The sequence below is a fragment of the Salarias fasciatus genome, chromosome 2, assembly GCF_902148845.1.
Source record: "Salarias fasciatus chromosome 2, fSalaFa1.1, whole genome shotgun sequence".
Classification (NCBI taxonomy): Eukaryota; Metazoa; Chordata; class Actinopteri; order Blenniiformes; family Blenniidae; genus Salarias; species Salarias fasciatus.
The window spans coordinates 26,033,899-26,166,116 of record NC_043746.1 but is presented as its reverse complement, the minus strand read 5'-3'; the positions used below and the strand labels follow the sequence as shown (position 1 = coordinate 26,166,116).

Here is a 132,218-nt window from a genome sequence, read left to right as displayed (position 1 = left end):
TATCTCAAGTCAGTGAGTCAAATTATTTTGTATTATTCACACTTCTCGTGACATTTGCTGCGCCGACATGTTTGTCCCGGCTTGTTTATACATGTTGTCAGATATTCAGAAATAATAACTGTGTTATGCAAATGTGGATCAAAAAGAAAGTGAGAACATTTGCTTGTAAGATAGAGGCGTTGCTGTGAATACCTGATGTGAAATGTTGCTCTGTCACTTCTCGGTGAGCAACAGCTTGTCTCTGCTCCGCGCTGTTGACTTTACTGCTCACTGTACATTAAAAACAGTTCCATGTCAATGAGATGGGACCTTCCTGCCATTAGTTACAGCCTCAAGCATGTCGGCGTGATCGTTAAAGGAACCCGGTAACGCTGAGTGACTGTGAGCTTCTGACTCACGCTCTCTTTTACTTTAACTGTTGGGAATCCATGTCAAAATGTGACGTTGCTTCAGAGTTTCTGCACACAGAGTAGTAAAGATATAAGTTGCTGTTTTCACTAAAACTGGGTCCTGTTTTTACTGAGCTGTGTCTGTGAGGATCTGTTTACACGACGACGATTTGAAGTGAAAACGCTAAACTTTTGTTGCATCTTGGGCGTCTGTTTACATGACAGTGCTGCTCGGACTTTGAACTGCTTGTAGATATGAGCATGCGGATGTGCAGATGTCTGTCTCTCTCTCTGTTTGTTAGGCAATCCAACACCCTGCAAGTCTGATAAAGTAGCATAAATCAGAAAGATCAGAATCAGATCTTTCTGATTACAAAAGTATGGCTGTGTAAGTCACTTTTCTTCTAAGAATATGTGTTCCTATTTACAAAAATTGGGATGAATACGTATCAATTTCTCTCACTGATCTCCCGTCATCTGAAACACCTGCTTGATCTCGGTCAGAGTCTGGAGGTTGGAGTCTTTCCCACATAACATCAGGTGAAAGACAGGCAGCTTCCTGGAGAGGGCACTAATCCATCACAGAGCAAACGCTCACACACAAGTGCCCACACATACACACACACACACACACACACACACACACACACACACACACACACACACACACACACACACACACACACACACACACACACACACACACACACACACACACACACACACACTCTCCAACAGCTTGGAGTCACCAATTTGCTTAACTAACATGTTTTTGGATTGTGAAAGGAAGCTGAAAGCACACAGGTACAGAAATCACACCTCTCAAAACAAAGCTGGGTCTCTCACTGTGTGAGTGCACTTTTTAACAGAACAACAGTTAATGAATCTTAAAATATATGATGATGAATATAATGATATGATTTTAGCACTGACGTTATTGGAGCAATTCTGATGTGTTTTAGAAAAAAGAGGCGTGGACCGAGGTGTATAACTTCAATAATTATAGTTTATGCAGTTTGTGCTGCAGAGGCAGTGAAATGGGGAATAAAAAATGTGAACTTTTACAAGCGTTCTGCCGAAATCAAAAGTTTACAAGACAAGAATTCACACAACGAACACAAAAAATGTGGATAACGCCACAACCAGTGGCATAGAAATAGCTGAAAAGACACAACACAGTGTTTGTGTTGCTCATTCTAGAAGATCAGACACATCAAGCAGGAGAAGGTTGAGTCGATAGATATAAAACTAAAAGCAGAATGTACTTCAGTAAATAATCCACTAATCACCTGAACCTATACCAACAGGCACAAATGACTACTTTTCAACATTCAGAGAAAACTAACAATATGATAGAGTAAAGCATCGTTCGTAATCTGCTTGTGAAATCCATAGTGTTGCATTCATCATTCTGGAGTTAGTGGATTTGTGACGACAGCATGTTTGCAACACTTTTGATAATAAAGCTTTTGTCAGCATTTAAGTTGTAAGAAAATCTTCCTGCAACTTTGCTAGACTCACTGCACTCCCTGATTTATTTATTTTTTTTCATGGAAAAAGTATTTTCATGTTTGCAGCCATGGGGATTTACAGCCCAGCAAGCATCTGACTGACAGCAGCAGGAGGAAGCTGGTCAAACGAACCAGCATTGCTTATTTTTGTGAGAAGAAAATAAAGTAACCTGCTGGTCGTAATCACCATATTAAATATGGGGGAAAGAAAAGTAGAAATGGCCATTGATGCTACAAGACTTCTGCATTTAGTTCATTTCAGTTCCGTATCTATTATTATATATTATATTTTTCCCAGATTACCGTGCTGCTTGAAAATTGAGGTTTAGGGTAGACCATAAGCTCTATTAGCTGTTTACATGACAGTGTTTCAAGTGAAATCACATTGTTATTGCATCTTTGTTTTCAAAAAAGTTTTACATTTGAACACAATACATAACATAACATAACATAACATAACATAACATAACATAACATAACAATAATATTTTGAAAATGATGTCTGTCTTCATGGCAATGGCAGAAACACTGAAGACCATGTAGTTTCAGTATTTTCCCACTAGTGGGTGCTGTAGTTTGTTTTGTGATAAAATGCACTATAAGCATTCCTATGGACTGACAATGATAACTTTTTCAGTGGCTCTGAGCACCATTAACACCCAAAACTCAAGCATTTTCTCTTGAAAACGTCATGTGAACCGAGCCGAACACTACTCCAAACTTTGTCTTGCATTCTTGAAACATGCACTTTACAAAGTATCTGTTTCGTATAATTCTTCAGTTCTTTGATGTGCTTTGAGCTCCAAATGTCCAACAGTGTTTCCAGCTCCACATTGTAAGAACAAAGGGAAGGCATTCACAAAGGAAAATAAAGTCTTTTAACATCAGTAGACATTTGAAACCCAAAAAAAAAAGTTATTTTTTTTTTTTGTCAAAAAAATGTTACATTGAAAGCCCATAAGTATTCATTTCCATCTGTGAAAGATTTATTTATTTATTTATTTTTTTAATGAAATGTATTTTATCAGAGCTTGACATACAATCATGTAATCCTAAATAAACCCGATGAGATAAATGTGACCAGGAAAGTGCAGGACGACTGCAGGAAACATGCATTAAATACAACTTACACAACAGCTGACAAAGTGAAAGCGTCTGCCAGCTGCACGATCCATTTGCATGTTTGTGTGAGCGCACTTTATTTAATTCACCCACCTAGAGCCCGCACATAATACTGTTACAAAACCCAACATGACGCCAGCGCGGGATAATGAAAACTGATTGTCATTGGAGCCTCCGCGGGGGGCAGAGCGCGCTCTAAATCCATCGCCGCCCCTCCCCCTCCCTCCAGCATGCTGGATCTGTAATATTTGCATGGATACATAATCTGGAGTGTGTCGTCACCGCCGTGTGACGTAAGTCTCCCATGACGTCAGGCCACGCTGGGAGCTCAAAGGATTGCCGTATACGGTGGTGATGATCAGCGGGGCTCGCAAAGCCGGGCTCTGACGCAGGGACGAACCCGTGACTGCAGACAGAGAGAGAGAGGGAGAGAGAGAGAGAGAGGGAGGGAGGCTGGGGGGAGAGCAGCAGCTGCAGCACACCCAGTGCAGGGAGCGTTAGCCTCATTCTCGCAGCGTTTGGGGGGCAGTCGTGACTGCAGAACTGCCAGCCTGCGAGCCACGGCGGACAAAGCGATGCAATACTATTTATAGGACGCCCGCGTGCATGTGCCGGCTGCAGTTTCCAAGCAGAAGTGGCTCGACGGGTTTGTGCGGGCTGCCTCGCCTCAGCAGTGCATTTCTCATCTGCGTTTCGCAATGCAAGTGGCGTGCGTCCGGCGCTCCTCTCCTTTAGCTACAACCTGAGATTCTGATAATGTTCATACTCTGATATCCACTGTCTGACAGGTCAAACAGTCATGCCCCAATTTTTGTGCTTACGTTCTTCCCTTTTTAAAGACACTGCTTTACCGACATCAGCTTATTCAAGCTCTTTATTGATGAATAAATCCTCATTCAGGCTGGAGAGGAAACAATAACGCTGCCATCAAGAGTCTGGCCAAACACTGTGCTCATCAGTAGCTGTTGAGGGGGAAAGATCCCACTTCGTCATGAGAAAATGAAGTTAAACTGTTTTGAACTGAGAGAACCCGAGATTTCCGAGAACTCATGGTATGTGTGGAAAAAACTATACTCGAATTGCTTCTACTGGACATATAGCTTCCACAGCTTCTGCCTGCTATTTTAAAAAGAAATAAACAGTGTTTTGTAACTCCAAGGCTTTAGATCAATGCTTGAAACTACTGAGAGACATGCTAACTGCAGGAAAGTAATGACTACATGCCACATATACAGTTTAAGACGGGATCAAATGAGCTTTCCTTCATCCATTTCCTGGTTGATAATGAGCTTGTTTGTGGTTCTGTTTTTCATGTCAATATTATAAACTGGGGAATTGGGATCTTTCATAAAAGCTGTATTCAAAATCTTGCTGAAAACTTACACGCTGAAGCAGTTTTCATTCTTGTCAAGGCAAAGTTTTCAAGTGTAAATGGAAAACCTTCATTGCATTTTGTCGATCTGTTTACACAAAAGTGTTGCTCAGAGCCCCTGAAAATACAATGCCTGGAAATGGCTCCCCAGGTGGAACGTCTCTGAAAACGCCAGGGGGTCGTGCAGACCATGCAGAACGCTAAAACGTTCCCTCTACACGTACGTACTACAGCCATGTTAAACAGTTGTTCTGCACACGACCATGTTCACGTACTCGTCATTGTTGATGTTGAAAGCGAATTGTTCTCTGGATACGATCACATTCACATTTGTGGTTTTATTACAAAAAACAACTAACAGCACCCAGTACTGGCTCAACATGAAAACTACAGAGTTTTCACTGTTTCTGCCTTTTCTGTGTAAACGGACATCGTTTTCAAAAGGTCGCCATGTAAACATCAAACTTTTCTGATATGAAAATGCAAAAATTGAAGCACTTAAACACTGTCGTGTGAACGAGGCCTTTGAAAGATCTGCATGTTTGAAGACATATGGCAGAAATCTGGCTAACATGAAGCCTGACTAATCAACCTTTTAAATTCAGTAATAACATTTTAAAGTCACTGTTTAAACCCGGAGGGAGGAAGCAAAAGGGCACAAAGAAATATTGTAATATGCTCTTTTCTCCTTGTGTTTCAAAAGCACTATTGCTGTCATTCAGATCGATTCAGATCAGGTTTGCCACAATGCAGAGAATAACAACAACTGAGTCCTGATGTTAAGAAGATATGAACAACCATGTACAAAAAAGAAAGGGATGAGGAATGAGCTGATGTTTCTCATATTTCTAACATGAACAAGACAGACTTTGGTCACCTGAGGATACAAACTCATTGTCCGAGCATCCATCCATCTCCATCCATCCATCCATCCATCCATCCATCTTCAACCGCTTATCCGGGGCCGGGTCGCGGGGGCAGCAGTCTCAGCAGGGATGCCCAGACTTCCCTGTCCCCAGACACTTCCTTCAGCTCTTCCGGGAGGATCCCAAGGCGTTCCCAGGCCAGCCGAGAGACATAGTCTCTCCAGCGTGTCCTGGGTCTTCCCCGGGGTCTCCTCCTGGTGGGACATGCCTGGAAAACCTCCCCAGGGAGACGTCCAGGAGGCATCCTAACCAGATGCCCGAGCCACCTCAGCTGGCTCCTCTCGATGTGGAGGAGTAGCGGCTCTACTCCGAGCTCCTCCCTGGTGACTGAGCTCCTCACCCTATCTCTAAGGGAGTCCAGCCACCCTACGGAGGAAGCTCATTTCGGCTGCTTGTACTGGGATCCTGTCCTTTCGGTCATGACCCAAAGCTCATGACCATAGGTGAGGGTGGGAACGTAGACTGACCGGTAAATCGAGAGCTTCGCCTTTCGGCTCAGCTCCCTCTTCACCACAACAGGCCGATACAACGACTGCATCACTGCAGACGCTGCACCGATCCGCCTGTCAATCTCACGCTCCATCCGTCCCCCACTCGTGAACAAGACCCCAAGATACTTAAACTCCTCCACCTGGGCCAGAGTCTCTCCACCAACCTGGAGAGGGCAGACCACCTTCCTCCGGTCGAGGACCATGGCCTCGGATTTGGAGGTGCTGATCCTCATCCATGTCGCTTCACACTCGGCTGTGAACCGCCCCAGTGCATGCTGTAGGTCCGGGTTCGATGGAGCCAACAGGACAACATCATCTGCAAAAAGCAGAGATGCAATCCTGTGGTTCCCGAACCGGAGCCCCTCCGGCCCCTGGCTGAACCTAGAAATTCTGTCCATAAAAATGATGAACAGAACCGGTGACAAAGGTCAGCCCTGCCAGAGTCCAACATGTACCGGGAACAGGTCCGACTTACTGCTGGCAATGCGGACCAGACTCCTACTCCGGTCATACAGAGACCGGACGGCCCTTAACAAGGGGCCCCGGACTCCGTCTTCCCGGAGCACCCCCTACAAGACACCACGAGGGACACGGTCGAACGCTTTCTCCAAGTCCACAAAACACATGTGGACTGGTTTGGTGAGCTCCCACGAGCCCTCAAGCACCCTATGGAGGGTGTAGAGCTGGTCTAGTGTTCCACGACCAGGACGAAATCCGCATTGTTCCTCCTGAATCCGAGGTTTGACTGTCAGTCGGATCCTCCTCTCCAGTACCCTGGAATAGACTTTCCCGGGGAGGCTGAGGAGTGTGATCCCCCTATAGTTGGAGCACACCCTCCGGTCCCCCTTTTTAAACAGGGGGACCACCACCCCGGTCTGCCAATCCAGAGGTACTGTCCCCGACCGCCACACGATGTTGCAGAGACGTGTCAACCAAGACAGTCCCTGCACATCTGGAGACTTAAGGTACTTGGGACAAATCTCGTCCACCCCCGGTGCCTTGCCACCGAGGAGCTTACCAAACACCTCGGTGACTTCAGCTTGAGTGATGGACAAGTCCACCTCTGAGACCTCAGCCCCTCTGCTTCCTCCTGGAAGACGTGGCGACGGGATTGAGGAGGTCCTCAAAGTATTCCTTCCACCATCCTATGATATCCCCAGTTGAGGTCAGCAGCTCCCCACCTCCACTGTAAACAGTGTTGGCGGAGACCTGCTTTCCCCTCCTGAGGCGCCGGACGGTTTGCCAGAGGATACAAACTCATTGTCCGAGCAGACAATTTGTATTGTAAGTCTTAAATATCAATCAATAGAAGTATCACCCAAAGTCCGATTTCCCTGCTTATCAAAGACAAAGGGATGTTAAGGCATTCAGAGAGAAGAGGATCCCGGGAGGAGCCGACGTGACCCTCCTTATTGTTTCTTCTCTCACCTTTTCTTAATTCATGCAGAAGTGGTTGGAGTCGCAGCGGGCGTGATGTATGCAGCTGCCTGGATCAGCGTGTCTCATGAGGACATTTAAGAGGCTTATCCAATAACCGGAGTGATGTGCGGGATCCGCGCGCTAACCAACCGCTTCACACACCGCAACACACTGGATTTCTGCTGCATCTGTTCAGCGATATAACATCAAACTGCCGCTCTGTGAAACACCGCTGGGTCAGGATCCCCCTGAGCTGCTACGAGATGTTGTTAAGTTAATATAACTTATAGACACAGAAAACACATCACTTATATGCTAACACATTACCAGGCTGTGATTCGATACCTTTCTCCCAGAGCAAGATGAATGCTTACAATAACGTCTGACAACGAGTGACGATAAAATTAATAAAATGTGCGACATAAAAACGAATAGTGAGAGGGTCCTCTGTTTTTACCGAGGAAAGAATGAAACAAAATATTCAAAGGTGTCAGCCGTGCCTAATGTTTCTGACTCCATCTCCCGCTATAAACAAGGCCATTAGTTCCATTAAATATGATTAAAAAGAGACGGAAGCATGAAGTGTGAAGAAGAGCTGCTCCACGGCCCGTTTACATGGCAAAAACTTCAAGTGAGGAAGCACAACTGTTGTGCTTTGGTTCGTCTGTTTGCATGACAGCGGGGCTCGGAGTCACTGAAAACACAACTTTTTGAAAACTCCGTAGGTGTGGAGACGAGTGAAAACACCACTTTGTGGACTATCGGGGCCTGTCCCCTTGTCGACGGTGGAAACGCTGCTACTGTGAGTTTTTCTGCCATTGTCGGGAAAATGGTATAAATTATAAAATTTTATAATTTAAAAGCTGCAAACCTTTGATTGCTGGGAATGATTTTACTGTAAAGTTCAGGAATTCTTCATGCAAATATTGAAAAAAAGCACGTGTGTGTTTTTTTTTAAATATTTGCATGAAGAATGACTTTGCATGATGAATGGGTTTATCAGCGCTTGGAGGGAAAACGATCTGTCCTCCAGCAGATGTGGAAGCGTGTCTCAGGGTGGGTTTCTGTGCTCAGAAGAAGAAATAATGCTGAACGTGATGCACCTGGCCGGTTTCTCCTGATAGATGAAGAAACGCTGAAAGTGCGGCGTGGACGGGGACGGTTTTTTGGACTCCAAGTGAGCGTAATCCCAGAAACTCTTCAGACTTGTGTTGACTTTCCTCAGAGTTAGTTGGAATATTTTTCCCTTTGAGACAGAACGCTGTGTTGCATTTAATCCAGTCAGTAAATTCGGGGTTTTTAAAATATTTCCCACAGGAACATCAGCCCCTACTATTTACAGGCTAAATAAACAGTGTGAGCTTCTCTAGTCCTTGAATGGAGCAGATGTTGATCCATATATTAAAGTCACACAGCAGCCATAATGGATCACTAAATCTGGGAAGTGTGGCATATTTATTCAATCGTTACTGGGATCGTGCAAGTTACTGAAAGTTAGTCCGAGACTACAGCTACAAGTAGAATTCTTCAAAGGGATACAATTACTTTAACAGTAATAATAAGTTTTGCAGTTTTATACTAGTGTCTCTCAGTTAAGTCCCACGGTAGCCAAGCTGCCGGATCTGTGTTGGTCGGTCTGAAGCAGGGGTGTCTGACATGATGCTAAAACCAGCTCCAATCTGCTGAAATAACACAACAAACGGACGGAACAGAGAGACAGCAGCTTTGCAGCTCTCTGACTGCAAAAAGAGTAACGGGCTCAGTGAAATAAAGCTGCTCTAACTGTCGATTATTGTGACCTGCAGTGTTCTTCTTCTTTACTTTGATGATCTTAAGAAGAAGTTCCTTCCATGATATGGTGACACTTGTTGATTCTCTGTTTTATATTTGAATTTTAAGCGTAATGTCTGAGTCGTAAATGGAGAAAGAGCTAAAAGACAAAAAGAAAGAAAAAGACTAAATGAAGAAAATCTGAATGAAGAAGAAAAAAATAAATCCCATGAGGCTCATATCGAGGGCAATCTGTCTACGATACAAGACCCAAGTTTATTTATAAATGACGCCCAATTACAACAGAGTGCGAGACGCTTTGTGAGTCCGCACGGGAGACCCTGACAGATAGAGCTGTGTTTGGCTTTCTCTCTCTCGGCGTCTCTGTCAGAGCTAAGCTGGAGCTCATGGGGACGACACAGTGTGTCTAATAACTCTGCACTGCAGTGCAGGGCGGCTCTGTTTGCTGCAGTCACGACTGCCCCACAGAAACATCTAAACAGAGGACAGCAGGACAGGAAATGGCTGACAGGATGATTTCTAATCGTCTGCGTTCTCCTCCGGCTATAGGCTCTGCAATTAATCACTGAAGCAAAAAAAAAAAGAAAAACCAAAACAACTTTAGCTTTAAAAATGGCTGCTTAAACCAAAGAAAAAAGTGCGTTGCACTGTCATGCATTCAGGAGTGTTTTCAGGAGATGTTGTGAGCTTCCAGAGAGCAGGGGGGGCGGACTTCGCTGTGGTTCGTAAGTGAAAGCGTTTTGCATTCTCAAAAGTAAGTCCAGCGCGTTGACGGCGAGCGGCGGCTCTGCCGGAGGTGTTCCTCGTCACTGATTCTGCCACCGATATCCTGGTAGTCTCTCTGCTCCATTTCGGGTGAGCGATGGCCGCTGTGTGCTCCTCTCATATCAGGCTTGCATCTGTGCTTCTGCAAAAAGATGTAGCCGGCCGGCCTTTCTGGACTGTGACCTCCCGAGTAAACTGTTAGCAGGCAGCCGGAATATGAAACAGGAGGCGAGGGAGCGAGGTTGTTACAGCGAGGCCGTGCAGCAGCAGGTTAGATCCACACACAGTCTGCATGGCCTGCTCTCGCAAAGGGGAACATTTCCATCCAGCCTGTCACTCATCTCATTTATGAGCTCCATCCATCCATTAGATTTATCTGTATATTCAAGCCATCCATCCACCTCATTCTGCACAAACCTCCAGAAGACAACAGGTTGAAGAAAACACTGAGCTTCATCTCATTAATTCCCTGACCCACTATCTTCACCATCGCTGACGTGTTTCCTCATGCACGCACTCCCACCCTTTTTTTTTTTTAACCACTTTTTGGGTGAAATCACTTTGCGAAGCTCATTAAATCCTATCTCAGAGGACAATTCAGTTAATTTTGGCTGCACAATCTGGTGGAAAATCAGCATAGTGCACGCGGCCGTGGCTCGGATAACCAAGACACATGCTCTCTGCACATCACCTCTGGCTGTGGAAGTCAAACCGAGAGGATTGTTTCCACATGGACGAGCATTAAAGACTGTAGATTCCCAAGTCACAGTGAAATGGTTGGTTTTATTCAGTGTATAGCCCCTTTTGTTGTGTGCCAGTTTAAACGTAATTGATTTCCGGCCTGACATCCTTTTCCTTTCTGCTCACATCCTCTGGGCTTTGTGAAACATAAATGTTCATGTGTGTTTTGTGCTGGTGTGCGGAGACGACAGGAGACCGGAGACCATCACAGAGCGGCGGCGCCGGCGTGGTGATGCCCCGTGCACAGACATCATCAGTGCAGCCACTGACATGTGAATCACTATCTAGCCAGCCGGAAAATTGCCAGCGGCCTGTTAATAGGGTTCTGTTTAACCAGGGGAAGACTGGGGAGAGGGAGTGTCCAGTGTGTGTGTGTGTGTGTGTGTGTGTGTGTGTGTGTGTGTGTGTGTGTGTGTGCTAGTCCATGCACAGCAGAATGTGCCACATTGTCAAGCTGAACCTCTTCTAGGTAGCAATAGCGATATTCAACCCATTTCCATTTCTGAAAATTACCTGATTATAATTCATAGTTAAATGTTTTAAAAGGACTGAAATTATTTTTCTCGGTCAACCGAATCAAACTGCACATAAATGGGGTTTTGTTGCGTCGCTATGTCAGATTAGTTAAATGATGACTGATAAGTTTAGCTGAACTTCCGTCGGTTTGTAGGGGGAAGATGCTCTAAAATCTGGACGTTAGTTGGAAAACGGTAATGGGAGGATTTTAACTCGCACATCACAAATAAAAGGCCACACAGTGTCTTCGAAACACACGATAAATCAAACGACTGCTTAGTTTTTCATCTCTAAACCTCTTTAATCTTCACTCAGACACTATTGAGAGACTGATCTGTGTGGTTTTGACAATTGTCTGGATGATCAGGAGAGTTGTGTGTTCTTAAAAAACCAGAACTCCCCATCTGTGGATGTTTTTCACCAGGAAGTAAGAGTTTCAGTGAAATGTAAATGTCAGGCATCTGAAGAATGATGAAAGACAGCAGCTTTAAAACTTAAAAAAGTTGCTCCGAAGGAAAAGGGAAGAAAGTTTCTTGCTTTTTTTCATGCTGGAATTGTTTTTTTTTTAGCAGAATTTTCAGTCAGGAGAAAGTTCTCAAAAAAAAAGTCAAGTTGTTTTCTGCTCTTTTTTAATTCAAGACCCCTAATAAGACACACTGTACTTCCACACAGAGTGTGTGGGAGTACAGTGTGAGGATTAATTATACACCAAGCACCAGGCCCGGTAAGAAGGATGAAATAGTATTGATGGTAAATTTGAAAACTGGTGCCAGTTGGACGGTGCTGTACCTCAGGTCCTGGTGGATCAAATCAACCAAGACAGCAACTGTGAGCGTTTCTCCACTCCCGGGGTTTTGCCACCAGGGATTTGGTTTTTGTGACCACCTTGGTGACCTCCTCCAGGGAAACGGACACTTCAGAAACCTCCAGTCCTGCTTCGGTTCAGCAGATCCTCAGAGTGCCCTCTCCACCTCCAGATCACACCTTCTCTCTCAAACCCTTTCTTCAAGCTCAAGACTCAGCAGATGCACAGAAAGGATGTTGTTCATTAGGATTTTATTTTTGGAGGCAAATCAATGAATATATGTACTTTATACAGTATATGAGGAGCACATCTCTACAGTTTCATAATGTAAACAATCTCTGAAGAGAAATGTATTCAGTTTAAAAGGAAGCCATAGTCTTCTGTTTTAAACTATTTACATGAATTAAAATATAATTTATAACATCAGATACTTCCGCTTCTATGAAACTAGATTTTAACAATTCAAAAATACTGAAATGCCTTTTGTCTCCACATTCTCAAGACATATGAAATCACACAAAACAGAGAGAGAGAAAAAAAAAACACCTTTTAAAGACATCCAAACTAAGTGGCGTATAAATAAAAAAAAAAAGAAAAAGAAGAAACGCAAATAAAACCAACATATGTAAAAATATAAAATCTCACTAGCAGTATTTACCTTTTTTTTTTCTTTTACCAAAAACTAAGTTAAAAAAGGAAAAAAAAAAAATCATTGTTGTGAATTTGATAGTCATTAGATGTAAATAGACAATGAAATCAATAATCATGAAAAACAAAAACAATGTATGCCCTTTATGTCAAAATATTTTCTTCCACCAAAAAAAAACAAAAGAAGGAAAAAAAAAGAAAAGAAACACCCACTCACATTTAGCAGTTTTGTGACAGTTTACAGTCCCTACTAAGTGCCTATTTGACATCACTGTTGCCATCAAGTTGAACAGATTACCTACTAGTTTTTTTGTTTGTTTGTTTGTTGTTGTTGTTGTGTTTTTGTACAAACTGTTGAGATGTGACGATGAAACACCCAAAGTGGAATCTGAGGCCGGAATCGGGCCCGGTATTGCAAGCACTCCTGTCGTGGTAGGGGCTGGGTTGGATGGCGTTATAGCTTAGCTGACGGACACACACTCTGTTTCTCCCCAAAACCGAAGAAAACAGCGAGCGAAACACGAAAAACAAGTAAGTGCTTCAAAGCAGGGCCATGGCGTTTTTTTTTTTTTTTTTTGTTAAACGTGACATCGGTTGAAAACTGAATCCGAGGCCGTTTGCTCATTATTGTAGTTGAAATCTTTTTTTGTTTTTTTTGGTCAACTTGCCTGTCAAGTTTAATAGTTTTTCTTGTCGTTTTCCATTCGTGTGAACAGAAGAGTGAAAGAAAAAAAAAAAACGTATTGCATTCTGACAAGGGTTACTTTCCCTTTGGAAGTTTTTTTTTTTTTTAAAGATTTTTATTTTTTTTTACTTATTAATTTTTATTATTTGGATTCGTTGTCCTTTGACCTAGGATCTAGACCAAAAAGACAGCGGTATTATTATGTTGAAATGTGTCAACGTGTTCTCAAAACACTGAGGAGAATGATCAACATCAAAGTTTTCTATAAGAAAGTATATAATCATCTAGATATCTACACAAACACACAAATATATATATTCATATATATGTATATACCTTTTTATAATATGGCTATTGAAAAAAGTCTTTAATTACGTCTGTAATTATTTAATAATAAACCACATTGGATTGGAAAGGAGTTTAAAACTGTAATAATAAAAGCTAGTGGTAGCTTCGCTTTCCCCCCCAAATTGATTTTTAAGGCTTGCCATGATGAAATATGGGGTAGTTTCTGATGTTCGTTCACCTCGGCAACACTGGAGGAACCCTCGCCGGCGCAGCAGGAGCCACTGTGGAGAAATCCCAGCTTTCCTCAAACATCGGCCTGAATTTTGTTTTTGATTTCACGTAGAAACAATGTGTGCATCTAAGAAAACAGCAGGCTAAATGGGAATTACTGGGGGGAAAAATATCAAACTGTCAAGTTTTGGTCATTGGAGAGAAAAATAAACGGTACTGGAGAAGTTCCCGTCTGTCAGACTGGGATTTCCAACAGTGAGCACCTCAGCTGCATCGTCTCGTCTGTCAGGATTAAATGGGGTCAAACCAGCGACGTTTTCCTGTTTCCTCCCATCCTTTCCTCCCTCACACGTTCCTTTACCAGAGTTATCCAAAGGTACTGTTACCCAAGAAGAAAACCCGTCAAAACCGGTATTAACGAAAGAGGTTTCACTACTCGGGACGTTATTTGTGCAAGAGTGTATCGGAACGGCTTGTTCTGTGTGTGTGTGTGTGTGTGTGTGTGTGTTTACGACGTAACTGACCACATTCGTCCTGTAGTTTTGCTTTTATTACTCTTTTGTTGGATTTTTTTTTTTTGTGTTTTTGTTGCGGTTTAATGGCAGTCTACATACAGTACAGTAACCTACTGAAGCCGCAGCCCGCCACGCGCTGTACATTATTACCTCCGTTTCTCCCAAGAAGGCTGTCTTAATGATAAGATTATTATTATTACGTATTGCATCTCAAATTGCTTTTTTAAGAAAACAAGAAAAAACAAAAAAAGTCTATTCATAAACAGCAAAGAAACAGACCCTTGTGGTGTGATCGTCTAAAGGGATACCTTGAGTGTTTTTTGTCTGGACTACAGTGTTGGACTTTGTCTGAAGCATTTTTTTTCCCTTCATTTCCTCCCTGTACTTAAAAAAAAAAAACAAAAAAACAAACAACCTCAGCAGAAACCAAAGCATCCTGACCGTCTCCTGTCCTGATTAGCAATCAACTGTGACCCACCACCATTAAAAAAAAAAACACACAATACATTTTTATGTTTACAATGAGGCATAGTGCTATATACACATTATATATTCATATATTAATTTTCTCTTTTTTTTTAATATGTAAACCAGCACATTCTCTCACTTTTTAGTAGTATACATACTAAGCACAAATACTCATTCAGTTGTTCGCAATTCACAAGATTTTCTTGATCTCTCTCTCTTTTTTTTTTTTCTCGTTTTTTCTAAAAGTCGACACCTTGTTTCTGGGTAAGTATGTATAGCACTAAACTGTATTTGTTAGTTTTGGACATCGGTGAGCCGGGGGAAAGGTACGCGTCCTTCCAGGCCACTTCAATTTGCTGTTTCTATTTTCAACACTGAATAAGGCGCCTTTGTACTTAGTGTGCGTTCCTAATAAAGTCAAAGGAGAATCAAGTGATGTAAACATTCAATTTTTTGTGTGTGTTATCAAGGAGTTGATTAGATAGAAGGAGGAGGATGAGGAGAGGGGGATTATTTGTTAAAAAGCATAGGGAGGATACGGGGAAAGACCTACAAACCAGGCCTTGACCCAGAAAGAGACAGGAGAGAGTTAAAGTTCAGAGAGAGAGAGAGAGAGAGAGCGAGTCGGGCTGCGTTTTATTGAGGAGCCACGAGCGGCGGTGCGTCCCCGAAGAAAGCTTCAAGTCGAGCGAAGGTGGAGGAGACTGGCGAATCCCCCCCGCCCCTAGACGGCGCCGCTGTTCAGCAACACCCCCCCCCCCCCCCCCGAATCAACCCGCAGGCGTCAGCAGTGTCCAACTCAAACACGAGACGAAGACGAAACACTCAGGTACACGAGGACGCACGGTCGAGACTCCAAGAGACGGACACGCTTGAAAACCGCTATGAGGCAAGCGACGGAGAGAGTTTAGAGAAAGAGAGATTATTCCCCCCCCCCCCCCCCCCCCCCCCCCCCCCAAACAAACGAGGGGCTCAGTGGTTAGAAGGAGTCATAGTATCAAAAGTTTAAACACAAACCCCCCCAACGCGACCCGGAACTGCCCCAGTAGTGGAGGAAAACCCGACACGGAGAACACTTCCAATGAGGAACCAAAGCATGATGGGGCAGGCAGAGGGGAGAGCATCCGGTAGAAGAGGGGGATAGGGGGATAAAAAGACAGGGGGGGGGGGGGCGGCAGCAGGGATGGATGGATGTGAGGTAGAGATGCTCATCTGATACAGTACCTCCCAGACGAGGAATCAGACTCTCGGCCGATTGCTCTGTTTTTGTGTGTGTGTGTTGCTTTCCAGCCGATCCCTTGCTTGTTCCCTGGCTGTGTTATTGGCGGCGGCTCGGGACCGCCGGGTTGGCAGGCTTTGGAGGCTCTCTCCCTTTTTTTTCGTGGCATGATGCTACTGGCTGCTTCTGGGAATGTAAACAAGGCGCTACCAAGAAGTGGGAAACCGATGTGGAGCAGCCAATCAGACGACTGAGGAGATCTACCTGTTTCTTTTTTTGTTTGTTGTTTTTTTTTTTTTTTTTTGAGGAAAAGCACCAAAAAAGCTCCACAATCTTTGGGCAAGCAGAAATGGGGAAAACACGATGATTACATTCAAATTCTTGAGTACATTCCTTTTGATTAATTTTTGACCTCGAGCGATGACCATTTACGGAGATTACGGGAAGCGACTTGGCTTCAGCGGTTTTGAGTTTCTGAAGAGTAGAATCGACGGACCGGACTGTGTGGTTTTGGACAAAGTGCAGAAGCGGTGAATTCAGAATTCATACCGAGAGTAAAATGAACGCTGCCGGAGGCTACCATCTTTAATTTCCCCATTTTTAGTTCTGCTTGCTGCCGTCCGAATGTAAACACTGATGGCTGCATTGAGGCGCTGGAGGGGGGAGGAGGGTGGAGCTGGAGGTTCCAGAGGACCGCACCAAACAGTTTTCCTTCAATCTGATGTCTGCAAACCGGACCGCTAATATTTTAGATGGAACTGATATTTTTAGTACCATTCCAGACTTTAATTGAGAACATACTATATGCTAAATACTGGACTTAATTTGCATTTTTTTTTTTATTTTTGAGAACTTAATATTAAATTGTTTTTTGATAGATGTCAGTAAACTACTGATTTTGGGAATGTTGCATGAAGGAATTAGAGGTAATCTCACTTTAATCTTGTGTTTTAACAATAAGCTTACAGGACTAACCAGGATTTTAGCAAATTTACATTTTTTTTTTTGCATTAAAATGTCTTCATGAGACAGTAAGACGTTAGCCTTTCAAGGAATGACTTGACTGTAATCCAGATTTAATCCAGTACAATCATGAATTTTGAACCCAGATTTCCAGCTCGTCGCGCTGAAAAACGTCTTGTCAGACGTCAACGCGGTCACTAACGGCGTTTCTGAGCCGGCGTGGCGTCCACGGAGCGCCTGTTCACCAGAGCCTGCAGCAGCCAGTAGCAGAGGCCAAAAGAGTCGGCATGGCAGAGTTGGAGATAGGAGTTACGAGGGGGGAAGGTGGAGGACAGCAGAGACATTTACCTCCTTACAGTGCATAGTTCAAATCAAGGAAGCACTACAATTACAAAAAAAAAAAAAAGAACATGATTTTTTTTCTTCATTTTAGTTTGTAAACTTTATCAGTCATTGGATGATTACGTTAAATGTTTTTTCTGTTATATTCTTTGTCCATAACACACACACAATAGATTTTTAAAATTGATAACATCCACAATTTTTCGCTAAAACAAAGCAGAGTTGGGTTTTTACTGGGTTTTTCTTTTTTTTTTTTAGGTTATACGACCACACAAGCGAACACAGCTTGCAGGTTCACCACTCGAGACTGAAAGGAGGGAGGGGTTATTTTTTTTCTTCTTTTGGGATTGTTTTTTTTTTTTGTCTTCCTTTTCTTACAAAACAAACAGAACAAAGAACACGCACACGCAGGAACACACACCACGACGACCAACGCAACGCAGGGGGGGATAGCAAGGATTTGCTACAGATCTCTCAACGCCCGCTCGTCCAAGGCAGGGCGACGGTTTCACCAACACAGACAGGAAGCAGCTTTGTTTGTCACGGTTGTTCAGCGGGAGAACTGTGTCACTATCGTTTGTGGCTGTTGTACCATTGCTGTTTAAAGTCCCGTTTCCTCCGTTGTCGCTCAACCCCCCTCCGGACTCCCAGTGGCATCCTCGTTTTTAAGCAGTATCCTCCGGTGAAAGAAACTTAAAAAAACAAGGTCCTTACTGTTTGTCCCAATGGTTAAAAATGTAAACATTTTGCGAGGTTGCCTTGCATGGAGGTACTCAGAGGCCCGTCTCGAGTTCAGAGCCGTGTTGTCGGAGGGGTCTTGCCGCAATGTACTAAGGCTGGCCAGTCGGTGGCGCTGTACTGTCAGCGGTGCAGGGACTTCTGGGCCTCTTTCAGCAGAGTGTCAAAGTCCAGTGCATCATACTTGCTCTTGACAGGACCCGGACCGGCCTCATCTGAAACACACGCACGGACAAGGCCGCCGCTCGGTTTGTGAAAACAGATTTGAACCAAGAAGAGCACAAACGCCAGGAGGGCCGCAAAGCATGCTGGACGGTCTGACTGAGAGAAGACGTTCAACACCAACAGGGCCCAAAACCCTCATCCATCTACTGTGCCACAGTCAGGCTGACAAAACTGTGACGTCTTTTATAAGAATCGGGACATTTTTCCTGCTTTGTCAGGAAATTGTGGATTTTTTCTCCCTCACGGTGTTAAATTTATTGCTGAAGAATGGAGCAAACACTCGTCTCCTGTTGCTACAAGCCAAGATCCGCCTCCAGCACGTTTTGGACAGCTTGCACACAATTTTCCAAAGTGACACTTGTAACCTTCTGTGTGTGTGTGTGTGTGTGTGTGTGTGTGTGTGTGTGTGTGTGTGTGTGTGTGTGTGTGTGTGTGTGTGTGTGTGTGTTCATTACCGAGGTCTATGTAGCGCTTTCTAGTCAGCCTCCGTAGGCCTGCAGGTCCATTCAGAACAGTCTCTCGCTCTCTCCAGTGCCTCTGAGCCCCCGGCTGACGAATCTTTATCACCCCGCAGCGCTCCCTGCAAACATACACACACACACACACACACATACACATGCATCAGCTTTATGACAGTTTACTTTTGAGGTGAAGGAAATTGACAGTGGTGACAGTAAAAATCAATATATTAAAACAGATGATCAAAAATCTGAATCTGGAACAAAGATTAAAACGTTTGGGTTTGTCTGCGACTAAAGAGGAGCACTCTTATGAACTTCTACTTTTTAAAGTCATATTTAATGAGTCCTTGTGGGGGAAATCTGTCCTGAGTCAAAGTGCCAGTGAGCAGATCTTGGTTGAAGGACGCTGACGAGAACAGAGCCATCTCAGGGCTCTTGTCTCTTCTCGTGTGGATAATTTCAGAGTTCAAAGAGAAAACTTAAAAAAAAAAAAAAAAAAAAAAGGTGAGGGTCCTTTCAGACGTCTCATTGGTTAGCATTCAGAGGGCGTCTGCCCTTTATTGTGCATGTTTTTAGGGTTTCTAGCTTTTTCAGCAAACACTGGAAGATAAAAAAGACGACCAGAGGCTCAAACAGCACAAGTGGTTATTATTTACAATTTGAGTTCACAGCAGCAGAACTTCAGGCAAATAATGAAATAGCGCGCGCTAAAAGAGACTGAAAAACTGTTCCCACTAAAGTTTCAGTCTTCAACAGACGAAAACTACTTAGAGAAACAGTTATATCTACATGAAAAACAATAAATACACATAGAAGGATTTAAATTACTGCTTCCGATCATGAATTCTCTTCATCCAATCAGATGTGTCTGTTATTTTTCAGTCCATCACATCAATATTCAAAATTCATTTCTAAAAAAGTCTGGTGTATACTTGGCAGCATTTTGCAAATTATGTGTTTATAAACTGCAGAAAATTATGTAGTTACCATACTCTTCATTAATATTTTGATGTACTTCTAAATGTGAAGCACATTATGTGCACATCTAAAGGCTGCATTTATCCTCTCTCTCCACTCACACTGCTGACCATAGAGCAGAAATCAGGTCTGCTGCATCATCAAAAAAACAAAAAAAAAAAAAACAAGTTGCGGTATCTGTGCACCTCAGAATACAAACTCAGACAGATTAGGACTCTTACTCGTTGCAGATGATGACTTTGCAGTCCTCCGCTTTGCCGAAAACCTGGAAGCGTTTCCTCAGCATGTTCTGGGTCACGCTGCTCGGCAGGTTGTGGATGTAAAACACCTGACAGTTGTCCTGGCAACAGGGAAACCATGGCAACAGTCAGGACAGAGGACAACACAGGATGCCGACAGATGCGGGGAAAGAGGGGGCCGGCTGCAGGACGAGCAGCCCGACGGTCAAACGCTCCAGCGCTCGCTGCAGGGCGGGCCTCAGAGGGAAGTTTTATACTGGCGCACAAGAAAAGTGCGTTTCCAGGTTCGGAGAACTGCATGAGGGTGCAGCAACAGGAAAACAGTCCTACAGTGAGTTAGATGTAAGAAATCCGCTCTCTGTCTTTGCTAAATAAATAAAACAGGAGGTTTTTAGCATCAAGAATGCTAAACGAAGCATTATTTATTTCACATGGCCGCTGCAAAGACCCACCGTGAGGATTTACTCCTCTGTTCACGGTGCGAGGAGCGAGATGAGCTCAACGGGGGGAATTCTGAAGCTCAAAACCACTTAATGATACGAAGAACAGCACTGACACAGAAACAACATGATGCCTTTGATTTAAACTAAAGAAACCCGCTCGCTATGACGGTCTCAGGTGTGTGGTGGAATAAAGTTTTAACTGTTGGTAAAGGAAAGTTTGTGTGCTTGTGAGGCGTTTGGGTGGAGGAGACCGCTCGCTGTACCTCGTCAGACTTGGCTTTGTTCCTCTGGTTGTCGTCAGGACAGATCTCCGAGTTCTCGCTGAAGGAGGACGAGGTGGGGAAAGGGGGGAGAGAAGGGAGAGGACAGCCAATGAGATAAGGGCGGACACAAGGTGAAACTGAAAATGTCAAACATGAGGAAAAAAAGAAACGGTGAACTGCGACAAAAAAAAGGCCTTCTGCAGAGGAGCGCTCGGTGTTCGTTGTCTTTTTCTCATCCGCTTCCACCTTTTCCCCTCTGTCACTGCCTCCATGTACAGAAATAATATGAGCACTGACCTTATTCAGTGCGAGACTGTCAAATCACGCTAAGAATTCAGTTTTGGTTGGAGCTTTTTCACTGAACAGCTGCAGAGCAGATTCAGCCGGGAGACCTTCAGTTTTTTCTTTCACACGCGAGAGGCGAGCGAGCGGTTCTGACGGTCTGCATCAGCATCACCGTCCCGTCCAGCATCAGCCTCTTCTGTTTGTCCCGGCGACCAAAATAACGTATCCCATGATTCAAAGCTTAGAAATGATACATTTTTCACTGTAAAAGGTTTCAGTTCAGGAATTAGACCCCGGCGTTTATTCCTCCTGGAGGCAGGCCGTACCTGGAGTCTGTCTTGCTGGAGGGGGAGTCGGGACACAGGTGGAGGATTGGCGATGGCGAGCGAGACGCCGACGAGCGCTCCGCCTCTTCCTCGGAAGCTGGAGGCGTGGCGGCCACCGACTGGCAGTCCGACGGAGGCGAGGACGATATGACCAGCTCCGGCGGCTCGGCCACCTCCGACGTCAGCAGCGTCTCCTCGTCGTCCTGCGGCCCCTTCTCGTCCGCCGCCTGCTGGTCCTCGGCCTCTCTGGGCGGCGGGGCGCCGTCGCCGCCGCCCTGCGCCTGCAGCATGGCGCCCAGGATGGCGGCGCTGCGCTTGCGGCTCTCCCCGAGGCTCAGCGCGCAGTAGTCGTGGTCGCCGAAGCTGCGGTGGGCGTCGCCGTCGCCGGCCTGGCCCATGCGCCGCAGCTGCGCGTACAGCTCCGTCTGCTCCGGCAGCTTCCGCTGGTGGTGAGCGCGGCTCAGCCAGGACGAGCCTTTGGCGGCCACGATGGCGTTCCCGCTGGAGTCACTGCCGCCGCCGCCGCCTCCGCCGTCGCCGCTGCTGCCTCCACTCACCACTCCACCGCCTTTCCCGCCCTCCGCCGGCTTGAAGAGCTCGTCCTCCACAGGTTTGTGAGGCGGGGTGGTGGGAGGGGTGAGACCTGGGAGACGGGAGACAGATCCAGGTGGTGACTGACACACACGTTCACTGATTCAGCTGAAATCATTTAAAAAAGCGGCGAAGGCGGGACGTGATTACCTGCCGTTCCACACAGGTCCACGCTGAGGGTCTGCTCGAAAGGCTTGGTGCTGTACTGAGTCTCTCTGGTGGTGGAAACACACACATACACACACACACACCAAGTTACGGTCTGAAACACTGAGCATGAATCTAATAAGAGCCATAAAAAGGACCAACAGAAAGGAAACCAGTCCGGTTTCGGCTGACGTCCGCTGAATTCGAATGATGTTTCTCAGCTCCAATGCTACTGGCATCTCTCGGCGCTCCTCGTTTCTTATCACAACAACCATATGTACTCGGCTGTCCTCTCCCCTATTCTTCCTCTCTGCTATTCCCGGCTGTCTGTTTCTGCGTCTTCGGTTGCCATGAAAGGCGGGAGCTGCGGCGGGCGGATTGGCTCCAGGCGGGATATTATTTACCCTCCACGATGAGCAGGAGAATAAAATAAAAACGTATAAAGAGCACGGAATACTTTCTTTCTCTTTAAGCGAGGGGGAGGAGGGGTGCTTCAGAAGACGGATTCATTCTGAAGGTGGACGCACGCCAGTCCCGTGCACGGGAAGACCGCTCAGCTGGAGGAGCTCCAGTCTGGAGTCTGGATGGGAGAGCGGGAGCGCTGTGGCGCTCCGATGAAATCTCAGTACCACAGCCAGGGGTCTCCTCAGGAGGGACTGAGAGTAAACATTGCCCCATTTGGACAACTTAAGCGTAGCTGCATTGGTCTGAACGGCCATGAGGTTTTTCAAATTCCTTTTTTTTCTTCCCCCGACTCCTGTTTATGTGGTCTGACTTTGTGCGTTATCCCATAATGCACCTGTCCAACAGGGCAAAGCCATGTGATCCTGACACTAAACTAAATCTAAACAACTAAATCTGTACTATAAACCAAAATGCTGTGAAAAACAAAACTACAACAATAACCTGTCTGTAGTTACGTTCGGTATATAATTCTGTTTGTGAAGATTCTACGTGACTTTCCTCTTTGTCGAGGATTTTTAGGCCTTTTCTACCAACAACCGACTCTAAGCAAAGAACCAACACTGCCAAATAAAGCCAGATTATGTAGCATTAGATTACCTAATTGACACAAATAACCCAAATGGGATGAAATCAATTTGTTCAGATTTTTATAATTTACATCCAAGGTGATTAACCCAGTGATTTGCATGTTTACAGGCACGAGATTATTATGGCTGAAACAATCCTCCTTAATGGAATCTCTGCCTCTCTCTGAGGAAACAATCCGCTGCCGTCACGTGGAAAGTGTTTCCTCCGTCATGTGTTACAGTAGGTCGGAATGAATGACTCCTGAATTCATGTCAGAGACTAAATATTGAAACTGTCTCGGTAAAAATAGCTGCAGCATGCTGAGCGCTGGAATATTACCTCATTAAGACCCCAGGCAACATTTCTATGCATTCCTCTTATATTTTTTTCTTACAGCTGGATGTTTTCACATTTTTATAAGTATATTTTTGCAGATCGTGACGCCGAACAACGATCACCAAGCTTTGACATGGCGGTGTTATATAAATTGATGGAAAAGGGTAAATTTTCTTTTTTTAACATGTTTCTGGATAAAAATCACTTCTCAATGTTTTCTCAACTGATATTCCAACTGCTCCCAAACCCACTTCTCCTACCGAATGTTAGCCTCATCTCTAAAACCCTTCGTCAAATATATCTACAATCTCTCTTCAGAAGATGTCCGAAACATCTCAAGCTGCTGTCCTTTTATTAAAATCTTCTATCATATTTGTTCAGACTTTGACGGACTGCACGTTACAACCAGGTATAAATTACTTTTCTTGAATGTATCTTGAATGACATTAAAGGGCGTGATGCCAGAAAATCTGCAGCGGTGAACTTGCGATTGAAACGGTTCATGTTGTTATGCTGTAAATTAGAATATTCATCTTGAAAATCCAGCTTTTGCGAACGACACCGCTCGGCTCCTTCAAGCATACACAAAGGCTCATTTGGAACTTCTAGATATTTTCGCTGCTCCACGAATACCCCCAAAACTCCTGAAAGGAGGCTTCCACGATACTTAGCACACTTACACGGCTACTGGAGGCTGCACGAAAACTGAAGGAGCGCTTTGAGCGAGCTGCAGCTGCCTGATGAAGCACAGCTCAGGTACTTTATATAGACACTCACCCTGTGGACTTGGGGTTGAGAGGCAGACAGAGGCAGGCCCGCTTCTCTGCAATCAGAACAGAAAGCCTGTTACATGTGCTCGGGGGGTGTGCACGTGTGAAAATGGGTGTGTGTGTGTGTGTGTTTCGGTGCTGGGCTGCATTCACACGGCAAGCGATCATGTGGTTTGGTAAGTCGTCGATACGCAAGCTCGGATCTTAACAAGCGGTCACACTTTCGAGGCACAGGCTTAAATTAGAGCTGAAGTCTTGACTGATGAGAAGGAAATCGATGACGTACCGTCGGCGGAGCGTGCCGCGGCGGGGTATAGATTACAGGTAAAATCCAATATGAGAGCTGAAGGCTGAAGCGCGGCGGTGTGAACGCAGCCCGAGCGTTTCCTGCTCGGCTCACCGTGGCAGCAGGGGTTGGCGGGCTCAGGCGTAGCTGTCAGCTGCTCCGGCTGCGTCTCCGTCGTGGTTCCTCCCCCCGCCTGGGTGGGCAGGAGCTTGACCAGCGCTCGGCCGTCCTCCCGCTCCTCTCTGTCCCTCTCCTCGCCGTCCCTCGCCCGCGCAGGCCGCAGCCTCTTGGCGAAGCGGCTGGGGAAGGAGGCCAGCCGCCTGGAGCGCCGCACCGAGAAGGAGCCGCCGCTCTCCGCCGCCTCCTCCAGGCCCTGCGGCGGCTCGGAGGAGGAGTGTCTCCTCTCTGGGGAGGAAGAGTCTTTACGAAGCTCTGGTTTGGGGTTGCTGGAGCTGGGGGTTTGGACCGAGGCCGGTTTAGCCGGGGCGCAGGGGGCGGGCGCCGCTCTGCTGGGGCTGTAGGAGTGGGAGTAGGGAGGGCTGTGCAGTCTGTAAGGCTTGCTCACATCGAAGGAGCTGCTCTGCTGCAGGAGCTCGCGGAGGAGGGAGTTGGCCTTTATTTCCCTCCGCCTGGCGAAGGGGAGCCTCTTTGGGGCGCCGCCGGCCGTCCCCGCCACGCCCCCGCTAGGCCCCGGAGCGGCCACCAGCACGACTCTGCTGTGAGAGTTTGTGGCGGGCGGGCGGGGCGCGTCGGGCCGGGCCCGGGGCTTCGGCAGCTCGCGGTCCTTGCGCTCCCAGCCCTGCTGCTTGCGCGTGGGCAGGCAGTAGGTGTGCATGTAGGTGATGAGCTCCACCACCGAGCGCAGTTCCTTCTCCGAGCTGAACTGGGGCTTGGCCGGCTCGGCGGGGACGGCCGCCACCGCCGCGCCCTCCACCTCGCTGCTGGAGGACTCCTCCTCCTCCTCCTCTTCGTCCTCCTCCGACTCGCTGTCCTCGTCTTCCTCCTCCTCCTCGTCCTCCTCCGTGTCGTTAGCCGGGGCGTCCTCGGCGTCCTGGGCGGTGGTGAGGTGGCGATGCAGCTCGGTGCAGAGGCGTCCGGCCGGCCGCACCGCCCGGGGCTTCCGCTCCTGAGGGAGGTCGCTCTGAAGGAGGAGACACGCAGAACGGCTCGGTTCAAACACCCTGAAGGCGGTGAAGATCAACCAGCAACAGCAAGGGCTCAAGAGAAAACACATCATCTTCATTTGAGAAAAACAACGCATTGCTTCCTCAGGTTTCCTCAGGTAAACAAACAGTCTAAAACCAAGTGTTTTATCCCAATCAGTGACTAACTTCCTCCACAGTGTGAATGTGTGTTTGCTCTGTGATTGGCTGCGGACCGATCCAGCCATGGGATGGACTCCATCTCCCCCTGACAGGCTGCCGGACGAAGAGGTGAAGAAGACGGATGGATTTAGGCTTGACGTGAAACACTGACCCTCCATCCCTGAGTTAGAATTATGCAGAAAGGGGGGAGAAAAAGGAGGGGTCGTCCCACAGCCCGGGGGTCACAGGGGACCCAGGCCGAGGGCGGAGGGACCGGGACCGCCGTTTCTTATTGATCTTATGGTAATGAAGCGTGACAGTTGTGGCGAAGCGCTGACTACACTCAGAGCAGCTATCCCAGTAGAGACCGTCGTCACGGACGGCCGTCACTTAAGTCAACGTTAAATAAACATGAAGCGTCATTTTCACACTCGTGGTTGAATCAACAGCAGCTGCTGATGGTGATGGGTGGGGGTGGGGGTGGGGGAGGTTATCTGATCTCCACATGGCTTTGATTCGGTCGACTCTTGGCTTTGATTTATTTCTTCATCATCCTCATCCTTCGGGTCTTGTTGGCATAAGAAGAGAAGTGGAGTGTTGGTTAGAGAGGTGGGCTTGGGATCGGGAGTTCTCAGGTTCAATTCCCGCAGCAGATAGGTCACCATCGTGGCTCCCTGAGCATGACCCCTGACCCCCATCTGCTCCCTGGTGTGGCTGCCTACCATATGACATAGGATTGGAAAATGAAGAAAAAAATAATTTCCCCAAGTGGGATTAATAAGATATGATTAGTTTAGAGTTGGATCTCGGAGACTAAGTAATACATTAGCATAGAGATAAGAAAGTAAATCAAACAGAACGCTGCCCAGCGATCACTGGACTCTGCCAACTGGCTCAGTGTTATATAACCACCACACTGTAATCTCTACATTGGCATCTTTAATCATTTTCTGTCCTCTTGATCTCACGTCTCCCTTTTACATTGTAGTCTGAAAGTCTTCATACGTCTCTAATCAATTCTTGATCATGTACATATGTGTAAAACTTTAGGTGAGAACTTTAAGTCGAGCTGCTGGATCACCACCTCCGCTGGTTCACGTCACAAAGTGCTCAGAATGGTGCATGAGCACATTACATGCTGGTGTGTGTGTGTGTGAGTGTGTGTGTGTTTTCCCATTCAGAATCAATTGCAAAACTTCTGGAGTGGCATTTCCCATTAAAATGTAACAGCAGCTAAGCCTCTGTCAGTTATACTTTTTTCTCGCACGGGAAATAAACCATCACACTGTCTAAAGTCGTTCATGGGAAAGAAAAATGTCCCACCCAAACGACAAAAACACACATCCACGAGCACGAGGGCTCATCTTCAATTTCCTGCCCTGGATAGCGGATCGCATAGCACGCAGCAGTAAATTCTGCTTCCGACTTTGTGAGGGATGATTCAGTGTGCAGCTGCAATGAAATGGCTGATTCCATATTACTCATACAAGAGAGATGGAGCGAGAGAGAGACTATGATTCACTGTTGCCCTCTTGCCCTGTCAGTCAATACTCCCGCCATCTGCCACAGCAAAGCCACGCTACTCTAAAACTAAAGCTCCTCTCACACACACACACACACAGAGCGGCAGCGGGGTTAGGAGGGTGTGTGATGGATTCAGCGCTGGCTTATCCCCACGCTGCTTCCTCTGGGTACTTTGTATCCTCCTTACTTGAGCGGGAGCGGTCTGTGTGAAGGCTCACCATGCTTTATGCTTGTTACAAGATAAACGAGTGGTGTTGTAATCAATGGCCACTTGAAGCACAATGCTAGCAGCTATCCCATTACTGCAAAGTCATATCGCGGCCGCTATTGTAAACGTCCTCTCCGCCCCGACGCTGCATCTATCACCGGCAGCGGCTGAAGGTCTCCGCCGGCTCGAAGGCTGCCGGAGTTTGCATTCCAAAATGAAGTATTCATCATTCGGAAAATGAACAGCGCCGTTGTCACGAGACGACGCAGAGGGAAAGATATCTGACTTAAAGCCTGTATAAAGGGTGGATGTACCCCACTGCAAGTCCAGGAAGGGAAACTGATCTGTGATCTGTAGGGACGGTGCACGGTTCAAATCCTCACGGATGATAACCACAGTCCGAACCGCTCTTTCCGGTCTTTCTGTTGGGAGTTTGCATGTTTTCTGCAAGAAGAGTTTGCGCCTCACCTTAGCCAGAGGCCTGACGGGCCGCAGCTGGAGGCTTCGGTTGCTGTAGCGGCGGCCGTGGACGCCGTCTTTGTGCACGTCGACTCCCGTAGGCATGTTGGGAGGAGTCAGCAGCAGCTTCTTCAGCTGGGGAGGAAGACGAGGAGGAGACCAGTGAGGGAAAACTGTGAGGAGTGAGCCGTTATGAACTGGGATCATGGCTCATGTGAGCCTCCAACAAACTTCTCTGGCATTAGTAAAAATGGAAAATAACTTAAGTTACGAAAGAGACTAAAGTTTTTCTCCAGATTATATGGTAATTTTGAGGGATTCCTCTGAATGTAGGAACTTCCAAGCTGCATAAAAACAAACAAAATGCCTCTTGAATAGAAAGAAATGAAGAGAGTTTTCGAGATCAGAGGGCAGCGAGGAATGAACATTAAAATAAACCATGCTGTTAAGTAATGACATGTGTTGACACACTTTATTCAGATGAGCAGAAGGAACCAGCGGTGGAGGGAAGAATGGTTTATAGGGAGATAAAAGCGTCCAACATTTGGCTTCTTCGGCCTTTCGCTCCAATTTTTAATCTATATTCTGTCAACTGTTAACGCCCGGCAGATGGATGTTTGTACAAGGGAATAATGTGCAGAAGGGGTCACCGCGCTGTACATTTATCACTTCACTAAAGCTGACAGCGACATGGCACATTCACATTTTCCATTTAAGGTCTGGATTTGTACATTCTCTTCTCCGTAATAACTGAGCACGACTGCGGCTCCGTCTGCTGTCATTTGTCGCCGCGCAGTTTTTGTGTCATTTACAATCCATCCTGATGTGTTATTGTTCGGTTTCCCCTCTTCCATCAAAATCCTCGTCCCTGTTCTGTTTTTCTCTCCCACCTGTCTTTTAATCCTTTAGCCTTCTTCACCTGGTCTATATACGCCTCCTATCTCCGGCCGGCCGTCCACGCGGCTCTAGGTTGAACTCTGCCCTCTTCCTTTTCTCCGCCCGTCCCATTAAAACACAACTTGAGGCACAAAACAAAAGCGAGCCTCTCCTGAGGTATTGCTATTCAAATTGATATTAATGCGACTGTTCCTCATTCCCACACGATCCTCTTTCTCCCCTTCATCTGTCTCTTCACCCATTCATTCCGCCGCCTTGCTTCATGACAGGGCTATCAGCTGATATAAATCAGCTTAGGGAGAAAATCCCCCTCTAAGCTGCGCAGCTTTCGCTCCAGAAGACGGTGCAGAAAATACAGATGTAATGGGAATGAGGATTGGAGCGGACCTGCATGCAGAAGGTTCACCTAATGCAACGCACCCTCTGGAAGCCATATTGGAGGTCCTGATCTCCGGGGAGGCGGCGGCTCTGATCGCCTGACTGTAAACTAATGCATCCCTGATGAGGATGAATAAAATTATGAAAGTGAGGGACACGATTAGTTCAGAGGAAAATTAGGAATTCTGTTGCTTCATTTCATCCGAGTACTGGATTACTTTAAATATGCAACCTACGACTGATCAACCAGGTCCAAGATTTATACTTTCAGAGATTCAGACAAAATCAAGATCACTTCAAGTAAAAAAACAAACAAACAAAAAAAAAAAGCATTTCAGGTGGTAAAGTCTGTCGACGGTTTAATTCCCACCAAGGAGTGCCGATGATGATTCACAATTCTAGAATTAAAAAAAGACAAATATGTACGAAGGAGGAGAAGAAAAAGTCGTACGAGTGAAAAACAAGCAGAAGATTTCAGGTATCCGCCGAAGCTTATCTGAATACTTTAATTCTAATTTGAATATGAAGAGAAGAGAAGCTGAGCATAAGCACCATGTTCCAGTTTGTTTATTTTAAGGCTTCAAAAATGTGCTTAAGAATGAAGAAAAAGATCTGCTCTGACAGTTTGCAGTTTTGTATTATTAAACAGCATCAATATTTGTGAAAAGGAACACCTGCTGGGAAATAAATGTGCCTTTTTTTCTGGTGAACACTGAAGAAAGCAACAGACCGCCGTTTTACTGAGTGAGAGACGTTTGGAGTTATGTCCATTTGCTTACAGGTGGTGACAAAAAGCCAAAAAGAACCTGTTAGCTCAGGATAAAAGCTCTTCAGGAAGTCGGAGCACATCTCTGGTTTAAAGGTAATCTGCTCGATCACACAACGGTGGTTTGCTATATATTCATCCATTACTGCTAACATTTGATCATCCTCTTGATCTCAATGATGGAACGCCAATAAACGTACAGGAAACCAGGCTTCAGCCTCACATGAGGATCTTTATTACTGCTTTACGGACTTTCATGTTGGAAAACATTAATGAGAACGTGAGTAAAAAACTCCAGTCTGTGTGAATCAAACACAACAGATGGTTGTTTGCGACGGCGTCGTGATGCTGCGGGTCAAAGTTGAAGCGCATTCTATCACTGTATAGCATTGTAATGTTTTAATGAGCCTGACAGTCCCACCCATCAAAGCTGGCTGTGACCACAGAATACTATGTGGGTCAAATGACTGCGCGGGCCCGTCGCCCGCATCGCTAATGGGGCCACGGCGGCCCTTTAGTGGGCGAGCCAACTTGGCTCGGAGCGTGTGATGATGCTCCTCTGAGGATCCTATTGAACAGAGTGAAGCGCAAACTGAAGGTTTGTGTCTGAGGGAAACATTTAAGTCCCTCCGGTGCGGTGCGGGCCGCCCAGGCACTCCACTCCACCCTGGACGCCGTCCAGAGCTCTGCAGGCGGCGGCCATCAATGGGTGCTCTGTACGGCGCGAGGACTCACACATGGAGAGAGCGGCCAGACGCAGCTGCAATCACAGGTGGATGAAGTGGCATCAACACAGAAAACACGCGGAAGAAAGGCGACGGAGGTAATAACAGCCGTTTGTAGAGCTGGGCGCGCACGTAAAAACAGACTGTAGTAAAAAAGGAGATGAAAGACACAAGTGTAAAGATAAATCTGTGAATCAGGCCACTGCAGTGCTTCCACAATGCTTCATTAACAAGTACTAAACAATGTGTAGAGCAACAACATTGTCTCTCATGCACATTTTGGTATCTGGGTTTGTGTCTTTTTTCATCATGAATGGTGTCAATTTAAGTTTGAAATAACTAGTTCAACCAAAAACTTTTACTTTTCTAAGTGAGTATAAAGCTTTTCAACTTCAGTTTAAATTCACATAATTTTATTAGGTTATTTTTCAATAATTATTTTAATTTTATTGATACAATGAGTGTTAAATATTGTATTCATTTGTATTCAATTACGTCAGGTTATGGACCTGATCTGTTTGTGTCTTATATGCTTTAAAAGTCAACTTTATGATGAATTCAACTACTTTTCTGTTTTCTGTCAAGTTGTATGGCTCCTGAAACTCTACACACACACACACACACACACACACACACACACACACACACACACACAAATAAGTGCATGAATATAATATTTAAATGTGAAGTCACCTGCAGTACCGCCTCACACCAGTAGAGGGCGGCGCCACACTCAGCGCTGAGCACATGAGTGACAGCAGTCATGTGACATTAAACCACTCAACTGATGGAAAGGACACACACACACACACACACACACACACACACACACACACACACACACACACACACACACACACACACACACACACACACACACATCTGGCAGTTCCAGCAGACTAAAGAGCATAATGTTATTACAGCAGGCTTTTTCTGTGTGAGTGGACACGAATGTCAGGTTACTATTTTTTGACACTGATAGCGTACGTAATGGAAATAGAGCCGGGATGAAGGAAGATGTGATTTATCTGCGGTAAAGTGGAATAGTCTGCTTTTTCTCTCCCGTCCGGGACATTTATGATTGATTTATTGGTGTGGATTTTGACACTGCTGACATGTGATTTATCTACCCATCAATATAAAAGATCTGTAGGTGAAGTGAAAGAGCATTCACTATAGAACATTTTATATTTAGTGTACTTTTTTATATTTTACTAGGACATTTTTTTTTTAAATTCATGCAAGTGAAAAACAGCCAATCTTTGATATAATAAAGCTCCTTTTTCATTCTTGGTCCTATTAATAGTACAGCCCACTTTCCCCACAAAATGTTGGGAGCATGTGGAAAACATAAACAGAAAAAGGATGCAGTGATTTGCATCCGCCAGAGGGCTTTGCGACCCCCATAAACCTTTGGCGGCCCTGGTGGGAAATCACTGATTAAAGCTGTTTTCAGAGCCTAAAACTCTCCCGGTTTGAAACTGCTTTGAAAGAGACATCCTCCAAAATGGGATGGTGCACGGCTGCTGTGATTTCCAGTGAGAATTCAAATTCTTTACAGGTGAAAACTCTGTGTACTGAGAGAAGGGATGGGTGTGATTTGAATTTGCGGGTTGCTCAGGAGCCCATGCCGTGACTTCCAGTATTGAATCAGCTCTCAGCGCGTCGTTGCCCCGGGGCCTGAAAAACGGCAGCGACCTTCGTCTTTGTTGTTGAGATTTCTCTGGAGTTTCTGAACAGTTTGATGTTCTGCTGGACTGCAGAAAGATCCTCCATTCTACTGGTGTAGGCTTCAATTATCTGAAACGTTCCCCATGACGTGCCTCATTCTCTTCAGACAAACGACACTTGACTTGCCAAAAGCTGGCGAATTGGAAGGGAAAGGTGTATTTGCTGCGTATCGGTTTTCCTGACTTGATGCAGAACTCCCTGCGAGTGTTTTGGCGTCTCAACTCGCTCGCCGCGAACTTGCTGCCTTCAGGTGCTACCGAAACGGCGCTCAAGGGATTTTAGAAAGAGCGTTGGCAACAAAAGACGCCGGAGCGGAGGTAGAAACTGTGGCGGTAACAGTAGAAGAAGAGCGAGCTGTGCGGATGTCACAAAGGCTTTCTGAAAAGTGTCTCATCTTTCTGGCTGTCAGACGAACAAAGAAGCCACCAGCTGACTGAACGCTGCGCATCCTGGGAATAGGAGCGACTTTTTTTTAGGGGTTCTGCTGTTGAAGTAATTGAGGAGAGTACGTGTGAGGGAACAAGAGGAGGATTTCTACAGCTGTAAAATGCAGGATAAATGATTGGTCTCCGCCATAAGAACCCAGGGCATGAAGAAAAGGAAGAAAGTGAAGCCTTACATGGTGAGGGAGAAGTTCCTCTAAAAACAGAAACGTCTCCCGCAGCACCGAGCTTCATCTGGCTGAACGATAATTTGAAGTTTAAAGTCGAGCCCATCTGTCCCTGAACTCCACATCGTTACATCCCAATCTGCTGTTTAATCCTCAAACTGTTTCAGATTCACTCTTGCTTTTTATTTTAGAGTTTTTTCTTGATTATTGTAAAAAAAAAAAAAAAAGAAGAAGCAAGAAGCAGGAAGTTCATTTTGTTCATGTTGGAAAAATCCAACATTTGCAAGGTTGAATATCTGACTGACCGGCTGCCTCTCCTTCGACCTTCAGAGTCATTTGTCATTACTCGGAGGCAGACTGAACAAAACTTATTAACCAGGCTAATTTTCATACAAGTGGACTGAAAACCAAGGTGTCTCCAAGGTCAGCGCAGGGCAGGGCGGCGGCGTGTGAAGGGCGTCTTTGTTTTAGCAACAGCGGAGGTGAAGGCACGTGGTGGCGCGACCTCTCAGTACTGCTGACCTTCTGTTTTGGACTAAACAATACCATGATGGCATTTAACATATGGCGGCTGCACAGCTATGTGGCCGGGTCCTGTTACCACGCCAGCTTACTGTAAGCCACACGCTAATGGTTATTACTGCGAGGCCGCAGAGGGGTTTTTTTTTTTTTTTTTAAGAGGGGGTTTGGCTGGACTGTCAAACTACCCTGATTACTGTACTGAAACATCGAAGGTCATCTGAGTCTCTATCATTTCCACCAATTTGGAAGGAATGCCCCTTCCTCTGGTCAGTTTTCCTTCTGCGCTGGACCAGGGTTTTTAAGGAGAAAAAGACTTCTAATGGTCTGAGAACAGCTCGCTTTGCATGAATGTCATTGCTGCAGCTTTGGTGATTGTTTCTGCCAGTCAGGACTCCATTAAATTGTGATTTTTTTTTTTAATTAGACAATTTCAAAATTTGTGCGAATTATCATTTCACAATGCAACGAAATCTCAATCTATGCATATAATCCCGATCCGCTTGTAAAACACTGTGCGGCTCTGCTCCAGTGAACTGGCTGAACACATCTGAGAGAATCTGTCCACTGAGCAGACCAATTAGGACGCCGTGCTTCTGAAGCGCGTCTCTCCCTAACTGTCTAACTTCTCTGGAATTCACCACAGACACACTGAACCACTGTCTTCTTTCTGCGGAGCTTTGATGTTGAAAGTACGATTTCCCTGCTACTGTTTGTCAAATGTGTTTTTCCAACAAGTTCACGGATTGTGCTCAATATTATTCAGCTACTCTGTCGCTTATCCATTCTCTTCCTCGAAGGCCTCCCCCTTTAGTAGAATAATAGGAAGTCTACTTGCTGAAGGTTTCTATTTAATCTGCTTAACTCAGTCGGGGTTCATTTGTTGGTGTTTTTTTTTTTTTTTTTTTTTTTAAAAAGCTTTTAAATTTGGGATTTGCAGCTCTTTAGGCAGTCTAATTGTTTCTGAATGACACCTCTCGCCGCTTGGATGTGTTTCTAATTGTTCCTCGCTCCTTCTCCCTGCCCTGCCGAGCCCTCCTTCAACCTGAAGTGCTGCTCCGGCCTTTTTTTTTTTAATCAAAGATGAACAAATCTCGACTGACAGCCTTGTTCCTGCCGTTCAGCGGCTGCAAATAAAAAGGCGGAGCGGCCCGGAGAATATTTACGCTGAAGGTATTCAGCCATCCGGCGTGAGTCACGACCCCCCCAAACAATAGCGTCTTTGTAGGCCGCCGCCAAAGCGCTGCGTGGAAGAAAACCCTGCGAGCGGAGCGGAGCGGCCCCGATTGCTGTGAAATATAAGTCAAATTAAGGCGGCGGGCCGGATTCATCTTGACAAGTGCAATAAGGCCACTTTACAGCAGTAATCATAGGGCGTTTATTGCAGCCGGATTGCTTCCTGCTTCAATTAAGCTTCAGAGTCGGTCGCAGACCTGCATTTTTCTGGCAGCAGAGCAAACCCGACGCGAGGGAAAGTAGGGCACAATCTTCACTGTAAAGGGAGACGACAATTTGTTGTTCTTGTACTGAAGATATAGAGGCTTCAGAGGGGAGGGGGGGGGGGAGCGTGGCTCAGGTGCAAACAGCAGCTGATAACAAGGAGGACAGAGCGAGGGGAGAAAAACAAGGCCTGTTCCTAGAAGTGTGGTGCTGGGAACGATGGAGAGAGAGAGAGAGAGAGAGAGGGAGGGCGAGCGAGGGGCCTCCAGTAACGCACAGGGCTGCACCATCGTCCATCCCGAACCACGTGCTGACTTCAGAACTAAATGGTGAAACTTGTTTGTTGTTGACAAAATAATAAAAAAACTGCATTTCTGATCTGATTATTTTTTTAAAGCCTTTTTTTCTCTTTTTTCCACTTTTACGTATTTCACACCTCAGTTATATTAAAAAATCCTGTAGATCATGACATGATGTAGATGTTACTCTTTATTTTGATTCAGAATAAAGATATCATGGCTCTAAGGCCTTCTGGTGCTGAAGTGGTTTGACTTTTTGTCTTCCATCTTGTTTGCATGTTCTCCCTGAGTGACTGTGAAACTTGAGCGTGAGACTTGGTGACGTGAAATGTCCAGTAGGAGAGAGTGTGAGCGCCTCGCTCCGTATTTCATGTGCACAGGAGATACACACAACAGTTTACAACGCGTAGTGAAACTTATACTACACCCCATCTTACAGCAGCTGTAAAAGATAAATGTCAAAAAAAGTGAAAGAGTAAAGAGCAAGAGGAAAGTAGTAAAACCTTTAAAACAGAAAATAAAAACATAGATATAAAGGTAAGGAAAAGCGTGCAGGGAAAAAAGGATGTATTGTTCTAATGTAGAATCAGCATGTGGATAAATGTGTTTACATGTTAAAGTATTAATGTGTGTGCGCTCAAACTCCAGTAGTTAAATTGCTAAGTGGCTCTTCAGATTATTCAAAAGTGTCAAAGCTTAATAAATCTACTGGGACTGTTCTGATGGGCCCCAAAACACAACGGAAGGTTTCAGTTTCCACTTGAAAACGCCGCTTCAACAAGGCCTTAATGTTGCAGAGTGAGACCCAATACGATGCATTCAAGGACCGACTGAAAGGTAGGAACTGGTAGATGACTGTAATTCATACAAAAAAAACAGAAAACAATCTGAATTCTTACTGATGTTTTGACTGATTGTAAATTTTAAAAATTACAATCAAAAATGGAAAAAAAAATCCTTAAAATGTAGCACGAAAAGGATTCATTTGAACTTTTTTTTTTCACATAAATCGACAGAAAATTTGTGATCCCATTTTAAAAGGTACTTTAAACTGTAACAAAGTAAAACATTTCATCCTATCTATTTTATTTAACCTCTATTTATGATGAGAGCTGATTCTCATTTACAACCACGGCCTGGTCAAGAGGTGATTCAACATCTATTACGCTCTCTAATACCACAGACTCCTCCTGTTGCTCCCATCTCTGTCTATCTGAATGCTCTGTGGTTTAATCACTGCAAAGCAAACACGAAGTCCCACAGCTTCAACACAACAAAGGCGGGTTTGACTCCTCAAACTCGCCTCTTATTTCCATTCTTCCACCAGTGGGTTTTTTTTTTTTTTTTTTTTTTTTTTTGGGAACACAGAATCAGTCGGGACGGGACTGGATGAAAGGTTACTTTGTGCCTCCGCTCTCTTTTTCCTGGAGTTGAAGGCAGACTTTGAACCTCGCGGGCCAACAAGGGGAACATCAAGGTGAGCAAACCCGACACAGATTAAGATAGAGGCGGAGGCGAGGCGCAGCCAGGCGGGGGTCCGAGGGGGCGGGCGCTGTTTGAAGCGCGCTTAAAAGGGATCCACTTCTGATTTGGAGACCGACGACACAAAGCACGAGGCTATGTGAGGTGAAACTATCGCGTTCTTAAGGATATTTTTTTTTTGCAAACGAGAGGTCGAGGGGCCCGCAGAGGAGGTGGCAACGCCGATTATTTCATGTTATCCCAATAACAATGCCCAGAAGTCGAGGTGGGCGGAATAAAGGCAGCCGCCGTGTGTGGAGGAGATGAGGAAGTGCTCTTACTAGTGATGGGTCCTCCGTCTCGGCCCCCAGGGGCTGGCTGAAGTCCTCCGCACCGAGAGGAAGGCCGTCCTCCTCTTCCTCCTCGTGGCTGGGCTCTTCCTCCAGGGCGGGGAAGACGGAGAGGCCGCCCACCTCGGCGTCCACCATGCCATCCAGGCTGTCTGTCAGAGCGGCGAGCAGAGCCGCATTCTCCTCTTCTATCTGCCGGGAGACAAATCCAGCCGGGAGATGATCAAGTTATCCTTTAGTATTAAAAACAATACCATTTCTGATCACAATCACTGCACGACTGGATGTGCAGTGTGAACAGAGTGCAACATAATCAAAAGGAGACACAACATCAACCTGTGCGATTCATTATTCTGTCTCTCTCTTTTTTTTTTTTTTTTAAAGATATTTACTCTCTAGCCTCCTTTTCACTTTGGCTTCAAGTGTGGTCATTCCCAACATATGAAGACTTTTATCGACAGACCGATGGAGCTCTGTATCAGAAAGCTAATTTTAAATTTTTATCTCGCTTATCTGCTCAAACGAAAAGGAGTGAAATGGTACATTTCCCACAGAACAACACGAAACCGTGATAAATTACATGTGCATTCATGGCCACTTGCTAGCTGATGCTTTTTTTTTATACAACTTGTAAAAGCTGCGGGAAAAACTCTTTATTCAGGAATATCGTCACCAAATTTAAAAATTAAATAAAAAGAAACTTCTTCAACTTGCATCAAATATGTAATTTCAAGGCAAATCAGATTCAGCCTTGCAGCAGTCTTGATGACATTTAGCTCATTTGGGATCTAAAGATAGAATATCTATAGGCCTAAACTGGGTCATTTCCTCTTTTTTCTCCTGCTTTTTACCCTGAATAAAGGACACATGTTGATTTATGTACAATTAGCATTCTTTTCATTCAGCATTTTGAAAAACAACACTCCAATTCTGCTCATGTTAAAGGTCAAGCAGTAAAAAAACACAACAGATATATGTGTAAGGTGTAGTTAATAATGGCTGCTCGTGTAGATGCAGTGAACACAGGAGACCTCGTGGGACCTGCAGCATGAAGGAAACACCAGCACAGATAATTAACTACATGGAAATAAAGTAGCCACAGCAAAATTTGCTGCTTTTTTTTGTTATTCTCAAGGGTTTTTTTTATCCCCACCTATGTGAATTGTTTTCAAAATGATAAAAAGAGAAAATAATTTTTCATTTGTCTGGAAGTGATCATCTTCTGCGAATGTTTTGACAGTCCTGTACCGCTACAGTCGCTCCTTTCAGTCCGATCTGCTGTTATTTTAAACTTTTCATGCTGTTTTAATGTTTTACAGCAGTAGAAATACCATTAACTCTAATATTGGTGACTTTTGGTGTCACACTATGAAGGCTCACAGTGTGTAAGAGTTAAATCTGTTGCTGCGGGCTTTTCTCGCCTCGTATTTATGGTTGTAGTCCAGATGATCTCAGTCTCACCTTTAACCTTTGTAATGAGACCGATACACAGTTTTGCTGAAACAAGATTTTTATTGAAAATCGACTACTCAGCATCGGCTCCCTCTCGTTCACCGTGATTAATGTGCTTCAGCTTGGTTCTCCACTATCTTGGTTTTTCTGTGATAATGTGCCGCCAACTGATTTCTTTCTCCAACTTACACACATAAAAAAAGGCCCAATAAGAAAAAAAAAAAAACAAAAAACATGTTTATCTGTACGTACAGTCCAAATTTTGGCTCTATTTTTATCCCCTCCATCCATTCTGACACACACACACACTGGGGTTGTTTACTGTTATGGAGCTGCCATCTTGCTGAGAGCAGGGTCTGCTGGAGAGGTGATAGCACGGCTGGCCTACGGGAATCCGGTGAGCTTCATTCATCTGTCTCTCTCCTATATCATCCGGCTCGATCTGTCCCTGCCTGCCAAACTATTTATTATTAAATGTATTCCCTGTCTCTCAAGCTTTCCGCCTCCATTTTTCCTCCCTGCTGTTGAGATTTAAGTGTTCCTCAATCAAACTTTAAGCGCCTGCTATTCAACACTTCTTCATGCATGTTGATTACGCCTCAGGCTGAAAGCAACATGTATTACGCCTCACGTTAGAACGTCACGTCGTGGTATTATCCATCTGCTTGCACACGTGCAGGAGAACCATTTACCATGGATGTGATGCGAATGTGCCGTGGCAGAGAAAATGTTCTGCTGACTGTGAGCATCGCCGTAAGCCGTTATCCCCACGGCAGAATCGTGTTACTATTTTACCGAACTCCTGTTTACTGAGCGAGTGACTTCATTTATGTTGTGCCGACTCCTCCTGACAGAAAGCATCGGCGGTTCAGCTCTGCTTTCTGAGCTCCTCCAGCGTGCCTGGTGTTTATCTCAGCTGTTGCTTTTCACCTCCAGGAAACTCTGACGTCCAGACCGCGCAGCGCCTCCCCTCCAACTGGCTGATGTAACTTTAGCTGAATGAATTCAACGAGGGAGTCAGTCCTCGTCCAGACCCACATAGCGCCAACAGCTCAGGTAATGTGTCACGGCAACACTTGGCCGCCATCATGCTAACCTCATTAACACAGGCCTACCTGAGCAGAGTACTTAGTTACATTCTGCTATAATTAGTAAAGCGACTGCAATCCACTGGGAATTCTCCTGAACTTCCACAGCTTTGGCTTTAGGTGCCTGAAATACCTGGTTAGGTTTAAGGTACTGATTAGGATTTAAACTGCTCAGACGTGGAACGCTAACAGAGGCTGCAGGACATCAGGTAAACACAAGGCGGCGCTGTTGAGTGATGTGAAAATGACAGGATTTACTAATGTGTTTGTCTTTGTTCAGTCAACGAAGGAGCGTCACACTAAATGTTTCTGATCGCATCTCAAACTGTTTGGAGTGTTTATTCTCTGGGCCATTAAGTCTTGTAAAGGAATTTGTGGGATCGATGAACTCCAATAAAAAGGGGAAAAGGAAGTAAACAGATTTGAGAGTAATGTGATTGATTGTGGACACGCATCAGAAATAAGCATTAGACTCCCACCGAACCAGTGCCATTTCAACATCAAAATATTACCACGCAACTGATTAGGTTTCTGTGTTCTCTGTAAACAACAAGGGTCATTTTAGCATTTTGAAAATGATCTGAAAGGTTTCATTAACTTAATTATTCATTCTGATATTTAAACCAACCCACAGATATTATCGGATCATTAAAATTAAGATTATGATATGATCTGCGATAAATAAAAAAAGTGATGTCTTTGTGCTTAATTTGTTCTTTAAATGCACTGATGTTGCTATGATGTTAAATCTGTTCGTAAGGTTTCATTATCTTAACCTTTCTAATGTGACGGCAGTACTTTTTTATTCACTCTCTCTAAAGTTAAACATACACGATCAATACCTTCAACATGGGATTAGTTTCCAATATATTATTGAGTCAGGAGACAGTTTGTCTCCTCGTCGCTCTATTCATTACGTGTTTATAATCAAACGTCGCCAACGGCCTGCGCTGCTGTATCGGGGTGATCAATGCAGCACTGGCATGAATACGATACAGCAGGAGAACAGGGAGAGCTGTTTTTCCTCATGAGCTCAGTGTGGGGGATGGAGAGGACACACTGGACAGGTAAATCTGTATCTCTCTCAAAACTAAGGAGAATATTAAGATATAGTGCGAATAAAGATATGAAAAGACTCAACACAAAGGTTGCAGATCAACACAGAGGGAGTACAGTGAACAGCATAAATACACACGGTTAGAAGACTTTCAAAAGGAATTGAAGAGTTAGATTAATGCACGTCTGCTCAAAATCCTTAACTGTAGCACATCTTAAAGACGAAGCATCTTGATGTTGCACCTCTCATAAAGATGATGTCGTCTATTACTGTTAATGCAGCGCTCCTCATATTTCCTGACATGTCGGCCGCCTCGTAAACTTTTGCTTTGCGTCAGCAGTCGGAAGACAAACACTCACTTAGACCTCGCCTAATGGTGATCGAAACGGGGATAAAAACCCGGAGACGCGGAGACGAGCAGAGACGGCCTGCGTTCCCTTCACATACATTCCCATCATGCTTTGCCTGTCTTCATTTAACCAATACTCTGTGGTGCGTCGCAGCATCAGGGCAATTTCCACCAGCAGAGTTACATTACACAGCCAATGATCTGGACCTAAATGCTACTTTATATCTGTGTTGTTGTCTTTTTACTCTCCAGATGCACTCGATTTAGCGTCTGTAACGGGACGGCAGGACTTGGCTGCGGCTGGATACCTATAGACAATCGATGGTCCGGGGTTGTCTTTCACGATATGGACAAACAAAGAAGGGTATTCCCTGAATGCATCCAGGAAGGGCACCAGATACCGGAGCCAAAGGGCTTTTTACTGGACTCCTGTAGAGCGGCCAAGAACGATCCGAGCCGAAGGCCTGCTTCAATCATCGCGTTACAAACTGCATAACTGCAAATGACTGTCTTGGCAGAGCCCTCCGGGGCACGCTGCATGTCCGGGATTCAGCCAGGGGCTCAGCTGAAGGATCGGCGCTTTTGCACGTGTCAACAGCAAAGCTCCCGAAGCCAAGATCTATAAAAGGTATGGGCTATTAAAGATGTGCTACGCTGCTGAAATGACCAAGCGAAAGTATTTACTTGAAAAAAAAAAAACCCGTCGTTGAAGCCAGTAAATATCTCTATTAAACCTTGAAGTGTGTTGCAACTTTATAAGTTCACTTTCTTTGTTATCGAGGCTGTACTGACGGCAAAATAACGAGATAGACGAGCATTGATTCAGATGACTCACACAGTGTTTTGTTTTGAAAGGGTCTGTACTGTTTGACATTTAACGGCGAATTGAGGAGTTCTGCCCCAGAATCTGAAAATATCTGTATCTTTTGGTGTGAAAAGCATCAAGCCGCCTACTAGACCACAACAAAAAGATCCTGCCTCAACATCTGCATTTTCAGCCTTCACTCCTGGTAATGCAAGATGTCAGCTGACGGCCCTTTCACCTCTTTCTGTGTGAAATTTACATCTTCTCACTGTGTGTGGTTTTCTTTGCTTTTCACCAGACGTCAGATCAACTGCACAGGACAGCTGAGTCGTCCCGTGCTGCGGCAAGTAACGGCTCACCTCGAAGAGCTCATCTGCTGTACTGTAGTGGATGGAGGCCGGCGACTCGTCGGCCGGCTGGTCGCTGCACCACGGCAGCTCGCTGAGGCAGTTGACGCTGTCGAAGTCGCTGGTGTCCAGCTGGGAGAGGTCGATGTCCGGGAAGTCGGTGTCCAAGCGGTCCGAACACACCTCCTCCTCCCCATACTGCAAACGACACAGAGGGAAAGGTCACGTTAATCAAACATTCCAATCAAAGAACAGAAAGAGGAAGGAGAAGAAAAAAAAAAAAAATCACATCGCACAAAGTGAGTGAGAAACTTTTAAAGATGCGTATCTGAAACAATTGGAAGTGCTGATCTCAGCTGGAGGAGCCTCCAGTGAGATGTGAAATGTGCCACGAGTGTCTGACACTTCATTATTTCATTTCATAACAAAGAAAAGTGTGTGCTCCGGAGCACGACACAGCAAACAATGAGAATTCAACCGTTTCCTGTTTTAACCACCCAAAGCAGGTGTTTTCTCTGAAGTCGGATGCATTGTTCGAATTAAAGCTTCAGTCCCCCATCAAAACCAGCCTTTCTAAAATATGTATGAAGTCAAAGGCACTTTGGGTAAAAGCCTCCATCATCTGGCACATACTGTATATTCACTGTCTGAGTCACGAGCAGCGCTCATCAACAGCTCTTCATCTCTCAACAGCTACTCATTAGAGATAATGAGACTTCCATGTTAGAGGAGGTTGAAGAACTGAAACCAGCAGAGGCATCTGCCATGTCACGATGCGGCATTAAGACGTAAAATGTGTCACATACACTGGCAGTCATTGTGGAAGAGCTCCCCGAGCACTTAACCCGCACATCTCCCCCCAGCTCACAACAAAGTGCCACCGTGACCCGAGAGGTCTCCGGGTGATTAGTTCCCCTTCGTTGGCTGATGGGATGTTAATCAGTCAAATGAGCTCCTCTGTTTACTCCATCTGATCTGCGGACTCTTTGGTCACAGTGGCACATGGCAGACTGAGATGCTGCTTTTGTTTTTTTTTTTCTCTGCGTTCATCAAGTCAGAGAAGTGATGTGAAACACCGGAAACCCTGTAGAGTCTGGAGAAAAGTCTCACATGTGCTCCGAACTTCATGCCTGAGCAAAAGGCTGAACTGGGGAGAAAAGAACCAGAAAACACAAGAACAAAGATCATAAACTTCTCTTTCAGGTTACCATCATTATGGTTTTGCAAATGTTTGTTCAGGATTGAACTTTTCAAACAACCTTGGGAAGATCTTTGGATCACTTTAGGTCAATACAGGATCCTGAAAGCCCCCCACCACCCCATGACTCTACTGATGCTTTTCAAGACAATCATGAAACACTATCAGCCCCTTCGAATCCTGACCCCAGAGAAGCAAAAGAGCATTTCAACCCTCCTCAAGAACAACTAGCTCTCCTCAATAGATCCTCTGGACGAACAATTAGAGCCCTAAACCTCGCAGTAAAGACGTTCAGTGACCCATTAAACCCACCGAACGGCCCAGACACCACCTAAAGGAACTCTAAGCCTCTCATGAATGCCATTACAACGCCAGCAAGGATCCTTGGACATCTTTGGAGACACTTGAAACTTCTGTGATTCCCTCAACACAGATCTCTGAAAGCCTCCTTAAATCTTCAGAATGCTTTCCTCATTGACCCGGAGTTCCCAAACGTTGACCCTTGGGAACCTTCCTAAATCCGCCAACCCCAGGAACCCTCATAAATCTATATCATACAATACATAAACCCGTCTAAACACCTACAAATAATCTCTAGAAACAACCAATCCAAATAAAAAGAAGAAGAAAAAAACGAGATTTGTAAATGTTTTCAAGAATCTTTCAAATGATTCCAGGAACATGTGAAAATTTCATGCAACTTCCTGAAACTCCCAACTTCCCCCACAGAGCTCTCAAACTCTGCCTGAGGCAGAAATAGTAGCCATGTGGTCTGCAGTCACAGCACATGGCTGGGATTCAGACAGAAACACACACGGGCCACGTCACTGTGAGAAGAAGAGCAGGAAGTGTGTATACGTGACTCACAGTAAAAGGAAATGGCAGAAGTCTCCAGGGTAAGGACAATGAAAGAGGAAATCTTTGGGGGAAAGAAAGAAGAAGAAGAGCATAAAAAGGGGAAAGGAGGAGGGGGGTTTCAGGAGAAGAGAGCGGTCCGACTGGATTCTGCAAAACAAGACATGCTTACTCAACATATCTGTGTTCGCACGTGAGAGCCGGTCAGGGCAGACGGAAAGACCAACATATGTGAATGTAAGATGAGCAAACGTGCTCTGTAACTGTAAATATGAGTCAAACACCCACACACACACACACAGGCGCAGACACACACACACACACACACTTCCTCCTCTTCACACTGCTGACAGACAGGGTCGACCAGTTAAACGGTCGCTCAAACTCAACCGAACAGACGGTTTTTCAGTTTCCCTCAGACACGATCCATCCTGAAACTGATCCGCAGCTCTTAAGCTAACACCTCGTCAATAAAGCTTCAACAGCACTGTAATTATCATCACCTTTAATAGTGTGCTGTGACAAAAAAAAAGCAACACAATCAGAGTTTCCCAACCCAAATAAAAGAAACCAGCTTGAATGAATTTAATTAATTTGCTTGAAAGATGAAACACAAAATCAACCTTTCTATATTTATATTGCACATTTCAGGCACTAATTATCCCTCAAACTGCTTTACAGGTGATTAATGAAGAGAATTAAAAAATAATCCTTTCTCACATAAATCCACACGCATACAGTTGGTAAAATGAGGTGAACATGGCCATAAAATGAAATGTGGAAACCAAGGGCTCAAACAGGTAAGTACTTGCAGAAAAGAAAAAAAAAATCATAACATTTGCAAATTAGGGGAACAGCAGTAAGAAAAACAGAGAAGTTGAGAGGAGGCAAAAAGTGAAATAAAATATGCAAAAAAGAATTGAATTAAAAAAAAATTTAAAAATTAGACAAAAAAGTTTTTAAATGAAGTAAAAACGGGATTGAAAAATGTCATTAATCACAGTATTTTAAAGAAACATTCCTGTTGATTCCATACTGTATGTACAGCAGATGTTTGTGGTTTTTCTCTACACAAAATTACACGAACTTAGAGTTAACTCTAATAAATAATTTAAACAAACTTGAGGGTCTTTTGCCTTTTACTAAAAATCTTTACGTTTCATGTTGCTTATGGCCGTCCAGTCGGAGGATCTGCAGACCTCAGAGCGACTCTTCAGTCACATGCAACAAGTGGAAACAGCCCGGTTAACAAGCACGCCTTTAATTATTCAGCGGAAGTGAAGATCTGATCTGCGTGTTGACGGGAGTCCCTCCTTTCTGCCGTTACCGTCATGACGAATCATCGAAAACAATTTCCATAAAAGCAATTACCAATATTTATATTGGAGCCCAAAAACTACCAGTGATCATCAAGCGGTAAACATCCATGATGAATTAACAATAAGCTGTAATAATTAATTATTCCAGCTTCCAGGAGGCGGTCGGTGATCATCAGTCTATCGTCCCCCCCCCCCCCCGCAGTCACTGCCTCATTACTGATGAATCTCAGTCCACGCTTTACAATCGTTGCTTATACATTCGAATAGATTGTAGGAAGTTTTATTTTGCCTTGTTTCTGATTACTCGGCTCTAAACATGCTCGTGTTTGTCATGTTTCTCATGGCTACCTTTGTATAATGAATGCTCTTTCTGCGGTTCTCTGCACACACTGTCGACTTCTCAGCACCCAGAAAACCACGTCCGGCTCAACGTTTTGAATCATTCAAATGTTTTGCTGTATTCATGATCTCTCGCTTGTACAGCTCTGATTTACAATCGCATAGTAGCTCAAATACTACTGTTTCAGGGCTGCCTGTCAGAGTGTGTGTGTGTGTGTGTGTGTGTGCGCGTGTGTGTTTATTATGGTCAAGCAATAGTTTATGGCTTCATAAATTACTGAGCTGAATGACACAGTAAACAAGAGAATACAAATAAAACCTATGATGTATGAATGGAAGGAAGGAAGGAAGGATGGATGGATGGATGGATGTAAGGAGAGGAAAAGCTAACGATGGGGGGATGGGAGGGTGGGAGAAGGACGGCAGAGAAAAAAGCTGATGGAAAGGAAAAAGAAATAAGCAAGAGGGTGGAGAAGGAGAGTGGAATAAGGTGGATACAGGGATGAGAAGGAAGATGTAGGTCAGAACAGAGGAGAAGAAAAGGATTGTGGGGTGCAGGGAGGGAGGGGGGTGCAGTCGTGACTGGATCGGGAAACGGAAGGAGAGGGAGAGGAGGAGTGGGGAAACGAAAGAGAGAGGATGCCCTCTATAAGACCCTCCCACTGCTTCCTCACCCTCCAGTTGCTGATGCAGGTGTGTTTTCACCTCGCTCAGTGTGTGTGAGAGTGTGAGTGTGTGTGTGTGTGTGTGTGTGTGTGTGTGTGAGAGAGAGAGAGTGTGTGTTCGTTAACATGCGGCTCACATCCCACTCACGTGTGCCTGACTCATCCCCCTCCGCCACTCGTTGGCCGCTCGGCTCATCACTCTTTCCCTCTCTCTCCTCTTTAATCTCACGCTCCTCTCCTCCGTCTTCCCTCATCAGGCTCCTCTCTCCTCCTCCTGCTCTATCCTTCATCCACCATCCTTTTCTCTCCATCCACCTTCATTCCTGCCTTTTTCCATAACTCTCCTTCTGTTTTCTTCCCCTCTTGATTTTTCTCTTTTCTTTCATCTTTTCCCTTTTTCCTCTCTCTATGAGCCAACAATTTACTCCTCGTTCGCTCCTCCTCTCTCCTCCTCCATCCCACTTCATCTTCATTCCCGTTTCCCGACCTTCACTTTCTTCTTCCTTTTCTTCCCCTCCCCTTCATTGGCCTCTTTTCCTCACGCTCACCTCTCTCCTGACTTTCTTCTCTTCCCTCCATCTCTCTGCACCCTCACTATGATCTCCTTCTCTTCTCCCCTTCTTTCTATTCTCTCCATCCTTCTCTCTCTCTCTCTCCACCTTATAAACTTGGAGGACAGGCTGATTGATTTCTTTGTTTCCACTCGGCCTCTTTTCCTCCACCATCGTCCCTCCATCTTTGACCTCTTCTCTCGATTACAGCCGTCAATCAATAAAAACATCCTTGGGCATGACACACACACACACAAAGGCACACACACTCACATACACACATGTTGGTAGAAAGTGGGTAAACTGAACACGCACACACGTGATTTCAGAGGCCTGGCGCCCACATGCCGAACGCCTTATATGACGCTCCGCTGGTGCGTCCTGCTCTCTGTCACACACACCCTGCCGACACACACTCGACGCAGGACATCCCGCGCATACAAAACGACTCGCACGCAGAGCCCACATGTGACATGCGTGTTAGGATCCTCGCTGCAGCACCAGAAGACGATACGCCGCCGGTCGATGCGGCGGAGGCGCGTCTGCAGCAGAAGCCGCTCCGACGGCCTCGCAACGCGACTCGGAGACGTCGGGAGGAGGAAGCGGGCCGCTCGGCAGGAAGCGACGCCGTCCGCCGCTCCACCGTGCTCAGGTTTCATTTTTCCTGCAGACATGATCGCTACACATCCCTCCGATTGTCTGGGAACGCTCACCTCTGACCTCCAGCGTACACTGACATCCTTCTGTTTGTTTGAGAGGTAATTTCACAAATATCAAGGAAGCTCTGGGGTCGAGAGACCTCTGCATCGGCTGCAGCCATCTGAAGCTTGAGCCATTGAGTTTTTACTAAAAATCAAGAAAAGCCCAACATAAATCACTTCGTTGGAATTGGAAGATCAGCAGCAACAAAGACCTACTGAACCAAAAGAGCAGAACGACATGCAGCGCACGCCAAATTCTACTGGAATTGAACCAAATCAGCCAATTAACAATGCATATTCAGGTTCTCTGATCTAGTAAAGAAAATCCAATCGGTTTCTGTAACAATAGATTTGAGTTGCAAAAGAGTTTAATGTATCAGAAATTTCCCATTATACCACAACAAACCTCAATCTCCAGCTTCTCAAAGCTCCCCTCAGAAATGAGTGTTTACTTATTTAGCAATAACTGGCAGAAGCATTGTTAGCATGCGGGATCAAAGGCAGAGAAAACTGATTACGCTGAAGTGGTTTGGGAAGTTTTTGGCGGCTGTTTTTGATGCTTGTTTCCTTTTGAATTCTAATTTTCAGATTGCTATGGGTCACTGTTTCAATCTAATGGAAAGAGCTGAGAAATCCAATTTGAATATTGCTGCTGTGCTCAATGAAAGACAAAGTATTCCCGGCCCTCAAAGTCGAACGGACATTTCGGCTCTTGGTAGCAAATGCAGCATTTGGCTGGCCCTTTCTTGGAAAGCGTAAAGTGAAGTCATGGTCAAGTGTTTTTGGGTTCCTGTGTGGAATGTTCCACTGGCTGTGGGACAGATAAATGCCCTGCATCAGTATTCTTCAAAGAATAAGATCCTCAGAACACATTCTTCACGAGCACACGCCAGCAGACGGCCCAGTGTTTGACTTCTGAAGCGATGTTTCAGTGTGATGATGGTTGCTGTTGCACTAAACTCCCGCAACTGAAGGCAGAACGCCTCAGCTATAGTTGAGAGTCATACCAAATAGAATTGTCATCTCACAGCGTAGGAAAGCCTCATGCTCCTGCTCTGGGTCAAACTCAGTTCATACCGTGATTAGCCCAGCAGAGCAGTCAAACAGCCCAGAGCCCCGAGCAGCCAGTCTGTACCTACATCTGCATGGCGGCGTGCGAAATCTCAGTGCACGGCGGTAAAATAAAACGTGAAATCTCAGTGCACAGAGTTAAAAAGGAAACTCGCTCTTGACACTCCGCCGAGGTGGCCGTGAGCAAAAAGACTCCACGAGTCTGAAATGTGAATATAAATAACAGATTTTTTTTTCCTTCTTGTGCTCAGTCATGCTTCTGTGAGAAAAATAAATGTCTTGTGCTTCGCAAAAGAAAAAAACAATCTAAAGAAGAGAAAGACCTCTTCTTTTCCGTTCCGAAGGTGCAAAAACACAACAGCACCTCGGGACTGAAAACATCACTCAATGTGTTGTTGTCTGGATCCATTATGGCTTAAATGGGGCATTGGAATGGGCAGATTAAGCAAATGAGCATGAAATTAATGAAGAATACAGACATCTTTGAAGTATTGAAAGGGCATACATCAGGGGAAATTGAAATAAGTTCATTGGGAGTTTAGCGGGTTTTAAATACGGAGGAAATCTAACACCGAGATACAAGCAGCTGCAGAAATAGTTAAAAAAAGTGCGCAATAAACGCAGATCAATTTTCTGCTAATTGCAAAAACAAAATGTCGCTCAAATCTAAATTTCACGCATTGCCTTGACCTTTGACCTTTTGAAGCCTATAAATCCCGCCGGCTAATATCTGCTTGTAAAGGGCAGAGCGGCGTGATAACGGCAGGGCCGGGGTGTAGAAAAATGAAGTGTGGTGACTTCCATTTGTGGTTAATCTCTGCCTTAGTAACAACACTGAAAACCTACTGGCCCGTTCAGTCATAAAGAGCCTGCCGGGAAAATCACGCATTAAACCGGCGCTATTTATAGCCGGGGCGGCACGTGGGAGAGCTATCTGGGCTAAAATGAGCGAGTGGATGTGGAAAAGGCCAGCCAGATTCTGCGGTGGTGCTGGAGCATGTGGATGCACCAGGCTGCATCCTGCACTTCTATCTTTAAACACACCCAGACACGCACACGCTGACACGCAGGGCACATTCTTTGGAGGGTTATCGCTTGTTTGACTTCACACGGCGAATCCGAGGTAAAGCTTCAACTCACAGCCATCGGGGTTGCTATTAATAGTATTTTGGAATTAATAGTTACACAAGCATTTCTTGGAGACGTCTAAAATGATCTTATTAAGTGAGTTAAGCCTTTCAAGGGGCGTTAGCAGGTTGATACAATAATAATATGCTTATGGGTTTATTTAAACACAGATCATACGTATGTTTGCACATGACACCCTCTAGTGGTGAGAGTTGTAATGGACGTCTGTCACAAAGCGATTGACACAAATTTTGGTAGGTTAAAGCAGCAACATTTGTATTTGTCACCTGATTAAAAAGAAATAAAATGTTGGCAGTTAACCTCCTGATATCAGCTCAAACTGATTTTAGTAGCCTACTTTGGTTCAGTGATTCATTTCACCTTTGGCTTAAATGATGGTGCAACAAAGATGCCAAACAGCAGAGGAACTTTATCACCATTATCGAGGTAGAATATAGGACAAGGCTTTTGGACTGGTACACATCTGATTGCATGAGGATAAACGTTAACTTGAGGATGGACTGCTTTTGAAATGATTTGTCACTGAAGCAATGCTGAAACGCTTCGACAGCAGGATCAAACCACCAGGAGCGCAACTCGAGCCCAACCTAAAAACTAAACAACAGAGTACAAATCAAACTTTGATCTGTCCTGAAGGGTGTTTGAGGCACAGACAGTTGGGGAAAAAGCGGCACACATGCGTGCACATGCTCACAAAGGAAAATCCAGCTGTTGCATGTGCTTGGTAGTAATGTGACAGTTAATTGATCCGCAGAAAGAAATCGAAGCGCCCGGCTGCCGCTGTCCAGCCAGCCCCACGTCGGGCCTTCTGTAATGTTATGTAAGGTCAGTCACAAGCTCAGTCATGTGACGGTGAGTCCTCGCCAGTGTTCTGGACTGTCCAAACTTCCCTTTAGGCACACACTCACACTCGATCAGATGCAGCACCAGCACCATACAAGGTCAAGCTCTCTCAACTCTGGGCTGTGGATCACAGGAGGGTGAAGGAAAGTCTGCGGAGTGAGTCCCTGGACGTGAAGAGCTCTCTGGTTAGTATGGGCTTCAGCACCGCCACGTCCTAATCACTGATGCAGTGGATCAAGAGGCTTTACACTCCCAAATATAGGACTTGGAGTGAAGACAGACAGGTAGCAGAGCCACAGTAATGCACAACTACTTTCACTCAATATGAAAGCAGAACAATTGGATTTTTCTTGTTTTTCCATCCATCACCATTGACAAGCTTCTGCCTGATATGTTTTTAAATTCTACTACACACTTTTTGTAATATGAGACAACATATTGGGACCAAAAACCAAGTGAAATCTGAAGCTCAGTTTGACTAAGACCCGGTTTTCACGACACTTCTTTTGTGTTTTGGGTGTGCATTTACACGACAGGAGCCGCTGAGGGGCGATGATGGCTGAATATCAGTGTCTTAATAATTCAGAGGTTATTTCCCAGAACATGCAAGCCTTACAAATGAAGCCTGGAAGGAACTGAACTCCAATGACCTTTTGTGTGGGAATCACTTTGTGACAGTAAGACATTACCTGAGATAACCAGGCAATAAAATACAACAGCATAAAAGTGAAGCTCCGATGCACCTTTAACACACAAGCCACACTCTCCACGTGTTGACCCACGTCAGAGGCTTTCCTGAACTTTGACTCACCAAGCAGAGGACCCACTTCCACAGGTTGGAGCTTAACTTCAGACATGCGAAGACGTTCCTCAAACATGTTTTTTGCCTCGGAGAGACACTTTTATGCGTTAAAGGAGTGAGGAGTGGCATACCTGTGAAGGTTAAGTGACGAGGCGCAGTCCATAGAGCTGAAAAATGATTACGAGCGGAGCCGGATGGCGAGCGGTAATCACGTTCCAGCGCCGCACACTGAAGCGACATGGAAGATGTAAAGTGGGGTGCAAGGCGGGAGACTCCGCTAAGCGTCCCACTGCCTTAACTCTCACTTTCTTGTAGGTCACTTTGACAGGAAGCGCTTAACAAATGAGGCCTCAGAAAGTCCAACACAGCGCTCCAAGACCCCGATAAATGAGGGCGTGAACACTCCGGATTGAGCGATGAAACCCGAGATTGCGTTAGCCCATTTTAGGTTCTTCTACAAGTCTTGATTCAAGCTTTAATTACCAAACACAGCTTGTGGGTTTGAAAATCCGGGGAATCTTTTATTTAAATACTGAAATGTATTGTTGTCAACAGAGTAAAGATGGGTGAATTTTCTTAGTATTAAAATGAGTACAACTGATTTCTTTAAATAAAAAGCAAGAAAAATCTCAAATCTTTACAAGACAAATCTGAAAAAAAAAGAACTAATTACCTTCACTGTGCATACAATCATCAGAAAACTCTTACAGCAACATCCGCTTGAAGTAAATCTCACATTTAATTATGTTCACATACATTCTCTACATAATTATGTGCCTGTAAAGTCATGCAGTGACCTTCTGATGCGCACGCCGATAAACAAACGCTTGGCTGTGACATGACAGACGTCTGCGACTGTTGACAGGTAATGAGGAAAAGACGCTCCGCAGTTTAAACTTCCCTGCTCATTTTTTCCTCCGCGTCATGGAAGGGATGTGCTTAATTACAACCAACAAAACGGATGCCCCCGTTGCCCCCCCACCCCCTCTTCCACTCCATGTTTAATAAGAAGCCACAAAAAGCCAATTATGTGCTGTTTGATTATTGAGGTACAAAGTCAGACAATGAAAACTCACAAGGGTACAGACGAACGCTAAATTAGGATGCAGATCAATGGGAATCATTATCTCATGCTGTTTAATCTTTGTTTATCCGGAGAAGCTTGACTGAGCACCAAAATGTTATTTTTCAGGCGCAATCTGCTTTACATTCACAAATTTAACACCGAGTCTCTCCTACAAGCCGCTTATTAACCTGGAAATATTAAAATATTATAAACCTTTCACACATAGTCTGGGTACAGTTTTTCCAGAGGGGATTGTGGAGGATTCCCCCCTCTGTGGTCTTTGTATTTCCAGTTTCTCACACATGCTGTCTCACATAAAGAGGAAGTTTTATATTGAGCTAAATGGCTCCTTTGAAAGTTATCTGAAACTGTTATGAACACCATAAACTTTTTGCTGATGTTCTGAGAGGCTTGGAAAAGATTGAAGCGCCTCATGATACAACCTACAACTGTTAGAATTGTGCATTACATCTAATTCATTATTGTATTAATGACATGAATTAATATTGAACATATAGTTAAAAAAGACCATATGAAATAATGTAAGAATACCCACAGTAAAGTCAATGAATTTCTCAGTTTGTTAAGATGACAATATATTAAAAAGCATGTTATTGAGTTATGCAGCTTGTAGAAGATCAGCAGGAAATTAAATTCTTACTGGAGAATTAGACGTGCACCACGCTCCTAAATGGTATTTAATATCAGAAGATGTAAACGGCTACAATGGCAGCCACTTTATTCCTGATAATCTAATTTGCAATGCAACAGTATCCTCCAGTGTTTTGTTGTGATTAAGTTATACAACATCTAAATTTTTTAATGATGTTCAGGTGTCAACTTAGGGATAATTTGGCCCGTTGTTATCTCCAGGAGAATACTCCCAGGTACACCCGAAGCAGGCATCACAGCTGCTGAGAGTGTATCGCTGAGCCGGGAGCCGGGGAGAGAAACTGCTGAGGAATAACAGCGAAGACACGATGAAGTCTTCCAGAGTTTGATTCTGGTAAGCGAAACATGTTTCCGACAAACCGGGGTGTCGTGTCTGATCCTCGCAGGAAGGGGGAGGAAAACGCAGAGTTTGTCACTCTGCTCCCTCCGGAGTTCCTCTTTCCTTCGTGGAAATGAAAGATGAACGAGGGGAAAGGAGAAAAAAAAAAAAAAGAAAAAAAGAAGGGGTAATGGAGACGCGATCCAGAATACAGATCTGCAGTGTGAGTCTTTTTTGAGTTCAGTGGTTCATTCAGGCGCTTCATGTACGGACAACTGTTCCCATGTTTGTTTGTGTGTGTGTGTGTGTGTGTGTGTGTGTGTGAGGCTATATTTAGCCGTTATCCTGGTCTCATGACCAGTTCTTCCACAGGCTGCTGCTGACTTGAGGAGCTGCTGCCAGACACAGATGACCCGCCACGCACGCACACACACAGGAACACACACACACACACACACACACACACACACACACACACACACACACACACACACACACACACACACACACACAGGAACGCGCACACACACACAGATCTTAAAGCTTGATGATGCAAGTGAATGGGGATTATTGTGGAATCAATCAAGTCTAATCAGACAAGCCGCAGTGGCAACCGGCAGCGCGGTTGTGAGCGTGTGTCAGTGTGTGTGTGGCCTTGACCTCGTGCAACGACGCTACAGCATGACAGATAAAGTGATTTACGTGAGCCTCCCTCCCCTCCCTCCCCTCCCCTCCCTCTCTCTCACACACACAGAGAAGCCAGCTGTAATGAATGGATGAAAGGCAAAATTGGCAGCTAGTGTTTCTTATTACATGCCTCGGTAGTACGAGAGGATGCATGTGAATGAGAAATAGTTTTGAAGAGAGAAGGAGAGCTGTGTCACATTCCTCCGACCTAAAAAGAACATTCCCTTCCAATTTTCTCTACTCGTTCAATTAGTTGATTTCCTTTAATTCAGTCAGCGACCCGCAGATGGACGGGCCGTCAAGTCAGTCAGTCAGTAAGTCACGGGGTCAGTGTGAGTGAGTGAGTGAGTGAGTGAGTGTGTGTGTGAGTGCATTTGTAAATGCGTGTGTTTGTGTTGTGATGGGTACAAATGAGGACAGTTGAGGAGGAAGTGCAATGCTAAGTGGTGTAAAGTACTGGATGTTCCCATTATTGGTGCTTCAGGGTGGGTGTGGGTGTGAGCCGCGTGTGATCACGCCTTTGTGTTTGCACCAAATTGCTCAATAACCCCAAGAGATGCAAAGGTATCCTGCACTCCTGCAGTGCCTTTGAGCAAGACAAGATTATGTCAAAACAAGGATCCAAGAATGAATCTATTAAGACCACAATGTACTGAGTCTCTGTTGTTAATATATTAATGTTCTGTACAGGCAAAATGCAATTATCTGTTCTCTGCCATACAAATGTCAAGGCTGGTTCACTTTACACTGTCCTGGGATCATTCACTTTTCATTTAATGTTCCCAGATTTCCACTGAAGCTTCAACCTGACTTGACATTTCCATGTGAATCAAGCCTCCATTGTGATCTAAGCAGTGAAACCAGCTGTCCTGCAACTTCAGCACCACAAGGGAGTCACTTTACCTGTCCCAGGAGCTGGCCAATACGCTCTTCTTCCCAACTTCACGGTAATTATTCAACAGTCATATGAACAACATATGAACAAGAGACTAACATTTCTCATCAAATAAATGATAAACAAGGGATCCTTTCCAAAGCTTGCCAAGCAAACTGGTTCATATAATATTTTGGGTCCTCTGGAGAACGCTGATATGCAATACTAAGCACTGTGATAAGTATATGAGTTCAAACACAGTAGATGGTGTTAGTGTCTTTGTGCTTTGGGATCTTCTTTCCGGTCAATAGCTGTGCTCTTTCTCTTGCCCCCAATTTACAGCTGTTCTACGGTGCACCTTTTTTTTTTTTTTTTTACGTTGAATTCTTTTCATCACATACAGAAGCCTACAGTTCCCACCAGCATCAATTCAGAGCAAAGTTGATTTTGGTTGACTTTTTCTTGATTTTAGTGCATTTGACTTCGATCCTGTGGCCAACAGGAATGAAATAATTCAGGTAGTTAATGGATTAATATTTAAGTCACACTGTAATGCCACTGTGACATCTGACCTCTTTCAGAAGTTGAGATTTTCAAGACTGTCTAGCAGGAAAGAGGTGACTTTGAAATTATAGGGAAGTGATCAACCTCAGTGTCTGTTTTGACGCTGTCAAAAGCAAATTTCGACATACTGCTTCCTTTCACACATACAATCAAAGCTTCTGTTCCTCTGTTTTTGTCTTACACACACACACACACACACACACACACACACATTCTCCTTCACTTCCTTCATATCGCCGTCTCTTACACACTCATACACACGCTCCCGCCTTCTCGCAATCCAATGATTTCTGGCGTTCGGTCAATACAACAAGTGTTATTGAGTGCTGCTGATGCCGCTTCCAGGCTCAACTCAAAAACACTCCGGAGTTCAATCAAACGCTCATTTTCTCTCTATTGTTTTTGTCGGGCGATGCGCGGCCGCCTTTAAAAGGTGAGACCGTTAACGGCTTGTACAACATGGCTGGGTAATGAGAAACTTTTGGGAAGTTACAGCTCAGGTCAGAGTCTGTTTTGAAGTTCTGCATTCAGTTTCTTGGGTTAATAAAAGAACTTCGCTGTGCTTTGTGCTTCAGATTCAGAACTTGTCACACAAACGGGGCCTGAAATGCATGTTTCATCGCCAATCTACCACAGAGTCACTTTCTATACTTAATTCAGGGTTTCTTCGGGTTACTGATGGCATGGAATCCAGTCTGTCTACATCTCTCTCTTCCTGCTGGGAGATCCGTTACACTGATCTCACCTCCAGCCAACCTCTGTCACGCTGCAACCTAATCCGCCCGAATCCCTCCCCCGCCGTCCCTCCATCCCCCTGTTAGGCGGTGGGGTGGAGGCTAAATCCAGAAGCAGCCGCCCAGGTGAACCCCTCGCCTGCCCCTCTTACAAAGTAAGAGGCTCACGGTGGAAGGATGGCGACGCACTCATTAAGTAAAACAGTCTGCACTTGATTCAGCAAACTGATCAAACAACACGAAGCCCTGTTATTTGTGGGCGCTGTGCATCTGCATGTGCAGCCTGGACTCTGGTACATTCTGTCCATCTGCTGATCAATCTATCTGTAAGATATACGAGCTGGCAGGGGCTGTGCTCACTCACTGTATGCTCCAGGAGACGGAGGCAGGTCCTGGGTGACGCCCACGCCCCTCCAGTCTTACCACACCACTAAGCACCCCGCTTAATTGTTGTGAGATTAGCAGTCAAGGCTAAATCGGGCTGTTCCACTGCCCGGTGGATAAAGCCACAGCCAATCAAGAGTGAGTGAAGAGCACTGCGGCGCCGAGGGAGGGCGACAGATGCAGAGCTCAGGACTCGTATGGAGGGTAAATGTGGAAGACAAACACCAAAATACAGTAATTTGGTAGCTTTTAAAGTGTTGCAAGAAAGCTCGACAAAACAGTTCAAGACAGTTCTTTATTATTATATTCATCTTCTTTAATGAGACCTTAATTTCACTTCAGTGTTTCCCTTCCATATAAAACAAATACATGTAGCTGGGGATGCATATTTACTGCATCCTTGCACTATTTTTTTTATCTTGCACAGAAATGTCCCTTGCAAAAATATGGATATTTCTCAGCTTTCTTTTCTTTTCCATCTATTATTATTGAGAAGATTTTCATAAGTGTCCCATTAGAAGGGAAACCTGGAATGACAACACAACCGACACCGAAGGTGCCAAGATCCAGAACCAGAAAGCCCTGAGTGGGAATCAGGGCTGAGCAATGACTGCAGGATGAAAACGCGACAGATCGGTGGGCTGAAGGAAGAGGAGGGCTGCTGTCGTCTCTCTGCAGGAACTGGGCCTGCTGGGTAATGGGATCGGAGCAGGGAAAGCCGATTCCAAGCTCAGAAATAGGAGCGCTGGTTGTCAGCTAAGACGACGCAGAGACTTCACCAGCTGGGTCACGTTTCGGCGTGAAAACAGGGAATAAAAAATGACAAAAGGAAGACGTGTTGTGGTGCTGAACGGGAAGGGGAATGCGAGTCAGGAGGCTGGGAATGCATGCTGACACCCGGAGTCTGAGAGGGCTGAAGGGTTTCACCTGCAGGTGGAGGAGTAGGAGTGAGTCGGCTTCAAAACTGAAACATTAGGAATCAAAAAGCTGAAAGGCAGAGAAAAAAATTTGATGGCCAAAACCAAAACAAATGATTAGTATGATCCACAATGGTAAAAATGAACACACTCATTTAAAGCTCCAACATTAGAAGACCATATCAATTTATCTCTTTGAGCGCAAGTTGTCGTGTCAGCATGTAATGTAGATCAAAACGTCCTCAGTGTCCTTTTTCTCATCACCCCCCCTCCCACAGTCATGGAGAATTGCAATCTCTTTAAGCACTAGTAACCACTCTCCAAATTCCCTGCGAGGGCCCTGTGTTGATTAAATTGCCACTGAGCAGACTTTAACCCTCCTTGTCTACGAAGTTCCAGTCTCAGGTGTCCAGCTGTCCCAGTATCTAATTCCTGAGCACTTGAACTCGGGCTTCAGCGCCACCAAAGCCACGCGCTCTACCCATCAATCCACTGGAGTCCCTGCTGAGGACATTTTCATGAAAAAAGCCACATGATAGAAAACAAGCTTTTCTCAGAACTTGGTCAATGCTTTTGAAAAAAGGAAGGTCTTGAATATCCCTTCAAAATTTGGTAAAAGTGAGACTTAAAATCCTTCTGCAACTTGAGGTTTGTCTGCATTTAGAGGCACAAAGTAAAGTTAATTTTTTTTTAAATCGGACGTTTAATCAAGGGGTTTAAGAAAGTGAGTTTTTAAGCTTTCCAACCAACAAAAAAGGCAAACAAGAAATCAAGAAATGAGCCCCGTTTACTTCCCCGTCCCATTCAGCACTCCATGACCCCATTCAGATCGATACTGGCCCTCAGGTTGAAGTCCTCCACTGCAAAGTAGCAGTCCAGCTCTACCAACCTTTTCTGGGGCGGTAACTAAACAGAAATTGCCAAAACAGCCTTTCGCCCCATTCTTTCAGGCGTCTTGCTTTTATCACTGTTGACAAATCAAATCAGGGGCCAATAAACCTCCTGAACACCTCTTTGTTTTTGTCAGACTGCCTCTCCGGTGCAGACTCAGGACTGAATCCATCATGGTGAGATCAGTGTATCTGATGGCGTCCTCAATAGCTTTGTTAGCAATTAGCGGTGGCGGCGCTGATCCCAGCTAAACCAGCAGACTGCATCGGCTGGCTGTCCAGAACTACACGTTCAACTCCAGCTTTACTCACAGCACCTTGTCCATCACTTCTCTTTGTCTTTTTTAGTCTTTTCTCCATCATATATTGACCTGTCTTCCATCTACGCTCTCCAGCCACACTCTTCATCTCGTCCCTAACCCCTATCCTCTTCCTCCCCTCCCTCCTTTCGGGTTGTTGTAATTAACGCTGGAAAGTCAATGCTCCATCTTCTTTTTGCGCTATCGTTACACTGATGTATGAGTCCCGCATATGGCCCATATATAAGCTCGCGTCTGCACATGAGACGTCAAGGTCAAACCTTTCGATCACCAAGGAACTCATTAGGTGGCAACAAATAGGAGAACCCCTCAGCCTGTGCGACGTCTCGCCCTTCATTTTCCTCCTCTTTCCTCCTCCCTGTTCTCTCCATCACATGCTGTGGACAGTCTGAGGCAGGACGTTCATTAAGGCCTGTGAATTAACACTTCACTTGGAAGACAGCCTGCATCCTCTTGATCCCTTTGGCACGGCAGTGACGCTGATTATTGGCTCATTGCAAATTCTGGTAATCTGTAAGTGATCGCCCTCCAATAATCCATAACTAAGTCCTCCTTCTTCACCTCTACGCCAATCATTTTTTTCCTGTCCACTGGGCCTTCCATGCTTCCTCTTGGAGGGTAATCTATCTTTTTAGTCGGGCAGAGTTTGTAAAGCTCCTAACAGGATTGGAGAAAATCAGAATAAACCTTACTGCTAAGGTCAGATTAAAGGTCAGCAGCGGGGTTAATGATTGTGTGGGTTTGTATGTGTGCATGTGTGTGCAGGAGGGTACTAATTCCGCAGTACTGGAGGAGTCTTAGAGTAGAAAAGCTGTGTGGTTTCATCACCTGATCACACACACAATGCAAACTGAGAGGCATCTCATTCATTCTGCGGCGAAACACACCCAAAGCAGAAAGAATCGATCATCAGACAAGAAGAGTAAATAAGATTCCTCCAGAAGGCCTGCTTCAAACAGAGCTGTGGTCCCAACATTATACAGTCAATCTGAGATTAAATGAAGAGATGGACGACAGCCTGAATCCACCGAGAAGCTGTAACGAATTCCCCCACCTTCTTGGAAAAAGCGTATTTCTTTGGCACACATATTTCAGGCTCCTCTTCCCTGATCTCAGCTAGTAGACGTTGCCATTCACATGGCACTGCACTCCATGTGGAACTCCAAATCCATCGGTTCACTTGACCTTAATACAGCAGCGACAGGTTGGCCGATCAGATCAGATTACTTCAGTTCAATTTGAATTTCCATCCATGTCAAGCTGATTTAATACTCAGTCATGTTTACGTCCGATGAGATAGTTCAGTATTCAATATTTGTTAGGACCAATTTTTTTTTTAAATTAACAAAACACTCTCATACGGGGCTTCTTTGCAAACGGATCTGGTGACCCGTCCAGGGTGTATCCTCTGCAAAGACTCAGCTGGGATTGGCTCTAGCTCCTTAAGTGGGACGGCGTGGGATTGGAAAATCAATAGCTGGGTCATTGCTCTAAATAAGTTTTAAACAGGCTTCAAAAAATGTAATTCTGAACTTTATACACAATGTTCAGCGTGACCTCTGGGCTGATAGTGGTCTGCTTCAGCGGCTCTGCCCTCCACCAGCTCCGATGCCTGCTGCTGCCGTGTTGTCCTTCCTTCTTTATGACGACGCAGAATTAAAGGACGATGCTGCAGAACAGGGATGCTTTCTGCTTATACTGAGCGAAGAACAGCTGAGGCTCCGCGTAACGTCAGACAAACTGAGCTGCAGAGTGAGAACTGGAGGAGGAGGAGGAGGAGGAGGAGGAGGAGGAGGATGAAGGGCAATGTGGGGAAACACAACCCCGTGGCCCTGTAATATGATATGACTGAGTCACCAGTAGCAGCGGGCCTTAATCAATTATCAGTGGTCAAATCAGATAATGCCTCCGCATGGGGAATGACCCGAATGCTGGAAAAAATCAGCGAGAAACCTTTTTATGCTGAACCGAAAGAGGCGGTTAAAACAGGAGCGGTGTGTTCACCCACATCACTTCACTGCAATTTTCCTCCGGAGCAACAAACTTCCCAGAGAGCGCAGCGCTGACATGTCGCAGGCAGAGAGGAGGGGATTCTACAGAAGAAGATGAAGGAAGCCAACTAATGAGCTGAAAGGTTGACAGGGCATGCCGTCTCCTTTATTTTTAACTTCTTTTCTTTTCCTAGCAGGACCGACGTGACGCGGTGCCTTAATCAGAGCCGCATGCTTCTTTAAGATGATTTGTACTTTTTTGATAGGAAAACATTTCCTAAAGGTAGGGAATTCACAAAAACAGTGTTTTCTTATTCACCAGCTGCAGGGAATCATTAGTCGTATCATGAATAGAGTAAGAATGATCTAATATATACTTATGATTAAAAGTGCTAAATATAAGGGAGTCATTCGTATTCAAAGGACAGACAGACAGCAGATATAGGACACTTGAAACAGAAATGGAAATGGTAAGAATACTTGGTTTAAGTAAACATGGCATAAAAGCAGGGGATAGTTTCTCCTCAGAAACACTAAACAGCCAACAGAAGAATAAGTTGCTTGGCTATTTTTTCCTCATACTTAGCTCTAACGCTCATTCAACAGATACATGTCAAATTTGAAATGCGGCAAAGTTTGAAACAGGCAAATAAACCAAAGCAATAAACACCAACCCCAGAAAGAAAGCTGAGAAAAATCCGAAAACTGAATTTGTAAAGAGCAAAGAATCTACTTTTTCTCTTTTCAACCATCTGCTAATCAATCAATCAATCATTCAGTCATTCAGTCAACGGATGAGTCCTTTGCTGGAACAACTGATCAATCAGACGTGCAAAAAGTGAGCAGGTCGGCATTAGGCTGAGACGGATCACGTTGCGGAGGCAGATGGCTCCAGCTCGACAAAAGAGAGTAAAAGTGAATGCTTGATGCCGCTTTCTGTCTCCCTGCCATCAGGCTCGCTAACGCAGCCTGAAAAGAAGCAGAAACCTGATGAAAACTCCGCTCTTTATGGCTAATTACACGCCTAATCACATCCTGTTTGTTGTCCTACAAAAACATAAACAAACCTGGAAGTGTGTGTGTGTGTGTGTGTGTGTGTGTGTGTGTGTGTGTGTGTGTGTGTGTGTGTGTGTGTGTGTGCGCTGATTGTGATTGCAACAGTGGTTGCAACCTGCAGTTTTTAGTGTGGAGATTGTTCACCAGGCCAACTGGCTTCTCATTACGGAGGGAAAGCTCCGCGAAGCCTTATGCAGGAACACACACACACACACACACACACACACACACACACACACACACACACACACACACACACACACACACACACACACACACATAAACAAAAGCATCAATCAAACAACTTTAAAACACATTTACATGCGCAAGGAGTAAAGGGACATTTACAAAATGAAAAGAAAACAGATCAGTGAACTCACACGATTCCACACACATGCGGAAACAAATGTACACAAACACACACACACACACACACACACACACACACACGAGACTGCAGCACATGATAGTAATGAATGTAAATGTTATGGATGAAACACACAGATGGTTACAAGAAGAGAGAGAGAGGAAAAAAAAAAAACAGACGCTGCATGCAGAACCAGCAAGCAGCCAGACACACACACGCGCACACATGTTCATGCAGCTGCATGTAAACACACATCCACGTGCACACTCTCACCATCAGTGATCCAGAGACACTCGTTTCTGTCAGTTCTAATGAAAAGTGTTTCATTGCAATAGGCTGGACCTTGTTAGCTGTAACTAATAGAAAAAGCCTATCGCAGCTGGACAACGCTCCCCTTCTAAATCACCCTCTTTCTCACACACACACACACACATATGCGCACAGACACACACACTCTCAAACACACCGGTGGCTTCTCAAGGTCGTGGCTAGATTTCTAGGAATTGTATAGATAAGCGCGACTCAGCATGTGAACGTCGGGGTCAGAGGGTTGAACAGAGGAACAAGAGACACACACAAAGCAAAGCACAAGCGAGCGGTTCTTATCGCTGTATCGACGCTAAATTAATTGTGACACCTTCGCATAATTGCTGTAAACAAAGGAGACCATGATGGAGGTGATTGGAAGCGCTTATCTCACACCAGCCCTGATAGCATTAAGACTGCATTTCCCATAAGCCCCTCCTGTTACTGTTATTCCCATCGGCTGCTATGTCCCATAAAATAGCTTATTAATCCTTTTATCATGTGTTTGTGCAAAAAAGTGAATGAATGCTGTCTAAACATATATCTAAATATAATTAGACACATTTGTTACTTTTTGATATTTTATCATTTTCTTATTAATCAATTTTGATTAGTCTGCAACGAATAAGTAAACTATGCATCTGTGTACGCACAAAGGTCCCAGAGAATCTTGAGTCACGGAGCATTTGGTCCCGTTTACACAACGTTTAGCATAAAAACACATGTAGCGCTGTCGCTTCAGAAGACTATGTAGTTTTCCCGTTGGGCCAATAGCGGGTGCCGTTGGGTTGATTTTGGAATGAAACAACACGCAAACCGTGAAGAATATGCTATAAACAGTAACAACGGGAGTCCATTCGTATCGACAGAAGCTCAGAGCTTTTTCTGTCGTCCCCTATAAGTTGCCGAATGAGCTGCTACTGCGCATCGGACAAGACTCTTGACTGTCCAAACAGTCTTAAGACCCACCTTTACTCATTGGCCTTCAGCCAGTATTGTGACTCTGCTTCTGCTTTTACTGTTGCTGTTTTATCGTTTGTTTATTTTATTGTATTTAATTGGTTTACTGCTCGCGCCGTATGCTTCCGTTTTATGTCTATTTATGTGCAGCACTTTGTTGCAGTGGCGGATGCTTTTAAAGTGCTTTATAAAGTTGAGTTGAGATGAGCTGAGTTGACAGATGACCAAGTTGGATTACTATTACAGTGACTCTCATCGATAAAACTGCCAAGTTCCCGGAGTCAGAGCCGTTGCCAAAAAGTTGCATTTCCAGTGTCTCTGAGCACCGCTGTCTTGTAAAGACACCCGAAACACAATGAAATTTTGTCATTCTTACATCAAAATGTCTCGCAAACCGGCTCTAAAAGAGCTCAGAATAGAATATAAACCAATATGATCTTAAAATCAATGTAATTCACTGTAATATCCTCAAGTTTTCCCGACCCAGACTTAATGATTCCATCTTGATTGACTAACTTTTAAATGTTGTCAAAGGCAAAGGTCTCGGTGTGTTTAAAGAGCCGATGAGCCGCAGGACTTCTGCATCAGGGAGCGCCTGCATGCAGACCCACGGGCGCACTCGCTCGGAAAATATACCTGCAGTCAGCAGTTATCGGGGTGATGATAGCCGGGCGAAACGTTTTACATGTCGCGCCACCCTGCGACTCCATGAAACCGATGACTGTGATTAATCCTCATACAGGAAGAGGAAAGCACACATTATCTGCTGCCCTTGTCAGGTGGAATTAAAAAAAAAAAACAAAAAGCTCCCACATATTGTGGGATAAACCAGGTGGCAGCTGTCTCACACACACACAGAAACACACACACACACACACCTGAACTCACACGGCTGCCCAACACAAGCATGCTCCCAGTCCGTCAAAAATACACTCTAAAATGCGCATCCAGTCTGCAGGGGTTAGCCGGTCTGTCAGCACTTTGGTATCCTTTACACAGAGACAATGACAGAAGGTGTCTAATGTTACAGCAGCTTGGATAACACACACCTGCTCCCCCCCACACACACATCTATACATACACAGCTGTAGGTGGTGCCACCTTGTTGTGAGGTCGAAGCGATTTCAGGGTTTAAAACGTCTCCTTCAGTTTCTGTTCTGTCCTTGGATCACAGTGAAACCCTCAGATGTGTGTGTGTGTGTGCATGACGGTGTGTTTAGGTGGGGATCCAGGTACTGTTTCCAGGCAGATTAGGCACTTATATCACAGCGCCGGATTCTAATGGGACAGGTCTCACACACACACACACACACACAGACAGAAAGGTTGATTTATAGCCTTTCTCTATAACGCTCTATTAGTGCGAACGGTGATGAGAAATAAATAAAGAAGGAAAGAATAGACCAAACAGTCTTGTTTGAAGGGATCAGAAAAGCCATGGTAAGAGAAATTGGTGATAAAATGAAATGATGCAGAGAGCGACGGAAGAGAAGCCGGTAAAAGGTAACGGACCAGACCCTGGTCAGCTGATCCAACGGCTCATCATGCCTCTGTGTGTGTGTGTCTGTGTTCCTTCTTTTCTCTTTCTTGGGTCCAAAATATGAGTATGTAGAATAAAACCTTCAATATATTGCACATCTTTGCACTATAATGTGATTTCACGGAGATATTTTGTCTACGTTTGGGTCAGATTGGGAGTTAGGCGCCTCCTTGTGATGCTGTGTGTCGTTCAGCCGGTCCCCGGAGCGGTCCTAAACAAACTAGTGTGTATGTGTGCACTTCCTGTCTGGTCTGATTCTTATGCAGCACTCGGCGCGTCTGCAAACTTCCCCTCTCATCCTAACTCCCCGCTGTCACTCCTCTTCTCGATCGTAACCCTTTTCTCTCTCTCTCTCCACCCCCTTCACCTCTTCCTCTTCCTTTCATTCTTCCTCATCTCTGCTCCTTAACCCCTCCATCCGCCGCCCTGCGCTCCGACTGCCCCCTCTCATCCCCGTCTCTTTCTTCCTCGGGTCCATCCCTCCTTCCCCACCCCGGCGCTGCGGAGCAGAGAGGTGAAGCCGAGCGTCACGACACACCCAGCTTCCCTCCCTCCCTCCCTCCCTCCCTCCGTCTCTCCATCCCTCCGTCGATGCGTCCCTGCATCCATCCAGTCACGACTCCTTAATGGTGCAAGCAGAACGACTGACAGGAGAGGAAGAGGCAGAGGCAGGGAGAGGAGGAGGAGGAGCACACCGAGGAAGAAACAGACCGAGCAAAACAACTCGACCGAGCAAAACACCTCGACCAAGCCTTCCCTACTTTCTCCAAAGCACCTGTAGCTTGCAAATAGATTTTTTTTTTCTCGTTAAAAACAGTTGCTCCATTACAGTGTGCCGCCACACAACGATGACTTAGACAGAAATAGGAGAAGACGTGCTGCTCGATGTGATGGATCACCTTTTTTTTAAGTCTCTTCAAGTTGGTTTTTATTCTGTACTGAAATGAATGGAAACTAATGGCTGCCTGGAAAGTGAGAAAATCTCATTCATCAATCTGAAAAACTTTGGAAAATGGTCCGCACGGGCTGCTTTTAAGATTCTCCAAGTGTGTCTCAACTTTTATTGAGTGTATTTATAAGTGTCTAGACAGATTTAAAGAGATAAAACTTTGCCAGGAGCGGGACTGAACTCGACTCATGTTAGAGCATCGCCGCGTGCTCAGGCGGCATCAACTGCTTGTTTATATTGTGCTCCGACATCAAAAGTGGGATTAAGGCTCAGATGCACAAAGCAATCACTCATTGCATACCTGGCGTTTTCAGCATTTTTTTCAAACGCACTCGAGCACAGAGCTGAGGCTATTGTTAGCTTGTTTTAACGAGTGGAGCACGAAACACACTAACCAGGGTATCTTTACTCATGACTTCTTGCAGAGTGGTAGTGAAATGGGATCAACACAACAAGCCATTGCATCTTGCACCCCGCACTTGGCTAAGCATTATGCTTGATTCCCAGGCCACGCACCCAACTTTTTAACTTTCAATAAATGAAGTCAAATTAACTTCAGCAGCTCGCGCTCTTGCCTCGCAGCAGGAAGGTCCCGTGGTGAGACGGGGTCTTACTGGACAGAGTTAGCGTGGATTTCTCTGGGCGCTCTGGTTTCCTCCAGCTATTCAAAAACATATGTTGATGGTTAATTGTTTTCCAGTTTCCTGGCCGCACACTGGAGATTCTAGAAAGTTTCTCATGAGAATTTTCTGTCTTTTAAATCCAACCCCAGATAACACCGATGTATTTGTTTTGTCGAAAAAGTCATTTTACTCCGCTGTCAAATTTTAGCTGCTGAATTTCTTGAAATAGCTTCACACCCGGAAACACAGGGAACACCTGAGGTCTAAATCACGTCTAAAAGCTGTTTTAGGACGGTGCCCAGTGATTGGGTATTCTCCCTTTATCGACATGACGTCACGGTTGTTAAAAATGTGTCCTTCGACGGTATAAATAAAGCACAGAACTGGTGATTATACGGAGAAAGGCGCTTCTGCAGGGGAGGTGAAAACGTTGTAAAATGTGAAATGACATCAGAGGTTTTTCTCCGAAGAGCGGCTGAGTGTTTCACAGGATCTTTAGGGATTTGGGACTTTATGGGGGAGGCTTTTGACACGCAGGTGAAAGTTCAGCGTGCAGCTGATGGAGGATAGAGAGAGAGAGAGAGTGAAGGAAAAGGAGAGACAACGTGTGGCTATGTGTCTCTGTGTCTCTGTTCCAAATATAGAGTCCAGCTATCTGACAAGTATTCATTTCCGAACATCAATACCCGCGAAGCAGGAGAGAGACAAAGAGATAGCAACAAAAGGGAGCGAGGCAGAGACAGCTTTTTCTGTCTTGTTGACTCATTTCAATTAATTTGCTCTCCACTGAAAAACCTTCAACGCTGACTCTTAACATCCTCATCTCAGGCTGCTTACGGCGTCTGAAGCCTCAAATCAAGCGTGGACTGATGGCCTTTGCTGGGTGATTTTGGACTAATAGTTTTTTTTTTTTTTTTTTTCTAGAAGATTGAAGATTCTTAACCCGCACAGCCTGTAAAGACCTTACAACCAAGGATGCTCTTTTCTTAATCTGTCGCTCGCAGGATCTCCGCTCGGCTGGATGTCTCCCTTCACTCTGAGTCTAAATATGGAAGTTATCTTTGCAGGCATAGTCACCATCTATCTCTCTCTCTGGCTCTTTCATTCTCTCTCTCTCTCTCTCTCTCTCCCCTCTGCATTCCTCCTCAGGGAAATGCAACGACAGAGACACGGGCAAACTTCTGAACATCAGCAAGGCTTTGACCAACACTTTTTTTTTTTCTTTCCCCAACACACGCAGCTGCAAACAGGTGGAGGAAAGGAAGGGAGAGGTGAGAAGATCTGGTGCTGGAGCTCATCTGGATCAGAAGTCATGTGACGAGGATCAAAAGGTCAACGGCGGTCTATTCTGGCATCCGGGCACCGCACTCGGCTCTCCTTCAAAGGAGCCAGTCTGACATTTGTGTGTGTGTGAGCGCGTGCACGCCGCAACACGTGGAAGGTTTTTTTTTTTGTGGTGGGGGGGGGGGAGGTGACACCCGACCCTCACGCCGCTCCTCCTCGGGCCGGAGTAATGCTGGGAGTCTGGAAGTGGGGGGGTTTGTTTTGTAACTCTAGCATGGTCCGGAGGGGTGGAGCCGTGACCTTTGCACAGGACTCTCGGGCCCCGCACGCATGTGTGAGAGTGTTTGCGTGATGGCGCTGCGGCCGCAGAGAGACACAGCTGTCCCCAGCTGCACTCGCACGGGCTCCCAAACAGCAACTCCACGTCGCAGACGCGTACATGCACACGCAGCGATACACAGCTCAGACGGTGGTCTTTTTCTCCCCTCTTTCTCACACACACGCATTAAAAATAGACCTCGGGGCCGCGTCGCTCGTCTTCCATTGACTCCGATTCGTTTTGATGCGGCCGTCAGCCGGTGTAATAACAACTAAAGGTCACAAGTTTGATCCCAGCAGCTGACGTGGCCCTGGACAAAGTAACAAAAAGAGCCTTCCAAGTTGGACATTCGTGTTTTCCAGAAGACAGAATTCACAGAATGTGTTTCAGACAAACCAGCAGGGATGTCACATCAGCGCAGCCACGTTGCCACACAGGAGCATTTCCACAGCTGATTCTGTGTGTTGCACAACCAGAATTAGCTTTTCTACACCACAAAGTTAATGTAATACACTTCTGGCAAGTGCAAAAGTCATCAAATGCACGATTAGTTGCTCTAAAAGCTTCGATTCTGGGAGATTTTTCCAGGAAGCGGTTTGTTTTATGTTTATGGAAGCAGCTAAATGAATTATTTAAATCTGTTTTACTCTCCTGCCATGAATAAACAGCAACAAATGGAATGTATAAAATGGAAAAAGAAAGAAAAATCCATTCTTTTTAATGTCTTTTAGCAGTCGTAAGTACCTGATAAGAACCACACATGTACCCAAGTTCAACAACAACATCCCCCCCGCTGCCCGGCGCACACCACCTCAACCTGAGAATAGAACTGAGAGATCCGAGCTGACCTCTGGCACCGAGCGACTGTTTAACATCCAGCTAAAGAAAGATCAAAGTGAGCATTCTCGCATTGCGATGTATCCCCCGGCACCCCGACTCGCGTTCCGTGCGCCTCTCTTCTCCAGCTTCACCGTGAGGGAAACGACTGCTAAATACGTTTTGGGAGTGAATCTCTACGAGCTGCTGAAACGACCAGAAGGACGCCTCTCGCTACTTCAACATCCTGACTCCCAGCTTCAGGTGCGCGTTGCCACATTTCATTTTCCCCAAAGTGTTGGAAAAGGTCAACATTTCCATAATAAAAAAAACCCTTTTCGATCGAAGAAAACCTCTTTTCATTCATGCCATGAGCGCATGCAGGCCTTTTTCTCTGAAGGCACTTTAACTGAAGCGGCATCTTTCACTGACATGCTTCATCACAGCACATGCAAAACACTGCATTACTGTAAGTAGAATGGAATAATGTGAGTACAGAAGTGCAAAAGGTCCATTAATGAGAAACATTAGAACTTTTCATGTTCCTTGATTGGATAACAGCTTTACTGAAGTGTATAAGGTAAAAAAAAATATGAGATAATGGGAAAATAAAGGGCTACAGATCCAAGAACATGCTCGACTGTAGTTTATAGAGTCTATTACTGTAAAATAGCAAAGGATTATGGAAAAATACAGGAATCTTAGAGCTGGAGAGTGCTTCACTGCCGTGGATACAGTGTCTTACTGTGAACAGCATGGGATAATGGGAAAATACAGTGTGACGGCAGAATAACACCTGCTGCACTGCAGTGTATACAACCCATTACTGTAAAAGACAAAGGGATACGGGAACATTTCAGGCTACTCAAACGGTCATTGTCGTGTAGATGGAATATGACTGTCAATAGATGGATGAATAATGGACAAAATGCAAAGCTGCCATAATCAAACTTTATTCTACTGCAGTTTATGGACTCTATTCTGGCAAAAAGCAAAGGATTGTGGACAAAAGTATTAGAAAATACAATATGTTACTTAAATAGAAAGGGATACTAAGAAAATACAGGATTACTTACAGCAGGTTACTGTTTGACTACAGAGTTTATTAATGTGAAAACCGGGAGTATGGGACAATTTTCAGCTACTGAAGTAGAAAACAGCTCTACTGTAGTGTGTGTAAATTATTATGACAAATAGAAATGGATAATGTGAGAAAGCGGGCTACCAAACAGAAAAATACCTCTCTGTAGTTTAAACAATGCAAAGAGAACCGGACGCAGGGCTACTCCAGTTAAAAAACAGCTCTCCGATAATTTTTTTTGACAATATATTACTGTGAATAGAGAAAAAAATGATATTACAAGTAGGGGCCAATGATATATGGAAGTAGATATTTCACTGTGAAGAGCCTCTCTGATGTAAAACCAGAGTTTTCTGTGGTTCATTTTCTGACTGTTTGATGAAAGTGGCAGAAAATGAAAGTGAGCATTTCGCTGTAGATTGTTGGGTTGGAAAGTTTCCCAGCACGCCAAGGAGTTTTTCCAGCGAGACCAAATTGGTATAACGTCTAACAACGTTAATGCTCCTGTAAACAGGTTACACGGTTTATTTCATCATCGTCACTGTCTGCTATGCAACGATCCAAGTGGCTGCGTGTGTCCGTACAAAACATTTTAAATCTATGAGTGTGAAAGTTTCGGCATGAAATCAGATTAATCAGAAACTTTGAATTTGCATTCATCGAATTAGCTTTATTTGCACAAGGACGGAGACGCAAGCTGAGAGTCAATAAGTCCAGAGTGTATTGACGTCTCTGAAGCAGCTGCATGGCTGATCTGTTCTGTATTGATACAGGAAAACTTTCTAAAGCAGACGTTCTGCGATCCAGCAGCCAGAATGTTACCGTAAACTTTACGACAACCTTCTTTAGAAAGAGCTAGGAAACTGCTGGTTCAGTCTCTGCGAGTCAATCCCTGAGGCGGTCTTTAAAATTTGTGATTTTACTTTTTTAAATCCATTAAGGTCTGGATGTTTTTTTTAATTAAATGTCTATAAATTGGATGGTTTCCCAGACCAGGGAGCCACAAGCTAATAATGAGGTTAAACTGCATATTTATAATTGCAGGGAATACACAAGACTTCATCATCAGCTATTTTTAAAAATGCTAAAAAATGATTTCTTTTTTATATTGCACAGCTCAGAGGCATCCGCAAGCTATTGCTTTTTTTCCTCCTTTTTAATCAAGATGATCATCATCTTTCCCCTTCCATCTATCCCCGTGTCTCTCTGGCATTGTATAAACTTCTAATAAATAGGCAATAAAGATGCCTGTAAGTCCCCAAACCCAACACACACTTCTCAAATTCACTCCATAGCGAGACATCTGTGTGTGTGTGTGTGTGTGTGTGTGTGTGTGTGTGTGTGAAGCAGTTCTTTACTCTGTGCGTCTGCTGCTCATATATCGGTGTGTTATCACAGCTGATTTTACTTTAAAAAAGTCATCCTGCTCACTCTGACAGCTTATTCCTCTGCTACGTTACACACACGTACAGAGGTACCCCGCTTTCAAATTCCGAGCAGCGGTACAGAGCTGGATAATCAGCAGTGCAGTGAACACACAGCAGCGGTGCAAGGATCAGCCGTAGTGTTTTAATGGGCCACGGCAAGCCGGGTCGAGACCACTCCCCTCCCAAACACACCCGACAGCACAAACTGCTCCTCACGTTACCGCCGACTTTCCCAAGACTTATATCATTCAGATTTACTTCCTGCAGAGGCAGGATGAGCGTTAGACTGAGCGCTCATTGCTGTAAAAAAAAAGTAAATCAAAAAGTACCAGTAGACCAAGAACCTGTTCACACAACACGGTCAAGTGAAATGACCCTCCCACGGCCTGCATTATGGACAACGGACTCAGCTTTCTGCCTTAATGCTCACACAGGTCAACTTGTAGAGGTCAGGCAAATAAATAAATAAAAAAAAAGGATTTACTGAAAACAAATTGCTCCAGTGTAGCTCAAATCGGATCCACGCACTCCTCAACCCTCGTCTGTAAAGTTGTTGCTAAATCAGTGCACCCTCTATGTATTCTGAATGTCTTTTTTCCTGGGTGAAATTCAGCTTTATGTCTTATTTCCCACCTTCACATCTCAGGGATGCATCATAAGAGCCCTGGATTGTCTATCGGGAACACTCAAGCTGATTGCTTTTGACGCGGGTGCTAGAAAAACAAAAAAACTGTTTTCACTTTGAAATAGTTTGATTTTCTATCTGGAAAATCTATTGGATTCCTCAGAAGCTTGTGTGTTGCTGTCACTCTCATGACTATTAGTGTGTGTGTGTGTGTGTGTGTGTGTGTCTTTGCAGTGGATAGTGTGAGTCAGCGATGTTCCCTGCTGTCTTGGAGGAAGCAGAACAGAGGAAGCAAGCAACACACACACACACAAACACACAGACATGCACACACACACACACACACACACACACACACACACACACACACACACACACAGGTGCCTATTTACATCAGTCGGGGAAGAGCTATCAAACTTATAGTAAAACATCAACATCGAAACGCGCGCACAGACAGACAAGACAAGAGAAGTGCGCACGGGCTCATGTGTGTGTGTGTGTGTGTGTGTGTTTCTGCATGCGCACGGCTGCGTGTGCGTGCGTCTGTGTTAACTGACTCATCTCATCAGTATCTTGCTAATGTGGAGACAGACGGCGGGGCCATCTGCTCTCAAAGCAACCACACACCAGCAACTTTTTCAAGCGACATCCCTCCGCAACATCGCCCTGAGCGAGCGCTCCCATTGGCCGGCCGGAGCTGCGACCGAGCAGGCTGAGGAAGCGCGGTCGCACGGCACATTCTGTTCTTCTTTTTGCCGTGGAACCGGACGAAAACGCACTGGCTGTGTCCGTGGCTTTAATCTTCGGCCTCGTTGTGCCTGCGAGGCTAAGCGAGGCTTACGGGCCGGGCTGGGTGCAGGTGAAGGCCGCTATCTAACCCTCGCCGGGCTAATCAGTGCCAAACCGGGATGGCTAACCTACATCCAGACAGCAACCTGCTACTACAAAAGCCTTGGCGGTCAAGTATCTGCTCTCCAACTGTAGCGGCCCAGCCATCCCTGACTCGCCAGCGACTGTTTAACTACAGGAAAAAGCCAATTTCATAAAATTGAACAACTGTGGTGGTAATTGGTAAAACCAGGAGTTCAGCAGTTACTACTCCTATTCCAAATGAATTGTCCTTCCTGGATATTCCAGCATGCGTCTATCAATCAATACAGAGGGATTAAAATGGGATCTTGTTTGGGTGAGGTGGGATTTGCAGCTTTACGAGACAGCACGAAAAACGAGGTGAAAAAAAAAGCTTCTGAGAACACGTTAATGCGGGGGGAGGGGCGCACGGCGGAGGGGTCGAGAGACTGCTCCGGGATTAACACTAAGTGGCACGGGGTCATTCGTGGGTGACTGAGTGGGTGAATTAGAGCCGTAAACCATGGAGACGCCGACAGGAACAAAGACGTTGGCGATTCTCATGAATGCCGATGGCCTGTAGCGTGGGGAACGCAACGCTCCGTCAACATGAGGCACAGCTCAAACTGGCAGAGGTTCGGTTTTTAAGGTTGAGTCGGGGGAAAAAACTCTCAACTCTTTCAGACCAGTGATAGAAAAACAGCTCATACATGCCGAGTGTTAAATATCATTACTAATAATGAGGCGACCAAAGCCTCCACAGGTCGTGTTACGTTTTGAAGTTCGCCCTCAGTGAACTCGACCCCCTGACCCGGACCGTCGACGGCCATGTCTGGCTATCTGAAACACAAGAAGGAGCCCCGGTAGTGGGTCAGGTGGGGCATCGGTGTCCTCGGCTCAGGTGTTGTGGGTTTGAGTTCTGGGGTGACAGAAAGTGAGATGCAGAAGAAGTGTCTTCGGAAGTGGTGGCCAAGAAGTTAGAGGTTCCAATCCCATCGTCAACAGGTTGCAACGATGTTTTTTTTTTGGGCAAGAAACCTACTAGTTTATTAGTATGCAGAGGTTAACTATGAATGGGATTGGTTAAGCGCAGAGAAACTGTTTCCTGAAAGTATAAGACAACAATAAACCTGCCACCATTTTCACCACTGAAGCAGTAAAAAACTCCCGTTCTAACAATATAGATCAAATAATAGAGAAAATGGGAAGAATTCCCATGACTGTTTGAAATAATCCACATAAATTATTTCATAGGTGAGTTGACACCTGACAGAATAACCAAGGCAATCATCTCATCTATGAATCTATGAGCGTTTACAAAATGGGAAAACTGCTTGCCTTTTATGATGCGACAATAACAATTAAAATGTTCCACCTACTTCAAAGAAATGGGAAAAGTCAGTAAAAAAAAAAAAAAAAACAGACATAAACATACAGACAAATAACAAAAATCCTACAGAACTATTCTGGCGTTTCACATTTCTCCAATCAACAAACCACATTATTCTGACAAATAACCTGTAATACCCAAAGCTGGCTGGACGCCAACACAAACCTTTAACTCACACTCACACTCACACACACACACACACACACACACACACACACACACACACACAGAGTTAATTAAGCACTTGTGCACTTCTGACAGCCGGTCCAGAAACGCCGGTTGTTTGATTACTAAATTGGTTTCATTATCCGGATCAAAAACCAATCTGGTATTCTGAGACCAGGAGAGGAAATTTATATTCTTGTATATTTACATGCATTCATATGTATGTTTATCCTATTACAGGCAAACATCCAAATCAAGAAACGCTTGTACATGTAAAAGTCGTCGTGTGAATTTCCTTTCCCTCTGTTGAGCTAAGAGCTGATCAAAGATGTCAAACACAAATCTATACAAACAGTTTCAACTGTAACAGGTTGGAGGATGTTTTTCTTTTTATTAACATGGCCATGAACTTCCCCATATCCAGATTTAATCATCTCTGGAAGGTTTAGATAAATCAAAATGTTTTTCAAGTAACAGAGGACGCCTTATTTGTTGTATAAGTATCTATATGGGTACATAATGAGGACGGTGTCTTAGTACATTATTCTCAAGCCCACATAAAGGACTTAATGCAGAATTATTGATGTTATTAACCTGAGCAGGATCCAGAAAATAAGATAAATATTGTCTGAACTGATTAATCACAGACCCACACAGACATTAAACCCTACCGTTGACACAGTTTTCATTTCAGAGGTGAATTCTCTCCCATTACAGGGCCATGAAAAACAAATAAAAACAAAGCCCCGTCTACCAGCCTGTAATTCACTTCCCAGCACCAGACCTTCCTGAGGCACAACAAACTTAAAGTTTTGTTGCACACAGCAAGCATCCATTCAACACTTCATTAATGACGGGTTCCTGTGTGCAGGTGGTCTGCCGCCCCGTAGAGAGAAAGTCCCCTGGTCCTGGTCCTGGTCCTGGTCCTGGTCCTGCTAGGGTTGGATTTGGGGCCTTTCTGTGTGAAGCTTGCATAATGTTGCATGGCTTTTCTCCTGGAACTATAGATTACCTCCAATACCACAAAAAAACATGCATTTAGCTCTAATTCTTGTCTAAAAGTGTTGGACGGACATTCATTCACACAACTCCACTCGGGCAAAAGAGACACAATCCCCTCCACACATCTGCAAGTGGAATATGCAAACTCAACTCTGACAGGCTAAACTCAAACCACCACCCTGTCTCTGTGAGGTGAGCCCGTTAACCACTGCCCAACCATGCCGCCCACCACTGGACCACAACCGTTATTCCTTCTACACTGAAGCCGTCGATTCAAGAACCTTCTTCCACTGAAGGAGCCGACTGTTGATATCTCATGAAAAGTGAACGTGAAGCATTGATTCTTTCTGCAATATAAACCAGTCATCCACACGAGTGAAAGGACGAAATAATAAGAGGGACAGGTCAAGGAAATTTAGCTAAGAGGAAAAAATCATCGAGCGTAAAAAAACAGAAAATGAAACGGAGTCGATGTGATGAAGAAAACAAGCTGCTGTAACACGATGTCCCAACTCGACAGCGCTTTCCCAAACACACCTGAGACAGCAGCATGAGGAGGGACGCGCACAATGGGTTGCTAGGCAACTAACACGCAGGTAAAGCATTTTTAAAGCTCCCATTGCAGCACAGACACACGCATACAAGCACACACACACACCACATATAGACACATGCACGGTAAGTGACGTTTCCTGGGTTTACTACTTCATGTTGGCTGCTTCTCTCACCTCTTACATCTCCTTGGAGACGGTGAGCATTGCGGAGCCGGCCTGCACAGGCGCGCACACACACACACACATGCATAAACACTATTAATTATCCCCTCGCTCTCATTCAAGTCTGTGAATCGTCTCCATTGCAGCAGCCAAAGCGAAGAAGAAGAAGAAGAACGAGAGGAGCGGGGTGACACTGGCAGGCTGTACCGTCCTCAGATGAACTGCAGAACACACCAAACATGTGTGATCGCACACACACACACACACACACACACACACACACACACACACACAAACACACAAACACACACACACATACACACACACGCGAGATCACGTGGGTTCTGAACATGTGAAAGAAGACAGAGAGTGAAACACAGAGCAGAGAGAGAGAGAGAGGTAGGCTCGCAGGCCAAGAGCTTGACAAAAAGCTGGGTTTGCATTCAGATGCACTGAGGCAGAGCTTTACAACTGCTGCTCTCCAAAAGAGGAGAAGTAAATGAAATAAGTGATGCATCAAGAGTCCTCGTCCCGGTGTTCCTCTCATCCTCTCCCTTTCTCTGTCTTGCTTTGTGCTGCTCTTCCTCTCGTTTTGCTGCTTCTCTCCTATTTTTCCTGAACTTTTCTCACCCTATCCTCTCTATTCCTACATCTTCACTCCCCCTGCTCTTTTCAGCTAACTTCTTCCTCCCTACTCTTCTTCTTCCCCATCCCCTCCGAGCATCATCTCTTCCCCACTAAACCCTTTTACCTCTGACCTTGCCTCTGCTCTTCTCCCTGGAGTCGCACCTCTTCCATTTTCCCCTCTGCACTTCGCTCCCTTTACCCCTCACCTCTCGCATCTTCACCACTTCTCTCTCATCACAGTTCCTATCCATCCCCTTGCCTCTTTTCACTTCCTTTTCCCCCCTTTTCGCCAGCTCCTCCTCCTCCTCCCGCCTCTGCTGTCCATATCTGCTGATATGCAGCAGTCATGAAGGTCACCCGGCTCCTCGTCTGAAGGACACAGGGTGGCGGCGGATGCAGCATATGCTGCTATGCAGTACAACATGTGAGCGCTTAGCGTAGAAACAGCGCGGCTATAAATACAGTAGCAGGCCGGCTTTGTGAGTCCTGCCTTCCCCGGGCTCTCTGTAGTGCTGCATGCGCTACCTGTAAGGAGTGAAGGCAGCAGACTGAAGAGGCAGAACCACGCAGGACATGGCAGGGAATTATTGAATTCAGCTTCCAGCCATGTAACCTCCTCTCTCTCTCTCGCTCTCTCTCTGTGAGTCTGTCTTTTATTTATAGGCTTGATATCCACACACAGGCAGCTGGTAATCCACACCAGTGTCCCACCTATATGGTCTTTCAAGGCCAACCTTGAAATCAGCGCTTCTAATTAACATTGTGCTCAAACATTTTCAGTTGAACGTCTCTCATCTCTGTCTTTCATATCAGACCATCCAAATTAAATTCAGTCTTTTCTGTCATTTCTCTGCACATGGGACATCGTCAGTTAAAAGTTACGACACACACTGGATGACTTTTTAAAAGGAAATGATTATTTGCGTGACCCGTTGTGCGTGTTAATACTCTGATCTGATAGCATCCACTCAAATCAAACTAAATCAAACGCTCCATTCGGCGTCTTTCAGAATCACAAACATGGAAAATTGGGTCGGTTTATCCAAAGATGCGACGCGGCAGTGCCCGTGGTTAAACTCCACATCTGAATCTTAACTCGGCCTCGTTGAAATGTATTCACTTTTCGTCTAAACGCGTGCAAGTATAAATCTTCTCCCACTCAGATTGAGTTGAGGGTGCGTGTTCGAAACACCAAGTTTCACAGTTATTTTTATCTTCAGCATCTCCTCACTTCAATGGAGCTATTCATGGATATCTGGCCAAGGAAGATCTAAAATAAAGATTGCCGCACAGTTATTGAAGCCATTAGTCATTTTGTGAGATGCTTATTGCTTTTGTAAATTAATTTCAGTGTCTGAGCGACTGGAATCCTACAGGAGACGCAAATCGGAAGATTTGAGGTTTCGAACACGTTAAGTGTTTGAAACATGTGATTCCAGTTTGAGGTGGTGGTTTCATGCTTTCAGTCAGATGAGGCACTTTCCTGAAACATGTGGTCTAAATCAAGTGCATATCGAGTGCATCACCGTCTTTATCTGCAGTCATTTTCACAGTGGCTCTATTTTTTTATCGAGGTCTAATGGCTAAAGAAGTGTTTCTCTTCCCGGGGGCTTTGAACACTGTGCTTGGCCCAGATAGACACAAGGCTAAAGCCCAGTGCGATGGAGCGCCGTGACATTGGCAATGCACACTGACAACTCTTCTATTGGCAGCTAAATGACATTATAAAACAGATTCTATATTTGAAGTGCCCTTCCTTGAGTGTAAAACTTTGCCTCTGTTCAAGCCATCCTCCCTGATCGATGGCTTGAATGACATTACAATGCTGAAGTTTGCAGATATGTGTCACGAGTCCAGTAAAGTTGTGCCTTTCACTGATAGATCCCACTGTTTTCACCTACACGAGAAATTAACAAATTCAATTACATGAGGAATGCGCTGCGTAATGACTGAGCAAAATGTAAACTAGATGTAGAGAGAATTAAATGGGCTGTAACTCTAAGTGACAACAATACGCTCCTTTAGGATCCAATTTCAATCGAGCCAATTTTAATGATTTGACTGCTGCTGTTGTGCAGAGTGATGAAGCAGAATGAGTCTCCGCCCTCAGATCAACAACAACATTAAAACGTGCGGGGCTTTAAACGTCCCCGACGCTTCACACGAGAAAAGCCAGCAGCGGCGTGAGCGGCGGCCGGCCAATCGCGGGCGGCGGCGGGCTCTCTTCCGACGCCAACACGCACCGCCGCGTTGCTCAATATGGACTTTGTGCGAGTAAGGTGACAGGCGCCGCGCAGAGGTCGAGCGCTCGTCGGCCGAGACACAGTACGGGAGAAAATAACCGTTTGTCTACCTCCCCCATCCCGAGCACCTTTGATCAGGTTTCATCACAAGAGCACTTTGTCCTCTGGCACCGACACAAACTGGCCACCAACTGATCTCACAAGTATGGGAATAACATAGGTTTTATGGCACGTCTTCTCAGGACACCGAGTGCTCCCACACCTAAATAGAAAGAGGTCAGAATAACCTCACAAACACTTAGATGCATGCATGGAGCTATAATTACATCGCATGTTTTCACATTTTGTATTGAAGCGTGTGTGTGTGTGTGTGTGTGTGTGTGTGTGTGTGTGTGTGTGTGTGAGGTGACAGCAGATGTGGCCTTCACTCTGCAGCCCATTCTATCCATATATCACTGTCAGGATAAGCCAGGTGGACGCATGCGCGCGCGCACACACACACACACACACAAATGTAATGTATAAACCTCGGGCTGCGTGCGCAAGTCGTCACATGCATGGAGAAATGCAAAGAAAGGGAAAAAACAAAAGCATTACTAAGCGTTAGCACGTCTGCTCACGGTAGCTTTTACTGCTGACACAATCTGAAGCCAGGAGCACGCACGCATGCGTGACCAGAATACACAGAATGTGCTAAAACAGTGACCTTTCACCTCCTTTAACCCCTCTTACATGTGGGCAGGGTGACTGAAATGCCAGCCTGAGAGGCACTGTGGGAAAACAAGCAGCCCTGGAGCTGGGCAAGGAAGCAGTTGGTCGGTAACCGACCGGTTCAAGGACGACTCCGTGACACCGGGACATCGCGGCTTGCGACTCGCTCACTCCACTCAGATGATCGAGACGGCCCCAGCGACTATTTCGGAAAACCTCTGGCAGCTCCGGCTGAAGATTTTCACCAGGGCGAAGCCGGCAATGCTACGCTTTTAAAAAGGTTATCCCCGCTGAGATTAAAAATGACTCCTTCAAAAGGAGGCCCACCAGGAGAGCAGTGTGAAGACAAACACACAAACAACAAAGTCAGAACACACAGTGGAAGAAAAAAAAATAAATAAATAAAGGAGTCGGCTTTGGAAAGGTAAAAATTAATTTTAAAAAAAGGTCAGGGAGTTTGCTGTAAGAGCTCCTGCAGGGAAATCAGAAGGTTCATGGAGTCACACCCATTTTAATCTTCACAATGCAAGACAAAGGCGGCTCTACAAAGCCACTGCAGAAACACTGTTCGGCTGAAGTCCTCAAAGAGGAACGATTCTGCTGCTTTAAGGAGTTTTCACACTTCATTCAGGGAATTTATTAGAGCACTTTTAAGTGAATTACATTTTTAAAAAATAGCTTAGCGGTACTTTATCCAACCCCAAAGTTCAGCCAGTCCTCGCTCTATCTTCTCCAGCAGCTTTAAATCCAGTGCAGTGTAATGAAGTCTACCTGGGACACAGTGCACATATCGCCTGTCCATCTGAGAGCCAGAATCACATCGAAAGGCTCATTTATCCCATGCATAAGCGGGAACACAGATATGAGTAGCTCAAACTGTGTTTTCATCACTTGCTTTATGCTTTCATGCGTCCAATGAGGCCAAACCGGCATTTGACCATCGGTGCAGCAGAGGGCGCCACTCTGAATCGACATACTGATCTGGGAAAAGCGCTATATGAATAAATTTTACTTACTGACCAAATACCAAGAAGATGAGTTGATTTTTTGTAATCAATGGCAAGCATGGTTTGACTGCAGGAGGCCCCCTCAGGGCTACTGGTGGCACTGCAACCTTTAGTGTGTTTCTGTTAGCTTCCAGGACATCGACGGAAACACGCATCAATACAGAGTTTCCTCATGTTTATGCCCAATGGGCATAAATGAGCTCTGAGGGCATCTTTGAGTAATCAACTAACCCGATAAGCATGTACCCGGATTGTGAGAGGACGCCATATTTTAAGAAAGAACAACAGAATCATGCAGAGAGAGAACATGCACAGTTGCAGGCCCAGATTGGGTCAACCAGACCAGCATCGTGCAGTCTCCAACTTCATCCAATAACTGAAAAAGAGCTAATTCATGTTTATTATATGTAAACTGTACATTCCGAGTTAATCCAGACCATTTATAGGACAGGCACAACAAAGGCCACTGGCTTCAGCCTATTCATTTCCTTGGTCAGTTCAACAGTGTTGAATCATGACCAGAAATAAACCATTCATTCATGAACTAATTCACTCATTCATGAACTAATTACAATCATTTTCCATGGTTTGTTTGTACAGATTGTTTGGAAAACCCCAAAAAAGGACTAAAAGATTCCTTGAATTTCTAGTTTGTGACAATGAAGACAATGAACTGTGTCTATTATTAGAGTACAAGTGTTGGGTGGTTTATTCTTGAGGTGGTAGCGACTGAGCTGACTGAATAAGGCCACTGAACATCAGCTTCACAGATGCTACGTGACAAATATGTGCTTGGAGTATGTGTGTGTGTGTGCATGGAGGTCACACCTGTGCAGCGTCCACACAGGGTTACATGAGGCAGGCTAATGTTATACAAAGCTGTGAGCAGATCTTTGCTCAACCCACAGGCCACAAGCAGTGAAACACGCCGCTACTCACGGAGCCGTAACGGAAACGCACGCACGCACACACACACACACACACACACACACACACACACACGAGCCAGCCGAGCCATGCAGAGGCCAGTGTGAGCTGAACTGAAGGCGGCCGATCGGTGATCATATGTCAACCCTTCTCTCTGATGGGAAGCAGTGGGGGGGGGGGTCTTCTCCAGTATCATGTGTGAAGCCGGTCGCACCTTCAGCGCCCCCCCCCCCCACCGCACCCCCAACACCTGCAGTCTGACGGCACGGGCCTGAAGAGACACACAAGGACACGAGCGCATGCATCCGTGTGCATGCATGACAGCCGGCAACAAACAAACGGCGTCATCTGGCACACAATCGCCTCCACATGCGCGCTCGCCCTGCCATACAATCCGTCACACACACACACACACACACACACACACACACACACACACACACACACACACACACACACACACACACACACACACACAGAGGTAGCAGAGGGTGACTGGTGCAATCAGCGGCTCCGTCCTTGAAGGGAGTGAGGGATGCCGGGGGTGACACATCATTGCTGAGACGTTTCACGCACACACACACACACACACACATGCACACATGACATCCGTGCACAGAGCAATAAACCACAGGCCGTCTCCCCTGTCCACGTATTAACCACCTGCAAGTCCAGAACATCACTAAACCTGGAAAGTTGTGTGCAACACGGACGTGATTAGACGGCAGATTTATGGAGCCTGCCCTTAACGCTCGGCTCCGTTCGCTGACATTTGGGGTTGTTTCATTACCGAGATGAGAAATCCAGCAAAACCCCCCTTATATTCTCCTTTCTTCCCTTCTCTCTTTCATTTACCCATGCTTTTCCACTCTCTGTGCATGCTCTGTCCTTTAACCCTCCTGCCTCCTCATGCTTTTCCACGACTTTGTTTCTTGCCGTTTCTATTTTTGTATTAATTCAGAGATAATTTATACCCAATCACCTCTATTTGTTCCTTAAGTTTCCAAACATCCATTCAGACTACCTTGTTTTATTTTTCCCATGGTCCCTCAGTGGTCTTGAATGTGACGTGTTTCTCTTTCTTTGAGACAGGAGGGCAATTTTCACCTCGTTGACACAAATTAGTGCGTTTCACTTTGAAATTGAAAAAGCCTGAAATAAAAGGTTCGAGATGCACATTAGAATGAAAAATATTGCCCACCCCCGCCGCTTGTCTCATAGAGACCGGCGAGCGTGGAGAAACAGGCGTTGGGGACGCTGTTTCCGTCCATTTGTCCTTTGTCGCCGGTGTCTGGAGACGCTGCTTGAGGAGATTCAGACGTTAGCAGACTAGGCTGCTTAGTCAAATGTGAGGAGATAACCTGGGCTTAGTGGCTTAACACATACAGATTTAGTCCAGCGCAACCAGTTTGCAACGCTCTGGAAGTTCCAGTCCGACGCGCCGCTGCGTCTCAGTCCAACCGCTAAAAATGTCACCGCACACTCAAACGATCAGGGAGCGCTTAAACTGCTACTCTTTATTCTCAAAATATGCGACTTTTTGTTTCAACAGACAGTCACAAATGTTTTAAGACCAAGAAATATGACCTAAAAGGAAACAGTTAATCAGTTTCCCAGCCTCTCTACAAGTAGTGACCAGAATAAAAATGCAACAATGCAACAAAAAGCACAAAGAACTAGAAATGACTCCAGTAAACAGTCAAACTCTGTGTTTCAATATCCAAATATTCATCCTATTGTGTGAAACAGCATGAAAATAAATGAGCTTTCCCACAATGCTCTGTTGAAATGGTTTACTTCCTTCATGACACTTTGCAGGTGTTGTTCATCTGACGCTTTCTGGGTACTTTTGAAAGGAGCTGAAGGCATTTTTACAGCGTCAGCAGCAACATAAAAGCAATTTTAACTCGTCTCACAGATGGGTGGATGTATGATATTCGCCACAAATCAGAATAACAGTCGGCACTGAGATAAACACTGGGATGAGCACACAGAGGCGCACCTTAATAACAGAAGGCTCCTCGAAAAACTGAGTTCGGAGGGGAAAGAAAAAGCAGATAGAAGCAAGAGGGGAAGCAGGCAGCTGGAGGACAGGAGAGGAGTGCGGAAGAAGGGAATGGGACACCTGATAAGTGGGGAGAGAGGAAAGGAAACAAGGAGACGAAATGAGGAAAGAGGAGACCCAAGTGTCCACACTGATATTGATGAATCAAGAGAATCCAAGAGGATTTGATGGATTCTGGCGATGTAAACTGCTGCAAAGCAAGATTATCTGATAAATACACACACACACACACACACACACACACACACACACACACACACACACACACACACACACACACACACACACACACGCATGCATACACAAACAAAAACGAGCAAGCACTAGTAAGAGGAATCAAGCGAAGTGAGATTATGAAGTGTGTGTGTGTGCGCGCGCGCACGCATGTGTGCGGCTTCGCTGCTGCTGGACAGCGCACGTGACGGAGAGACTCATGCAGCAGCAGAGCCATATTAGGTAGAGAAGAAAGAGGAGAAACAAAGACATAGATGTAGACTTTGTACTGCAACCTTTCACCTCCCAGTTTATCTCTAAATACAGCTCTGTGGAAAGTGAACCTGCTTCTGAGAGGCTGACGAAACAAGTGTGTGTGTGGGTGTGTGTGTGTGTGTGTGTGTGTGTGTGTGTGTGTGTGTGTGTGTGTGTGTGTAAGTGTGTTTCACTGCAGCTGTGCCAAATACAAAAAAATATGTGTGTATGTGCATGTGTATTTAAGTGTGTGTTCATCACACATGAAGCCGCGCGGGCTTTGAACTTCCCAGCTGTCCCATCAAAAGATCTGCTTCCTCTCTACACACACACACACACACACACACACACGCACACACACACACACACACACTTATTTTGCCATTATGTTAGCCTGGCTTGCAAAAAACTCACTAAAAACACATGCACACACACTTGTCCTCATTGTAAAAGCACACGCACACACACACACACCACACACAAAACGCTCTCTTTTGTTTTGCCATCACGGCTTCAGTTGCTCAGATAAAAACACACACTTCATCTCTGTGCTGATTCCCTTGATTTCACTTTTTTCATCAGTCAGTCATTTCAATTCAAATACAGAAAACAAAAATGCGTTTTATGAATCATGAGACATTTAAGGTCGCACACGGCACAGAGAGCTGCAGCGATGACGCATTTCTGTCATCTCTATTCAAAAATGAGCACCGAGCAGGATCCCTCCATAAAAACCCAGTTAGACATTTCCACTGGTTTATGGGCTGTCGCAGAGAATCTAGTTTGAGGAGTAAAGCTGCACCAAAGACTTGACTTCAGAGACACAACGCCGCTCGTAAAGAATCCACTTGTTGCTGCACTGAGCTTAAAACTTCCTTCCAGAAACTAGAATGATTCTGGAACATGAATCAAATAATGTTGAAACTGAGGTTAAGCCTAACTTCTGGCTCACAGCGTCCACCACCAAAAGAGATGCTCTAGCAAATATTTGGATTTTCCGACCCTTGATAATCAGTTAATACAACAGTTTTCCTTTCCTAAGACGAAGGTGACGATGCCTCGTATTCCTGGTTCGCTGTTGCTGTGACCTGCCAATGTGTCTGCAGCAAATCTTTCACCTGGAAGCCTGAAAATGGCCTTCGCACACGCACACGTGCACACACACACACACACAGACTGTACACAGGTACCAGGTTAGCTGTGAAATGTCGCAGTAAATAACACACAATGTGGAACAGCCAGCTGATGTAAGACCTTGTGTATGTGTGTGTGTGTGTGTGTGTGTGTGTGTGCGCGCGTGTGCGTGTGTGTGTGTGTGTGTGTGTGTGTGTGTGTGCGTGCGCGCGCACATGGGACCATGTTTATAGTGGCAGAACGACCTTCACGCCACCACTTCATTCTCTTACCAAACCACCCTCATTCCGCTGTCCTTTCTGTACACACACGTGCACAAAATTCACACAATGTGTGTGTGTGTGTGTGTGTGTGTGTGTGTGTGTGTGTGTGTGTGTGTGGGCGCTCGCTCAGGTTCTAGGGAGAATCAGGCAGATATGTGGCTTTAATAAACAGTCCTGATGCATCGGAGGAGCGCTGCATTTGTTCAGTTTCTCCTTCGCACCCATCAAAACACACAGTTCAAGAAAATGGGGATGAATTATGGACGCACAACCCTGTCACTCCACCAATTTGCAAATTTGTGGGTGTTGACGAGCTGTAAAGTGTGAGTGTGTGTGTGTGTGTGTGTGTATGTGTGTAGGCTGTACTTATGCAAGCGTTAGTCATCTCAGCAGTCTTGACATTTCTTTCCATATGAGAGCAAAGGAGGCAGATTTGCTTCCACTCAATCACAAACTGATCAGGATTATTGCTGCTCCCAGTAATCCAACATCACAGTCCTACCTCACTGCGGCGCACTGTTCCTGCCATTAAACCCAAATTTGCATCATCACAACTTGCATTACTGCGACTGGAAAATTCTGTAAATCTTGCATTAAAAAGACGGCGACTGCGCGCATCAATCAATACCACAGCTATTTAGGATTGCAACTCCAGAATTATTACAGCACTTAAGCTTTATATTGTTTGGAAACTTGCCCCTTGTTACCACTGGCAGCCTCGCTGCACTTTTTTGCCTTCCGAGGCCTTTGCGAGTTTTCTCCCGGCAGCCTCGTCCCACTCAATCAACAGATCAGGAAGAAAAATGGCTCCCTAAGAATACAGTGTGTCATCAAAACACTCACATCTCCATTCCACTGCCTTTTCAGGCCTTAAATGTCTGCTTGCGACCTTTTGACACATGTTATTCACTGTTTCTGAAAGCCTTTTTTGTCTCTCTCAGTCAGGACACAAAAAAACCTGCAACAATCTGTCAAAGAAGCCCATAAATCCGATAGTCCTTGCATCTTAGGGGCAGGTTGGAGAATACAGGAGAATTTAATAACCACTATGAGTGTGACCACTGAAAATTGAACCTTTAATTCTAGATGTGGATCATAAATTCTAACGGACAAGCACAGATGTTGTCGCTTTGTGTGACATCGAGTCAGAGTTAGCTCTTTCCAAGTGGAAAATCCAGAGTTCAAATCAGTATTTGTCTCACTAAAACATCATAACTTCCCTTCTTCACATCTATTCATAACTGCAGCATTACTGTATATGTATAAGTGCTCATCTCAGATGGAAACAACATACATTCACCCTCCAGGGCTCTGCAGGTAAGATGTCCACGTCACACACAATCAGCCCTTCACTGACGCTGCTGGAGAGATGGGAATCTTCAGCATGGCCGCCGGAGGGGAAATTACATCACTTAAGAGCTCTCTAGCCTGTACTGTTGTACACTCCTGCATGCTAAAGCCAATGCATCCTGCTGACGCTGATGCTAAAAACAGAACCAGTCATTTCTGGACCGTTTCTAAAGTGCACCTGTAGGGGAGAGCAGCGGAGTCTGCGGCTATGTGGCGTGTTCTGGTGCGCTGGTGGCCGCAGAGGGAGAAACACAATCAGAGGGTTGAGAAGCACAGAACGCTCTAGAAAGCTTTTCTCCGTCGGTTACCAAGGTGTTCAGCTCCTCATTCAGCCGCTGGCAACAGGGCTAATGAACCGGACCGAAGCTGCCATTCAAATGGGACCAGAACACACACACACACACACACACACACACCCACACACACACATGCACGCACACACACAGGGTGATCATTCATTCTCCCTTGTAGGCGGTCCACTACATTACCAGACAATATGGCAGCGGTAATACCACCCCAAATACGAATAAAAGCCACAAAGGGGAATAGAAGGCAGGCCCGGCTATGACCTGAGTATAAAACAGCGTTGGCCCGGTGTTCTGGCTGAAGGCCAAACAGGGCCAGGCTCTGCTGCGGGACCGAGCCCAGCCTGACCTCATTCATACGTCTCAATTTAAACACCAAACGGTTTCAGCCGGTGACACTAAGCAGGACGAATTCATGGTACATCAGGAGTTTCAAACTGTGGGAGAAGAAAATGCTCAACATCAAAACTGTCCATACTATTTTTTTTTTTTTAGAATTTGGTTATAAAAAACTGGGCAGTGAAGAGCCCAGAGAGGGGACTCAACAGAGGGACCTTCCTGTTTTGGTGTTTGACAGACATGTTAAATGGAGACTCTCTAGGATGCTAGTACAAGTTGATGTGTGTTTCTCTGATGATTGTGTTTCTCTAAAATGCAAACGAAACAACCCCATTTTCCAGAAGTATCCATCGCGGTGCTTGTCCTGCTGCCTCAGTCATCAACCGCAAAGTGACAATTTACCAGCCAAACAAGCCTATTATCATGTGTTGCTCCGCAGGACCGGACAGACCTACGCAGAGCTCCTTCACTCAGCTTCCCACTGAAACACCCGTAAAAGGCTTTCCGAGACTTTTCTAATTAGCCTATATAAAATTCGTAGAGGAAAGCACGGCCATAAATGGCCGCCTTTCAGCCCAAACGTCTGCCGGACAGCAAAACGCTGCTTTTTCTGAGCCTTGCTGCATGACTCCCCTACCGCTCCCGGCCTGACTGGACTCAGCTCTTCATTTCACTTTCATCTCAAATCTCAGTCTTAACATGAACTTTCTAATGTGCAGTGAAATCTTTCATTTTATAAGAAAAGAACAATCACGTCGTACAGTGTGAAGGTTTTCTTTTTTTTTGCATTCGACACACAGCTCCAACTCATAGAAGAAGCAATATGCACCTGAAAGCAGGGGTGCAAAAGGTCAGACAGATTTCTCTTTTTCTTGAAGTTCCATCATTTAGACGGCCACTCTCTCCAACACCTGCTTTCCTCCGCCTACATAATGAGACTCTTCCTTTCTTTTTTGCTATCTGGCTCACCCACTCCCTTCACCTGTCCCTGTCTTTTGTCGGCCTCCCCTCTTCCTCCCCCGGTCGTCTTTCCTCTTGAAATCACCTGCAGAGGAATCGATAAGCTATCAGACCATGAAGACTCACACGCTCACTATCTCCCTCTCTCTCTGTATTTCATGCTGTGTCAATTGGCTATCGGCCTGCCTCAGCCAGTGTTTGTGCTCGTCATCCTTAGTGTGTGTGTGTGTGTGTGTGTGTGTGTGTGCGCGCATGTGTGTGTTAGGGGGGAGATTTCAGCTGTGAGTGTGCACTGTCAAACCATATTTGATTGACAAAACATCCACAACTCACTTATAGTTAACTTGCACTTGTCGAGGTTAGAGAGCACGTGTGTGTGTGTGTGTGTGTGTGTGTGTGTGTGTGTGTGTGTGTGTGTGTGTGTGTGTGTGTGTGTGTGTGTGTGTGTGTGTGTGCATAGCCCCAGTAAACCAGACAGCTCCACAGTACTGGTAGAGCAATATTGAAGCGGAAGCGCGGCGCCGATAGAGGGAGATAGAGCAGCCAATGCTGACATCAAGGGGAACCAAAAACAAATCAGGAAAAGGGAAATGAGTGAAAGGAGAGAATACAGTAAATGAAGAGGAAGAGAGGGAGAGAGTCAAAGAGCAATCGGGAGGGAAGATGAATGCAAAATGAAAGAGAGAGTTGAAATGAGGTCAGGTGCCGCTGAGGAAAAAAAAAAAAAAAAAGCACAACGCTGAGCAGAGCTGAGGGAAAAGCATGAAGCCTGAGAGGAAAACACAGGGGAGGTAGGTGTGTGCGAACAATGAAAAAAAGGCAGAAAGTGAAAGGAGTGCGGTGACGGAGAAGGCTTTGAGTGGTTTGAGCGCACTGCATACAACACGTACAAAACTGCTGCGGCATCAGTTCAGTTCAGAAAATACGCAAAAACTAACAACATCAGGAACTACAGAGTTGATTTTCCAGTTTGATGGTTGAAGGATGAGCTGACATTAAAGTGCATGTAGGTCTGAACAGGAACGTGTGTGCCTGTGTGTTTGTGGTGACCTGTCAGGTCACGGTCAGCTGGACTGGTACGATTCTGTTAGGCTGCAGGGGGTCGACGCATGTCCTCATTAGTCCAGGTGGAAATCACCTCAAAGCTTCAACGAACGAGCTCGTCTAGTCAGGCCAACAACATCAGCCTGGATCAATTACCTCCATGCAAAACTTGGGTTGAGTTTTGGGTGTTCCTTTTCACACTCAAAACAAACGTTTTGAAAACACCTCCCAACTTTTCCTAAATGCTCCATGGAAACAGTAGGTATAGAGGATGGATGGATGAACTGAAGAACAGGAACACTCTGCAATAATGCAAAGTGAATTTACAAAACAATTCAAGCTGATCCAGTCTGCTGTGTTCACATGTCTGACTGTTAAACTGTCAACACACTGAATGATCAGACACCGGCCGGGGGAGGAGACACACTCAGTCTCACACACCTCAACGCTTAGCCATGTAAACGCCGTCAAAACTACACTTTAAAAAACTCCCACACGCTTACAAAGACGCCTGAAGATGCGTGCGTGTTTAAACACATACTCATGCAAACACACACTCACAAAGAAGGAATTTGGCTTAATACCCACATTGCATCACAGCAGCGGCATTCCTTGTGTCAACAGCGCCCCCGCGATGGCGTGAGGCAGGAAGCAACGAGCCGGAGTGTCAAGAGGAGGAAGGTACCACACACACACCAGCGTGGGTGGGTAAATACTCCCCGAGTGCCATCAGCAAGGCATCACTCATTTGTAATCTGTTGATGGGGATCAGGTTCTGCAGACGGAGTGGGAATCCGTTGATTACAAATCATTTCCTCATTAACCTGAACTCTGTGCTCCCCACAGGCGCGCCTCAATTTTGTGATTCCAACGATTAACGCAGAAGTGAACGCAAATTATTAGATCAACCTCTGCAGTTTGGTGTCAGAGCCTCACGTCAGCTGAGCCTCCACTGCAGGAAATTCAAAAAAAAAACCTGAACAATATTAGGTGAACATGTGATCTGCAGTTATGTTGAATATTGTGATTATGCTGTAATTAGGTTTTGCTTCTGCGGTTTCCATCAGCAGTGTTTCAGAATCAGTTTGTCATCTTTGTAGTTTTTTGGCATTTTTCATTTATTTAGAAATTTTTGTTGTGCCTCTGAGTTCTGTCCAGCATCAAAAAGGTAAAACAAATTATTCAGGCTGTCAAATACTGAGATGCTGCACATGATATGCTCAATGGTACTGCAATGAAGATGTGAAAGTTGTGAAATATTGACCTTTTTTAAAGTGTATTAGCTAAATGTTTGCATTACAACTATCATTTTAACTGTCTAAAATTATGCAGATAAATTGGCCCACTACCAAAGGAGCTATGTAAGTGTTGCTCAACTAATGAAAGTGGATAAATTATATATATAAAACACTAAATTATGCAATTAAATAATATATGGAACTCAGTTATTTGCATTTCAGATTAGGCCATTCATATTTAAGTATGATTTCCACAAATTTACATGGAAAGTATTATCATTACGTACATATTTCTGTTGATCTGAAGAATATTGCAAAAGTCCAAATTGTTAATTTCAGTATTCTAATATTGGGAGATTACGAAGTACCTATATGCAGGTTTGCATATGTCAGAAATACATACAGGAGTAAGAGTAATACGTGCACGGCACATTACTGTGTGCTTGTGCAGTGTGTGTATAATGCCATATCACTGTTGTGGATGAGAAGTGTGGTCACGCAAGCCTGAGCAGCCTTGGGAAGTAGGTCAATGAGAGATAGAGAGAGAGAGAGAGAGAGAGAGATAGAGAGAGAGAGAGAGAGGGAGAGAGAGAGAGAGAGAACTGTCAAATAACCAGTTAAAAATGAGTAGTGAGAGCACATGCAAAGGCAGACTAACCGTGGAAAGTTACCAATTGGAAACAAGTCGGATGTTTCTTTTGATGACAGCATGTGCTCACATGCAAAAGGATACTGCCTGAACCCTGACTTGTGTGTGTGTGTGTGTGTGAGTGTGTTTTCGCATGCACACCCCAAAGGAGCACAAATGGCCTCACCTCCCTCTCCCAGTATCTCGGCTGTATGCAGGTAGAAGCCTGCTTGCTTGCAGCCCACATGCATGACTCACACACTCAAGCATAAACACACACCTCTAAACTTTCCATCACTAAGCCGTGCAGAGCCTCCTGAGCCCGTCTCTGCAAGCCGACTCCACCCCGAAGTGTTTATCATTATGAATTATCAGTGAAATTACATCACATTATCAGGAGAATATATCACAATATCAGAGTTATTACATTTCGGGCTCCTACAGAGAGGCAATTTATTAAATTCTGATGAGTTACCGCATTAGAGGGCAGTTACCAAGTTTCTCCATGGCTTGTAAATTGATGTTCTTTTTTCGTTGTTGTTGCTAAATGTATTTATCTTGCAGGCTGCAGATAGGAGCAACGTTGTCCGTTTCCACTTTGATTGAGAGAGAGAGCTATCTCGGCCCTCACATGGAGACCTCCCAGTGATTATGATCGAACTGGAGGTCGCACGCGAGTCAAAAGTGAGTGATGTGATAGCGGCGAGCGCGCATCTGTGCCAAGAAATCTATTTATAACACGCAGTCTGCAGGATACACACATATTAAAGCCTTTTTTTTTTTTTTTTTTTGGAACCAGAGAAAGCAAGAATATCTAAAAATAACAACAAATGACTTTCAAAGTGGAGTAATGGAAGAAGAGAAATGCTTAGTGTGAGTTTGTGCTCTGCTGCATTGAACCATATCGAATAACATTGTACTGGGCGTGTTTCTAGATAACTGCAGCGAGCTGGAGGGGAGCGTGCGTGCGTGTGCATGCCTGTGTGTAAACGTGTGTGCTCGTACCGTCCTGCGCACGCCTCCCCTTGGCACCTGGTTGCCACAGCTATATGCCATGTTGGCATATTTGAACGTGTGTGTGTGTGTGTGTGAACTCTCAAGGGCACTGGTGTAAATGAGAGAAAAGGTTAAAGGAAATTTCCATGGCATGGTGTAAGTGAACACAGGGACAATAGGACACACACACACACATACACACACACACACACACACACACACACACACAGACCGTTGCTGTGCCCTTGTGTGTGCAGTAGAGTCGACAGTGGAGATAAACCAACTGTCATTCTGTTGAGACTATAAACAGTTTGTGTGTCCAACTCTTTAAAACCAACAAATCTGCTTAACCATCACATGATTTTTTTTTTTTTTTTTTTTTACTGCCAGTACCAGCTACTACTTCTACTGCCAGTACGGCCAGCCTGTTGCTCCTCCGAGCTCAGAACCACAACAGCCACGAGCATCAGGGCCTTTTTTAGTAATCCAAGCGGAGCCCCACAGCTTCAGACACTCTTGAACTGACATATCATGACTACTTAAAGACAGGAGACAACAACCAGCGTCTTAACTACCGACTCCCACTGCTGCTGCTGCTACTGTTAAAACAGTGGAGCGCATGTAACCTGCTAATACTAGCGGTTTAATCGCTGTTATTGTACATACCAATAAAGCTGTTTCCACAAAACACGAGTAATCCCATTAATCCTGCTGTTTGCACTATAGCTGTTAACACAGTTGCTTTGAAAGTCATGAAAAGCTGCACTTAAAGTGATTACATAAGGGACAACCCCAAAGTATCACTCTGTGCTCATTCCATTGAACGGAATACGATCATTCATTTCATTCTTTTGTTTCGTTGCATCAGAACATATACTACATTGTAAAAGGAGGATCTCTACTACTCTGGCATGAGAATCTAGCAATCATCTCTAAAGTTTTGTGAGTTGCTAGATCATTAACAGTCTTCCTTCTAGTTGTGAATTCCTGATTTACTGTTTACTCAGTCGTCCCACCTCCGTCAAACTTCATCAATGTTAACGTGTCTGCGGTGCCGACGCTAAGTTGCGTCTTCAATCCCAGACGCCACCGGACGGATTTACCCACTGACAGCAACTTGTAATCCTTAAACTTGTGGACCATGAGTTGTAATCACATCCAATAATCCTGCTCAACCAGTGGATTATTGGGAGGGAAGGGAAGTGCTGTTGCATACATTTTGGCGAGTCAGAGGCCCGGCGCGCCACGCACCTGCAGGTATTCCTCTGTATGTCCCACCTATTTGGGCCGGCAAGCTATAGCGTGGGTGTTGGAGGAGTGATGATGTGTTTGTGCATTTGGGCGCTTGCCCATCCACGGTCCAGACATCTTTACAACTCGATCTGTCTGACGGTTAAGTCGGGGCGAGCCCCAGCCAAAACACTGGCACCATGTCAAAACGGAGAGAGACAGAGGCACAGACAGAGATGGAGACTTATGCTCGGGCTCCGACAGAGCCCAAACTAATATCCGAGCGGCGTTCACACCTCCAGCCCTCGCACAACTCTCATTCATCTTCCATGTTTTATTACAGTGTAAAGCAAAATCAAAGTCTCAATTTAACAGCAGCCCGAAGAGTCAAAGTCTATTTTCTTTAACTGTGGCAGTCTGCGATCGTGCCTTGCTTTTTACAGCTGTCAACTCACCTGAAGCATGGCTCAAGCCTCAGTCTGAAGGCCACTTTCAAAAGAGTCCAAATGTTCTCCAATTCTAATCACGGGCATCATAAAAGCTTCTAATTCTGCCACACCAGACGCCTCCTGATGAAGGTATTTTCAGGGTAAAACGCTTGCCAAAGCTGTGGCCATTTTTCTTTTCACTATGCTTTTAAATATTAGCAGAAATAAATGGGACACTGTGCAATCCAACCAACTTTTTTATATCTCTTCAACGCTTCAAATGTCACTTCTGGAGCTGACGGTGGAGCAGAGACTGACATGCTGCTCTTTGTAATGCTGGTGTTCGCTGTGATTATTAACATCCCTCTCATCTCATCTGCCTCTCATCTCAGATTTTAGCAACAGACACAACCCTGGGTAAGCTCTTTCTGCTTTAAAATAAGACATTTCCCTGGTGGCTGGCCCAGCGATAAATCAGGTAACAGAGGAGGAGAGCTTTAAAGAAATAGGGCAGCCGGCGAGCTCGGCAACCGCTGGGCCTCCGCATGCTTCCCTACAAAGCTCTGAGCTGCTGGGCAAGATTGGATTCCCTCTCCTTCAAGCCTCGGCTATCTCCCTTAGGTATTGTGTACGAGTGTACAGTGTGTGCGCAACATGTGTGTGTGTGCAAAGAATGACAAATAAGCTCACGTTCGTGTTGACACTATCAATACAGCAACACCTTCCCTGTGATGAATACAAATCACCAGTAAAGGTTACCTAAGGACACATGACACGCGCACACACACATACGCACACATAAAAATGTTTTTATAAAAATAATAAAGAGGTCAGAGGTGAGGAATATAATTGATTGGAAATGAATGGATTTGAGTCAGTTCTGTACTGAAACTGTACCAACACCCCCATCCTGTCATTGTATGCATATTGAAAAATGTACAATTGACCACAAGTCCACAGTATCGACCCGTTGAAACAAAAAGTCGAGATAACATGCACTTTGGTAATAATGTACCCACCTGATTCTGTAATAGCCATCCAAAGTGTTGTGATTGTAAGGCCAACGCGACACACCGAGGTAATGGAAAAGACTGCTGAGCACGGACAGATCAACACTTCACGGATCACAGAATACAATAGAATTCACCTCCATCTTCATGTTGTGTATGGAACCAGCTGCAGAAACATATATATCTTATGATAAATGGGGACAGCAACCTGCTGAGAACGCAGAACCGACTCAACATGAGTGTCAAGGATTGAAAAAACAAAAAATAATGCAGAGACTGTGTTAATAAGAGTGCTTTGTTTTTGGTGAATGAGTCAACTAATGTTTCAGAAAGGGACTGTTACCAAGTTCTATTAATGTCATGAAAAGAAACATGATCATTTGGCTTCCTGGTTCAAAACCTGGTGGCAAAAAAGCAATAATGAGTGCTTGAGTGACTGTCTGTACGGCCTGTTCGATATCAGTCCTTGCCCCCTTCAGCCACAACCTGGAAAAACATACCTGAATTTGGGAATTGTTGGTACAGAATCCAGACAAATGGGTGGATTGATCGAAAAATCCCCCAAACTGATAAAGGTGCTATCAAGCCAGCAGAACTATCCCCCTGAACCTGCTCTCTGTTGGCACATCAAATGGCTAAATGGGATTAAAATGTTGATTTACAACAACAAATATCCAAAATGTTGAAAATTGGTGTGTTCAGCTAGCAGTCTAAATGCATCATAAAGATAAGAACCGTGATAAGATACAAAAAAAGGAAGCGGATACGATGAGTGGTGATAACGGTGGATCGCAGCACTGACTGAAAAGTACGTAATCTGCATTAAAACCATAGCCTGGAGAGGGACAGCGAAAGGAAGGCAAATCAGATGAGATGGAGAAGAAATTTACATCTTCACATCCCACTCTGGTTTGAGTCACAGCTAGAACGGCGGCAACCTGGAACATGGCGACAAACCGAATAGATTTTCATATAAATCAAGACGGCAAAAGGCAGAGAACGAATGCTTGATGCGACTCCCGGTCACTGGCCACCTTCTCCTGTAGGATCCTTCTTTACGTCGCGTGTTTCGTCTTCTTCTCCACCACTGTATCAGTTCTCACTGCGATACACGCGACAAAGTCGCTGTGCGTGTTGAACTCTTTGCATGGCTGAGTGCGACTCTGCTGCTGCACCTCAGGGGAAGAAGAACGGCGCGGAAAAGCCCGCAGACGGCGTGCAAGCCAGGATGAGAAACTGGATCCACAGATTCTGCAGCGGCACCCAGTTTCTTCTGCTGACACGGTGGCCTCCGCTGTAAGCATTTATTCCACTATGAGTCTCTCTGGGGAGCGGAAGTCATGTAAGTGACGAAACTGTCAAGTCAAATAGAGTGGTGCCGGAGGAAGCCTTAAAAACTGGAGAAAAGTTAGTAGCTCTGAGGATCTCTTGGATACTTTTTTGGTTCGAAAGCTGATTTCAGGTCTGTGGTAGCTTTTCAATGAGATATTCACTCTGGCAATGATGTTAAACTGCTGGTGGGTTCTAAAAATACACGTATCCTGCAGCACCTCTTACGAGATGTACTACCACTATTGGTCCATCTTCCAAGCTTGCCTTATCAAAGCTATCGTGGCGGGGAGCTACTGCAAAGCCTTTCACAGCCAGCAATCCCAACACTACCCACACACTTACATTTACGAGCAATTTGGAGTCACCCGTCAGTCTGACAAGCACATCTATGGACAGCGTGAGGCAGGGTTGAGGCAGATACATGCTTACATAGCCACCTACAGGCAATTTGGAGTCACCCATCAACGTAACATAAGTGTCTTTGGATTACAGCAAACCAGAAATGAATGGCTCTGAGGTTTGATTTGATCACTGCCAAAAGCCCAAACCACTACCAAATGGTGCTCACTGCCTGTGTTAAGCCAAAAAAAGGAACTGGAGCAGTCTGATACAGTGCTGCTCGTAGAAGAGCAGAAATAAAGAAGTATTGTGTGACTGTGTTTTTCCCCAAAACTATGTAGGTCAGTAAACCTTTGAAAGTTTATCCCTCTTTGTAAAACAGGCTAAAGGTCAACGACCCCGCCGAGCTCTGTACAGGAGACAAATGAAGCCAGATAATTATAATCAAGTGCAAATGACAAAACAAACTACGAAACATTTTCTACTGCGAACAATGCGAATCTGGATGATGTCTCTTGTCGCAATATCTCCTGTGTGATAACTGTGAGCTGCGAAATTAATCATAATAAAACTGCAATCTGAATGAAATCCATGCTGCCATCTTTTCATTAGGAGGGACGATCTGTTGCATCAAATCAACTTCTTCTCATTACTCCTGAGCTGCAAAAACAAATTAAACAACTGCATTATGCTGCCCGACAAAACAAATACACTCATATGATAAAGGAGTCTGAAACGCAACACGAAACTGTAAAAACTTGTTGACCAAATTAATCTAAGACAAGAAATGAAAGTAAAATAGAGCATCCAAACAAAAACTTTAATTCTTTTAGATGGGAATATTGGATGCAAAGACAACAACACAAAATAATTTACAAATTCCTTCCGCAGCAGTATAGTCTTACATCGCAACCTCATATTTCACTATTATTGCGTTAACAAGGCCACTGAAACCACCGGGAACACAGTTTTCAGGTATTTATTTCCTTTTTAAAAGGTCTGACGAGCAACCAGAAGATTACCTTTCAAAGATACTCCCGCTTGCTTTAACTTCCTCAAAAGACGGGAGAATACAGGTCGGTTTTTCTGGTTAATAAGAAGCGGAACAGCTCTGATATGTGTGCCTGAGCGTCGGCTGCGATGCCAAGCAGGCCTGGGTGAGCAGCTGACGAATCACCACCTAATTAATTATTGAAAGACCCCTCACCTGCCATTGCTCGCATGTTAGCTAGGAATGGTACATCCGAACATGTGACACACGGGAACATGGAAACACACACATGCACGCGGGAGTGCACGCCCCGTCGGGGGGTCAGCGTCTAAGCCGGATGCCTGATGAACCTCAGAGGGATTTGGGAGGAAGTCAACGTATTCCCATCGCCCACACTGACGCACACGAGCACAGAGGCTCCTCACACACACACACACTTGCAGTTAACACTGCACAGTTACACTTCCACGCCCTCACTTCCATCAGGCACCTTGGTTCGGCACCACAGCAACCACCAGCTCGCAGCCAGGCCTCTGCAGCGCTGGAATAAGAAGCATTGCCCACAGCAGAGCCAATTGTAGTGGCAACCGAGCGGGGGTCTATTGGCCATATCGATTTAACACTTTACCATTCGTCTTAACAGAAAGAAAATGTAATGTCACAACACATATGCTGTTAGTCTAACTCAGTCGGCCACAAACTGGCAACGACCACAGCGCCGAGTGCATGTCTGAAATAATACCCTTTCCCTATCGTATTCCCTCAGATTACGGTCAGGGGAACATTTTGTTCCATCTGCAGACACGTCTTGACACTCTGTTCTCACAATAACTCCCGAACCGGTGAGCTGGATTAGTTTCACTGAATCAAAACTAACATGGAGAATCTTCCAGAACGCCTTACGCGCGCATTCGCGGACATGCCGCATCCTTCCCTGGAAAATGCATGCTCACCTGTGCGCGTGCACGTGTAATTGGCTGCGCATGAGTGTGCGACTGTACGTGTGAGTCCAGCGCGGAGTGACAGAAGGGACAGGTGAGTCACTGTAGGGCTGCGAGCTGAACACATTGCACTGCAGCACTGCACATCACGACTCAGACGGAGCAGACACAGCCGGAGAGATAATGGCACAGAACTGGGCATGAAAGGCACGACGACGCCACAAAAAAAAAAAACTGCGAAAGGAAGAGAAACAACACAAAAAGCCCCCACCCCCCCAAAAAAAACAAAAAAAAACGCATGCAGGGCGAAGGTGACAGGAATGATGTAGGTGAGGAGAGCGGGCCTGGCTGTCCCTGGCACAGTGTAAATCCCAGTCGCTGCCAATAACACCTGTATCCATCACTGCTGTGTGGAACTTCAAAGCCCTGTTATTTATACACCTGTCTGTCTGCCGCCCTGCCTAACTGTCTGGATCCCTCACTCTTCTCCTGTCACTGTCCTGTTTAAATCCAATTTATTGGCCTACATGGAGAAAGCGATGCGTGCTCGCCGACTGAGGGAGTAGTTAACGCCCCTCAGTCTTTCATCTTCCGCCAGGACTGATCCACACTCTTCTTTTTTTTTATAACATTACAGATCAAATGTCAAGCAAAAAGTGATGGGGTGTGCATAAACCGTGCTCATTATTGCACATACTCATAACGTAGGCTGTTTTTGTTCTTATTATCTTTTTACTTACTTTAGAATTCTGCGTGTTAACCAAAGTTTGGGAAGTCGCACCGCTCCCCTGAAATCACCTCCAACATAAACTGAATCACTTTTATTGTGACATGAATTAGCCTGAAACGGTACAAAGAGGTTACTTCGATGCAAATTACGGAGAAGTTATGAGTTCGGCGCCATAACAATGCACAAGTAAACATTTTAAAAATGCATCTTTCCCAGCAGAATGAAGTCAATCCCACAATCCGGCTAAACGTGGGCAGTGAGGGACTGTGCGACTTCCGATCCGAAATTGGATAGGCTCACCTGATAGCCAAGGGATGAGAGCCGACCGGCTGCCACGTAGGAGTGTCTTCACACACACATTCACACTCACGCACACACACATACACAGGGGCAGCACGGTTATTGGATGAAGTGCTGACTGACAGTATACAGCGGCAGAGTAATGGCTTTAATGTTTATTAACTTTTCCATTTTGGTACTTGTAGGCGTTGTTTCAGAGACGCAATCAACATTTCATACACTTAAGACAGGAGTTTTTACCTTGATTAGTCTACCTGTAACATGTAGCTCGGGGCTCGGAGGAAGCAGACATGGAGGCAGTAAGTAATTGGATGATGTCTTGAAATAGCGTCAGATATTTTAACAAGATTTTTTAATTCCCAGATACACGCTATGCTACTCTCTCCAGCTGAGTTCGTTGCCTTCAGTGTGTTTTCAGGCAACACACCTCCAATTAAGCGTGCAATCAATGTGTGCGTGGAACTGAAGTTTAGATTTCATTTGGACAGAAAGCAATCTTTATTAATTCCACGCGATAAAGAACCTCTAAATCCCAGATTTCATCAATCACTTTGGGCCTTTTTTTAGATCTTGCCAAACTTTGACAGCATAACAGTGGCAGAGACTAGCCTGGTATACTTGGCAATTAATTTTTTTTTTACGATCCCTGGGCTGAAACTGGTGCAACTATTTAAACAACTTGACCTCCAGATCTGAGGAGATCTTCAAAAATAAACTTGAAAAAGAAAGACACGTGTTTTCGAAGCACATGTGGGCGACTTTCCCTGTATTCTGATCTTAGAGGTAAACATAATTTACATGCTTGATTCCAACGTTCTTTCACTGGGAGCCAACGCATGTGATTTACATTCACATGTGACTTTTCTCCGCGGGAGAGCTGTTGTTTGACTGAGCAGCGGAGCAGAGCGGAGCAGCCAGAGGTAATATTTTACCAGCAGTGCGCCCTGTGGCTGGTTGCGTCCTGTTGCAGCGGGATGTGGAGGTTGATGTTAGGGTTGACCTGATCTTCCCAGAGTCGTTCCCCTGGGCGGACATGGACTGGCCCTCAACGCCCGATCAATGATTACCCCAGACAGAGGTCTGAGAGACCGGCTCCAATCTAAAGCAACCTTTCAACGGGTTGAGTCATGTAGTTGGAGATAAAAGGAAAAAAAAAATCTTATAAATCATATAAAATGATCTACACTGATCATCAGCCAAAACATTATAACTGGTTCATATCCAATAAACTGTGAAGCACTGTATATTCAGACAACGCAGGCCAATCTTCATGTGCATAAATAAACTCTCCTCACTGTCACTGGTTATAATGTTATGGCTGATGGGTGTGTGTATTCAGGGGACAAGGTCTACTAGTCGTGACACTTTCCTTTTAAGAAAACTGATGATGATGAAGAACTTCACAATGGTTCCCGCTGACTTGGTATGGTATCAGCATCAGAACATGCAGATAATAAGAACTTATCTGTCAGAAAGTGAACTAATAAAACTGCCTCCTTAGTTTTTCTGACATTGTAAAATAGTTGGGATAATTTGGGTAACACATCCTTTCCATCAGTTTCCATGAGGCTAGTATTTTCAAGCTCACAGAAAAACGAACAACTGAGTGTGACTGACAGACGGCTAGCCGCCCTCACTCCCCTTAGTTTTTTTTAATCTTCTGTCAGATAAAAACATCATTTAGGTATTTCCACATCAGACCCCCTCCCCTTCCTTTAAAACAGTGTCAAACACCAGGTGAGTCATCCTGCCCTTGAGGGCTTTCACTATTTCTGCATTCATCACGAATGCATGTGCAGTTTTGCTGCTGTCTCTTCTACACTAACAGCAGCGCTGCTTTCAAATCCCATCCACTGGAAGTAGGTTATGCATATTCAAAGCAGTTGGCAACAGAGAAGGCCAGCTAAACGGGGAGCACAAGCTCTCAGTCTCGATGCCGTTTTACCATCTGTAAATAATACACAGGTATGAAGCAGCGTCAAAACATAATGGTGTGTTTAACATGGCACTTTTCTTCTTTGCCTCATGATATGCAAGATAAGCAGTATTATGGAACTGTCTGACCGTCACCTCCGCCAGCAGACAGCTTCCCGCACAGTTTCACTTTGGCGAAACTGTGCGCCGACGTAAAGTCCGAGGAATGATAGAAAAACAGTGCAGCAGTTTCAAATATAAATGCAGAGTTGATGGTGTCCCTTAATGGAATCCATCACACAATCAGCCCTGACCTTTCCACTGACTTGACTATGAATGTTAATGTGTGAAAAAGGAAGAAACAGAGAATATTTTAGCTAGAAAATCACACGAGAATGAGAGGCTCATTCTCACTTGGAAATACTGGCTGAAATTGAAACCATTTAGTGAGAATATCTGATAAACTCCCTGAAAACAGAGAGACAAAAATGACTGGATTCAATATTTTATTGAAAAAAGAAGCAAAGAAAGAAAAGCAGTTGGTTTATGTACTGTATGTAAGTGTGAGAGAGGCTGAGACTGGACGAAAAAAAGAGAAGAGGAAGCAGTCACATGTTGGGAGGTGGAGGAGGGGCTGCCCGTCACTCCTCTACGTCAGCGGAACGCCTCCCTCCATCCCTCCCTCCCTCCACTACAACTCACATGACTGCAGCAGCCCTGTTCTGTAACTCCAGTCACGAGGATGGAGTAGTATTACAAAAACCAGCCGGCAGGGGCGAGAGGCTTACACACACACTGAGGGGAGGAGAGCGAGGGAGAGAGAGAGAGAGAGAGAGAGAGAGAGAGAGAGCAAGGGAAAGCCAACCGCCAACCCTAATAACCCCGAGTAAATATTAACATATTAACACTGCATTTGTAAAAAAGATAACCCTATCAGGCAAAACACGAACAAAGCTATGCAGCGGTGATACAATGTGCAATTTAATGGTGTAGTTATTTTTTTTTCCCTGCTACTGATTAAAGTTAGACTTTTTATTTGTCTTTCTGCAACACTCTTTTGCAGCAATTCAGCATTACAAGCTTCAACTGCCTTTTACAGGATCACAGCAGAACACCTGCTGGTGCAGGAACACAGTGTTTTCCTGCATTTCATTGCAGCAATAGCTAGATCTTTCCAAATGTAAAAAAAAAAAGCAAATAATAGATGTTAGTTTTCACAGATATCCCTTAATTCAGATTTGTTCTTTCTGGACCCTGACGTCTCCCTGGTTGCTTCAATATGCTGCACAGCGTGACTTTATCAAGGCTGTCAAGCCAGTAGGCCACCATTGTATATTGCCCATAATTGATTAAGTGCAATTTATATTTGAACTGGGAATATTGACTGCAGTGTTGACACCACAAGAGAATGCATGTTAATGAATTCATCAGTCCTGCAATAGCAGTGCATGCAGATCACGCTTGACTGACTTCACAAGACATCATCCACGGACGCCCTGCAGTTTTGATATCACTTATAATTTAGTAGATGTCACGTTCTGACCTCCATCCAGGGTATGTTATGGTTTATTCCCCCTCCCTGTTAATTGCATGTGTTCCCATTTCCCTCCAAGGTACGCTGCGTTTTTCATCCTGCACTGCACATCTATGTGGATGGGAGAAAATGTCACTGCTGCAGCTTATAAATAGTCCACAGTTTCCCTGGATCCCACCGCACACTGAATTAACCTGCTCGAGCTGCCAATCAGCTGTGACAGATCGCAGCCTCCCCCGCCAGCGCCGCCCGGCCACCCCCACAAACACGCCGTCACGTCCCCCCCCCGATGACCATGCAATCAGAGGAGCGACGAGGACCCGATGCAGTGCGGCGCGGCGAGCGCCGCAGGTCCTTGATATTCCAAAGGCAGCCTGAGCTCGCGGGGCTTTGCGTAGAGACGAAGAATAATCCGTGCGTAATTCGGAAGCGCGACTCTGCGGCCAGCCTGCGGGGAGCTGCGGCTGATCAATCTGGCCGAGCACTAAAACTAATCACTAAATCCAACTCAGAAATCTGCTAATTTCAACTTCATTTCCGTGTGCGCGCGCGCATGACAGCACATCAAACAGCCTGCATGTGTGAGTCGATCTTATAAACTGCACGCATCGTTAAACGAATCGCTTCAATTTGATGAAATCTCAACTTCTATAATTGGTAAATACCCCTCTACCGCCCCGCGTGGGGCACTTCGGTAGGAGGCTGAGGGGGATCGGTGATGAAAGTTCGTGTATTATAAAAAACAGGTGTTAGATCGTGTGCTCGCTGCACTCAGAACATTCCTGTTTTGATTACGAAAAGACGATTGGATGCCATGCACGCGCGTCAAAACCGCAGGGATCCCTACGTCTCAACAATTCCCAGCATCTTGACGCTTTCTTGCAGGAAAAAAAAAAAAAAAGAAAGAAAATAAATTCACTCCCCAGCAACACAAGTCGGTGAACATACACGTTTGTCATCCACAGCCAGGAGACTCCCTGGTTCTACTCGATTTTCGGGCAAACAGTTCCGCGAGCTGCAGGTTTTGTAACCGCGCGATTACGCAAAGGTTTGACGAAAACGCACCAACTTTCTCAGACGGGCAACATTTGCAGTGTATTGCAGTCTGATGCACCCCCCCGCCAGCACACACACACACACACACACACACACACACACACACACACACACACACACACACACACACACACACACACACACACACACACACAATGTGCTTTCCTGGAGGACAAGGAGTTGCTCAACTTCCAGGAGCATCGAGCAGGCTGCAGGGATCCAGAGATCCCCAGTTAAGCCCACGACGCGGTGGCAAGCTGCTTAAAATGAAGTGGATAAATAACTCTCCCGGTGTGTTTCAGTCTTGCCACGAGCAGACACTTTATTTAACATCCGGTTCCATACTGACAGAAAACAATACACAAATCATGTCCAACCAGGTGATCACCAACTTTTAAAAAAAAGTCAAAAGTATGATTTTTAGTGTAAATGTAGGCATTTATGTGGATTATGGGTTATTATCATATAGATATTGTGTCATAAGAGTCCTCCGGCGCAGTCCGTGCGTTCTGGGGCGCACCACGTGTCCAAGTCTCCGGCACCCAAATTAAAACTTCCCTCAAGAATGCGTCAAAAGTTTCCAAAGCGCCCCTCTGCATACCAAATAATCCTCCCGAAGCAGCAACACGCCGGCTGCTCTCCGCTTCCAGCGCCAGCACACACGCATTTACGCCTTTTCATCCGTCAAATCTGCCTCAATGCCGACGGCTGATGACATTTCCTCCGAGAAAAACACGTGAAAGCCAGACGTCAGGACAGACACATTCGCGCACACACACACACACAGAGTGCATGCACACCGAGGCACCGGGCGCACTGTGCCGGGGAGATGCTGCTGACAAGCCCGGCGCCAGGCTCGCATCAAGCGGGCAAAGCGAGCGCCACGGCCCGCGACGCGCGGAGACGCGCCCCGGTGCGCGTAGCCCAGAGTCCCGTGCGTCCACCGGGGCCGGGATCTTACCTGGCTGCCGGAGTTTTCTGTCAGGTAATTGAAGACAAAGGACGAGAGTTCCTCATCTAATAGTGGAGCGCAGTCCGCCATCTTCTAGTGAATGAGGAGCCGTGGAGTCAGAGTGGAGTATAGGAGGAGGAGGAGGAGCAGTGGGTGGAGGCCGCCTGCAGGGGGCGCATCTGTTTACACACAGACACACGGCACATTAAAAACACGCGGGGTTCCTCAAAGTGGGGTCTTGGGACCACAGGGGTTAAAACAGTATAATTACATTTAAACTACTTTCAATTTGGCCCAGTCTGCTGAGCATTAATTAAATACCATGACCGCTCATCTCATTGTCTTTACTTTAAAGGACACTATGTACCATATACATGTTTTCTTCTAATTATTTTTCTTAATAGCCACTAACAAATATCTTCATTGTCTTTTTCCACCGAAATAAAAAAGACAAGAATTTTGGGTTTTATTTCTTACATTTTAATCTAAAGCCACAGACAGTGTTTAAGAAGCAGCCATGATGACACTTATATATAGTATGTGTCCACTCTAAAGCACTAATCATACTTTATTAATCCCCATGGAGATTACACATAGACCCATCAGTGGGCAGTCGTATTACGGCTCTCCGGGGAGCTGGGGGGGGTCAGGGGCCACAGTGGTGACCTGTCTGCTGTGGAGACCGAACCTGCAAACTTCCAATCTTCTCTAACCTCTGGGACCTCGAGGTCACCACTGGCCAGTAGCACGGTAAGGCGCAGTGGCATAGTCTTGCTCGAGACATCCTGACATGTGGACAGACGACCATCTGAGCCACAGCTGCCCCAATGCCCATGTTCTAATAACCAAATAACAGGTGATATATTGTGGCAGTGTGATTATCTGTCTGTCTCTCTGCTCTGCAGTGGACAGGCGACCCAATCAGGGTGCATGCTGCGTTTGCCCATGTGACTTCCCATGACCACGGGCAGGAAAAGGCAGTATGGGAGAAGGATGGACGGGCCAATTGTTCCTTCATCTCTTCATTATCATAAATGTTATTAGATCACTGGAGTCATTCTCTACTTTCCTTTTCCTTGAGAATAGAGCTGAATTTCTGATGACTCATTCTGCACTTGAGTGAGTTTCCTTATTCTGCCTAGAAATAGGAATGCACCATACATGCAGCTTTGTGGGGTTGTTTCATGAGCACTAATAGCACCACAGGCTTCAGATATCAGCGGGGGCATGCGAAGGACGCACAGCCTTTTTGCCTTCTGAAAACGTCCATCAAATATGTAAGAAGCCCTTTCTTCTTTGAAGTCTAGATGGAGAATTATTGTCATTTAGACATCATTTCACTAAAAATGCCATGTTTTGATTGTGAATTAGCCATTTCATTTTAACACCGCACCATCTGGTTCTTGATACTGGTCAACTGAATGAGCCCAGGGTACACTGACCATCCCTTACGGTTTTAAAACCCACACAGGTCACTGCTTTGACTCAACCTTTTGGGTATTTGTCATCCAGGATCTCATGATCCAGATACTGAGCCACATAGCTTAAACAGTGAAGCTGCTGAATCAATCAGATGCCACTTTCATACTGACCACACTGAAATTGAAACACGATTATGAAATCAGTACGCAAAGATGATTGGAAGGTGAGAAGTCATGGAGGAAGCAGGTCCTTCCTCTGATCCGCCAAGTAAGGTTCAGGTTTCTCATGAATAAAGCAGGACCAACAAGCAGAAAACATTTGCCTCTGTTTGCCTGCTCAGACGCTGTGGGCGCCATTGCCTTGTTCAATGACCCCATCACTCCATGTCAAGTCTGTTATTAACCTTTGGTTTGCAAGTGGTGGAACGGCGCTTATACATTTGCATATTTTCTTAATCACGTTTGATATTAAGCACCAAAAATGTTGATATTTGCTAAACTGTACTGGAAATCCAGCAAAACAATCTACTAATATGTTGAAATTGGTCAAATAACAAGATAATTCCATTTTCATTAATAGTGAGGATGCATGACTGACTAAGTTTAGCCCAACTGCAACACACAGCTTTAACATCAAACCCTCAGTCAGACGAGCTCCTTATACCAGCCGTACCCAGGGATTAATCAGTAGTTCATTTTATGAGCAAAAATAAACCACTACTATCTTCCAAATATGAGTCTAAACATGACAAGAGGCCATGCTTTCTCTGTGCCGGCACGGCAGAGAGAAGAAAAGTGGAGTAACTGGTGGATAGCATGGACAGCAGCAGCCGTCTTCTGCACGCCGCCGTCGCCACGCGAAGAGCCGGGTCGGCAGCAGACTGCTGTCACAGAGCAGATGGACTCAGGAGGTCCTTCCTGCCTAAAGCTCTTAGACTGTACAACAGCACATTAGCAAGGAGGACAACACCCAACACGAGCAGGACAGACTGTAATCAGGCACAATCTGAATGAACTTCAGCACAGAAACGGTGAGAAAAACAGAGTACAGGTGTTTATCAGGCAGAAATGGCGGTTCAAGTGAGGAGAGATTAGTAAACATGCAATGAAATTAGATTAGTTATTTTAAATTACTTCAGTCAATGTACATATAGCTGTTTGATGGTTGAGAAAAGTTCATGTAATATGAGATATTAGAAATTAATATAATTAATATAAATATGAACTGAAACCAAATAGGAATATCCTGTTTTGATGGAAGAGCTGCTGAGAGTTTGAAATCGTTAGTCAGTGGTTCCATCCATCAGTTCATCCATCCATCCATCCATCCATCATGTCACATGCAACTCCGATCATGATTCAACTTTCATTCATTTGCTCTAGAAGTTAAAACAAGCAATCTGACTCTCAGTTGCTTTGTCCATGGACACCTCCAGTTACAAACAAAAAAACAAACAAACAAACAAAAAATCCAAATCAAAGGGAACCACCATTTGGGACACACTTTCTAGACTTGAAAACACACTGGTTGCACCACTCCTGCAGCCTTTGTGTTCAGAAGCACAGACATAAGTGTTGGCAGCTTTCTGTTGCTGTTGCCGGGCAACTGCCGAGTGGAGTCAGCTTCTGTCAGTCATTTAGCTCGCAAAGTCGCTGACATTATCTGATGCCACTGTAATTAAAGAAGAATCTGGTTTTGCACGGTGCGCGCTGCGTTATTTCGCATTACTGCACATATGTTTCAGATGCAGGTCGTTTATCTGATGTAATCTCTCTTCACCTCCGAGTGCTCAGGTTGCTGTTACACTCACACACTCACTGCTGGGCAGCTGATTTGAATATTGTCATTAATTTCCCATTAACTTCACGAGAATCAGTCAATCAATTGAAATTTATTTGTATTGCTTTCTGCATGCATGTCAGTGATTCAAAGTGATATGTGATTGACATTGTGATAAAACAAAAAAGCAGTCAATAAAAGAGAAGAATGTCAGAGACGGAAAATAAAACATTTAAAGGTAAACTGACAGTGCGTGTTAGTACCGAAAAGGATTAAAAATGAGAAAAATACTAAAATGAAAAAAGGCAAAGTCGACTACAACATGAAACACAAAAGAGAAATAATTTGAATAAAGTGGAATGTGGTGAGGGTAAGTGAGGTAAATAAGGATAATCACTACTTGTGTAATTAAAATTGACTTGTCACTTCATTCAGCCTTCGCAGATGATGATTCAGAGTCACAATGAAAGAATCAAAGCAGCTTAAATGTTTCAATGATTTAAATAATAGTTAAATGTGATGAATATGAACTCATGTAGGATTCATAATGTTTTATCTAAAGTCAAGCCCGGTTAAAGTATTTTTAACTCAAAAAGTTCAGTTTCTGAGTTAAAACCATTGAGTTAAACCTGTCTCTTTATTATAATTCAGCTACATTAAAAAAAACTTTTTTTAATTTCTTTATGGAAGAAAAAGGGAGGCACTTTTTTTTTTTTACTTGATATTAAGGAAATAAATTCAAGAATGAAGGAAACAGAGAGAACAGAGTTTATCCTAAAATAGTTGACAGTTTCTACCTTTTTGATCCACTCACAACTGGATGGGACTTTAGTTGACTTCAGTTGACTTCCGATCAAGAAGGTAGCACCTCGCAAGTGACAAAAAAAACTAAACAAAACGACAGACAGGTTTTGTGTAAATGGAAAAATGTTTTAACTTGAAAAGCTGTGTAAACAGGGTTTTAGAATAAATGAACAGCTAAAAATGGCAAAACAAACAGAACCGACCACTGTGAAGATGCTCTGCTTTTATGAAGTTAAGAGGCTGAATTAGTACCATTACTTTTACTGAAGTCTTTTTTATTTTTATTTTTTTTAAATTATTATTCTTATCTGTGCTTCTAAGTTCTACGTGAAGAGTATGAGAATCTTTGCCACCTCTGCTATGAACAGAGTCCCTTCAGAGGATCTGAGGGAGCGACAGTAGCTATGAAAATATCATATTCTACTTTTTAAACTAATAAAGCCATTTAAAGTCTATTCTCTTGGTCATCAGTTGGCTTGTGGAGTTTTAAATTGGGCTCTGCACTCAGTCTGACAGGCAATCGTCCAGTTTTCCTTGAAGAAAATAATGTATTCAGAGTTCTGTTTTCCTCAGAGAAAGGCATTAGAAGTTAACAAACTTGGAGACACAATCAAGATAATTTTTTTTCCCTCCAAAATATTTAAGCCAATCTTTCCATGAGCTTCATTGTAGTCAAATGGACATTCAATTTGTTCTGGATGAGGACTGAAAAGATTTTACACATCCATCTGTTCAGCTAATCTTTGATCCTGCTTTATCCAACTTACGGTTCAGTTGATTACTGGTGAAGGCAGGACACATCCTGGATGGGTCTGCAAGACAGTCCCATCCACGCCAAGTGGTTTAAAGTCAACATTTAATGTAAAACACATGCGACTGAACAGAGTATCTGAGTAAATCTCATACACACAAAGGAAAAATATGCAAACTCTGGACAAATAGGCCTCTGTGAGCATGTAGACCACTGGTCTGTATGGCCTGATCACCATCCTGATATCCAGACAATATTGTCCAGAATACATTAAAAGATAGTTATTTTTTCCCATTTAGTAATAGGTAAGTTTTTTTTTTTTTTTTGTATTTTGTCTTTAAACATACACTGTACACATTTCTTAAGTTTCATGAAGCTGGGAAGAAAACTGCGCGTCTGTTTTGACTGGCTTGTTTTAATTATGAACCTGCACCAAAATAACATGTTATTTTGGTGGTTCTAATACCGTACACATCGATGATAATTGATGCTTTCGTTTCAGCTTTGCTGTGAACTTCAGTGACAAGCATCTATCTGCCCATGTAGTCTGAAAACACAGCTTCAAACAGGACGATTTTCCCAAAATGACTCGAGTACTGTGTGATCAGAGCACGACTTCTTCCTCCTTATGCGGTTTTACTATCTGTGCTCTTTTATGTGTGGATGGAGGCACATGCCTCAACTAAAACCAGATTGTTTTGGCTTAATTTTTTGCTGTTTGTCTGGAATTACTGTGAGTTGCAAACAGTTTCACAGCAAATTACTTTGTGTAAAATGAGTTTGGGCAATAAAACTAAACTAATAACTGTGTCTGATCACTTTTATGCTGGTGAGTCATGCTGCGAGCAGAGACACAAACGCTTGAGGGACGGAATGAGGTAGCAGAAGGCCGTCAACACACACTTTAAAATAGACCATCTCTGCATGTTGCTTGAGCTCGACGTTTCAGTATTGACTTCTTAAAATGAAATCTAAAATACTTTGTGCATAAATATTACATCACGCTCCTGAACCCGCGTGTGACGCAATCGGTAATACAGATCCTATCATGCTGTGGTGCTAAGTGCTGCGATTGCATTGAGCTTCCACAATTGCAGCTGTTCCAGATATAGCCCAGAATGCAAAATGAAGCATTAAGGCACGCTTGCTGGCAGAGACGATCGTGATGTTGTCACTGTGTAGCAGTACAGGGGTTTATCTTCTCTGAGAGTGTGTGTGTGTGTGTGTGTGTGTGTGTGTGTGTGTAGCTCAGTATTTCTGTCTTTGTGGGGCCTGAAAGCTGAGAGTACAAAGACTCTGAGGGGCTTTTCCTTCTTTTTTGGGCCAAAATGCAACAATAGCCATACACTGAAAAGGAAAACTGTAGTGTGTGAGAGTGTATTTAATACTTTTTGAAGATTGACATCAGTGTTTACACACTCATCATTTGGAAAGTCATGGGAAATAAAAGTTGATTCCCATGTTGGAAAAGAAAAAAGACATTGGTTCGAGGATCAGGTCAGGTCAGGGTTTAAAAAGAAATAATTACAGCTACCTTTATAGTAAGTCTGCTAGAAATTAATTCAAGTCAAAGACTCCAAAATGCATGGAAACACTGTACGTGTACGGATTTGTAAGTATTACCTTTAGTAAAGTATCTGAGCGCTCACTCCATTTGACAGTGTGGTGTTTAAAAGGCAACAACCTGCAAAGTTATATATATTACTGGGCTCCAACGACATTTTAAAACTGGCTGAGATTTGTGACAACACCCTGCAAACCTAGGGCCCTGTTCACATGACAGTGTTTCAAGGGAAATGCATCCTTTTGAGGTTTCAATTCAGAAAAATTTCACGTTTACCTTATAAAAACTACAGAAAGAATGAAAATGTGTTTTTCTTGTTGGGCCACTGGAGAGTACTGCTGTTGCTGTTACAGTGACTCCAAACCAAAAAACATGGGCACCACCAAAAGCCATTTGAGTTTGTGTCTTTCAAATTCTGACATTTCACAACACTGCGTGGCGTAACCTGATGGGAAAACGATGCTATAACTCAAAAGTTTTCAATACAAAATGTGATTTTTAGAGTAATGATGGTAAATCTTCACTCTTGTTTTTGAAAATTTCCATTTATTTCTATCTGTAACCAGGTAATTCCTGAGGTAATGTAGTGACACAGTGAGAGACAGTTTATCAGTCTGGTTTTAAATAAGACCCCCAGGACAGACAAATTTGTCTGTGTGGAAAAAAAAAATGAGGGGGGAAGCGTGGAATCCAGTCTGGAGACGGGCTGATTGTTTGACAGTGATCTGCGGCACTTATCTCAGCTGTGTGCACACTTAGTTTGCCCGTGATGATTTACTGCCATCATTATGGGGACGCACACCTTCTATTATTCCTCTAAATACAGTATAGATACAGTCTAAATGATGTTTTCTCTTGAATGGAGTCGTCGTTGTCTGACAAATGGTGTTTATGGCCTTTCATCAACGAGAAAGAAAGGATTTGGACAATGATTGAGTCAAATCCTCACAAGTGAGAAAATGTACCTGGAAGACAAACAATGTATGTATGCTGTGCATTTTTTGTGTCGCCCAAAGGGAGATAGTGTTTATAAATGAGCAGAGTAAAAGAAGGAAAAGTATATGTATGGGTTCTTTGAGGACAGGTGAACAAATACAAGTCGAAAGATTCATTTTTCACAAGCTTTTGATGAGTCATTGTTGGTCAATTATTGGATCACTTCCATGTTTCGTCTCTCTTTAAAAGCAACAATATTTCTTTAAAAGCAATGACGGATGGATGGATGGATTAAAAACACAAAATTACCCCGACTTTAAAAAGTCACGGAGCAAAAAAAAAAACAAAAAACAAATTTTAACTAAGTCTTTAATTAAATCTTGTGTGCTTTATAAAAGGTTAGCAATTAAAGACGTTGATTTACAGATAATAGCTTGACATAAGAAAATAACACTCCAGAGTATTTTTATTCATCACAATGCACACATTCAAATTCAATCAAGCCTGCCTAAGAACGGCTGTAAAAAGGCACACTGTCAAGCATAAGCATGAAACACATTGTGAATGCTATAAACACGGTGGGAAAATGGCCACTGGGGAAGCGCTTTGTGTTTCTGAGCTGTAGCTGGCTGTGCTTCTCCATGTGTGAAATGGTTCGGCAAGGAGATAAATGTGACATCTTCAAACGTCTCCTGCAGCGAAAGCAAAGTTGGACCGCAGAAAGGTTGTGGTCGGAGCATCACCACTGGAGGCGTCGCTCGCCGGGAGCCGCTGAGCTTGGGCTTGTTTGAAGCCACCGTTTAGAAGAAGCGCCGGGATCGGGTTTTACAACCGCAGGAGGAGAGGGATCAGGATCCACTGCACACATGGCAGAATTTGCTCAGAGTAAATGACGGATTGCGTCTCGGTGTCTTCTTATCTCCATGCCGTCATCAAACCGCAAAGCCTGCAGCTAATAATTTCGCTGTAATGTGGTGCATTACTCATGTACTTTTCAAAACCCTGTCACCTTTACATCTCACACATCACACCATGTTTCTTCAGCCCTCTGCCTTCAAAACAGGAGGAATAAATGTGTTTGTTGGAACAATCGGCGCTGATGATCACAACAAAGCTGATTTTATAAAAATCTGAAGAGGGGCATTTAACTTGCTTTGTTTGTTTATTTGACTACAATGTGATATTTATGAGGTGGAAGCAGGACGAAGCAGAAATGAGTTGTTTATCTTGCAGAGAATCACTGCTGGTGTCAGTGGGAAACACTCTTTTTCTGTGATGAGTTTGCATGTTCCCTCTTTCTGTGTTTGGGTTTTCTCTGGAAACTTGAGCTTCACCTGCAGTCAGCAGGAATCAACTCCAGCCTGCACTAATGAAGAATCCTCACGACCAGCACCGAATGTCATTCTGTGGTATTATTTGGTGGATTGAATCAAACCAATTCAAATCAAATCTTATTTATAAAGCACTTTTATAAGGCTGAACAATATTCCATGATTGAACTGCAATTAATTCAAACCATGCAATGCATTTTAGTTGTGACTGTCTCAAAACAAATCAGAAGGAGTGTAACTGCCCCGCAGTGAAGCGGGTCCCTCCTGGTCCTGTTCCACCTGCCTGTTCGTCTTGCCTGGAACCAAAATGAACACTGCAATTTTCTTTTGTAACTGTTAACGCCACAAGCGAAGTTCCAGCAGCCGGTAAAAATAGCCGTCAGCTCCGGAGCTGTTATGTGTCCGCGCTGTTTGGTCTATCTGGTCTCAGAAGAAGAAGCAGGCATTGCTGAAATGCCGGCAAACTTTTCCAAGCGACGTTCCCAGCGGTGTCCTCTTCTTATGTTACATTTTGGGCCTTTGGCCCGAGCTCCACAGTAGAATAACCTTCACCTTCCCAGTCTGCAGACTGACAGCTCGTGGTGAGGAAGTCAACCGTCTGGAGCAAAAACTTGATATTGGCGAATGTTGACAGTTTCTGAGTAAAGACACTAAAATCTGTGTTTATAAAACTTTAAAACACCTAATAGGAAAAAAAAAGGAGGAATTTCAATTCATAACATACAGTGTCTTTCAATTCTACTGGGAAAACATCTCTCGACCGTAAACAATCCTGTGGCCTTTTTATATCTAGTTATCTCAGTGTACAAACAATAAAGAGTGAGCAACAAAGAGAAGAATTACAAAATGTGCCAAAGAGACGAGGGAACGCCGCGGGGGGCTTACAAAACAAATATCCCGCCACCCAAAAGAAAACTCCACTCAAGATGACAAACAGGCTATAAGCTGCAGGAACCCAGGCGGCGTTAGTGCCTCGGTATATCACGGATAGCTGCAGCGGTCCGCCACAAACACTAAAAACAATCCAGGTCCCTTAACTGTAAACTGAGATGATGTGTGTCTTAGCAGTATCCAGACCATTCAAGTTGACATTTCAATAATGTTTAGTCCTCAGGGTGTGCTCAACCATCCACAAACAGAACGGTAATCTAAGGTCAGATGGCCGCTAAGCAGGGCCGCGGCACGCCGGGCGGTCCGTTCGGCGGGTCCACTATTTCATCGGAGTGGACATTTCAATCACGTTCCAGGTTACACCCTCGGCTACCTCCGTCCTTCAGTACCTGCTGATCAACAAATAACGGCGTTGCCAAGACGGCGAGCTTCTGAACTCTGCTGTCCTGTGAAAGTCAGGTCGGCCTCCCGGTGGCCTCAGTACTATTTCAGATGTCAGACCTTCACAGGAAGGAGGTCGAAAAGCAAGAAAAGAGTTTAAGAGGTTGGAAAGAGTTTTTATTTCGAATACATCATTTCTAAGAGAAGCAATATAATTTTTAGAATATTTGTGTTTTTGCTTTCAAAAAGGATAAAATATTGTTGACTTCATCTTCACTTCTCAGATCCAATCATCAATATTCTAAACCCTCTTTATACTCAATTTATGACAGCAGGTCAGATTAAAGGGGTCAGTGTGTTTAAATGTCCCCAATTGTAGCAAGGAGCTCCAGTCTACAAGGCCTTGAAAGCACCATATGACAGATAACATCAATGACAGCATGGTTAAAGGTGTGTTTGACTTCATTTATGTCCTTTTGGAGATGCTGAAATTTGACTTGAATTATTTCAGCAATATTCGCTCGTTAATTCTGAAAGCCGCTGTGATAAGGTCACAGACAAGTGAGGTATAACACAAGGGCAGCTGAGGAAACACGCTGTGATTGAGGGGATTCCCCTCATCTCCTAAATTATTTTTATCGCCCATGTGGCCAAAAATACTCTGCTTTCTTAACCTCTAAAAGTTTGTCCTAGATCGATGTGCGGGGTACCAGATTGTAAAACAAGTAGTCTAAGTTTTCAGAAGTAGTTTTTTTTTTAAATCAGCATCCCATGCACCATGTCTGAAACAACACACAGAATGTTTTATACCATTCAGAGTGTGACACAATACCCCTTCCATTCTTCTAACCATCCATCCATCCATGATCAACCATGACCCCTTTGCAGAAAGGAGACCGATGGACGGATGGATTAAATTCAGGCACATGTTTTTGGATCGTGAGAGCAGACCTGTAGACATAGAAAAATACTAACATACAGACATGGAGAAACTCCACACAGAAAGTTCAGAAATGACAGCAGGGTCATTAACTACTACGATATGATTCAACAAAAATGAAGCGGTTAAAACTGTGGCATGTAGCATGTACTCAGCTCGCCAACTTCCTCCTTTAGTGTTTTAATGAAAACAGTAAACGTGTGACTTCAGAAGTCACACAGGAAAAAAACTTTCTACCTAAACAAGCAGATGTGAGAAAAGCTGCCGTCTCGGCCTGCTTTCTTCAGAACAAACAGTGACGGAGTGGATTGAGAAGAATCCGGTCATGTAAGAATGCTGTTCCAAATATAACTATCCCGGCTAAGGGGGGGACACACTGGTTGGTTCTAATCTGGACAGGCGGCTAGCCACTCAGTCAGCGACGCAGTCGGTTATGCAGTCATTCAGCCAGAAGGTCACACTGTGTTCCTCCTGTGGACAGATGGATTCAGTTTCTTTGGAGCAAATTTTAGGGACTGAAACTCAAACCCGATCACTGGATTGTTTCCATTTCCTTGATAGCAGTCTTCTTCTGTGCAACTCTTTTTCAAATATATATGTAAAATGATGAAACATCCTGCATGCTGCCACCTCAGGCTGTTATGTCTTCATGCTCCAGTGTGTCTGTTCAGGCACAATACAAAAAAACAAAAAACAAAGCATCGCACTACTAGTGATCATGAAACCACAATGTGTTGCTGTCATTACACTAGAGTCTAGTTTGGGACATTGTTTTGGTGAAGTCTGGCATCCCATATTGTTCTCAGCTACTCTGTTGAGTCATTTTCCTCATGTTGTTTTTATTCATTATTTTCTGACCTGCCCACCTCTTCTGTTTCAGTATCTCTCTCTGTTCTATCTCTGTGTGTCTTGTGTCTCCACCCAAATTGTTTCAGCTGTTGTTTAATTCAAACCTTTTCTCCTGGTCACTGTGTTTGAACCTTCCTTTATGCTTATTGCTTAAGTCTTCTGTTGGTCACACTTGTTCTTTTTTCCTCCCACCTGTTTGTAAACTCTCAGTTTTAATGAGTCCATCTGGATGTTTGATTTCAGCATTTTTCAGCTTGTGCTTCTGTTTTCATTTTACACTGCAAACTCATTTAGGAATCATTTATTTTGCTGAGTGATTTACAGTACCATACTAAACAAATGCTCTTACATCAACTGTTTTTACAGTACCGACTGCTCTACCATCCAGATGTTACCTGATGCAGTTCATGGGAGGAAGATCCCTTTTCATTTTGTGTTCTCAGCGCTCCGAGCCACTGCCAGTTGAAGTTTTTGTAAACGGCTCCCAAGGAGGACCTTTTTGAAGATGACCTGAATCCATCTCTGTGCAAATGGGGGAAAATGTCACTTTTCAAAATCGCCCGGGCTCCGTCTTTGTGTAGAGATGCTGATGGATAAAAGCAACAATAAAGGTCTTCTTACCATAAGGTGAAAATGTTGTCCACAATACCTTATTTTCCAGTAGCAAACAGACTAACCTGGAGCTCAGGAAATCATGTTCTGCTGGTGCAGCAGTTAACGCTGTTGCATTGCAATGAGAAAACCCAGAAACCCTAATGGGTGGGTGAGGGCACTCTGTGAAGTTCACCTTCTCTTTGTGCCTGCTTTGGTTCTCTGGTTTCCTCCCACAGCCCAGAAACACACTTGTTAGGATGACTGGTGTCATTAAGGTGTGAGTGTAGTTCATATGTCAGACAGTCTCCAGTCCTCTCCCTCTGTACTTCAAAATAACAGGCATAGAGATACAGGATGTAAATGAATAGACAGACGGATCAATGCACACTCTGAGAATATCAATATTGTAAATGGAGGTTCAAAAATAAGGTGTGGCCCAAAATTAAAACTACATTGTTTTCACTGTTTTTCAGTGTTTTTTGTTTTCAAAATGCTGCCATGTAAACAAGAAACTTCTCTGAAACCAAAACTTTTCGGTGTAAACAGTGCCTTACTTTTGGAAGGTTAAACTTTGATACTTTTTATTTTTTCATAATTGCTTGGTTGTGATTTTGCTGCTGTCACTGCTGTTGAACTAATTTAAGTACTTGCAAGCTTTAAATAGACAGAGGTACAATCTGTCACTGATCCAAACAGTTTGTCGACACAGTACAGACGATCAGCCTGCCACTGACCCACAGAGTGCAACATATTCAGTATTAAATATTGTAATAAAGAATCAATAAATCACAATAAACTGCAAAAAAAGAGAAAAAAAAAAACATTTTGGGGACTGATTATGAAAAGCTCAAAAGTGAATAAATCGAAGTCTGAAATGCAAATATGGGCCACATATGCAAATCTAGGGTCATACGGTATATGTGAATTTAAAGATATATATCTGGACAGAAAAACTATTTTTCTTTTGATAACATCTCCCTTTCATGGTCAACTTTAAGAACAAGAGCAAAAATACAGCATGATTGCTTTCCTCGTGTTGCATGCAGCAGCGGGCTTCTCAGTGTAAATCCCTTTACGTTTCTCATCCTTTAAGGGATCTCGCAGAGGACATTACTGAATCGGACACATTCTGATTTATGTGAGCATTTAATTCAAGGCAGCCTGGATCGCTGACATGTAACCAGGGAATTTCATTACTTGGTTGCAGAGCTGCAGGAAAAATAGCATGTGGAGTGAATCAGAGTGATATTGGTATTAATTCATCGCCGCGTGTGTGTGTGTGTGTGTGTACATGCTCATTCGGTCATTTGCTTACTCACTTGCTGCCAGCAGGCTGACCTTGACTTTTGCACCACCTCATCCGTTGGAAGAGACAGACAGATTAAGAGTGTGTGCATGTGTGTGTGTGTGCGGTCATAAATTGGTGATTCCCAATACAAACAGGCACACGTTGACCACCGTAATGACGGGCTTTCCTTACGCTCCCTTTAAACACGCCCCCCCCCCCCCCCCCCCCCCCCCCCCCCCTGTTTCACATTCGCTTCTCGCCACTGGAGAAAGTTACGGCCACTCAGTAGCTGTACTTCTCGTCGCTGCCAACTTCCTTGTGCGTTCGCTGAAGCAGAAATAATCTCATCTTAAATCTGACATGTTTCATCAGCAGGGCCAAGCTGCACTTTCACAAACAGCTGCTTGTTGTTATGACAGGGTAAAAATTGTGTCTGTCAGAGTGAATATTTTACACTTTTTTCTGTCCTGGCAAAAGCAGAAATGAGTTTTGACGAAAACTGAAAAAAAAAAAAAAAAAAAAATTGAAAATTGAACTTTTTTTTTTTTGGGGGGGGGTCCTGACTTTTGAAAGGATATCTTTACAGTTTGTGACCAACGAAAACAAATCACAGTGTGCATTTCTATAAAATTACCCCTCATAACAGCAGAAAAATGCATCAAAGCCTCATGTTTTCTTTTTAGTAGAATTGTAATGAAAACACACCAGTAAAGGTGTCGTACTCATCATCAAAACTGAATTTTGCTGAGAAAATGTTTCATGAAGGTTTAAATGTTGAAATATTTCCATGTCCTGATGCCATCTTTCACATTATGGTGAAGAATGTCGGATCTTGTAGTTTATAAAGACACACATTAGTGAGAGCCCTTCTTTTGTCACCAGGCTCGCCGCTTCAGATCACCTCTGACGCCGCTTGGCGCCGCCCTGCTCCCCCCACCCACTGCATTTAAGTTAACACTCAGAATATTGGATGAAATTGAAGAATGATGAAGCCCCACCTAAGAAATTTACCATCAGTCGCCACTGCATATGATGTGTTCTGCGGCTACGCCACTGTCCCTGAGCACATTCAGGAAGCAATGTTTCCACTCAGATCACCTGAGATGCATGTTAATGCCAGGTAGAAACTGAATCTGAGCCATGCTACATGCTAAAGAGTTTTGGGGCTCATACATGATAATCACTATTAAAGTGTGACTGATACAGAACACCACCAAGACAAATCATGGCAATCATCCTGAGATTCCACAATGCCAAATATAGTATGTAATGAGAAATGTAGAAGTGGCTAAAAGAGAGAATGAAACGCCGCACGCCTCAAGTTTCCTGTATTTACTGAACGTGCCTGAACTGAATCTATTCATGAATGGGGCCCTTAAAGACACACAAATCTACATACGATTCTCACTGTAACTGCTTTATGAGATATCAGTGTCACATTTAGCAGCAGACAGATGTTATTTCAGAGCTTTGTTATGAGGAGGCGCCGGTTGCCGTTGCCTGTTGGCAGCAGCCTGCCGGGTTCTCATGTGGCCTCTTGTGCATCCTTGATATGATTTATGATATAATTTATGAGATGAGCCTGAGTCAAAGCCAGGTTCCCCTCATCCAAGTCGCTGTTGCATCACAGTGTAAGATGCTTATGAAAGAACTGTATGTGAGCATTCCCTTTAAATAGGTTTATAGTGACCAATCAAAGGCCGCGGCTTTATTAATAACACGCCGTGTGCCGTTAGTGTCTGCCGTCTGGCTGTCTGCGTTCGCGCCCCTCACACCTACAGCAACTTCAAGTGGCGGAGCAGCTCGACGGGCGCTGATGCTGATGGATGACGCGTCACGCAAAGACACCTGCTCCAAAAAACACACCAAGGAAACAATGTGAGGCAGGATGTGCCGAGCCAGCGTGCGCCAGCTGTCTTTCATTAGAGTCCATGGATTGCACACAGGTTTTAATTTTGACAACCGCACACTTCAACAATTCATTCCACTAATTAGCTTTCTCCTTGCCAGTCGGATCATTTGTAGCAGTTACTCAGGAGTTGGACTAACATTTGGAAAGCTCTTGGCTCTTTCAGTCAGTGATGGCAAATGCTACGCTAGAGACGAACACATTATAGTAACGACACTGCTTCTGGTAGTCTCGCAGCAGATTATCGTGAGCAAATTAGAAACTGTTTGGTTGCATCTGTTACTATTTCACTAAGCTACTACTTACTGGAGGAGCACCCTTAAATTATCACAACGCAACACTGAGACTGGAGCTAAAATCCTGGCGATGCTGCCATGAAGGCTATCAAACCAGTATTACCCTCAAAGCCATGCTTGTCTGGATGAGTTTGGAAAAACTTCCATAATGCAACAGCTACAGCAGTTTTTTTTAACATTATACTGTGTTTTGCACCAGATGGATTCATTAAAATTGACATTATGTTGAGATTGCAGCCAGTTCTGGTTCTAATTGTTTGATTTTGAGAAAACAGACATTTTCATCATGTATACTCTGCACCGCAGAAAATATAAAACTTTAAAGTTAAAGGTTATTATGGCACTATTTTACCTGTCCGGCCCACTCAAGATTATATTGGAGTGTTTGTGGCCCCTGAATTGAAATGTGTTTGACACCCCTGCTATATTGTGTATCTTTTGTGAAATTTGGTCCCTTGGTTTCTTCTTCAGTTCACCAAAGAAAAATGTCTTTATGTAACTACATTTGAGCAAACCTTCACTTTAGTGGAAAGAATCCCACAGAAAACAACCCTTGATACAGTGACTGTGAGCAGGATCATGAGAAATCCTACAGTTCTGCACTGTTAAAGCTGTGAATGGCCTCCAAAAATGGGTTCACACTGTGAGTATATGGACACAAATGCAGACTGTTTTTTTTTCAGTCATCAACACAAAGGTCTTCTTACTGTTTCTGCTGGACTACTGTCAAATTCAGCCATGTAATTAAAAAATAAAACTTAAATAACCAGTACATGCAGAAAGACTCTGGAAAAAGACAGTGTGGAACAAGTGTTTATCTCACTGCCTGTTATCAGATAATTCACACTTTGTTGTTTTTTTCAATTCAACAATTTATTTCCCCAAATGAAATATTTTTAGTTTTGGCTTCTTGACTGACACGCCGCTCTGTCAATCTCTCTCATAACGGCTTGTATAATAATTCTGCAGATGCAGCAAAAAAAAAAAGAAAAAAAAAAAAAGAAAAATACTCTTGATGGACTTGAGTTGTGCAGTACACATGCATTCATGGTCAGGAAAACACATGAACTTGTTTTTAGCACATATTTGCAGCATGCCTTCCGGTGCTGCTGCAGAACAGAGCCGGAGGACCGGTCGACACCAGGAGTTCTGCAGTGTGGCTCACACGACCAGAAAGCAGGCCGTTCCTGAGAGTAATTGAGTTGCAATGATGCAGCTCTGAGAAGATGTATAACACGATAACATGGTGTGTTAAGCTGGAGACCATGCATGCACTAAATCCTAGCTAATGAATCCATTATGGCATAAATTACCTTGCTGATATGCGTTTCTTTACATGTAGCTGCCGCAGCACCGAGCTGGTCCACGATGTCTGCGTGATGACCCTGTGTGTATGTTCATGAAAAGATATGGGCACTCCCATAAGCTTTCATTTTCATGCACATTCTAGTTGATCACAACTGAATGTCAACTGTTCAATGCTGAAAACTGTCTGTAAATATAGTAGGAACCATTTTCTGCTGGCAAATCACAAAGGTGGTCATAACATCCAACATGAAACCATTTATTACACACTCCATTGTCTTTACTGTCGCCGTGAAACAGCATCAAATTAAGTCAGACAGGCGCGTTGAAGGAAATTATGGGCTTCAAATGTGCATATCGAAAAGAGAAAAGCACAGTCCACTGAATCAGTAAAGACAAATAAAAGGAATGAGTGCATGAAGTGGATGGCCATAAGGGGGGAAATGCAAAGACTTTCTGATGGACCTGAAGAATATATACTAACTCCAGTGTTGGCAATAACAGCTTCCTGCAGCACCTGAAGGTGGCATGAAAAGGAGAAACAACAGTCTGACCTTCAATAGCGCCCAAACCATAACCACTCCTCTCTCCGTGCACTTCACTCTTTTTGGAGGTCTGCCCTGAGCTGCTCACACACACGTAACGTCTATCTCGGAGAATCCTCCTTTTCAGATGCGGTTATTATTAGTAAGGAATGCTGGAAGAACCAGTTTTTTAAGCTAAAAAGGAATTCCGCTGGGAGCAGCTGGCTTCTGTGGGTGATACCCTCTCATCTGATTGGTTAATTAAAGGTGAATTCCAGTTCGAGAACCATTCTCCATGGCTGGAGGCACAGAACAGTCAAGCACGAGGAGTGATATGTCTCCAGTGCGAATATGGAGAATAAATACACCCACACATGCACACAAAGCCCTGGGATCTTGCCCGCATCTGCTGACTTGACAATAAATGCATGTAATTTTTCTGCTTGTGCTGGTAGCTACACATTCTTTCAGGGTATAACCCTTGAACACATAAACAGTGCGACATGAGGGCTTTTGTTGTGCCAACACATGAGTTGGAAGGTGAAATGAAGCTGCGTTCCATTTATAAAAATGACTACTCCAGCGATCCAACACATGCTTATTAGCATTTCAGGCTCGGAATGCGTTTCTGTAAAGGTTTGCCATCACGCTACAGCAGATATTTAACCGTCGCTGCAGAACAGACAATAGACAAACATGCAAATTACTGAGCTGCGTGTAAAACAGCAGGGATTAAAACTCACTGCAACACCTCACATAGATCATCACTCAATCTTTCAGCAGTTGCGCCAAGATTTTAAAGATGTACAGACTTTTCTTGAGACCCTTCCTCCTAAAGTTTTGAGATCAAACAGGAGAGTGCGAGGACATATCATAAATCAATGATATTGAGCTGTGGTCTGCGGTGAAAGAAATGAAACTGTAGCTTTTGAACTAGTGCGCTGCTCTGCTCATCCCTCATCTGGACCACGTCTCAGAACAGGTAAGAGCAAGAAATAAAATGCATGTTTTGTTTGACGGAAGCAAAAGGAATTAAAATTGAATTGAAATGCTGAGGAAATACCTCTTGTTGATGTATTTTTCATGATTTAGATAGTCAAGAAGAGCACAAAAGTGATACATGATGCTCGGTTTGTTCCATGAGCTGATTATTTTTCACACATCTGTCCACGCAATATCAAGTTTGAGCCTGTATTTGTGTAAGTAAACCTTGAGTAGATCTTTAGTAGACTCTGTTCTTTTAACTGAGATGACTCTATAACATCACTGAAAGCTGTTACCTGTTACTATTTCACAGAACTCCTGTTTACTAGGAAAGCCACACCTTCCTTTTCCTGAACTAATTCAGTCCTCATGAACCAGGAAACACCATCCAGATAAAACATTATTAGCTTTATCCCCAGCATTCGGCTCTACCTGCTTCACTCCTTTCAACACGTACGGTGTGAGCGGCCCGGTCTTGGCTTGACATTCAGAAAGTACACTGTGACCTCATAAATTGTACACTTTGGCTTCGCACCGCGGGCGATTCGCTCGCACGATGTGAGTCGAGCAACTTTTCCAAAGTTCCTGGCTTCAGATAAACTTAAAAACAACATTCGACCAGGAGACGTGAGGTGGGATGTTCAAGAGGCGCATGAAGTCTGATGCTCCGTATCGTCAGCGACTGTATCTATATCTGATCATCACATGGGGTATCGTACGCCAACCCTCAGTTCTGCTCATTACCATGTTCATAGAAAGTCTCTCCATCACAGTAATTTCTCCTCCGTCTCACCGACCCAGGAGAAGCAGCGGTGTTTACAGATGCTCCTCTTCTCATTGTGTAATCTTGTCAAATCATCTCATTTCCATAAATGAACTTAATTGAAATGCTCACCGATTCATTCTCTGTTTATGGGGACTTTGCCAAAAAAATAATTGAGCATCATTTTAATGTGAATTAAACAGTTTCTGAGTGAGATATCAAAGGTCATTTTGTCTTTACTGTCCCGCTCTCCTCCACTCATGCCATTATTCACCTGATCTCATTAAATATTCATTTCACATTCCTCTTTTCTCCCTTTACTCTGACTTTTTAACCTCTCCAGTGAAACTTGAAGATGTTACTCTCACAACAGAAAGCTGTCTGTGTGTTCAGCTGTAGAGAACAGAGACTGAACTGAGGTCTGAATTTGGCTCTCCATCCATTTTTTCTCTCTCTTTTTTAAGTAAACAGGTTATTAAAAAACTCTATTTCTTTTACATTTCTGTTTTTCAACATAGCAGTTGATGTAAACAGTTTGCATGTTCTCTCTGTGCACAAGGAGGAAATCATCACACCATTTGAAGGCATGCTCGTCAGGGTAAATTCATTGCCAACAGGTGTGTGATTGTGTGTGTCAGGACTGTGAAATACTAGAAATCTATAAATGCATTTCAAAGTTATTTTCCTCAAAGAAAAACAGGACGTCTTTATGTGCATCATTGTGCTGACAGCACTATGCAGACTGGCGCCGCTCTCACGAGCCAATGCTGTTTGCCATGTAGATCTGGAAAAGCAGCAGCGCTGCGGAAGCCGTGTTGTTTCTCGGATGCACTTTTCAGCAGAAACTCGGTCAGTTTTCATCTCGGCGGTTGCTCGGGATGAAGCAGTTTAGGAGAAGGGTCTGGCGTCTGGTGATCCCAGATTTGCGCTTCTGCCCGAGGAGACTTGGAAAATGTTGGCCTGAAGACACCACGTGCCAACGAAAATATAGAGACAGTGGGATGTTTCACCGCCTCTGGCGCGTGACCACCTAACTCCCTGTTCTGTCCACTTTTAATGGCTCGAACTTGAATTAAAGTGCGCTCAGCTGAATAAGATTTACAGCATCAACGCTCCCCCAGCCCACTGCATGTGTTGTTGGAAGGTATTTTTATTCATCGTAAAATGACTGATCTTTGCGACGTTTCATAGGTCACTAGTGCTGTTCCTGACTAAATATAGTCCGGGAGAAATAAAGAATCTTGTGGAAAAGCGCTTTAATATTGATGTTGCGATATGAGTGAACCTTCTTGGAGCTAAATCACCCTTAAATCGCACGTTCAGGCCAGCTCCTGGGTTTATTGGTTTAGTAGCGGCCACAACAATCTCCGAAAGTTGATGGAATATTCCACGCATGGCCCCGCCCCTACCCACACTCACGGCCTCACAGAAAAACACCAACGTCGTAGTGACGATCGAGGACAGCGGAAAAACTGAAGAGGAGGAGCTGTTGGGGATAAAAAGCAGAACGGTTCAATAATAAAGAGATGGTTTGGCTTTCATCCATCAGACACTGAGCAGAGAGAAGTAAACTCCCATGCATCAGTGTAGAATCTCATACCGGCTTCCCATTGATTTTCATGACACACAGCGCTGTAAAGTTTAATCGGACTCAGCGAGTCCCCGACCTTTCAGTACGGTGAATGTTTCAGGTCATGTCAGACCGAACATATTGTTCAACGGGCCAAAACTGCAGATCATCTAAAGATCATCTGAACTTTACATGATGTTGAAGTTGAACTGATTTTGAAGATATTATATTTAATTGCATCTATTATATTTCTGAATTTGTGGATTTGTGGATGTCTGTGCATTATTGAGCTGTCATCTCCCTTGTCTGACCCCTTAAACCTCTTCTTTCACCATTTTCCCAGAGCATTCATGTTCATTTTGTGCACCTGCTGATCAGTAAAAGTGCCTGTGTCGCAGTTTGTTCATCTAACTTTGACCCAAAATTGTCTTTGTCGTAAAACTTTATGAAGAAAAAATATCGACTTTATATCATATATCACCATCTTGAGAAAATATATTGAGATGTGAATTTTCAGCCCCGTCACCCAGCCTTTATATTATCAATGGAGAGCAAGAGAGGAAACTATTCAATGGGAAAGGGGCAGAGAGAGATAGAGGACGTGAAGAGAGAGACAATAAAGAAGAGCGAAAAATATACGATTAATGTAAATGAAGTGAGGAGAAGAATGGTGTGAGTTAAAATGAAGACAAGGACCAAGTGAAAACTGGAAGGAACAAAGGAAGAAGCTGAGAAAAGAGGGACAGGAGGATAAAGAGGACGGAAACCAGAGAGAAGGAAGAAGATGAGGTTCTGCATCATTTCAATGACGTGACAATGTATTTAAACTTATTTCAGCGAATAATTAATTTATAAATTCTTATTATTTTCATTCCTTTTTAAATCTGTTCCTTGTTTTGTCTGTTTGTACCTCCGCCAAAACAAATTCCTCGTGTAGGCCACTGTACTTGGATTCTGTATACATGTTACATGTTTCTGCTGCATGTATCTGAAGGTTTTGTGAGCATTTTCATTATTTCAGTGAAACCCAGGCTGAATAACCAGACAGTTCCCTCAGACAAGCCATCTGAAGAGCTCTTGGAAAGTGTTTTCCATTCTTCTTCCACTTTTAAAAATGTCTTTGACCTCCAAAGAGCTTTTCCTCAGCTGCTCCGGCTGCATTTCATTTATGACACATTCGCTTCACCGCCTGTTAAAAGTTGCTGTGTCACAACGGGATGGGGGGAAAGTTAGGATTGATTTAAACATAAAATGATACTTGAATGTATAGAAGACGTGGGACGTCATGCCAGGCTGAAGAAGAGGAGAATGAATCTTCCTCATTACAACTTCATTGAGTTGGAGGAGGACCTTTAACCGGCCTGCCTCTCTCTGTCACATCTGTCACCTATCTCTCCATCCATCCTCTATCCAAATAATCTGACTTAAGAGCTGGAACAGATCCCAGCACACAGTGGGCACAAAGCAGGGTAAACCTGTGACGAGTCAGACGGCTCAAACCGAGACATCTGTTCACGAATCAGCCGAAACCGTCTTTGTATTGTGTGCTTGGAGAAAACCCCCATGGATGCACAGGTAGCTCTAAATCCAACCCAGTGAAACAGTGCTAGCCTCTACACGTCATATCCGTCTATTGCTAATGTTTGTGTCCAGGCCCCTTTTTTTCACTGACAGCTTCACTTTGTTGAAAAACATATAAATAATACTTACATCCATTTTTTGGACATTTATTTCACTTCTACGCAGGATGATTTACATTGCTCCGATTGCTAAAATAGCATCACTTGGCAGTTTTACAGAGAAAATCCCAACAATCCCAACATGAGCAGGCATGAGTGACAGCGAAGAGGAACTCACTTTGAAGACGCCGACTCAGGGGCGTCGGCTTTTTACCGCGCCGAGTTCAGCTCACGGGTAGCAAGACGGAAAACGATCGGAAAGAGAACGAAACAATGAAACAAGTTGACATCAGAAGACAACGTAATCAACACACTGCAGACTGTAGGGGGGCAGGATGCACAGATCACCAGCTTCCAGCTCCGCGAGTCAGAGATCCTTCAGGAAGGAACAGAGAGAAGGCGGAGAGGTGAAAGCACAGACGACAAGACAGAAACACACGCAGCCTGATTCACTGACATCCCCAAATTACACGCTCATGCAAACAGATTACACCTTTGCAGGTGTTTTACTGAGAATAACACCATGAGGGACATAACATGTAAACAGTAGAATTCGAATCCGATTGCATGCTTCATAATTTGTTTATATGAGAAGGATCTGTTTGAAACCGCATTGCTTTCGTGTTCACCATAGAGTGAAAATGTGATGCTGAGGAGTCGGACGTGTTGGTGGAGGAAGTCACCAGTCATTGAACATTTATCAATCAATAATAAACAGCACTCCTACCAGTGTGTTGTGTAATCTGGGTGACAAACCAGATATTCCATATTCACGAAGTTAAATGAGCCAAATGGATTTTGTGTGTAAATGTGCCAAATGTAATCCCTAGTCTCTACCGAGGAGTAGATCAGCAGCCGCCATATCAGGTTTGAGTTTACATATGCAAACCTTCACTGGGTCGGGTCCAGGATGTCACTCATTTAATGTCAACACGAAGGTGTAGAGAGGGAGATGAGGACAGAATCTCTCTACAGTCTGAACCTAAAGCAGTGTAACTAGAAAATGGTCCATTGTGACGCCACTTTTCTTGAACTCAGCTACATAAACTAGCCTTTATTGACAAAATTTCAAAGAGAGACAAGACACACAAGAAAAAAAACTTTCATCCATACTCAATCATCTGCGGTATAAAACTGTGCACGAGTCTTATTGATCCCCAGTGTTAACATGGCCGTGTTGAACATACACCCTCTCCCCGACTGATCAATGAGTACATGACCCGTCTATGAAATAGGCCACAGGACTGATTGATAACAGTAAACAAGACATAGTTTCCTGTAATAATCATCAATTGGCAGTGCTGTGCGGCCACACTGTAAAACCTCCAGACACTTTAATGAGATGTTAGATTACATGAGGATGATCAGGGTCATTATTTAGCTTTTATTTCGAGCATTTCTGATCAATAATATAGTGGTTGTTTATGGAAGGCTATTAACCGGATTCCAAATGAGATTAATATCATGCAAACAAGTAAAATTCATCATGTGTGACGACAGCGCGGCTTATCAAAGTGTGGGAGGAGGAGTTTCTTCCTTCTGGAGCTCCAACCACACTGTGCTCCTGTTAAATGGTAATTTATGGTTAAATACCAAACTTCCGAATCTGTTTCACCTTACACTCATTTGATGTTTATCATGATTTCTTTTTTTTTTTTAATTACAAGAAAAATAAGTCACTGTGGGCTGAAGCTGAGGACCAAACATCACAGAAGAATGTACTGAAGACAGTAATAGAGACAAATTCTACATTCTTTAGTCCATCTATTTATCTTCTTTAATCCTTCTTCATTGATCCAGAGAAATAAATACTCTGCATTAAACCCTTTTCATCGTTAACCATAACTAATCATTCAAGGCACAGGGTGACCAGGGGGCAGCTGGGGGTCAAGGGCCTTGAGGGTGACTCACAGCATCAACTCGACAGCCGTTGTGAAACTGAACTGACAAACCTCCGATCTGCAGCCCGCTTCTCTAACCTCTGGGCCACCGATGCCACATAAAGAAGAGCAGAAAGGAAAACACAGCATGTCAACCATGTGTCACTACGTGAGCCATGAAATCAGCACCACAGGAGCCAGTCCAACTGTTCTCAGGGACGAAAACCAAATGAAACTTTTCTTTACATTTGCACCACTATGAACATAGATTCCTTGATGATTAATTTTTTTTCAAAACCAATTTAGGCTGCCATCACAGGACAATGGGTTTCATCATTCATATGCTGAGCTTGATTCCTTGATCCCTTTTCAAGGACAGCGCAGACATGCTCAGTATTTAAAGCCTGCATGGAGACAAGAAGTCCCATTTAGTTGGGTGCAATCAAATTTCACTCCGAATGTGCATTTACATTTTGTTCTCATTTAAGAAAGCAAGCATCGAAAGTATATAATGTTCCTGTGTACATTATGAGCAGCGAAACTACACACACACACACACACACAAAATAACATCCTCAGAGACGAGGAATTATTTTAGCAGCAGACAAGAGTCACAGATGTGCAAGGTGCATCAAGGTTGCTAAACAGCAAATGATGCAGAAATAACAGATGTGCAAAATACAGCCGAATGTAAATACCCTGCGGAGCTTATATGAGAGTCCATGTTCCAAATTTCATTTGGCCTCTTTTAACCTCATCTGTGATTGTGCGGGGAATCTATAATGGGCTGAACAAACAGAGGATGACAATTGCTGGTTTGGTAGTTTAAATTATGCAAAACTTAATAAACTCCAACCACGTTCATATAACCGGAGGCTAAACAGTCACCTTGGAGGCTATATTTAAGACAACTGCATTAGGCCCGCTTTTAAAACTCCCAGGTGTACGGTCATATTGATTGTGACATTAAGATTTAATGTATGCCGTACATGCACACATGTAGACATACATCTTCGCCTCTTCTCCACTCTGACCTGTTCACTTAAGGAGAAACACAAGTGCGGGAGATTCACGGCTGTAAATGACAAAGAAATAAATAAAATGAGTAAATATAATAAAGTGTCAGCACCAAGTTTCTAACCCTTGGCTCCATTTGGAGAGCAGAGGCCCTGTTTTATGTGGATGGATTACCGCTGAGCCTGGAGCTGTGAATCAGGGGCTGTCCATCCTGACATAAACATGACATCTGCAGCGCTGAGTTATTGTTTTACCAGAGCGAGTCCATGTTAGGTGGAGTCGTCTCTTTAATGAGCATTCACAATCAATCAAACCAAAAAAAAAACAGCTCCCATTAAAATGACGTTTCTGCTGAATTAAATACAGAATCATCATTATCAAATTGTCACTTTTGAAGTGTAATCCTGAGCGCTGTCAGACATCATCGGCATTCAATTCCATATATTTACTCAAGGTGCTGTTTGCTTCATGGTTGACTCACTGAGACTGCAAAGAAAGTGTGCTTTTTGATGTCCTGGTGTCTTCCTGGTTAAATAAAACTAGATGATTACATACCACTGTAAAGTTTTGACTTGAAATCTGCCCACTCAGAGGAAATGAAGCACGACACTGAAGCCGCTTCACCGTCTCTGTTCAGGCTTACACTGTTTACATTCAACATGGTATTCAAACTGCTCAGTTACATCTGCCAGTCTGTATACATATAACCATGTACACACACGCACACACACACACACACACATACACACACACACACACACACACTTGTTACATCACATTTCCCCACATTACACTGTGCAGTAAGTCAATCGTGTGTGTGAATCGATTAGCCCAGATTGGTCAATGGAGTCAAACAATATAGACGCAGACACACGATGTACACATGCACATGCACACAGAAAATAACAACACATGTGGACCTACGTCTGTTTGGGCTGACCAAGACTCAGCAAGCAGAGGGTGAGGATTAAATACACTACAGTAATAATAATAATGATAAAAAAATAAAAAACCAATGTGAATTACTTTTTTTTCATCTCTCTTGCACGCACAGACACAACTGAGGCTTCTCAGATCATCTATGAAAATTACCTGCATTAGTCCATCCCCCCCCCCCCCCCCCCCCCCCCCACCGTACTGACTCCCGTCCTCCCATCTGCCACAGACTGACACAGAGGCTTAGCATGCTCTGCGTTTAACCCCGTCATCCTGGTGTG

General features: G+C 44.5%; 1 protein-coding gene and 1 long non-coding RNA gene across 2 annotated transcripts; both read right to left on the bottom strand.

Annotated features, from left to right (window-relative positions):
• Positions 1 to 16,142: 16,142 nt before the first annotated feature.
• ppargc1b (peroxisome proliferator-activated receptor gamma, coactivator 1 beta) lies at positions 16,143 to 105,674 on the bottom strand. Its single transcript, XM_030111110.1, has 12 exons — positions 105,554 to 105,674; positions 42,109 to 42,294; positions 36,990 to 37,190; positions 27,832 to 27,957; positions 24,442 to 25,468; positions 24,049 to 24,094; positions 21,907 to 21,971; positions 21,166 to 21,808; positions 20,555 to 20,612; positions 19,831 to 19,949; positions 18,626 to 18,750; positions 16,143 to 18,160 (listed from the first exon to the last, which is right to left on the bottom strand). The coding sequence occupies exons 1-12, from the start codon at positions 105,632 to 105,634 to the stop codon at positions 18,069 to 18,071; spliced, it is 2,769 nt and encodes a 922-aa protein (XP_029966970.1). The 5' UTR covers positions 105,635 to 105,674; the 3' UTR covers positions 16,143 to 18,068.
• Positions 92,564 to 95,494, bottom strand: LOC115402563 (uncharacterized). Its single transcript, XR_003933151.1, has 2 exons — positions 92,797 to 95,494; positions 92,564 to 92,740 (listed from the first exon to the last, which is right to left on the bottom strand). It is a non-coding gene; the product is annotated as an uncharacterized LOC115402563 (long non-coding RNA).
• Positions 105,675 to 132,218: the final 26,544 nt, after the last annotated feature.

What these genes read in the sequence shown, in the direction of transcription:
- ppargc1b (XM_030111110.1), bottom strand. Translation starts at nt 105,634, where the DNA reads ATGGCGGACTGCGCTCCACTATTAGATGAGGAACTCTCGTCCTTTGTC. An exon ending in CAGAAAACTCCGGCAGCCAG is followed by an intron (nt 42,295 to 105,553) that starts GTAAGATCCCGG and finishes TGTCGTTTGCAG; the next exon opens with TATGGGGAGGAGGAGGTGTG. An exon ending in AAAGCGCTACATAGACCTCG is followed by an intron (nt 18,161 to 18,625) that starts GTAATGAACACA and finishes CGTGTGTTTCAG; the next exon opens with ATGAGGCCGGTCCGGGTCCT.